Source organism: Cygnus olor, chromosome 29, assembly GCF_009769625.2.
Source record: "Cygnus olor isolate bCygOlo1 chromosome 29, bCygOlo1.pri.v2, whole genome shotgun sequence".
NCBI classification, from domain to species: domain Eukaryota; kingdom Metazoa; phylum Chordata; class Aves; order Anseriformes; family Anatidae; genus Cygnus; species Cygnus olor.
Window position 1 is genome coordinate 1 of NC_049197.1, and position 111,979 is coordinate 111,979.

At 69.3% G+C, this 111,979-nt stretch overlaps 15 protein-coding genes across 30 annotated transcripts; 7 read left to right on the forward strand and 8 right to left on the reverse strand.

The window, feature by feature from the left end:
* Positions 1–12: 12 nt before the first annotated feature.
* Positions 13–1,509, forward strand: LOC121061256 (zinc finger protein 22-like). The gene is made up of 2 exons (XM_040539826.1): positions 13–393; positions 507–1,509. The coding sequence occupies exons 1-2, from the start codon at positions 318–320 to the stop codon at positions 1,313–1,315; spliced, it is 885 nt and encodes a 294-aa protein (XP_040395760.1). The 5' UTR covers positions 13–317; the 3' UTR covers positions 1,316–1,509.
* Positions 1,510–1,654: 145 nt separating this feature from the next.
* PFDN5 (prefoldin subunit 5) lies at positions 1,655–3,757 on the reverse strand. The gene is made up of 6 exons (XM_040539827.1): positions 3,604–3,757; positions 2,903–3,005; positions 2,718–2,749; positions 2,436–2,510; positions 1,992–2,097; positions 1,655–1,908 (listed from the first exon to the last, which is right to left on the reverse strand). The coding sequence occupies exons 1-6, from the start codon at positions 3,673–3,675 to the stop codon at positions 1,829–1,831; spliced, it is 468 nt and encodes a 155-aa protein (XP_040395761.1). The 5' UTR covers positions 3,676–3,757; the 3' UTR covers positions 1,655–1,828.
* Positions 3,758–4,514: 757 nt separating this feature from the next.
* Positions 4,515–17,139, reverse strand: ESPL1 (extra spindle pole bodies like 1, separase). Of its 5 annotated transcripts, none has more exons than XM_040539598.1 (31): positions 16,954–17,139; positions 15,740–15,827; positions 14,605–15,648; positions 14,384–14,488; positions 14,160–14,280; positions 13,819–13,955; positions 13,458–13,651; positions 13,099–13,341; positions 12,760–12,904; positions 12,523–12,664; positions 11,600–11,739; positions 11,380–11,514; positions 11,174–11,293; positions 10,831–11,002; positions 10,558–10,686; positions 10,311–10,467; positions 9,798–9,907; positions 8,348–9,651; positions 7,876–8,254; positions 7,608–7,766; positions 7,193–7,406; positions 6,884–7,065; positions 6,673–6,800; positions 6,477–6,599; positions 6,241–6,396; positions 5,997–6,167; positions 5,796–5,900; positions 5,563–5,675; positions 5,385–5,468; positions 5,149–5,313; positions 4,515–4,842 (listed from the first exon to the last, which is right to left on the reverse strand). In XM_040539598.1, the coding sequence occupies exons 2-31, from the start codon at positions 15,818–15,820 to the stop codon at positions 4,641–4,643; spliced, it is 6,660 nt and encodes a 2,219-aa protein (XP_040395532.1). In that variant the 5' UTR covers positions 15,821–15,827; positions 16,954–17,139; the 3' UTR covers positions 4,515–4,640. The 5 variants fall into 5 exon arrangements, with proteins under 5 accessions (XP_040395532.1, XP_040395533.1, XP_040395534.1 ...); XM_040539599.1 differs by lacking the exon at positions 16,954–17,139 and adding an exon at positions 16,539–16,664 and having other exon boundaries at positions 5,563–5,672; XM_040539600.1 differs by lacking the exon at positions 16,954–17,139 and adding an exon at positions 16,539–16,664 and having other exon boundaries at positions 5,167–5,313.
* Positions 17,140–17,964: 825 nt separating this feature from the next.
* On the reverse strand, positions 17,965–20,887 carry MFSD5 (major facilitator superfamily domain containing 5). 2 transcript variants are annotated; one of them, XM_040539603.1, is made up of 2 exons: positions 20,280–20,887; positions 17,965–19,584 (listed from the first exon to the last, which is right to left on the reverse strand). In XM_040539603.1, exon 2 carries the CDS (start codon positions 19,548–19,550, stop codon positions 18,195–18,197), a length of 1,356 nt encoding a protein of 451 aa, XP_040395537.1. In that variant the 5' UTR covers positions 19,551–19,584; positions 20,280–20,887; the 3' UTR covers positions 17,965–18,194. The 2 variants fall into 2 exon arrangements, with proteins under 2 accessions (XP_040395537.1, XP_040395536.1); XM_040539602.1 differs by having other exon boundaries at positions 20,229–20,887.
* Positions 20,888–24,779: 3,892 nt separating this feature from the next.
* RARG (retinoic acid receptor gamma) lies at positions 24,780–32,918 on the forward strand. Its single transcript, XM_040539828.1, has 8 exons — positions 24,780–25,002; positions 28,516–28,664; positions 28,731–28,872; positions 29,405–29,562; positions 29,782–29,958; positions 30,120–30,324; positions 30,766–30,924; positions 31,437–32,918. The coding sequence occupies exons 1-8, from the start codon at positions 24,915–24,917 to the stop codon at positions 31,598–31,600; spliced, it is 1,242 nt and encodes a 413-aa protein (XP_040395762.1). The 5' UTR covers positions 24,780–24,914; the 3' UTR covers positions 31,601–32,918.
* Positions 32,919–33,692: 774 nt separating this feature from the next.
* Positions 33,693–41,172, forward strand: ITGB7 (integrin subunit beta 7). 3 transcript variants are annotated; one of them, XM_040539620.1, is made up of 14 exons: positions 34,670–34,919; positions 34,976–35,248; positions 35,607–35,777; positions 35,871–36,112; positions 36,674–36,832; positions 36,914–37,009; positions 37,091–37,180; positions 37,365–37,505; positions 37,958–38,145; positions 38,432–38,652; positions 39,419–39,641; positions 40,059–40,303; positions 40,724–40,884; positions 40,984–41,172. In XM_040539620.1, exons 1-14 carry the CDS (start codon positions 34,727–34,729, stop codon positions 41,074–41,076), a joined length of 2,496 nt encoding a protein of 831 aa, XP_040395554.1. In that variant the 5' UTR covers positions 34,670–34,726; the 3' UTR covers positions 41,077–41,172. The 3 variants fall into 3 exon arrangements, with proteins under 3 accessions (XP_040395555.1, XP_040395554.1, XP_040395553.1); XM_040539621.1 differs by lacking the exons at positions 34,670–34,919; positions 40,724–40,884; positions 40,984–41,172 and adding exons at positions 33,693–33,800; positions 33,871–33,944 and having other exon boundaries at positions 35,047–35,248; positions 40,059–40,712; XM_040539619.1 differs by lacking the exons at positions 40,724–40,884; positions 40,984–41,172 and having other exon boundaries at positions 40,059–40,713.
* A 576-nt stretch (positions 41,173–41,748) lies between these two features.
* ZNF740 (zinc finger protein 740) lies at positions 41,749–44,929 on the reverse strand. 4 transcript variants are annotated; one of them, XM_040539624.1, is made up of 7 exons: positions 44,790–44,929; positions 43,957–44,186; positions 43,248–43,388; positions 43,011–43,097; positions 42,810–42,900; positions 42,586–42,704; positions 41,749–42,490 (listed from the first exon to the last, which is right to left on the reverse strand). In XM_040539624.1, the coding sequence occupies exons 2-7, from the start codon at positions 43,972–43,974 to the stop codon at positions 42,401–42,403; spliced, it is 546 nt and encodes a 181-aa protein (XP_040395558.1). In that variant the 5' UTR covers positions 43,975–44,186; positions 44,790–44,929; the 3' UTR covers positions 41,749–42,400. The 4 variants fall into 4 exon arrangements, with proteins under 4 accessions (XP_040395558.1, XP_040395556.1, XP_040395557.1 ...); XM_040539622.1 differs by having other exon boundaries at positions 42,810–42,933; positions 44,790–44,927; XM_040539623.1 differs by having other exon boundaries at positions 42,810–42,933; positions 43,759–44,186; positions 44,790–44,926.
* Positions 44,930–45,875: 946 nt separating this feature from the next.
* CSAD (cysteine sulfinic acid decarboxylase) lies at positions 45,876–49,945 on the forward strand. Its single transcript, XM_040539627.1, has 14 exons — positions 45,876–46,242; positions 46,329–46,455; positions 46,950–47,040; positions 47,128–47,234; positions 47,316–47,431; positions 47,506–47,585; positions 47,662–47,716; positions 48,321–48,437; positions 48,536–48,600; positions 48,717–48,798; positions 48,876–49,075; positions 49,176–49,227; positions 49,473–49,562; positions 49,637–49,945. The coding sequence occupies exons 1-14, from the start codon at positions 46,117–46,119 to the stop codon at positions 49,808–49,810; spliced, it is 1,482 nt and encodes a 493-aa protein (XP_040395561.1). The 5' UTR covers positions 45,876–46,116; the 3' UTR covers positions 49,811–49,945.
* A 57-nt stretch (positions 49,946–50,002) lies between these two features.
* Positions 50,003–51,956, reverse strand: LOC121061180. 2 transcript variants are annotated; one of them, XM_040539629.1, is made up of 3 exons: positions 51,891–51,956; positions 50,816–51,217; positions 50,003–50,370 (listed from the first exon to the last, which is right to left on the reverse strand). In XM_040539629.1, the coding sequence occupies exons 2-3, from the start codon at positions 51,204–51,206 to the stop codon at positions 50,090–50,092; spliced, it is 672 nt and encodes a 223-aa protein (XP_040395563.1). In that variant the 5' UTR covers positions 51,207–51,217; positions 51,891–51,956; the 3' UTR covers positions 50,003–50,089. The 2 variants fall into 2 exon arrangements, with proteins under 2 accessions (XP_040395563.1, XP_040395562.1); XM_040539628.1 differs by having other exon boundaries at positions 50,798–51,217.
* An 844-nt stretch (positions 51,957–52,800) lies between these two features.
* SPRYD3 (SPRY domain containing 3) lies at positions 52,801–57,208 on the forward strand. 2 transcript variants are annotated; one of them, XM_040539631.1, is made up of 11 exons: positions 52,801–52,819; positions 53,251–53,382; positions 53,470–53,545; positions 54,012–54,136; positions 54,223–54,358; positions 54,689–54,880; positions 55,203–55,352; positions 55,431–55,488; positions 55,954–56,073; positions 56,150–56,307; positions 56,509–57,208. In XM_040539631.1, exons 2-11 carry the CDS (start codon positions 53,258–53,260, stop codon positions 56,641–56,643), a joined length of 1,275 nt encoding a protein of 424 aa, XP_040395565.1. In that variant the 5' UTR covers positions 52,801–52,819; positions 53,251–53,257; the 3' UTR covers positions 56,644–57,208. The 2 variants fall into 2 exon arrangements, with proteins under 2 accessions (XP_040395565.1, XP_040395564.1); XM_040539630.1 differs by lacking the exon at positions 52,801–52,819 and adding an exon at positions 52,834–52,888.
* Positions 57,209–57,211: 3 nt separating this feature from the next.
* On the reverse strand, positions 57,212–70,449 carry TNS2 (tensin 2). Its single transcript, XM_040539830.1, has 28 exons — positions 70,322–70,449; positions 69,421–69,532; positions 68,819–68,856; positions 68,063–68,106; positions 67,924–67,957; positions 67,756–67,805; positions 67,207–67,378; positions 66,540–66,590; positions 66,345–66,467; positions 65,993–66,057; positions 65,462–65,545; positions 65,024–65,136; positions 64,701–64,761; positions 64,537–64,606; positions 63,925–64,051; positions 63,555–63,620; positions 63,364–63,480; positions 62,126–62,894; positions 61,387–61,640; positions 60,719–61,054; positions 60,488–60,616; positions 59,926–60,018; positions 59,768–59,845; positions 59,424–59,501; positions 58,501–58,669; positions 58,002–58,070; positions 57,696–57,725; positions 57,212–57,582 (listed from the first exon to the last, which is right to left on the reverse strand). Exons 1-28 carry the CDS (start codon positions 70,385–70,387, stop codon positions 57,444–57,446), a joined length of 3,537 nt encoding a protein of 1,178 aa, XP_040395764.1. The 5' UTR covers positions 70,388–70,449; the 3' UTR covers positions 57,212–57,443.
* Positions 70,450–73,045: 2,596 nt separating this feature from the next.
* EIF4B (eukaryotic translation initiation factor 4B) lies at positions 73,046–79,284 on the reverse strand. 4 transcript variants are annotated; one of them, XM_040539616.1, is made up of 15 exons: positions 79,172–79,284; positions 77,930–78,070; positions 76,930–77,138; positions 76,224–76,340; positions 75,922–75,976; positions 75,593–75,736; positions 75,188–75,298; positions 74,796–74,975; positions 74,472–74,706; positions 74,267–74,382; positions 73,954–74,167; positions 73,736–73,800; positions 73,504–73,591; positions 73,334–73,406; positions 73,046–73,205 (listed from the first exon to the last, which is right to left on the reverse strand). In XM_040539616.1, the coding sequence occupies exons 1-15, from the start codon at positions 79,182–79,184 to the stop codon at positions 73,128–73,130; spliced, it is 1,839 nt and encodes a 612-aa protein (XP_040395550.1). In that variant the 5' UTR covers positions 79,185–79,284; the 3' UTR covers positions 73,046–73,127. The 4 variants fall into 4 exon arrangements, with proteins under 4 accessions (XP_040395550.1, XP_040395548.1, XP_040395549.1 ...); XM_040539614.1 differs by having other exon boundaries at positions 73,046–73,208; XM_040539615.1 differs by having other exon boundaries at positions 73,736–73,803.
* A 1,077-nt stretch (positions 79,285–80,361) lies between these two features.
* On the reverse strand, positions 80,362–84,513 carry KRT18 (keratin 18). Its single transcript, XM_040539618.1, has 7 exons — positions 83,963–84,513; positions 83,154–83,236; positions 82,325–82,481; positions 82,092–82,256; positions 81,602–81,727; positions 81,268–81,491; positions 80,362–80,582 (listed from the first exon to the last, which is right to left on the reverse strand). The coding sequence occupies exons 1-7, from the start codon at positions 84,425–84,427 to the stop codon at positions 80,468–80,470; spliced, it is 1,335 nt and encodes a 444-aa protein (XP_040395552.1). The 5' UTR covers positions 84,428–84,513; the 3' UTR covers positions 80,362–80,467.
* A 5,403-nt stretch (positions 84,514–89,916) lies between these two features.
* On the forward strand, positions 89,917–96,487 carry KRT8 (keratin 8). The gene is made up of 9 exons (XM_040539772.1): positions 89,917–90,647; positions 91,949–92,157; positions 92,722–92,782; positions 92,855–92,950; positions 93,031–93,195; positions 94,526–94,651; positions 95,535–95,755; positions 95,843–95,898; positions 95,993–96,487. Exons 1-9 carry the CDS (start codon positions 90,321–90,323, stop codon positions 96,181–96,183), a joined length of 1,452 nt encoding a protein of 483 aa, XP_040395706.1. The 5' UTR covers positions 89,917–90,320; the 3' UTR covers positions 96,184–96,487.
* A 7,378-nt stretch (positions 96,488–103,865) lies between these two features.
* On the forward strand, positions 103,866–109,062 carry LOC121061194 (keratin, type II cytoskeletal 4-like). The gene is made up of 9 exons (XM_040539713.1): positions 103,866–104,506; positions 104,881–105,095; positions 106,167–106,227; positions 106,612–106,707; positions 106,803–106,967; positions 107,139–107,264; positions 107,505–107,725; positions 107,901–107,935; positions 108,040–109,062. The coding sequence occupies exons 1-9, from the start codon at positions 103,964–103,966 to the stop codon at positions 108,339–108,341; spliced, it is 1,764 nt and encodes a 587-aa protein (XP_040395647.1). The 5' UTR covers positions 103,866–103,963; the 3' UTR covers positions 108,342–109,062.
* The last annotated feature ends 2,917 nt before the right edge of the window (positions 109,063–111,979 follow it).

Below are 111,979 nucleotides of genomic sequence, written 5' to 3' on the forward strand. Positions count from 1 at the left end.
AGGGATTTGGGGTGGCACAAGAGGATTTGGGGTGAAATAAGGGCATTTGGGGTGACTGAAGAGGATCTGGGGTGCCACAAGGGGATTTGGGGTGGCACGAGGTGTCCTGGGGGGGCCACAAAGGGTCCTGGGGGGGCCATGAAGGGCCCCTAGCCCCCCAGCAGCTGCTGTAACCCCCCAAGGGCTGGGCACTCGCACGCAGCCACCGGTGCTTGGAGGCAGCACGGGGTAGGGGGCGTCAGGGAGGGTTTTGGGGTGGGGGTCCTGTGCTCAGCCAAGGGCCTGGCGCCCCCCAGGCCCCCCCCCCAGCCGCCCCCATGGAGCAGGACGAGCCCTGCGTGGTGGAGCTCCATGACTCGGACGAGGCAGGCATGGTGCGGAGGGTCTACATCGGTGAGGAGGGGGGCGCACAGCCCCGGGGGGCAGAAAAGAGCCCCGGGGGAGTGGAAAAGAGTCCTGGGGGGGGAGGTTCCCAGCCCCCTCCCCAGCCTCTCTGTGGCCTACAGCTGATGATGGCATCGTGAGCGACTGCGAGGATGAGGTGCTGCCGCACGAGATCATCCAGACCGTCATCCCCCACAGCCCCCTGGCCTCCAAGGGCAAGAGGCGGGGGGCGGTGGGGGGCCGGGGGGCTGGCGCCGGCTCAGCGGCAGGGGGCTACGGCGAGGAGGAGCAGGAGGGCAGCGGGGGGCGGCTGCGGGGGGGGCGGCAGCGCCCCTTTATCTGCAACGAGTGCGGGAAGAGCTTCAGCCACTGGTCCAAGCTGCTGCGGCACCAGCGGACTCACACCGGGGAGCGGCCGAGCACATGCGGGGAGTGTGGGAAGAGCTTCAGCCAGAACTCGCACCTGGTGCAGCACCGCCGCACGCACACCGGGGAGAAGCCGTACCGCTGCGGGGACTGCGGGAAGAGCTTCAGCTGGAGCTCCAACCTGATCCAGCACCAGCGCATCCACACCGGGGAGAAGCCCTACACCTGCGGGCAGTGCGGGAAGAGCTTCACGCAGAGCAAGAACCTCATCAAGCACCAGCGCACCCACTCAGGCGCCCGGCCCCACCGCTGCGGGCAGTGCGGCCGCGGCTTTGCCCAGAGCACCAACCTGCTGAAGCACCAGCGGGTGCACGCTGCCCGCAGCCAGCCCCCGGCCTGCCCCGAGTGCGGGCAGAGCTGCCGCGACGGCGCTGAGCTGGAGCGGCACCGGGCACAGGCACACGGCCACGAGCCCTACATCTGTGTGGAGTGCGGGGAGAGCTTCGCCAAGAGCGCCACGCTCAACCGCCACAAGCGCGTGCACAAGCCGCTCTTCGTGCGCTGAGCCAGGGTGCGGGCGGGCGGGCAGATGGACGGACTGCGCTGCCCATGCCGCGGGGCTCAGGCCCACGACGCCCTCGGCGAAGGGCTGGAGCCCACAGTTGTACATAGCGCAGGGCCAGGAGGAGGCGAGGGCAGAAGCCGCCACCGGGGTGAGGGGCCGGGGCACGGCTGTAGAATAAAGTACTTCTGTTGGGGGAAGGCGGCTGAGTTTTGTTGGGCTGGGGGGGCTACGCCACGTCCTCACCCCTGTGTAAGAGAGGTGGAGGGGCCGGGGCAGTTTCTCGGTTGCTTTTGGGGGCGCTCCCCCCAGCCCCGTGGTTCGAGAAGCATCAGGCAGCGCTGGGGGTGTTCCCACATCTCAATTTATTCCACACGCTGGCAGCGAGGGGCTGCCTACAAAAAGGGGAAGGGTTGGGGCATTGGCGAGGCAAGGAGCATGGGGAGGGGACACACTGCAGTCCGTGCCCCCGGCCCAGCAATGATGCAGAGGAAGGCAGCCCCCCGAGGCCGAAGGCTACGCCTTGGTGGTGGCACCCTGCGCTGCCCCCAGGGCCGTGAGCTGCTGGATCTTCTGGCTCATCATCTCCACCACGGCTGCGGGAAGAGGAGGCACCGGGGCGGTGAGAGGGCTGCCAGGGGGGCCCCAGGTGCTGAGCCATGGCGGCGCTGGCCCTTACCCTGCTTCATGGCGTGCTTCTCCTGCAGCGCTGGCTGGATCTTCTCCATCTGCTTGGTCAGGAAGTCGATCTTCCGCTTGAAAAAGTCTCGGGCATCATCTGCCGTCTGAGCGGATAAAGGGCAACAGCGGCCTCGGGGCGCTGAGATCCTGCACGCCGCAGCCGGAGGCAGCCCCGTTCATCACCTGCCGCCAAAAGGCGGCTGCTCCGGGGCCAAGCCCGTGCTCCGCGCACACCAGCGCAACCCCCAGGGGCGTGCAAAGGTGCTGAGCACCCCGCTGGGAGCCCCGTTGCCCTTCCGGGGCTCAGAAATCAGCCTGCTTGCGCCATGGGGAAGCAGCAGCCCCAACGGCCCCAACCCAATGGCCGTTGGTGCAAACAGGCACGGGAGTAGTTCCCCAATTGCCAAACCGCTCTGTGGCACTCCCGGCGCTCACCCCTCACCTTCTCCACGTAGTAGCCGGTTCCAACATCGATCAGGACACGCTCGACGTCCGAGAGCTTCCCAGGGACGTACATCTGGCGGGGGCGGTCAGGGAAAGCAGGGGACCAGGATGGTTACGCACCTCCCAGAGCAAAGCCCCGAGCCGGGGCAGAGCCGGGGCGCTGGCAGCACCGCGCCATGCCACCAGCACAGGTTTGTGCTGGACCAACAGCACTGAGGGATGGAACCGACGGCCCTAAAGACCCCCGGGGTGTTAATGGTGTGGGGTCAGCAAAGGATACGGAGCTGGTGAGCGGCACCAGCAGGTCCTTCCCTGTGGGAGAGCAAGCAGAGACATGTGAGCACCAGGGCAAGGGGAGCCCCGAAGGACAGAGGTTGCTGCCTCTGTGCCCCAGGTGATTTTGAGCGAGATACAGAGTCGGTGAAGCCAGGAGGGAGGAAATCGGCCCCTGGGGGTCCCACTCGCCTTCGTTGCTTTTGTTGAGGACATTGAGGCAGTCCTTGGCTTCCACATACTTGGTCTGCACCACCTTGAGCTGGGCGATGGAGGACGAGAGGAACTCCACCTCCTGGGAGAGAGCGCGCGGCCCGGCCGCGGGGGGACGGCTGGAGGGGACCCGAGGGCCGGAGGGGGCCCTCGTGGGGCTGGGTCCGCAGGGTCCCTTCCGGAGCTGGTTTTTGGGAACGGCCCCAAACCAGCCACGGGAGATCAGAGGGCGAGCCCTGGAGCCCAAGAGCGATGGGCACAGGGGGAGCAGGAGGGGAACGGCCTCGTCCCGGGGAGGGCACCAAGGTGGGGGCTGTCCCCAGCCGTGCCCCCCGCGGAAACGGGACTGGGGGACGTCGGGCGTGCAGCACCCTGCTGCGCAGCTCCTGTGGGCGAGCCGGCCCCACGCATCCTCCCTGGGCCCCACAGCCCAGCCTGGCCCCACACACCTCCTCCCAGGCTCACACACTCCCCGTAAGCCCCACAGCCCCCCTTGTGCCCCACAGATTCCTCCAGGCCCCCACAGCCCCCCTGGGGCCGCAAAAGTCCCCCCCCAAACCTCCAGGCCCAGCCTCGCCCCACACACCTACCCCCAGGCCCCCACATTCCTCCCGGGCCCCACAACCCCTCCTGGCCCCCCCCAGCCCCCTTTGTGCCCCTCAAGCCCCCCCCGGCCCCACCTGGTCGAGCTGCCCCTTGAGCACCTCCAGCTGCGGCAGGCTCAGCTCCGCCACGTTCACGGCCTGCGCCATCTTGGGCCCGGCCGCGCCTCCCCGCCCCGCAGCGCCCCCCGGCGGCCGGAGGACCCCCGGGACCCCCCCCCGCGCCCCCCAAGTTTCGGGGACCCGCAAAGGCAGCAGGGGCCGGGGGCGGGTAGCAGAGGGGGGGCTGTGCCAGGTCCCAGAGAGAGGGGGAGTCCAGGGGGCAGCACCCCATTGCCCCCCCAAAGGAAAAAAGTTGCCGCCCCCCCAGGAGGGGGCACCTAAAGGTGCAGCCCCCCAGGAGCGAAGGCTGAATCCTCACTGCAGAGGGGGCTCCTCCGAGCCATGGGGGGCACACCAAGCAGCCCCCCCCCAACTGTTTGAGGGAGGCCTGGGGTCTCCCTCACAAACCAAGGGTGAAAGGGGGGGCTCTGAGACACCCCTGGCGGCAGGGGACCCCTCAGAAAAGTAAGGGTCCAGTTGTGGGACAGGGGACAAAGGGGACTGGAGAAGAGGAGGCTCAGGGGAGGCCTCACTGGTCCCTACACCCTGGAAGGAAGCTGTGGGGAGCTGGGGTCGGCCTTCTTCTTAAGGACCAGAGGGAATGGCCTCAAGCTGTGCTAGGGGAGGCTCAGGTCAGAAATTAGGAGATGTTTCTTTGCAGAAAGAGTGGTCAGGCGTTGGGAGGGGTTGCCCAGGGAGGCGGTGGAGTCACCGTCCCTGGGGGTGTTCAGGAAGCGCATGGAGGAGGTGCTACGGGATAGGATTTAGGATGGAGTAGCTTAATGGGGAGTAGTGGTGCGAGGAGGATGGCTGGACTCGAGAAGCCCATCGGTCCTTTCCCACCTCGTGCTTCTGTGAGTCCGTGATACAAGCGTACACCACCCACGTTCAAGGGGAACAGCTTTATTACCTCAGAACATAAAACCCGGCGGAATTAAAATAAATTAAAAGAGTAGGAAAGCCCCCAGCTGCCTCCCCAGGGCAAGGGGTACGCCAGGGGGTGACAAGGGCTGTCACTGCAGACACACGGGCAGGCCGTACGCGACGGGGGCGGCCCCGATGAGGTGCTTGAGGCGGGGGGCTTGGCGTGCCTGGGCCACGTAGTGCAGGAGGGGGGCACCGGTGCCTGCCTGCAGCCAGCCCTGCAGCAGCGCCTCGGCATAGCGGTCGATGTCACGGTCGGTCACGTCCCACAGGTTCCCCAGGACGAGGGGGCTGGGAGAAAAAAGGGTGTTAAGGCCAGCAGGGCTGGGTGCCATGCCCCGCCCCCCCCCCCGGTCGCCTCTCCAGCACCAGATCAGTCAGATGTAAGTGATCGGGGTTGAGAGGAGGACAAGGAGAAGGCTTACTGCTTACCAGCACAGGAAAAAGCCAGGGGAGGGGGGCAATAAAAAGCAGCGAGGGGGGAGCGGGGCAAAAGAGAGGCAAGAAGGGAATGGGGAAGAAAACAGGCAAGAAGGGAATGGGGCAAAGACTCCATCTGCCCCCCAAAAGCCACCCCCCCCCTTCTCCTCGCCTCACCAGCCGGCCAGGATGTACTTGAGGATGATACCAGAGCCCTCGAGGCGGCCGCGCACAGCCAGCGCGGCACTGCTGCAGCCGAAGAGCAGGGCCACGGCGCTGCAGTCCAGCCGGGCGATGGCCGTCCCGTCCAGCAGGCGGGCGCCCGCCCCGTGCCCCGCATAGCTGCCAGGAACAAGAGCAGGGTGAGCAGGGTGAGCACGAGGGCATGGCCCAGCACTGTCACGGGCGCTCACATGTAGAGGTCGTGCTCCAGCAGCGCTGCCTGCATCTGCTCCTGGCTGGGGATGGCTCCTGTGACTCCGCTCCAGCCCTGCTCGCTGCAGGAGAGGAGGTGAGAAGTCATAGAAAGGGGGGAGCGGGCATGGACTCCCCCCCCTCTTCCCCGCTCTGTGCGTCCCGATTGCTCCTCACCTCTCAAACCAGCTCCGGAAGCGCTCTTCGGTGCTCGGGAGGTTGTTCTGGGGGTTGAGGATGTAGAAGGTCCTGGTGGGGTTGATGCCACGGCACAGCACGGAGCCTGCCTGCTGTGGGGGGGGGAGAAGGAAGGGAAAAAAAAAAAAAAATCACAAGTCAGCCCCAGCCCAGCACCAGCCTCGAGGGGTCCCAAGCCCCACGCAGAGCCAGGGTCCCCCCCTTCCACTCACCCTCTGTGCCAGGCTGTAGCTGAGGAGGAAGTGCAGGGACGGGAGGCGGGTGACGGGCAGGGTGCGCAGGCACGCCATGCTCTCCCAGGGCAGCTTCTGCAGGTGCTGCAGGGGGAAGAGGAGGAGGAGGAAGGAGAGGAAGGCGTGAGTGACGCAGCGAACGTCCGAGCTGAGGGAGAAGCGGCAGGGGCAGGCTCTCACTTTATCCAGCACGAGGACAAGGGAGCCGCCAGGCGCCTGGGGGCAGCTCCTCCGCTTCTCCAGAGCCTCTTGCAGGAGGAGCTGCGCTTTGCAGGGCTGCGCCGGGCACAGCCCCGCGGCCAGGGCTCGCACATCAGCAGGGGCGAGGAGGGGAGCGGCGTTCAGCACGACCTGCGGCAAGGGGCAGGCGTGAGCGGAGGCAGAGCTCCCCCCATGCCCTGCCCCAGCCCGGGGAGCTCATCACCTTGAGCAGCGCCAGGTCCAAGCCCCGCCAGCCGCAGGGATGGAGCTGGGCAAAGAGGTGGGCGGCTTCCTCAGCCAGGGCAGGCTCCTGGCTGGTGGGGAGCAGCGCTCCCTTCCAGCAGCCCAGCACCTCCGTCTCCAGGGTCTCGATGAGGCTCTGCGAGAGATGACAGAATCACAGGGGGGGGTCCAAGTGTCACCCCCAGGTGTGTGGGGCACTGGGTGCCTCTCGCCTACCTTCATCCTGCGGTCCAGCTCGGAGCGGCACAGCCACCAGTCTCGCTTGTTGGTGCAGCTGCTGGTTTCCTTCTGCTCCTTCTGGATGGTGTCGAAGTCGCTCAGCACCGAGCTCAGCGGGGCCTGGGGGAGGAAGGGAGCCGTGATTCCAGCCCCGGGCTCGTCCCGGCTGCTCCACTCCTAGCCCTTCCCTCACCTTGGTGAGCGCAGTCGGGATGCGGACAGTGATGGGAGTGCTGCCCCTCTCCAACCGTGTCAGCAGCAGCGTGTCCTCCACGGAGGAGAGCTGGATGCTCACAAGGGTCAACACGCAGACGGTCACCCCTGAAAAAGTCACTCCCAGACCTTCAGGAGAGGCCAAGACATCAGGCAGCACCCTCCGGGGCTCTGTTTGGATCAGCCCTCACCTGCAGGGATCTGCTGCAGCTTCTCTCTGAAGCCGTTGAGCTCCTGGGGCCCCAGACCCGTGGGGCTGAAGCCAAATAGGTTCTGGAGCTTGGTGAGGTGGTGAACGCGCGAGGGAGCGTCCTCCTGCAGGGAGAGCCCTCGGAGCTGCTCAGCCGTGTCTGCCGCCGACTTCTTCAGTTTGCTACAACGGGAGAGGCGGTTGGGGGGGGGGGCGAACGTTGCTCCAAACCAACCCCTCCAGGGCTCTGGGTTTGGCTGAGCCCCTTCGCCTTCTCAGCAAGGCTCCAGCAGGGAGGCGCGGGACCTACTGAAGCTTCCTGTGGACGATGCTGAGCAGCTGATGGCGCATGGTGACGGAGACCGACTCGGACAGCAGATAGGCGGTGGAGATGGGGTCCTGGTCACCCGTGGCCAGAGCCAGGAGCTGACAGAGCTGGCTGTAGAGCGTGCCAGGCGGGCAGTGACTGATGCAGTTGAAGGCAGCTTTCAGGAACCCGCAGGCAGTGTCCAGCAAGGAAACATCTGGAAGGGGCGAAGCAACACCGCCAGGATCAGGCAGCGAACCCGCGGCCACCTTGGCTCTCCCTCTGCTGCTTTCCCCTCCACTTGTAGGGTTTTTGCCCTTTAAGGACATGCTTTGGCAGAGGTGCCCCCAGCTTTGCTGTTTGCCTCTTCCCACCCTGCAGTTCCCCGCTCCCGAGACGTGTCCCCGCACTCCCTCACCTCCCACAGCCAGCAGGGCAGCGGAGAGGGCATCGAGGCACAGGGGGTTCCCGCTGCCCGGCCACCACCCTGCTGGGACATGCTCAGTGGCCTCACGCCGCAGCACCTCGTGCTCCCCGTCCGCAGCCTCCTGCCTGCACCCGGGCGGCCGGATGCTGCCTGTGGGGAGAGACGGAGCTGTTTGGTCCCCGGGGCTGGGGACAGCGGTGACAACATGACAGCTCGGGGCGCTTCAAGGCTCCCAGTGAGTCCCCGTTCCACAGCTCACCTGCGGCTCCCTCTTCTTCCTTGGAGGCTCGCAAGAGCTCGAAGCTGATGTCAAGCTCCTCATCTGCCTTCTCCTCCTCGATGGCTCTCAGAAGCTCCCGCTCCTCCTTGGCTCTCCTGCCTGGAGCCCTGCGGGTCACCCGCTGCCTCTTCTCCTCTGTGCCCGCAGCCCTGCGCCCTCTCTGGGGCTGGGCGCTGCTGCTGCTGTCCTCTGAGGAGCTCAGCTGGGAGCCCTCCATCCCCGAGAGTTTGGGAAGCAGAGCTCTCCGGCAGACGGATGCTGACTGCAGCGTCCTGCGGCTGGGACCCAGGGTTCTGCCGGTTGCTGGGGTCAGCCCCAATTTAGGATCCTCGGTGTCGCTGTCGTCACTGAACGTCACCTGCAGCAGCGGGACAGGGATGTGGCAGGGCTGCAGCTGCCTCTCGGGGCCACAGCTGCCTCTTGGGGCCGCCTCGCCTCCCTCCCCGCTTACCGGCAGGCGAGACTTCGCCTTCCTGTGGGCTTTGGGCGCTTTCAGGAGCTGGGACTTGCTGAGCGGCGGCGAGGAGTCGCTGAACACAGTGAAGGGAGCCCTGGGGTGCAGGGCAGCCGCAGCCCCCCAGCCCCATGCCTTGGCAGGGGCACAGACCTGGTGCGGGGTGCGGGGCACTGCCGCTGGCCGGATCACGATGGGGGGCACCTCGGCACCAGAGTCGCCCGAAGCAAAGATGTTGTTGGCACCCGCCGCGGCCGGGGGCTTCGCTCTCTGGTTCTTCGCTCTGGCTTTGGGCATGGGGGCTGCTGCGGCCCTCCGGGCACGGGCCCTGGCGGGGGGACAGGCTTTGTGGCACGGGGTGCAAGGCGCCACTGCCAGCTCAGCCTCGGAGTCGCTGAGCACGAAGGCTTGGTTGGCATCCACCACAGCTGGGAGCTTTGCTCTCCGGGTCTTCGTCGCTTTGGACTTGGGCAGCGAGGACGCTGCCGGCGCCGCCTTGCTCCTGCCCCTCTTGGGCTGAGCCTTCTCCGTCTTGAGCACGGCTGCCGGCACGTTGGGCTCGGCAGGACTCGGGGGGAGCGGCTGCCAAGCCCAAGGGGTGGCGAAGATAGCGGCCACGGATCCGCTGTGCTTGGTGGCCAGGCAGCAAACGGCAGCCACGGCTTTGGCAAGCAGGAGGCTGGCCCTGGAGACCTCGAGGCTGGGCAGGTGGGGTCTGCAGGACGCCACGAAGGACAAACCGGCCTCCAGCTGCTCCGGCAGCTCCTCCTCGGGCCGGGGGCTGGCCAGGCTGTGAAGGGCCAGCGCGGCGTAGCCAGTGGCCACCAGGTCATCCAGCAGCTCCAGCGCAGGCACATCCCCGCCTCTGCCCAGCTTGTCCTGCAGCAGGGTGGCGAAGCGAGCGGCCACGGCGCCACAGCGCCGCAGGGTGGCCAGGATCAGGCCCAGCCCCTCGGCCGCACTGCCCGCTGCCAGCTCGCCCTGGGCACAGGCGAGCAGCCAGCGGAGGCAAAGGGTCGAGAGGGCCAGGTCGGAGCAAAGGGAGCAGGGGCAGGCAGCGGGGTGGGCGAGGAAGGCCAGCCTCCTCCTTGGCTTGGGTTTCAGCTGCGGCGAGGAGCTGAGCGCGGCTGCCTTCTCCAGCCCGCTCACCATGGCCACGAACTCCAGCGCGGGGCCCTTCAGGAAGCCCTCGTCCTCCCCGGGGGGCTCAGAGCTGAGGTCCTGCTGCCTCCTGCCCTCCGGTCTGCCCTTCCTAGGCAGGATCCTCACGGGGCCTTGCTGTTTCTCGGCGGTGTCGAACTCTGCAGGCAGAGCAGTTTGGGAAGGAACGCGGGCAGCCAGCACCACAGCTTCTGCTTCCCGGGAGGGTCCCGGCTGCGGCTCCACCAGCACGGCCGGGGGCTCACCCTGCTCCCAGTCCTGCTCCCAGCCTGGAGCCGGGACTCACCAGTGCTGGACTCCAGCAGGAACAGCGCCTGCTGCAGGTCCGCGTGGCTCAGCTCCAGGTCGCTCTGCTGCAGCTCCAGCTGCGCCTTCAGCACCAGAAAGGAAACGCACCTGGGAAGGGGGGAAGACAGCCCTCAGAGACCACCCGCTGCCACAGCTCCAGCACCGTGCACCAGGGAACGAGCTCATGGGTGACCTGGCAAGGACACCGCCACCAGGTGCCCCCTGGGGCCACCGGGCACCCCCTTGCCCTGGGACCTCCAGGCAACCCCACCAGGCACCCCCAGGCACCACCACCCCCCGCCCCGGGGCCACCAGGCACCCCCAGGCAGCACCCTGAGGTCTCCAGACACCTTCCCTGGGGCCACCAGGCACCCCGACAGCCCCCCTGGGGCCACCAGGACACTTCCCACCCCGAGGCCACCAGGACACCACCTCCCCCAGGGCCACCGGGCAGCCCCCCGGGGCCAGGACCAGTGCCATGGCCGCCCCCCCCCCCCCCACGGTCACTCACCACCGGCTTGCCTGCAGCCTCGTGGCCAGCCTGACGGCCTCCAGGCAGAAGGCTTTGGCCCTGCACACCACCTCGGCGCGGCCGAGCAGGGCCACCAGGCACTCCGTGCAGCCCAGCACCTCAGCCAGCACCTGCCACTTCTGCAGCACGTTGTCCCCTGCGCCGCAGGACAGGGCTGGTGACCAGCGCTGCTCCCCCCTGGGGGGGATGCGCCCACATCCTCCCACCCGCGGCACCGGTGCCTCACCGCAATCCATGAACTGCGCCTCCGCCGCCGGCTTCTGGGCGCCCAGCACGTCGCTGCCCACCAGGAGGAGGATGATGCTGCGGAAAAGCTTGTAGGCTTCGGCCAGAGCTGTCTCAGGAGTCTTCCACCCTGCACCAGGACGGCCGTGGGTGTCGGGGCTGACCCCCCGGCACCCACCTCCAGCCCCAAAACGGGGCTGTTTCGGGGGACAGCCGCGTTTCCGCAGGGCTTTGCCCTCACACAAGGAGGGTTTCCAGCACCCCAGCGGCTCACCCTGCGCGGAGACACACTGCCTGAGCTCTGGCGAGAGGCGGGCAGGCGGCAGGCTGAGGTAGACGGCGGTGAGCTGCAGGACGTGGGCTCGGAGCATGTACCACACCTTGGCCACCTTCTGCAGAGCCGGGTTCTGGAGCACCTCCAGCAGGAGGGCAAGGCCCTCCTCAATCTGCAGGAGGCAGCAGAGAGGGGAAAAGAGGCACCAGTCACCGCGTGGAGCATCTCCAGGGCTAAAGTGGGTGCAGGCCGCCAGTGAGAGGTTGCAGACAGAGCTGCTAAGGTCTCCTCTTGCCCCCTAACGCCGCACACGAGGCAGAAAAGGGTTTCTGGGGAAACCCACCTGGTTGCTGGCGCAGCACAGCTGGCTGCGGAGCATCAGGCAGGTTTGCTGCAGCAACAGGTAGGAATCGCTGCCGCTGTCGGCTTTCTGCAAGCAGGACTCCGTCTCCTCCAGGAAGAGCTGGAAGCCAACAAGCCTGTGAGGGCTGGGGCTACGGGGACAAGCTGAGCTGCCCTCCCTCCCTGCTGCTCCCCTATGGGCCTTGCCTCGGCGTAGCTGTGGCACTCGAGCTGGAGGAGCAGTTTGGTGACCTGGCAGAGGGCGCCGGCCATGCCCAGGCTGTCCCCAAGCGCGCCGCACAGGGCTCGGACCAGCAGGTAGCTCTCCATGGCTTGCAGAGGCTGGGGGTGAGAAAACCCACGGGTGTGTCGAGGGATGATGCTGGGGGCAGGCCGCTGCCCCCCTTGGCAGCCCCAGCAGTGCTACCTTGGCCATCAGCCTGTAGAGAGACGCTGCGATGAGCAGGGAGGCCACGGTCTGCTCAGGGCTGCGCACAGCTGGGACACCCTCGGAGACTAGGAGCTGCTTCCACAAGGCCAAGGCTTCGTCCAGGCTCTTGGACTGGGCTGAGGGCATGGCACGGGGCTGAGCCACTTGGCAGCGGCACCAGGACACGGCCAGGCGTGCCAGCAGGCATCTCCCGGCCGGCGCTTCCCTCCCCACACCTCCCCCATTGCCCTCCCCCCTTCCTTGGGAAGGGTGTCCTGGTTTCAGTTAGGACAGAGTTAATTTTCCTCCCAGTAGCTGGCGGGGTGCTATGTTTTGAGTTAGGATGAGAAGAGCGCTGATAACACCCTGGTGTTTTAATTGCTGCAGAGCAGTGCTTACGCCAAGCCAAGGACTTTTCAGCTTCTCGCTCTGTCCTGCCAGCGGGCAGGCTGGGGGTGCAGCAGGAGCTGGGGGGGACGGACCCAGGACAGCTGACCCAAACTGGCCAGGGGGGTATTCCGTACCATCTGGGGTCATGCTGAACGATTATAGGGGCAGCTAGACAGGGTGGGGGGCCGGCTGTTCAGGGATAGGCTGGGCATCGGTCAGCGGGTGGTGAGCAATTACATTGTGCATCACTTGTTTGTACACATTATTTTCAGTATTATCATCACTATTATTATTTTCCTTTCTTTCTGTGCTAATACAATGTCTTTATCTCAACTCACAAGCTTTCATTTCTTTCTAATTCTCTCCTCTCTCTCTGGGATGGTGGAGGGAGGGTGAGCAAACGGCTGTGTGGTGTTTAGCTGCCGACCGGGTTAAACCACAACAGAGGGGAACCCTGCTCCCACCCCAAAACCGGGTGCTCCGGAGGAGCCTTTTCTGCAGCGCTAACAGCCCGAACCCGCCGCGCTCACCCGACTCTGTCGCCAGGTTGAAGGAAATGCCGTCATACAGGACCTTCTCCTGCAGCCCCGCCTCGTAGTTGAGGTCATTGGGCTCGAAGTCATCCAGGTTCTTCTGCCCCTGAGCCTTGGCTCTCTGCTCCCTCGCTATGCCCTGCGGCAGGGTAAAGGCAGCAGTGACATTCGGGGGGCACTGCGGGACCCCCAGGATGCCCCCCAGCAGCTGCGGGGTCACATCTCCCCACGCACCTCCTCCAGCTTGGACTCCAGTGTGCAGATGTAGAGCCAGAGCAGAGCCTGTGCCCGGTCATCGAGGAGCTGATCCTGGTTCTGGGCGCTCCTGGGCACCACCTCCAACAGCCGCAAGGCTTCGCGCACCGAGTCCAGTGCGGAGCTGTCAGAGAAAGGGGTTAAAACACAGCCTTCCGCCCCAAAACGCACCTTAAGAGGAGGAGCGGACATCACCAGCACCCAAACCAGCCAGGGCGATGTGACCCGGAACCCTTAAAGCTTGCTGAGGGCCCTCGAGAGCCCCCCAGGGGCCTGCAGGGACGGACGACAGGCTCGCATGCATGGCAGCGCACTCACCAGTCCGTCTGCCGGGCGTAGTTGTGGTAGCACAAGACCTGCGCCAGCTCCACTAAGCCGACGGCGCGCTCGTGCAGGCGGCCGCTCTCCTCCGAGCAGATCTCCAGCAGGTCGCAGAGGACATTGTAGCGCTCCTGCCCCGTGTCGGCACGGACGGCCTTGTACGCCTTCAGCTCTGCGAAGAGCACGGCCACCAAGGTCCCCGCGTCCGGGTAGCGCCCCTCCAAGCCTTCCTTCAGGGTCCTGGTGGAGCGGGGGGGCCGTGTGGGGGCTCTGCACAGAGCCCGGCTCGGCAATACGGCTTCGTGAGAGCCCCCTGAGGCACCCCCAGTCGCGGGGCAGCGCCAGGCTTCCCTCACCTCAGCCGCAGCTCCTCAGTTCCATGCTTCACGGCGTCGGTTTTCACTCGGACCCAGAGGGAGACGGGCTCGGCCAGCAGCTCCACGAGGCGGCCCCGCAGCGCCGCCAGCCACTGCACAGCGGAGGCCAGGGCGCTCTCCAGCCGGCCCTGCTTTCGGTAGCTTTCCACCTGCAGCCTGAAGCATCTGTGCAGCTGCAGAGAGAGCGCGGAGGAGCGGCTTCGGTGCCCTGCCTGCCTGCCGAGCCCCACGCTGCAGCCTCTTCCCCTCCCGGGGGAAGCCAGCCGCTCCTTCGCTCCCCCAGGCCACAGCTCAAAGCCTTCGGCCCCCTTTGGGCTGAGAAGGTCAGGACACCGCTCACCCTTTCGTGGGGGACCTCCGAGTATTTGTAAGCATCCGTCATCTCCAGCGTCTGGCAGAAGAGCTCAGAGACGGAGCTGGCCTCCTTGTGAAGGTTCTGGTTGTAGAAGATGTAGGCCAGCTTAAATGTGCATGATGCTGTTGCAGGGAAGAGAGAAACATTAAAGATGCGCTGCAAATTCAACATCCCCCATCCTCCTCATCCCAGCCAGGCACTGCAGGTGGCCGAGGAGCCCTCCCCCGATTGGTGCCCCCCAAAACGCTCCCAGGGGCGCAAAGAGGGGCCGGCGGTGAGCTGCGTGAGCATGCTCGCCCCAGGCAGCCAGGTGTGGGGACACTGACCGGTGACATCGAGGTACTTCGCTCGCTCGGCGTCGGGGAGCCCCTCCAGCGCCTCCAGCATCCGCGCCACGGTGCCCCGGCAGCCTGATGTCAGCCGCTCCAGCCCCGGCCACCCGGCCGCCTGCAGGGGACACGGTGGCTGTTGGGGACTGCAGAAGCACCCCTGGGGTGGCTCGAGCAGCCCCTGGAGCCCCCCCAGGGACTGGCCCCGCTGCTTCTGGTACCTGGGAGCACTGGAAGGCGTCGTACGCCACGCTGGTGAAGAGCTGGAGACTGTGGTACAGCAGCTGCTTCAGTGCTAGCCTCTGCCTCGCGCCGTCGGGGGGAACCTGCAGAAGGCAGGAGGTGACTGCGCGGCCACCAGTGAGGTTACAGCCCCCGCCCCGGCCACTCCGATTAGCGGGAGAGCCCTCATTAGGCGCTAGCCCTGCTCCCGAAGCCTCACCCTCTGCAGCAGCTGGCCGAGGACATGGCAGTGCCCCTCCACAAAGGCGTAGAGGCCGAGCACGTCCTCGCGGCCCAGGGGCTGCCGTGGGCTCCTCTTGGTGTGCTCGCCCAGGGCCAACACCACAAGCTGGCAGCCCTCGGCCAGCAGCCGCAGGAGACGCTCCGAGGCCTCGGCTGCGCCGCCCAGCGCCGCTGCCGCCCGCGAGAGATGGGGCCCTGCCGGCCTCGAGCCCTCGGCCAGCGCCCGGCTCAGCCTCACCGCAGCCTCCAGGAGGCCCAGGGGCTCGCCCAGCGGCACCCCGGAGCCGCCCAAGAAGCGGCGGGCATCCTCCGCCGCCTCCTCCGCCTCGCCGTAGCAGCCGCTCCTGCAGAGCTGCCGGCACTGCTCCAACGCCAGCTCGAAGAAGCAGAAGGCCTGCGGCAGGCTGGGGGGCCGTGGCGCGTCCCGGCGCAGGGTGAGGAGGCAGCCCCCGAGCTGCTGGCCCAGCAAGGCCGAGGGTGGCACGCGGGGAGCTTCGGAGAGCGCGGCGGCGGCCGCCTGGCGCGCCGTCTGCGAGGTGAAGAAGGGCGGCTCCAGCGGCAGCAGGGCGCCCTCCTCCTCATCCTCCAGCAGCAGGAGGAAGCGCAGGGCCCGCAGGCGGCCCCCCAGGCCGTCCGCCCTGTTCCACAGCACGACAAAGCCGCTGCGGGCGACAGCAGCGAAGTCAGCGCGGGACGAGCGGCCGGGCTGGGGGGCGCGCAGGCGGGCGAGGAGGAGCTCGGCCGCTCGCTCGCGGGCAGCACCGCAGCCCCCGGCGGCCGCGTTGCGCAGCAGGTGGTAGAGGATCTTCTCCAGGTAGAGGGGGGATGGTGGGGGGGCGGCCGAGGCCACGTAGCCCCCGCAGGCCGCCTCAGCCAGCCCCAGCAGGCTGGTGGCATGCTCGGGGCAGCCCCCTGGCTCCCCCCCCAGCTCACCCAGGCGCTGCACGCAGGCTCGCAGGATTCGGTCGCACACTGTGCTCTGCGCGGCGTCTGGCGGCCCCGGGGGGCGGGAGAGGCTTTGCTGGAGGGAGGGGAGATGGAAAGAGAGTTTTGGCCCCCCAGCAGCGGGTCCCAGTCCTCGTGCAGTGCTGGCCCCCCCCCCCCCAACTCACCGACAGCTCCGCCAGCAGCGCCTCAGTGCCCTCCCTGCTGGCGGTGCGCGCCACAAAATCAGCGCCCCGGAGGTGCTTCATGGCAGCCCTGGGGGGCAGCGGGGGGGGGGGGGGTGAGGTGGGCTGGGAGGGTAACGGGGTGCTGGTGGGCCTGGTGCTCACAGCCCCACCCCCCCGGGTTTACATCCCTGCCACAGCCCCTGCTGCTTGGGGGCAGCTCCCAGAACTGCTCCGCAGCCCCCTCAGTGCTCAGAGCGCGCCCCAAACCCCCTCCCCAGCTCCCCCCTCAGGCCTCAGGGCCCCCAACCCCCCCGGGTCTGCTCACATACCCCCCACCAGGCCTCAACCCCTACACCCCTCTAGAGCCCCGAAGACCCCCCCGGTTCCTAGAGGCCCCCCCCAGCCCCACCTCAGAGCCCCCTCCCAAGCCAGAAGGGCTGTCCCCGGGCCCACCTCTCGGCCTCCCCCAGGACCTGCAGGGCCCCACCAGGCCCTGGCGCCCGCCCCTCAGCCCCCCCCTTAGGCCCTGCAGGACCCCCCCCAGCCCCTCACACCCCCCCGCCGGCCCTGCAGTGGCCCCCCTCCTGCCCCTCAGCCCCCCAAGGGGCCTACAGAGACCCCCCCTGCCTCTCAGCTGCGCCTCAGCCGCCCCCCAGGTCCTGCAGGCCACCCCCCGGCCCCTCAGGACACCCCCGAGGCCCCCCACCCCCACCTTACAGCCCCCGGCCCCGAGGCCCGGCCCCGAGGCCCTGCAGGGCCCCCCCAGGCCCCTCAGCCCGAGCCCCCCGCACCCCCTCACCCGCGCTGCCGCTTCCCGTAGGCACGGGCGCGGTCCCCGCCGCGCGCCCCGTTCAAATAGCCGCGCCGCAGCCAATCAGGACGGGCCGCCCCGCGCGGGGCACGCCGGGACTTGTAGTCCTCGCACGGCTCCGCGCATGCGCACGGCGGGGGGCGGTGCGTGTAATGGGAGGAGGGAATATGGGGACCCCGTGTAAGGGGGGGGGCAAGTTGGGACCCCCTGTAACGTGGGGTGGGGGTTTGTAAGGACTCTGTGTAAGCGGGGCGGGGGGCGTGTAGGGACCCTGTGTAACTGGGGGGACAAGTTGGGACCCCATGCAAAGGGGGGGCGGGTAAGGACGCCCTGCAATGGGGGGGTCCTGAGCACAGGGAGGGAACGCGATGCAAAAAAAATAAATGGGGGTGTGGGAATAAACCTGTTGTTTTTGCAGAGTTACATTGTTTAGAGGGAAGGAAGGTGGCATGGAGATGTGCTTGCAGCGGTACAGGAGCTTAGCAGAGCTTGTAAAATGCAGACAACCAGAATCCTTAGAGCAACTAGGCAAAAAACACGGTGTCAAGTCAAGTCAGGTAAGCGAAAAAACATTACCGCTCCAAAGAGTAAAAAGCCAAATGAAATTTGAAAAGTAACAGGCCCGCAACTGAAGGCCATGCATTGTCTGTGAAGCACCAGATAGGTTGTGAACCTGGAGTATCCCATGTCCTGGTTTCAGGTAGGACAGAGTTAATTTTCCTCCCAGTAGCTGGCGGGGTGCTATGTTTTGAGTTAGGATGAGAAGAGCGCTGATAACACCCTGGTGTTTTAATTGCTGCAGAGCAGTGCTTACGCCAAGCCAAGGACTTTTCAGCTTCTCGCTCTGTCCTGCCAGCGGGCAGGCTGGGGGTGCAGCAGGAGCTGGGGGGGACGGACCCAGGACAGCTGACCCAAACTGGCCAGGGGGGTATTCCGTACCATCTGGGGTCATGCTGAACGATTATAGGGGCAGCTAGACAGGGTGGGGGGCCGGCTGTTCAGGGATAGGCTGGGCATCGGTCAGCGGGTGGTGAGCAATTGCATTGTGCATCACTTGTTTGTACACATTATTATTAATTTTATGTCCTAATAAACTGTCTCTATCTCAACCCACAGGCTTCACTTTCCCGTTTCTCTCCCCCATCCCAGAGAGGGAGGGGGGAAGGTGAGCGAACGGCCGTGTGGTGCTGAGCTGCCGACCGGGTTAACCCACAGCACCCAGTCCATGGGGAAACAGGGGAGGGCTGGCTCATCGCGAAAGAAAGTCGATAAACCTACGCCGTGCTGGGTGACTGGTAGGGGCGCTCCTGCCTGGGGGACGCCCGCCATCGCAGTCGCGACTAACAGCGCTGCCTCACTGAGATCCTGGCCTGAGCCCGTTATTGGCTACAGAGTGTTTCTCACACGGGGGAAGCACTTGTGGAAACGCTTTATTTTCTTTAGAAAAAGGGAAGATGAGGGGTGCGGGGCTGCACAGGGGGCACTCACCCTGCGGCGCTCCGTCCCCGTGTGCTTCCAGCGCCGTCCCCGGCAGGACGCGAGGGTGGGGGGTGCCGTGGGGGTCACCAGCCGGGCGGGCTTCCCCCCTGGGCCACCACACCACGCGCCGGGGCCCCAGCGGCACCCCCGGGGCCCCCTCCTGCGTCACAGCTCGGGGGCGTCAGGCTGGCCCTGCGGGGCCGGCAGCCGGAGCTCAGCATCGTGGCGGACAACAGAGAAGAGGCCGACGACGGCGAGCAGCGCCAGCAGCATGAGGCCGCAGCAGGCGGAGAAGATGCTGCGGGTGCCGGACCCGCGGTCGGCGCCGTGCAGCAGCAGCAGCCCCAGGCAGGCCAGCAGGTTGAGCGGGACTCGGCACCAGTTCGTCACCCCCGGCCGGTCCTTCTCCGGGATCGCCTTGCGCCGCAGGAAGCCCATGGCGGGGAAGTAGAGCCCGCAGGAGAGCTCGAGGAGCAGGAAGGCCACGAAGGACTCGGCCGGGCTCTCCTGGCCGGGGTTGGTGGAGAAGGTGAGCATGAAGAGGGAGAAGAAGCCCACGAGGACGGAGAGCGAGAGCACGTGGACGGGCTGCAGGCGGTACCTCGGGGAGACGGCCAGGCGATACAGCGAGGCGCCCACCATGCTGGCCGCCATGAAGCTGGAGAAGACGATGCCCAGCGGCGGCCCGTGGGGGTCCAGCACGGGCGTCCAGAGGAAGACGAAGATGTAGATGACGCTCTCGAAGAGCGCCTGGACGGTGCCCAGCAGCAGCACGCGCCGGTCCGCCAGCAGGCGCCGCAGGCCGTCCGCGCAGGTCTTGGCGAGCGCCCGCTTCTTGCCATAGTTCTCATCCCAGTCCTTCAAGGCCACGGCGCCCGCCAGCACCAGCAGCGGGATGGACGCCACGAAGGGCGCCACCGGGCCCAGCCCCAGCCACTCGGCGGCGGCGTTGGCCACCACCCCGGCCCCCACGGCCACCACGTGGTTCCAGAAGGCCGCCCGCGAGAAGGTGGCGGGCACCCACTCTGCCGGGAAGTCGTGCTCCACATGCTCGTGGACGTACCAGGCCTCGAAGGCGCAGAAGAGCAGCGCCGTGGACAGCCCGCCCAGCACCCTCCCCGCCGCCAGCACCAGGTAGTCACGGGACAGCTTGGTGAGGCAGCAGGCCGAGTAGGTCAGCGAGAAGAGCACGCACGACGCCCGGCGGCCCAGCGCGTCCACCAGCGAGGCGGCCACGGGCCCGAAGAGGACGCTGGAGGCGAAGCCGCAGACGTAGAGCGCGGCGATCTGCGCCTCCACGAAGCCGTAGTGCTGGTACAGCTTGTACAGGTACGGCCCCTGCAGCCAGTCGGCGGCCAGTGCGGGCAGGTAGCCACGCAGGAAGCCCCGCTGGAAGCGGGCGAAGGCCGGGTTGGCGCCGGGGGGGGCGGCGGCAGGGGGCCGCGAGCGGCGGGCGGCCAGCTCCAGCCCCAGCGCCGCTGCCAGCAGCAGGGCGAGGGCGGCGTAGGCGGCGAGCAGCATGGCGCGCCCGGCCCCGCGGGCATCCCGGGGGCGGCTGCGGGGGGGGGGAAAGGGGGTAAGGTGGGTGATCGGTAACCCCCCTGAGACAATGCCGAGGCAATGGGCTGGGAGCGCCAGCAGGGGGCTGGGGGGCAGCGGGAGGAGGCCCCGGCCTGGGCACACGGCGACCCCCCCGCCCTGCACACCCCTGGGTGGCTGTGGGACTGAGCTGTGCACCCCCCGCTGGACCCCCCCGCCCTATAGACACCCCCCCCATACAGCCCCCCCCGCCCTATGGACACTCCCCCAAGCTCCCCTCCCTATGCGCACCCCTGCTGATCCCCCCGCCCCAAACGCCCTCCCCACACCATTCACCCCCTCCATGCCTCCCCCGACCCCCCCCATACACACCCTCCCACTGACACCCCCCCGGCCCACAGACCCCCCCGGGCCTGTCCCATTGCCCAGAGGCCCCCCAGAGGCCCCCCAGGGCCCCTAGACCCCCCCCGAACCCTCCTAAAGTCCCCCAGGCCCCCCCAAAGCCCCTAAAAATCCCCCAGGGCCCCCCACATTCACCAGGAGCCCCCCAAGCCCCCCCCAGCTCCACCCAGGTCCCCCCAAATCCCCCAGGCCCCTCCTCCACCCACCAGGCCCCCCCCAGGCCGCCCCGAACCCCCCAGCCCCCCCAAGCCCCCCCACCTGCCCCTCAGCGGGGGGGGACCGGCCGCGCACCCCGACGCCTCCACGCACCCACTTCCGCTTCCGCTTGGCGCCGGCCGCCTCCGCGGACGCCGCCATCTTGGCGCGCGTCACATGAGGAGGGCCCTGCGCCCGCCCCGCCCGGATGGGGGGGTGGAGGGCCGCGCGCATGCGCGTGCTCAAGGAGGGGGGCGAGCCTCTCGCTGCGCGCGCCACGTGTTCGCCAGGTCACGTGGGCTGAGGTCACGTGGCAGCGCTCGGGGACTTTCGGAGGCGCTCGGGGGCGCTCGGCCCTGCTCGGCTCCGTTTGGGCCTGTTCGGCTCCGTTCGGCTCCACTCGGGCGCGCTCGGCTCCGTTCGGCCCTGCTCGGCCCCGCTCGGTCCCACTCGGGCCTGCTCGGCCCCGCTCGGCTCCGTTCCGCCCTGGTCGGCCCCGCTCGGTCCCACTCGGGCCTGTTCGGCTCCACTCGGGGGCGCTCGGCCCCGCGCGCCTTTTCTGGGCCTCGTGTAACTGCCCCGTGCTGGTGTAACTGCCCCGGGCCTCGTGCAACTGCCCTATACCTTGTGCAAATGCCCCGTCTGGGGACAAACACCTTGTGCAATTGCCCCAAGCCCTGTGCAATCGCCCCCAGCTCTCCTCACCCCCCCATCCCCGTGCAAACGCCCCCTCCCGCTTTGCACGACTCCCCCCTGGCTTTCACCCCCCCCGCCCTGCCCGTGCCTCAGTTTCCCCCGCACTCACCGGGGTCCCGGGGGGGTCCCCGCGCCCCCCTCACTCGATGCTGAGCCGCGGGCGGCAGGGCGGGGGGGGGCACCCGAGAGGGCACCGAGGGGGGCACCGGGGGCAGGCTGGGGGGGGGGGGCAGCAGGGCACGGCGGGGGGGCGGCACGGGGGGGGGCAGCAGGGAGGGGGGCGGCAGGGGGGGGGGCAACAAGGGGGGCGGCAGCAGGGGGGGTGACACCAGGGGGGGTGACGAGGGAGGCAGCAAGGCGAGGGGCAGCCCGGGGGGGAGCAGCAGGGGGGGTGGCAGCAGGGGGGGACGGGACACGGGGGGGAGCAACAGGGGGGGTGACAAGGGGGGTGGCAGGGGGCTGAGCAGGGGGGGGGGCAGCAGGGGGGGGCGCACGGGGGGTGGCAGCAGGGGGGGGGGCACGGTGGGGGACAGGGGGGGCTGCGGAGCCGCTGGCCGTGCCACGCCAGCCCCATGGCGCTGCCCCCCCCCCCGCGCCTCCCCCCCCGGGCCGGGTATTTATAGCCTAAAGCCGGCTCAGCCGGGGGGATGGGGGGGGCGTTCACGTGGGCGCTCCCACGCGTGCACGGGGTCGGGGGCAGGCAGCTGCACCCCCCCCACCCCGTCACGGGGGGCGCGGGGGACACGGGAGCGGGGGGGGGGGCACGGGGGGGACACGGGGAGGCACGGGGGATGGGGGTGACACGGGGGGACATCGGGGTAGGGGGACACGGGGGGGGCACGGGCGGGACGTGGGGGGGACACGGGGACATGGGGGAGGCGTGGGGGACACACAGCAGGACACGGGGATATGGGGGGGCACGGGGACATGGGACCAGGACACTTGCACACGCCAGGCCCCTCCGGGCACGTGGGTGCCGATGTTGCACACGCGTGTGCAAGGCGTGCGGTCGACGCCCCTCCCTGGCCCCGCCTCCTCCTCCCCCTCCTCGCGGGGGCCCGGGTGGGGGTGGGGGTGGTGGGGACCCCCCCGAAGGGAGGGGGGGGCGATGTGGTCATGGAAAAAATTTGGGTTGGAGACGCCCGAGCTCAATGGGGGCTTTGTTCGGTGCTGTGGCGCCAGGGCCCCCGGGCGGGAGGTGCCGCCGGCCCCCCCCAGCTCTGCGGCGCGCCACGCCTCGGCAGGCCCCCGGGGGGTGTGTGTAAAGGCGTGCAATGCTGTGTAAAGCCGTGCAAAGGCACGCGATGCCGTGCAAAACTGTGCAACGCTGTGGAAAACTGTGCAATGCTGTGCAAAGCTGTGCAATGATGTGGAAAACTGTGGAACGCCGTGCAAAGTCATGTGTGGCCGTGCAAAGCAGTGCAAGGCTATGTAACGTGGTGCGATGCCACATATAGCCCTGCAATGCTTTGAAACGCGGCGTGAAATGCCATGCAAAGCCACGCAGTGCCGTGCAAAGTGGAGCAAAGCTGTGCAAAACCATAGCACAAAATGCTGCGCAGAGCCGTGCAACGCTGTGCAAGGTGGTACAACAACATGCCGGGCCGTGGCACGTGATGCTGTGCAAAGCCGTGTGATGCCATGCAAAGCGGTACGATGGCATGTAAAACTGTGGCATGAAACACCGTGCAAAGCCATGCAATGCCATGAGACGCCATGCAAAGCCGTGCAATGTCATGCGAAGCGGTACAGTGTCATGCAAAACTGTGCCATGAAACGCCGTGCAAAGCCACACGATGCTGTGCAAAGCCGTGCCAAGCTGTGCAAAGCCGCAGCTGGCCGTGCAGCGCCAGGCCCCGCGGGGCTGTGCCGAGCCGTGCAGCACCGGTGGGGGTCTCCATGGGGGGCAGCCCCCACGCAGATCGCGGCCGCGCTGCCCCTGGGTGCCTGGGGGGGGCGGGGAGGTGTGAGGGGGGGCTGCTGGTGCCGGGGTCACACCTGGTGTGTGTGCAACGCACAGAGGGCACACGCACTGCAAGGCACGGCAGGGGTGTGCACACACTCATGCATGATCACATGCGTGTGCATTGCTGCGTGCATGTAGTCTTGCACACCTGCACGCTCACGCATGCTGACACACGTGTGCAGCATCGTGCAATGCATGGTCTTGCATGTGGGCATGCTTGCACACTCACGCGTGCTCACATAGGCTCATGCGGGCTCGCAGATGTGCACTCACTTCTGCATCACCACCAGCGTGCAAGGCATTGCACACGTGCCTGCCCCCACACTTGTGCGCCATCATCACACACGTGATCTTGCAGACATGCTTGCTCAACTGTGCACACTCATGCACCCGTGCATGGTCTTGCATGTGCACATGCTTGCACACTCTCGTGCACGCCCCCCAGCCCCACGAGGCCTCATGCGAGGTCCTGTGCCCCCCAGCGCCTCCCGGCCATGGGTGCAGGGCCCGGTGCACGCGCAGGCTGGCGTGACAGCCCGTGTCCCAGCGTGCCTCGGGGCTGGCGTGACGCCCCGTGTCCCGTCGTGCCCCGGGAGCACCCGGGGCCCTTGGCATGTGGCCCCGTGTCCCAGCGTGCCCCGGGAGCACCGCGGGCGTTGGCGTCACTCCCAGCTTCCCAGTGTGCTCTGGGGCGGGGCGGCGTGACTGGGGAGGCCTCGCACACGCGTGTGCAAGGGGCCTGCTGCAGCTCCCCCCCAGGCCCACCTGCACCCAGTGTGCAAACCCTTGCATGCGCACAGGGCTGTGGCTCAGCGTGCGCTGCTCACCACCGCCTTGCACACGTGTCCCCGTGCAAGCCTGGCACTCACGTGCAAGCCTTGCACTAACCCCCTGGGTAGCCCTTGCACCAACATTCTGCGTGACCCTTGCACCAAAGCATCCCCGTGCAACACTTCCACAGCCTCCCCCCAACCCTTGCACAGAACCCCCCCGTGCAGCTCTTGCACTAACTCACGCCTGTGCAGTCCTTGCACGGAAACCCCCTGTGCAATCCTTGCACCGAGCCCTCATGCAACCTGTGCACGGAAACACCCTCATAACACGCCCCTTGCACTAACTCACGCCCGTGTTGCACTTCTGCAGAAACACGTTCCCTGTGCAAGCCTTGCACTGCCCCCTTGTGTAAGCCTTGCGCTAAACCACCCCCGTGCAAGCCTTGCACAACCCTGGGCCCCTTTGCACGGAGCCCTGCCGCCCGCTGCCTCCAGGGCGGCCCTGTGCAAAGGTGTGCAAAGTGCAGGAGCGTGCAAGGGCCGTGCACCAGGGGGGGCATGTCCTGGTCCCCCTTACCCGTGGGTGGGGTTAATCGGGGCCTCTGATTGGGGCCTTTAATTAATTGGGGCCTTTAATTAATTGGGGCCTTTAATTGGGGCCTCGGCTGGAGCAGAGCAGGAGGGGGCCACTGGGGGACCCTGTGTCCCTCCCCACGTCCCTCCCCACGTCCCCGTGTCCCACGCCTTGTCCCGTGTCCCACGCCGTGTCCCCACGCCCCGTGCCGTGCCCCCACCCCCGTCCCCGTGCCCCCATCCCCGTGCCACACGCCGTGTCCTCCCGTGTCCCCCACTGCCCCCCTCGTCCCGCGTCCCCGTCCCCACCCCCGGGTCCCCCTGTCCCCGGGTCCCCCTGTACCCCACGGCCCCATCCCTGTCCCCCCCGTGTCCCCCGTCCCCCCCCCGCCCCGTCCCAGTGCCCCCGCTCCCCCCGTCCCGTCGCGGTTCCCCCGGTCCCCTGTCCGCCCCGGTCCCTCCGGTCGCGCCGCGTCCCCCCGGTCCCCCCCGGTTCCCCCGCGCCCCCCGCCCCGCGCCGGTGCCCCCGCCCCGCCCCGCCCCCCCCCGGGGCGGTCTCTCCGCGGCTCCGCCGTGGCGGGGCCGGGGCCGAGCGGGGCCGCGCCCGGTGCCGGTGCCCGGGGCCCGGTGGCGGCGGGGCCGGGGCCGCTCCGCGGTGGCGGTGCCGGTGCCCGGTGCCGGTTCCCGGTGCCCGTTCCCGTCCCGTTCCCGGTGTCCCGGCCCGGTGCCGGTCCCGGCCCGATGCTGGGCTGCCTGGGGGCGCTGTCGGCCCCGCGGCGGCTCCACGACGTCACCAACCGGCGGGGAGCGCTGCTGGGGGGGCGCCTCGGTGAGCGGGGGGGGCGCGGGGGGGCGCGGGGGGACGGGAACCGGGACGGGGCGGGGGCTGGGGGCGGCTGGGGGGGGGCGGGGGGACGGGGGGGGAGGGAGTGTGAGTGCGGGGGGGTGAGTGTGAGGGGGGGTGAGTGGGGACGAGTGCGAGTCGGGGACTGTGAGTGGGAGTGGGGAGAGAGGGTGAGGGTGGGGGAGTGTGAGGGTGAGAGGATGGATGAGGGAGGGTGAGTGTGAGGGGGAGAGTGGGGGGAGTGTGAGGGTGGGGGTAGGTGTGAGTGTGAGTTAGTGGGGGGGGTGAGAGGGAGTGAGGGTGTGTGTGACAGTGTGAGTGTGGGGGCAGTGAGGCTGGGTGTGGGTGTGAGCGAGGGTAAGGGTGGGGGTGAGGGCCTGAGTGGGTGTGGGGGGAGTGGGAGTGAGTGTACGGGGCGAGTGTGAGGTCGTGGGGGGAGTGGGAGTGAGTGTGGGAGGGAGGGGGTGTGAGCAAGGGGGTGAGCAAGGGTGTTGGGTGAGCGTGAGTGTGGGGGTGACAGGATAAGTGCATGAGTGTGGGGGTGAGCGTGAGTGAGGGTGCAGGGTGAGGGTGGAGTGAGTGAGGGGTGAGTGGGGGTGAGTGTGCAAGTGACAGTGAGGGTGAGAGGGAGGGTGGGTGTGAGTGACGGGGTGAGGGTGGGTGTGAGGGCTGTGAGAGGGAGGGTGAGTGTGAGAATGAGGGGGAGTGGGTGTGGGTGTGCATGGGTGTGAGGTGTGACAGTGAGTGTGAGTGTGTAAGGGGGTGAGTGAGGGAGTGTGAGAGTGAGTGTGAGTGAGGAGGGTGAGAGTGAGGGTGAGGATGTGCATGTATGGGGGTGAGTGAATGTGAGTGTGAGTGTGAGAGAGTGAGCGAGGGGGTGAGTGTGGGGGGGGGTGGGGGTGAGTGTGTAAGGACGGGTGTGAGTGAGTGTGAGGGTGAACAACTGAGTGGGACTGTGAGGGGCTGTGAGTGTGTGAGGGGGGTGTGAACAAGTGTGTGCAGGTACAAGCTTGTGAGTGAGGGCGAGTGTGAGGTGTGAGGCTGGGTGTGAATGTGAGTGTGAATGTTAGAGCAGGTTGGTGGCTAAGTGTGAGTGGGGCTGTAGGTGTGCGACAGTGTGAGAGTGTGCGATGGTGCATGAGTGTGATGGTGAGTAACTGCGATGGTGCGCGAGTGTGACAGTGTGTGAGTGTGCAATGGTGCACGGGTGTGTGATGGCATGTGAATGTGTGACAGCACATGAGTGTGCAACAGCACGTGAGAGTGCAATGGTGCACGAGTGCGTGTGGCTGAGCGGTGCCGGCTGCAGGCATGTGCGGGTGTGTGAGCTGCGGGCATGCAGGTGAGCGTGTTGTGTGGCTGCTTGTGCACCGTGTGCAAGCGTGTGTGTGCATGCGTGTGCGTGTGTGCGCACATGTGCGTGCATGCGTGTGTACGTGCCGGGCTTGTGGGCGTGAGTAAGTGTGCCAGCGGCGCCTATGAGACACAGCCGGGGTATGTGGGTGTGACAGCGCCGGGGGGGGGGGGGGGCTAGTGTGCAAGCGGGGGGGGCAAGTGTGCAAGCACGGGGGGCGAGCGTGCGAGCGCCGTGGGGCATGGGATGAGCTCAGGGGGGGTGGGGGCGCACATCCATGGGTGTGGGGGGGGGGCACACATGTGCAAGGCGTGTGTGCAAATCTGTGCATGGGTGTGTGCAGCCCCGGGGGAGGCACCCCCCCTCCCGTCTGCCCCCCCCATGTCCCGGGGTGCCCAGGCTGGGGGGGGGGCGAGATTTGTTCCTGGTTTTTGGGGGGGGGTCACGGAGCCCCCAGCTTTGGGGGGGCAACGAGGGGGGGGGCAGGGCCGGGGGGGGCTGGGGGGGCTGGGGGGAATTGGGGGGGGCTTGGGGGGATTTTGGGGGGGGTCCCATTGCTGCCCCCCCAAATCGCAGCCCAGCTTATGCTGGGGAATCCGACGCTGTTTTGTGGTTTTTTTTCGGTGGGGGGGGCTCGGGGCTGGGCCCCCCCCGCTCCATGAGCAGGGCCCCCCCGCCCCCCCCCGCCCAACTGGTTCCAGTCCCGCACTGGAAGCCGCCCAGTGCTGGCTGCCCGCCGGCTCCATGTGGCACTTAACCCCTGCGGGGCCGCCCCAAAACGCGCTGCCCCCCCCGGACACCCCCCCGCGGTGGGGGGGGGGGCTGTGCCCCCCCCCCCCATTATAATATCCGCCCCCTCCCAAATCACCAACGGGCGCTGGGCTCCATGTGCTGGGGGTTCCTGCTTAACCCTGTCCCCCCCCCCCCCCCCAAAAAAAAAAATAGCACAACGGGGCGTTGCCCCCCCCGGGGGGGGGCAGGTTTTGGGGTGTGAGCGCCCGCGTTGCCCCCCCCGAAAAAAAATCACAACAATCACAACAAGGGGAAAAAAAACGCCGCTGCCTTCGGGGGGGGAAACTGAGGCGGGGGGGGGACGGGAGGGGGGCGGGGGGGGCACCCAGATATTTCAGGAGATGCCGGGGGGGCCTTTGGGGTGCCTCCCCCCCCAGTTTCTCCCCCCGGCGGTGCAGCGCCTGCGCGGGGGCGGCGCTGGGTGTGGTGCGTGCCTGTGGTTGTGGCGGGGGGGGGCCGGGGGGGGGCCGGTGGCTGGCTGCTGGGGACCAGAAAACAACCCCCCCCCTAAAAAAACACCCCCAGAACCCCTCCCCAAAGAAGCCCCCCAAAAAACAGCCCCTGAAAAAAAACACCCCCCAAAAAAACACCTCCCAAAGACGCTCCCAAAAAACCACCTCCCCCTCCCCCCCCGAAAAAACACCCCCCCAATGCCCCATCAACGCCCCCCAACCTCCCCCCCCCGTTTCGCCCCCCCGCGCCCAGCTGGGAGCGTTTTGGGGCCCGCCGCCGGCCCCGGGCAGGAATTTCCTCAATTTCAGCAATTTCGCCTTTTTTTTTCTTCTTTTTTCCTTAAAAAAATGCCGCCCCCCTGCCACCCCCCCCCGTGCGCACACAAGGGGCCGCACCCGGACACAGGCGAGAAAAAACCCGACCCCCCCCCCCCGCCAGAAAAACACGCGCCACCCCCCTCCCGGCACAGGGTGATGGGAGGGGGACACAGGGACAGGGGGACAAGGGGGGGAGTGGGGGGGGCACCGGGACCCCCCCGGGTCCTGTCCTCGAGGGGGGGGGGACGCAGCCTAGGGGTCCCCCTGTCCCCCCCCATCTGTCCCCCGCTGTCCCCTCCCTCTTTATCCCTTGTTCTTCTGCCCCCCCCCCTCGCCCCTTGCCCCCCCCCACTGCCCCATCCCCCGCTGTCTGGGGGGGATGCCCCCCCTCGAGGGGCTGGGACCCCCCCAAAGCGCTGGGACCCCCCCCCCATCCTCCCCGTGCCTCAGTTTCCCTTTGAAGCAAGCAGGGCACAGCCGAGGGGGAAATCCCACCTGCACGACGCAGAGCGGGGCCGCGAGGGGGGGCTCAGCCGGCACCGCGCTGACCATCCCCCCCTCGACCCCCCCGTGCCCCCCCAGGCGTGGAGGCGCCGCGCAGCCCCCCCCCGGAGATGGTGCCCGGCTCGCCCTCGCCGCCGCCGCCTCCGCGCGTCTACAAGCCCTGCTTCGTCTGCAGCGACAAGTCCTCGGGCTACCACTACGGCGTCAGCTCCTGCGAGGGCTGCAAGGTGAGGGGGGGCACCTGGCGCGGACCCCCCCCCGTGCCTCCCCCCCCCCGGCTTACCCCCCCGCAGGGCTTCTTCCGCCGCAGCATCCAGAAGAACATGGTGTACACGTGCCACCGCGACGGCCGCTGCCACATCAACAAGGCCACGCGCAACCGCTGCCAGTCCTGCCGCCTGCAGAAGTGCTTCGACGTCGGCATGTCCAAGGAGGGTGCGTGGGCTGGGGGGGGCCGGGGGAGGCACAGGGGGGTGCGGAGGGGGCAGCCAACCCACCCCCTCCTGCTGGGACCCCCCCGTGCCCCTCTGGCTCCCCCCTGCTCTGCCATCCCTGTGGGCAGCCCCTGGGGTGGGGTTGGGGGATTTATTGGGGGGGGGGGGGGGGAAGGGGGGAGTATGTGGCTTTTTCGGGGGGGGGGGGCAAGTGTGTGTGCTGGGGGGGGCCTTGGCAGGCCCCCCCGGCCACACTGTGCTATATGTGGATATCCTGCCGCTGGTGCATCCTGTCCCTGCGCCCCCCAAGGGGGAGAGGAAACACAGCCTGGGGATGGGGCGGGAATGGGGGGCACCCTGTGACCCCCCCAAACCCCGCCCAACCCCCCCCAAACCCCCCCGACCCCCCCACCCCCATCACCCCCAGCAGTCGCACCGCACTGGGATGGGCGCCCACCCCCCGCGCGCTGGGGGTCCCGCCGTGCCCCGTAGCATCCCCGCGCCCCCCCCCCCACGTGTCCCCCCCCCCGCAGCCGTGCGCAACGACCGCAACAAGAAGAAGAAGGAGGCGCGGGGGGGGGAGGCGGCCGGGCGCGAGCTGAGCCCGGCGCTGGAGGAGCTGATCCAGAGGGTGCGCAGGGCGCACACCGAGACCTTCCCCTCGCTCTGCCAGCTGGGCAAGTACACCACGGTGAGCCCCCGCATCCCCGGGGGGGGCGGCGGGGTGGGGGGCCCCCCCAGGTGACCCTGCACCCCCCCGGTGACCCCCTGCCCCTCCCGGCCCCAGAACTTGAGAGCGGAGCACCGTGTGCAGCTGGACCTGGGGCTGGGGATGCAGAAGGGGGCAGTGGCTCCCTTGGTGACCCCCCCCCGGTGACCCCCCCGTCTCCCCCCCCCCGGTGACCCCAAGAACTCGAGCGCGGAGCACCGCGTGCAGCTGGACCTGGGGCTGTGGGACAAGTTCAGCGAGCTGGCCACCAAGTGCATCATCAAGATCGTGGAGTTCGCCAAGCGCCTGCCCGGCTTCACCGCGCTCACCATCGCCGACCAGATCACTCTGCTCAAGGCCGCCTGCCTCGACATCCTGGTGCGGGGGGGCAAGGGAACTGGGGGGGGCATGGGGAGGGGCTGTCGGTGCTGACCCCCCGCTCCCGCAGATGCTGCGGATCTGCACGCGCTGCACTAGGGGGGTGTGCAGTGGGGGGGGTTCGGGGGGGGGCTGTCGGTGCTGACCCCCCGCTCCCGCAGATGCTGCGGATCTGCACGCGCTACACCCCCGAGCAGGACACGATGACGTTCTCGGACGGGCTGACGCTGACGCGCACGCAGATGCACAACGCCGGCTTCGGGCCCCTCACCGACCTCGTCTTCGCCTTCGCCGGGCAGCTGCTGCCCCTCGGCATGGACGACACCGAGACCGGGCTGCTCAGCGCCATCTGCCTCATCTGCGGCGGTGCGGGGGGGCGGGGGGGTGGGGGAACGTGGGGGGGGGCGGGGGGCCGAGGTGGGCCGGGGGGGTCACAGGGGGCTGCGGGGCGTGGGGGGTGTGGGGGACCGCTTGTGGCTGCGGGGGATGTGGGGGTGCCGGGGGGCTGAGGGGGGGCCGCAGGGATTACAGGGGGCTGCAGGGGATGTGGGGGTGCCGGGGGAGGGTCGCAGGGCGACGGGGGGTGTGGGGGGCTGGGGGGGGTGGGGGGCTGCAGGGGGCCGCAGGGGGCTGGGGCGCAGGGGGGGCTCAGGGGTGTGGGGTGAGATGGGGGGGCTGGGGGGTACGGGGGGTGGTCCTGAAGCCCCCCTCCCCGTGCCGCCCTGCGTCCACCCGCGCACACCCTTGGGGCTGCGGGACGCGTTCTTTTTTTTGGGGGGGGGTCCTGACGCCCCCCCGCGCCCCCAGACCGCATGGACCTGGAGGAGCCGCAGAAGGTGGAGCGGCTGCAGGAGCCGCTGCTCGAGGCGCTGCGGGTGTACGCGCGGCGGCGGCGGCCCCGCGAGCCCCACATGTTCCCCCGCATGCTGATGAAAATCACCGACCTGCGAGGCATCAGCACCAAGGGTGCGCGGGGGGGGGACGGGGGGGGGCAGCGGGGGGGTGGGGGGAGGCGGCGGGGGGTAGTTGGGGGGGTGCCGGGGGGGCAAGGGGGTGCGGAAGGGGGGCGGAGGGGCAGTGGAGGGGCACCAGGGGGGCACGGGGGTGTTGGGGGGGGGCTTTGGGGGGGAGTTCTGGAGGGGGGGGGCTTGGGGGGGAATTTGGGGGTCTTAGGCGGCAAAATTTTGGACCAGGGGCTTGGGGGGGAATTTGGGGGGTTTTTGGGGGGGATTTTTGGAGGGGGGGCTTGGGGGGGAATTTGGGGGCCTTGGGGGGGGAGTTTTGAGGAGGGAGTTCGGGAGGGGGGGAGTTTCGGGGGGGGCTCACAAGAAGCCCGTGGGGATGGGGGGGAGCTCACAGCGGGGTCGTTTGCATGGGGGGATGCAGAGAGTTGGGGGGGGCTGGTGGTGAGAGGGGTCCCGGGGGGGGTCTCGTGGTGTGTGGGGGGGTCACGAACAGCATCTGCGGGGGGGGGGCAGGCGCGGAGCGTGCCATCACGCTGAAGATGGAGATCCCGGGCCCGATGCCCCCCCTGATCCGCGAGATGCTGGAGAACCCTGAGATGTTCGAGGAGGAGGCGCCACCCCCCCCGGCCCCCCCCGCAGACCAGGATGCCCCCCCCGGCCCCCCCGCCTCGCCCTAAGGTGGGGGGGGAGGCGCCCACCGCTTCCAGCCCCCCCCATACAACACAGCCGTTGGGGGGTGGGGGTGCACGGTGCCCCCCCATTCCCCCCCCCCAAAAAAAAACTTGCTTTTTGCAAGGTGGGCGCTCCAGAGACTGACGGAGCCAGGCCCAGGGGGGGTCCCTGCGGCGCAGCCGTTGCCTTAAGCTGGGGGGGCCCGGGGGGGCCCCCCCCATCCTCAGCTTCATGCCAAAGGCCCCCCCCGCTGCCCCCCCCCCCAAGCTTCGGGAGGGCGCTTAAAGGAGAGGGCAACAATGGACAGAAATTGCCCCCCTCAATTAACGACCGGCACCCCCAGGAGTGCCACGTTCCCCCCACACACCGTGCCCCCCCCAAAAAAAAAACGGGGGGGGGGCACAGCCAGGACTTTATTTATTCATGTCTAGGAAGACAAAATGAGACAGGGTGGATTTGGGGGGGGGGGGGCCCGCTTCCCCCCCCCCGGGGGGTGCTGTTTGGGGGAGGGGTGTGCAGATAGGACTCGCCCCCCCCAGCTGTACGGAGGGGGGGGCATTTTATTTGCTGGGTTATTTTATATAAAAGCGGTGGTTGGGGGGGGGGGGGCTGCTTGTGGGTTTTGCTTTTCTATGCTGTTGGGGTGGGGGGGGGGCCCAAAATCCCCCCCCCTTGTCTTTGCCCCCCCCCCCTCGGGCACACAACACTACAGAGACCAAAGATGGGGGCGCATGGCGCCCCCCCACCCCCCCACCCCGCTGGAGTGGGGGTGTTCAAAGCCATAAAGACCCCAATGCCATGGGGGGGCCCTGCCCCGTACCCCCCCTCCCAAATCCCTCCCAGGGCAGCTTTACAAGGGGGGGGGGCGCTCCAATTGCCCCCGGGACCAAATTTCCCCCCCGTCCCCGATGTCTGTTACCCCCGGCCTGGCTGGGTGTGTGTGGGGGGTGCCCCTGCCCTCCCCCCCCCAGCGCTGGACCCGCCCCCCCACGCCCCCCCCCTAATTTTGGGGGTGCAGGGCTGGCGGGGGGCCTGTTACACTACACGGGGGGGTGCCCCCCCCCCGGGGCAGCACTTTTCTCCCGTTATTTATTCCTTTGCGTTTACACCGGGGCCTCCCCAAACCCCCGGACCCTGGGGGGGAGGTCCCGGGGGGGGGGGGGCGCCTCCCCCCCCCCCACACCCCGCTGTCGCCGCCCCCGGTGCCCGAGCTGCCCCCCCCCGCGGGAGGGGGCCCCGCAGCCATGTTTACAGCTCGCCCCGCCCCCCCCGGGGGGGCCACGGGGCTTTTCTATTTTTGCAAAATAAAGAAATGGAAACGAGGGGGGGGCGGCGTGCTCCTTGGGGACCCCCCCGTGGGGGCGGGGCCACGGGGACAAGGAGGGAGGCATGGGGACACCATGGGAGGGGGGGTGCACCCACGGGGATAACGGGGGACAGTGGGGTGGGGGCCAGATAATGGGGGACAATGACGGGACCCCCCCGGAGTAATGGGGGACACCCGGGGACAATGGGGACCCCCCACAAGGTAATTGGGGGACAACTGGGGACAGCGGGGGGGGCCCAGGGGTAATGGGGGGCAGTGGAGGGACCCCCCCGAATAATGGGGACCCCCCCGGGGTAATGGGGGGGGGGGCCTGGGAGCAAGGGGTGGGCTCCCCCGGATAATGGGGGACACCCGGGGACAATGGGGACCCCCCCAGGGTGATGGGGGGCGCCTGGGGACAGCGGCCCCCCCCCCCGCTAACTCCTTCCTGGGGACAAGGGGGACGCCCCGTGGGACGGGGGGGGGACACCTGAGGCCCCCCCCTCCCCCGGGACGAGGCGGGGACACGGCGGGTCCCGCCCCCCCCCCCTTTACCACCCCCCCCGCCGGTGGCTGCAGGGCCCCGGGTGGCCGCGGGGGGGCGACACCGGCAAGGGCTGCGATGCCCCCCCGTGCCCCCCGGTCCATGCTCTCCCCGTGCCCCCTCATAACCCCTATAGCGTCCCCCATGCCCCCCTATAGAGCCCCCCCCCATAGCGCCCGCCCCCCCCCCCGCAGCCCTCCCATAGCGGGCAGGATGCGGCCCCCCCCCCGCCCCGCCCCGCCCCGCCCCGGGGGGGCCCCGCAGCCGCCGCCTCCCTCCTGCAGCGCCGGGGCCATGGGGCGGCCGGGGGGGCTCCTGCTGCTGCCGCTGCTGCTGGCGGCCCCTGGGGGGGCAGGTGAGGGGGGGGGGATGAGGGGATAGGGCCCCCCCCCCGGGCCCCCCCTGACCCCCCCGGCCTGCCGCAGGGTCCTGCCAGCCGCAGCCCACCTGTGAGGAGTGCATCCGCTCACACCCCCACTGCGCGTGGTGCGAGGAGCCGGTGAGTGGGACCCCCCGGGACCCCCCCGCGACCCCCCCGGGACCCCTCCGCGACCCCCAGGGCACCCCCAGGGGGGGCTCACCCCCAACTCTCACCTGCCCCGCTAGGGAATCGGGGGCCCCGTGTCCTGGGGGGGGGGGCCAATGTCCTGGGGGGGTCCCTGTGTCCTGGGGAGGGGGTCCCTACTTTTGGGGGTTCACGTTGAGGGGTGGGGGCCCCATGGGGGGGTCCCATGAAGGTCCCAGACTGATTTCGGGGGTGCCTGGGGGTCTCCTAGGGTCACGCTGTGCCGGGGGGGTCCCGGGGGGGCCCCGCTGTCCCCCGGATGCCCCACGCACCCCATGGGGGGGGCACTTGGTCCCTGAGGTCCCGGGGGGGGTCCCGGGGGTCCCTGGGCTCCTCACTGTGCCATGGGGTCCCCACTGTCCCCAGGGTCCCCAAGGCCCCTGGGCTCCCCCCCATCCCCAGTGCCCCCCCCGTCCCAGGGGTCCCCCCTGTCCCCCCATGCCGTGGGGTGCCCGCCGCGCCCCTGTCCTCTTGGTGCCCCCCCCGGGCCCCGCGGTTTGTCACCAGGAAGCAGCGAAACCTCGGTGACAAACAGCGGGGGGGCGGGGGGGGTGCACCCGGCCCCGTCTCGCACGTCCCAGGGGTGCGGGGGGGAGGGGCGGGGGGGGTGGGGTAATGGGTGCGGGGGGGAGGCGCGGGGGGCACGGGTGCAGGGGACGTGGAGCAACGGGCGCAGGAGGGACGTGGGGTGCAGAGGGAAATGGGGGGCAGGGGACATGCGGGGTGCTGGGGGCAGGTGCTGGGGGCAGGACCCACATGGGGTGCAGGGTGAGCGGTGCAAGTGCTGGGTGCAGGTGACGGATGTGGGGTGCTGGGCGCAGGGTGCTGGATGGGGGGTGCACGACCACAGGGGGTGCTGGGTGCAGGTGCAGGGTGCAGGACCCAGGTGCAGGGTGTTGGAGGGTGCAGGTGCTGGGTGCAGGTGCTGGGTGCTGGAAGGGGGTGCGGGACCACAGAGGGCGCAGGGTGCTGGGTGCACGGTGCTCGGTGCCGGACCCAGGACCCAGGCGGGTGCTTCCCCCCCCACCCCGCCCAGGACTTCACGCGGGGGGGGCAGGCGGAGGCGTCGCGCTGCGCCCCCCGGGAGGCCCTGGAGCGCGCCGGGTGCCCCCCCCACGCCGTGCTGGAGCCCCGCGGGCGCACGCGGGTGCTGGAGGACGAGGAGCTGGGGGGGGCCGGGGGGGGCAGGACGCAGAGCCAGCTGCGGCCCCAGAGGATTGCGCTGGAGCTTCGGCCTGGTGCGGGGGGGCCGGGGGGGTGGTACTGGGGGGGGTGGAATGGGGGTGGAACTGGGATGGGGGTGGTGGAATGGGGGTGATGGGGGAAATGGGGGGGGAATGGGGATGGGGGGGGTGGGATGGGGGCAGATGGGGATGGAGGCGGGTAATGGGGGTGGAAGGGGGGGGAATGAGGATGGGGGGGAGTGGGGGGAGGATGGGTTTGGAATGGGGGGGGCAGGTGGGGGTGGAAGGGGGGGTAAATGGGGATGGGGGAGATGGGGGTGCAATGGGGGGGTGGGGAGAGGGAGGGCAGTCGGGGCAGATGGGGGGGATGGGGCACTGAGGTCCCGGGGGGGTCCCCTGACTGCCCCCCCAGGCGAGGAGCGGCCCCTGGAGGTGCGGTTCCGGCGCGCGGGCGGCCTCCCGCTGGACCTCTACTACCTGATGGACCTCTCGTACTCCATGCGCGACGACCTGCGCACGCTGCGCCGCCTGGGCAGCGACCTGCTGGCCGCCCTGCGCAACGCCTCCACCTCCGTGCGCATCGGTGGGACCCCCCCCGGGGAAAAAAAACAGCAAAAACACCCAAACCCCTCCAACCCCCCCCCAAACCCACGCTGAGCGCGCCGTGCCCTCGCAGGGTTCGGCGCCTTCGTGGACAAGCCGGTGCTGCCGTTCGTCAGCACGGTGCCCTCCAAGCTGCACAACCCCTGCCCCGAGCGGGGGCAGCCCTGCGACCCCCCCGCCGCCTTCCGCCACCTGCTCTCGCTCACCGCTGACGCCGGGGAGTTCGCGCGGCGCCTCGAGGGGCAGCGCATCTCCGGCAACCTCGACGCGCCCGAGGGGGGCTTCGACGCCATGATGCAGGTGGCGCTGTGCCAGGTGGGGGCTGGGGGCGAGGGGGGCAGGCAAAAGGGGAGGGGGCGTGCAAGAGAGCAACAGGGGGCACGTGCAAGGGGGGAGCACGTGCAATAGAGAGGGCACGTGCAAGAGGGGGGCATGTGCAAGAGAGGGGGCACAGGCAAGGAGAGGCACACGGAAAGTGGGGGGTTGTGCAAGGGGGGGGCACAGGCAAGAGTGCAAGTGTGCATGAGAGCAAGTGCGTGCAAGAGTGCAGATGTATGCAAGGGTATCTGCGTGCAAGAGCAAAAGCGGGGCTGCATGCAGGAGTAGTGGTGCATGCAGGAGAGTGGGTGCGTGCAAACGGGCACAAGAGTAGGTGTGCATATGCGCGTGCCTGCTGGTGTGCATGGCTGTGTGTGTGTGCAAGCTGGTGGCAGTGGGGTCTGCAAGTATGTGTGCAAGAGAGCAGTTGTGCCTTCCTGCAAGCAGAGCATGTGCAAGGTGCTGTGCCTGCCCTGCATGCCGCACGCGTGCGAGGTGCAGTGCGTGTGCAAAGCCCCGTGCAAGGCATGGTGCGCGTGCAAGGCCTGGTGCCCGCAGGAGCGCATCGGCTGGCGCCCCGTGACGCGGCTGCTGGTGTTTGCCTCGGACGACGCGTTCCACACGGCAGGCGACGGGCGCCTGGCCGGCATCGTCCTGCCCAGCGACAGCCGCTGCCACCTGGACGCCAGCGGCGTCTACAACCGCAGCCACCTCTACGTAGGTGCCGGCACCCCGGGGGGGGGCGGATTTTGATGGGGGGGGGCACGCAGCGCCCACTCGTGCCCCCCCCCTCTGCAGGATTACCCCTCGGTGGGGCACTTGGCGCAGGTGCTGTCGGCCGCCAACATCCAGCCCATCTTCGCCGTCACCCGGCCCACGGTGCCGCTCTACAAGGTCCGGGGGGGTTGGGAAGAGGGGGGTGGGGCGGGGGGGGCACCGCAATGATGCCGGGTCCCTGACCCCCCCCCCCCGCAGGAGCTGAGCCGCCTGATCCCCAAGTCGGTGGTGGGGGAGCTGCGGGACGACTCCAGCAACGTGGTGCAGCTCATCACGGACGCCTACAACGTGAGGGGGGTGGGGGGGTTACGGGGGGGGGAGGCACGGGGGGACACCTGGGGCACGGGGGATGGGGGGGGATGGGGGGGGCACGGGGGACATGGGGACGCTGGGCACATGGGGGGGCAGAAGGAACATGGGGACACGGGGGGGGGGGTGCTGACGTGCGCCCCCCCCCTCCCGCCCCCCCCAGAGCCTGACCTCGACGGTGGAGCTGCAGCACTCGCCACTGCCCCCCGGGCTCAGCCTCAGCTTCCAGGCCCACTGCGGGGGCCCCCCCGAGCCCCCCCAGCCCCACCGCGGCCTCTGCTCGGGCGTGCGCGTCAACCAGCAGGTGGGGGGGGGGGGGCGTCACACGGGGGTCCCCTTGCCGCTCGTGTCCCTGACCCGGGGGTGTCCCCGTCCCATGGTTGTCCCCATCCCTCGGGTGTCCCCATCCTGTGGGTGTCCCCTTCCCATGAATGTCTCCAAGCCGTGGCTGTCCCCATCCCATGGGTGTCCCTGTCCCGTGGATGCCTCCCGTCAGTGTCCCCATCCCACGAATGTCCCCGTCCCATGAGTGTCTCCACACTGTGGCTGTCCCCACGCCGTGGGTGTCCCCACCCCACAAATGTCCCCACCGTGTGGTTGTGGTGTCCCCTTCCCATGGGTGTCCCTGTCCCTTGTGTGTCCCCTCACTGGTAGCGTCCCCAACCCACGGCTGTCCCCCCCCCCGTGGCTGTCCCCCCCCCGTGGCTGTCCCCAACTTTTGGGTGTCCCCCCCCCCCCGTGGCTGTCCCCCCCCAGGTGAACTTCACGGTGCGGGTGCGGGCGGACGCGTGCCTGGAGGCCCCCCAGCACGTGGCCCTGCGGGTGCTGGGGGTGCCGGAGCAGCTGCACCTCGAGGTGCGCACCCTCTGCCACTGCCCCTGCGCCCAGCGCGCCCCCCGTGCCCCCCTCTGCCACGGGGGCGACCTCGACTGCGGCGTCTGCAGGTCTGGGGGGGCCCGGGGGGGGGGCTGTGGGGTCAGATACGGGTCAGTGGGGTCAGATGGGGGCGGTGGGGTGGGGGCTTTGGGCAGGGTGGGGGCAATGGGGTCAGATGGGGGTAATGGGGTCAGATAGGGGGCGGTGGGGTGGGGGCTGTGGGGTGAGATACGGGTCAATGCGGTCAGATGGGGGCGGTGGGGTGGGGGCTATGGGGTCAGGTGGGGGCAATGGGGTCAGATGGGGGTGGTGGGGTGGGGGCTGTGGGGCTGACCCTGCCCCCCCCACCCCAAGGTGCCCCGTGGGCCGTCAGGGCCGGCGCTGCGAGTGCGAGGGGCCGGAGGCAGAGGAGGAGGTGGGGGGGGGCTGCCGGCCCCCCAACAGCACGGCCCCCCCCTGCAGCGGGCGGGGGCACTGCGTCTGCGGCGCCTGCGAGTGCCCCCCCGGGCTGAGCGGCCGCTTCTGCGAGTGCGACAGCAGCGCCTGCGAGCGGCACGAGGGGCTGCCCTGCGGAGGTGGGTGCAGGGGGAATATGGGGGACACGGGGGGGGGCAGTCTGTGGGGTCCCCATCCCTTGGAGGGGTCCTGTCCTGGTGGTGTGCCCCCGTGGGGTCCCCTCCCCATTGCATATCCCCACGGGGTCCCATCCTTGCTGTGTTCCCATGGGTCCTGTCCGTGTCCTGTGGGTTTGGTCCCCGTCCTTTGGGTCCTGTCCCCATCCCCTGGGACCCACCCCCACCCTTAGGGTCCCGTCCCTGCCCTTAGGGATCTGTCTCTGTCCCTGTCCCCTGGGTCCCGTCCCTGTCCCCTTCCCACAGATCCCATCCATGTGCTGTGGGTTTGGTCCCCATCCTTAAGGTCCCGTCCCCTGGGTTCTGTCCCTGTCCCCATCCTTTGGCCCCTGTCCCTGTCCCCGTCCCTATCCTCAGGGCTCCATCTCTGTCCTCATCCTTTGGGTCCTGTCCCTGTTCCCGGAGCCCTGTCCCTTTCCCTATCCTTAGAGTCCCACCCCCATCCCCTGGGTCCTGTCCCCGTCCCCGTCCTTAGGGTCCCGTCCCCGTCCCTATCCTTAGGTTCCCATTCCCTGGTCCTGACCCCGTCCCATTCCCACAGACCCCACCCGTGCCCTGTGGGTCCTGTCCCCATCCTTGGGGTCCAGCCCCTGCCCTCAGGGTCCCGTCCCTGTCCCCATCCCCTGGGTCCCATCCTTAGGGTCCCGTCCCCGTCCCCCCCGTGTCCCGCGGGTGCCGTGCGGGCTCCCACGGCCGCGTCCTGTTGCAGGCCCGCAGCGGGGCGCGTGCGAGTGCGGGCGGTGCCGGTGCCACGCGGGCTTCGCGGGCGGCGGCTGCGGGTGCAGCCTGGCGCGGGGCGGCTGCCGCCGGGGGGGCCGCGAGTGCAGCGGGCGGGGGCGCTGCGAGTGCGGGCGCTGCCGCTGCCAGCCCGGCTTTGTGGGGCCCTTCTGCGCCCGCTGCCCCTCCTGCCCCGGGCCCTGCCAGCGCCTGCGGTGAGCGGGGGGCAACGGGGGGACAGGGGACACTGGGGCGTTGGGGACATTGGGGGTTGGGGAATGGGGCGCGTGGGATGGGGACAGGGGGACAGGGATGGGATGGGGACAGGGGCACGTAGGGACAGGGATGGGAGGGGAATGGGGACAAGGGACGTGGGGACATGGGGTGGCTGGGGAATGGGGACAGGGATGGGATGGGGGCAGGGGACGTGGGGACAGGGACGGGTGGGGACACGGAGGGTACGGACGGGGTGGCCGCGATGTGGGGACGAGGGCTTGGAGGGTATGGGGTGGCCGTGGGCACGGGGACGCGGGGGGGGACCCTGGGGACACGGGGACAGGTACAGGGGGGGACCGGGGGTCTGGGGACAGGGACAGGGACAGGGCCGTGACGGGGCCAGGGGCTGCCCCCAGGGACTGCGTGGATTGCGGCGCCTTCGGGGGGGGGCCCCTGCGCGGGAACTGCAGCCAGGCCTGCAACGGGACGGTGCTGCGGGTGCTGCCCCCCCCGGCCCCCCCCACCCCCGCCCTGTGCCGGGAGAAGGCGGCCGACGGGCGCATCCTCGTCTTCCTCATCGAGCGGGGGGGCGGCGAGGAGGAGGACGAGGAGGAGGAGGAGGACGGCGGGGACGTGGCGGTCACCGTCTGGGCTGAGGAGGGTGAGCACAGGGGGGCGCCGGGACCCCAAGCCCCCCAGGGACCCCACACCTGGGGGTCCCCAAACCCCAAGGGACTGGGTTGGGGGGGGGGGGCTGGTCTCATGGGACCCCCTGGCTGGGGTTGGGGAGGTGCTGGCCCCCACAGGACCCCCTTGACCATGGTGAGGGGGGACCCTTGGCCCCCATGGGACCCCTGGCGGGGTTTGGGGGGTCCTGGCCCCCCTGGGACCCCTTGGATGGGTTTTGGGGGGGGGGGGGGTCCTGGCCCCCGTGGCACCCCTTAGACAGGCCTGGGGATGTCCTGGTGTCCATGGGCCCCCCCAGCTGTGTTCGGGGGGCTCCTGGCCACCACGCACCCCCCCCTGCCGGGTTCGGGGGGGCGGTGGGGGCCCCCCCGGCCCCGCTGACCCCCACCCCCAGCCCCCCCGCAGCACCCGGCGGCGCTGGCGGCCGGGCTGGTGGCCGGGATCGTGGCGGGGGGGCTGCTGCTGGCGGCCGGGGGCCGCGGCTGGGCCGAGCTCCGCGACCGGCGCGAGGTGCGACGCTTCGAGCGGGAGCGGCGCCGCGCGCGCTGGGACGAGGTACGGGACCGGGGGGGGCTGCGGGACCCCCGGGGGGGCTGCGGGGCCGGGGGGGTCCCGGTGCCGGCGGTGACCCCGTGTCTGTGCCCCCCCCCGCAGAACAACCCCTTGTTCAGGAGCGCCACCACCACCGTCGTCAACCCCGGCTACTGCCCGCAGCGAGGGGACGGCGGCGCGGGGGGCCCGCAGTGACCCCCCCCGAGCGTCCCCCCTTTTTGTCCTTGGACCCTGACCCCCGCCCCCCCCCCCCCCAAAAGAAGCCCCCTCCCGGCAGAAGAAGCAGAGCCGAGGGTAGAAAAGGGAAACCATCGAGTTTTATTTAAATACCCTACCGGCACGAAGGAACAGACGCCACGCTACTGGTAAAAAGAGACGAGTTTATGGCCTTATAAAAACTACAGCTCGAAAGGGATGCTGGCCCCCGCCGCGCCCCCCCGCCCCCCCATAGCAAAATAAGTATATTAAAAACAACGAAAACCGAAACAAAACGGAACCCCCCCCCCGAGCCGCGGCGCCGCGCGCGGTTTCGCTCCCGTTCCTCGTCAGCCCCCGCCGCGCCCACGGCCGCTCCTTTGCGCCCCCCCCCCGGCGGTAACGGAGCCCCCGCGGGGTTTGGGGGCGACCCCGTGCCCGCGTCCGGCCCCTCCCGGCGCTGCTCGCCCCGGGGGGGTCCCCGCCGCCCCCACACGGCTCCCCCAGAAGAGGAAGAGGGGGGAGGCCGCGGGGGCCCCCAGGGGGGTGTTGGGGGACTACGGGGGGGGCAGCCGCCGAATCGCCCCCCCCCGTGGGAGCGCTGCCCCGAGGCGTTCCCCCCCCCGCCCTGGGTTTGGTTTTGAGGCCGGCGCTTTCGGAGGCGCCGGGGGGGGGGCGGTTGCTCGGCTCGCAGCGGGCTGAGGGGGGCTGGGGGGGCCCTGAGCGGGCCCGGGCGCTGCCCCCTCCTCCCCAGGGACCCCGACGCAGCGGGGGGGCCCCGCGCTCCCCCCAGGATGGCTCAGAAGTGAGCAGAAGCCCCCCCCCGGCTTCTCGGCTCTCCCCACGCGACGGCTCCTGGGCTTTGACCGGGTCACGGGGACTTCTGGGGTCGGTTTTGGGGTCGGTTTTGGGGCTGGGGGCTCTGGGCAGCCCCCCCGTGAAGGTGGCGGTGGGGCGGGGGCCCACGAGCCCCAAACCCTGGCGAGCACCGAGAGGGGAAGTGGCCGGGGCGGGCCCCGCCTCTCGCTCCGCTTTTCTCGCAAAACCCGAGGGTTTTGGGGCAGGCTCCTGGCCGCCGGGCGCCCCACCCGCGGGATTTGGGGCGCGCCGCTCTCGGGCCGCCGGGAGGCGCCCGGCGGTGGGGGGGCCGGGGGGGGACGAGAGGAAGGCCGCCGCCGGCCGGGGGAAGGTTTCCGGATCGTCTTCGGCCTATGTACAGTGTCGGGACCTCGTCCGGCAGTCCTGGGGGGGCGGCGCCCCCGGCCCCGCGGCGGGGGGGGCCCCGAGCGCCCGGCCGCGCCCCGCTGCGAGCGGTCACCTCGGCCTAGAGCAGCAGCTGCGCCTCGGGGGCTTTGGTTTGGCAGCCTTGGCACATCCGTTTGTGTCGCAGCAGCCGGTCTGTCCTGGAGAAGCTCTGCGGGGGGACACGGGGAGGGCGTGAGGAGCCCCCCCGGCGAGGAGGAGCCCCCCCGGGGGCGAGGAGCCCCCCCAGGCCCTGCTGCCCCGTACCTGCATGCAGCGCTCGCACTGGTAGGGCTTCTCGCCGCTGTGCACGCGCTTGTGGCGCTCCAGGTGGTACTTCTGGATGAAGCGCATGTCGCACACGTCGCACTCGAAGGGCTTCTCGCCTGGGGGCACGGGGGGCGCTCAGGGGGGGGAACGCTGCCCCTGCCTCGAGGTAACGAGCCCGGGGCGGTTAATTAGGCTGGGGGGGTTATTTGGGGCGCCCTTACCGGTGTGGATGAGGATGTGCCTCTTGAGGTGGTAGCTGCTGCGGAAGGCGCCGTAGCAGAGCTCGCAGATGAAGTTCTTGGCGCTGCTCAGCTGGAAGGAGCCGTTCTGCTTGATCACCACCATCTGGGGGGGCGGCCCCGTCAGCCCCCACCGCCAGCGGGGCTGGGCGCTGCCCCCCCCCATCCTCCCCCCCCACCTGCCTTTTTGATGGAGTTTTTGGGCTGCGACGCCTCAGCCGTCTCCTCCTCCTTGCGGCCGCGCGGCTTCTCGCCGTCCTGGCGCAGCGCCTTGTGGGGCGGGGCGGGGGGGGCGGAAAAAAACTCGCGGTGAGACCCCCGGCGGCGCCGCTGCTGCCGCCGCTGCCGCCGCTGCTGCTGCCGCCGCTGCCGCCGCCGCCGCCGCTGCTGCCCCCGCGTCCCCCCGCGCTGCGGCCGTACCAGCACCTCCGGGCTGCCGCCGCCGCCGCGCTCGCGGCCCTCCGCCGCCGCCTTGGCGCCCTGCTTCGGCATCATCTTCTTGCTGGCCGCCGTGGGCACGAGGCACACGCCCGAGAGGCCCTCGCACGCCAGGAGGCTCGCCTGGAGGGGGGGCGCGGGGGGGCGAGAAGAGAAGAGAAGAGAAGGGCGGCGAGCTGCAGGTGCGAGCCACGCAGCGCCCCGGCCCTCCACACGCGGCGCCCGAAGCCCTGCCGGGGACGGGGGGGGGCGCCTCACGCCGCCCCGGGGGGGGGGCGCGAGCCAAAGCGGGGGCCTAACCGCTAACGGGGGGCGGGGGGGGCAGAGGGGAGGGGGGGGACGCGGGGAGAGGAGGGGGGCGGGGGGAGCGCGGCCGGGCCGGGGAGAGATGCCCGGCGGCGGTGGCGGCTGGGGGGGGGCAGCCGGGGGGGCCGCCGGGCGTCCCGGGGCTGAGCGGCTCCCCGGGGGGGCGGGGGGGCGCGGGGCTCATTACCTGAGCCATGCTGGGTCTGTCTGTCTGTCTGTCTGTCCTCAACTGGCAATGCCTTAGCCTTAACGCTCCCAGGGAAGGATTTTAGGAAGCCTCGCTCTGGTTTTTTTTTGCTTTCTTTTGGCTTTTTGGCTTTTTTTGTATTTTTTGTGCGCTTTTCTCTCAGTTAATCATTTTTTTTTGGCCGGTCTTGCCCAGTACCCTCCACTTTGCCGACATCGTGCGGGGATCGGGGCGCCCGGTGCCGTGGCTGCGCTGGGGGGGGCGGCTCCTCCTCGGGCCCCCCCGGCGGGGACGGGGCCGGGCGGGGCGGGGGAGCGGGGGGACGGCGCCGGGGGGGGCCTCGGCGCCCTCACGGGGGGGTCATCCCCGGCCCCCCGCCCTCGGGGGGGCGCCGGCTCCGTGCGGGAGACGCTGCTGCGGGTCTTCGCCTGCGGGAAGGAGGAGACGTGATGGGGGGGGGGCACGGGGGGGGCGCACCCGGGAGGGTGGCACCGGGCGGGGGGGAGATGGGGGCGGGGGGAGCGGGCCTTAAAGGTGGGGGGGCACCTTAACGGGGGGTGGCACGGTGACAGGTCGCGGGGGGGGCTTTTGGGGGGCGGGGGTCACGCTGCAAGCCCCAAAAAGGGGGGGGGAACTGGGGAGGGGGGGCACCGGTCCCGGGGGGAGGTCTCGGTCCCCGGGGGGGGGGGATCGGGAGGGGGGCCGCCGGGCCCGGAGGGGGAGGTCACCGGGCCCCGGGGGGGGCTTCTCAGCTCCGGGGGGGTCTTATTACCGGGGGGGGCTTCTACCGGGGGGGTTCTCGGTCCCGGGGTCTTATTACCGGGGGGGGCCCTCGATCCCCGGGGGGTTCCGGTCCCGGGGCCCCACCCCCTCCCGCTGAGCCCCCCCCACCTGCAGCCCCTCCCCCTCCCCGCCCCCCCCATCCGGGCCCGGTGCCCCGCGGTGTGTGGCTGGGGGGGGCCGGGCCCGGCGCGGCGCCTCCCCCCCTCCCCCGTCCGCTCGCGGTGCCGGGGGGGCGGCGGGGCCCGTACCTGCCGGCCGCTCCGCTCCGCGCCGCCCCGAGTTTACAAACGGCCGCCGCCGCCCCCCCTTCCTCGGCCGCCGCCGCCGACCCGGAACCGGAAGCGCCCGCCCTCCCCTTCCTCTCCCCCCCCTCGCCGCCGCCGCCGCGGCCGGGACTTCCGGTGGGGAGCCGCGCGGGGGGAGCGGCGCCGCGCATGCGCGCTAAGGGCGCGTGAAGCCCAGCGCGGCGCCGCCATCTTGGGGCCGGGAGGGCGTCTCCAGGGCAACCGGGGGGGGGAGCGGGGCGGCCTGGGCCGGGGGGGGCGTTACTGCCCCCGGGGGTCCTCCGGCCCCCGGTACTGCCCCCGGGGGGTCCTTTCCCTCCATATTTCCCCCAAGGGGTCCTCCCACCCCCGGTACTGCCTCCGGGGGTTCCCTTCCCCCGGTGTTGCCCCCCGGGACCTCCTCCTGCCCCTGTTACTGCCCCCCGAGGGGTCCTTTCACGCCGTTATTGCCCCCCCATGGGGCCTTTCCCCCCGGTATTGCCCCCTGAGGGATCCTCCCACCCCCATTATTGCCCCCTGGGGGGTCCTTTCCCTGGATATTGCCCCCCAAGGGGTCCCTCTGCCCCGGTACTGCCCCTCGAGGGGACCTTTCCCTCCAAATCGGCCCCCAAGGGGTCCTCCCACCCCCATTATTGTCCCCCGGGGTGTCCTTCCCCCCCTGTTTCTGCCCCCCAGGGGCTCCTTGCCCCCTTGTATTGCCCCAGGGGTGGCTTTTAAACCTCTCCCCCCATTCTATGCCCCCCCCATCCCGCCGTGCCCCCGGCCCTGCCCTCCCCAGCGCCCCCCCCCCCGGCACTCCCCTCAGCCCCCCCCGCTGTCCCCAGCCTGCCCCCCCCCAGATGAGTGCCCCCGGTGCCCCCGTCCCACCCTGGGGTGGGGGCCAAATGGGGGGGGCACCCCCAGAGCCCCCCGGGCAGGGCCGGGCCCACCGCCGTCCCCTCACATTGCCATCGGGAGCCTTCAGCTGGGACCAGCAGCCCGTACTGGGCGCACTGGGAGGCGCTGGGCCGTCCCCGCAGCCCCTCCCTGGGGACGCCAGCGCCGGGGGGGGGCCGCACTTTGCCCCTGTCCGCTGGGAGGGGACGCGGGTGCCGGCTGCCGCCCTTCGCCCCCGCGCTTGTGGTGAGAAATCGGGCGAGGTGAGGGGAACGGGGGGGCCGGGGCATCGTCCCCTGGAAACAGGGACCCCCGCGGGGGAGTGACGGCCGCCCCGTGTCCGTCTGTCCCTCCGTGTGTCCGTCCGTCCTGTGTCCGTCCGTCCCGCAGGGATGAGCGGCGTGGCGGGGCCGTGATGGCGGAGGGCAGCGCGCTGGAGCGGCCGGGCCTGGACAGGGCGGCGGGGGAGGAATTCCTGCGGGAGGCCTTCGAGGTGCTGCTGGACGAGGCCGTCCGCAAGGGCACGGACACGGCCCTCAAGGTGCCAGCGGGGCCGGCACGGGGCGGGGGGGGCGTCCCCGAGCCCCTCCGGGGGTGCCGGGGGCTGAGCGCCGGGGCCTGGCCCAGGTGTGCGACTGGAGGGAGCCGCGGGAGCTGCGGGCGCTGCTGGACCTGGAGCTGCGCAGCCACGGGGAGCCCCCGCAGCGCCTGCTGCAGCGCTGCCGCGATGTCGCCCGCTACAGCGTCAAGACCGGTGAGCGCACGGACGGACCCGGCGGTCCTGGCCGATCCCAGTCGGTCCCAGTCGTTGGTCCCAGTCGGTCCCAGTCGATCCCAGGGCTGCCGGCAGGGCCCCCTCCCCGCCCGGCTGCTCCTTGCCCCGGGAGCGGGGGTCCCGCACGTCCCGGTCAGGGCCCCGCCACCCACACGGGTCCCAGCAGCCCCAGCCCCGCTCGCGTCCCCCCACCCATTAAGGTCCCCCCCCAAAGATCCCAACAACGCCACTCGTGTCCCTGTTACCCATAAAGGTCCCAGCAACCTCACTTGCGTCCCCCCACCCATTAAGGTGTCACCCCCAAGACCCCACCCGCCCCGCTCGTGTCCCCCCACCCCACGGACCTAGCTGCACCCCCCTTTGCCGCCCCGTGGCCGCGTCCCCGTGGTCCTGTCAGGGCCGTGTCCCCGGGGTCCCGCAGTGCGGGGGCTCCCGGCCCCCCCGTGGCTGATGCCCCCCACGTCCCCCCCCAGGACACCCCCGCTTCTTCAACCAGCTCTTCTCGGGGCTGGACCACCACGCGCTGGCGGGACGCCTGCTGACCGAGGCCCTCAACACCAGCCAGTGGGTGCCTGGGGACGCGGGGGCGGTTCTCGGGGCGTGGGGGGGCTCCGTTTCCAGCCCCCCCCGGTCCTGTCGCGCTGCCCCCAGGTACACGTACGAGATCGCCCCGGTGTTCGTGCTGATGGAGGAGGTGGTGCTGGCCAAGCTGCGGGAGCTGGTGGGATGGGGCAGCGGCGACGGCACCTTCTGCCCCGGTGTGTGTGTGGGGGGAGCTGCGGGGGGGTCCCGGGGTCCGCATCGCCCCCCGGGGCCGGTGCTGAGCGCCCCCCCCGCAGGAGGCTCCGTCTCCAACATGTACGCCATGAACGTCGCCCGCTTCCAGCGCTTCCCCGAGGGCCGGCAGAGGGGCAGCCGGGCCCTGCCGCGCCTGGCGCTCTTCGCCTCACAGGAGGTGGGGACGGGGACAGGGTGGGGGGGCTCGGGGGCAGCCCCCCCCGGCCCCCCAACCCTGCTGCCCCCCCCCAGAGCCACTACTCCGTCGAGAAGGGGGCCGCCTTCCTGGGCATCGGCACCGACAACGTCTTCCTGGTGCGCGCGGATGAGAGGTGAGGGCCCTGGGCACCGTGGGGGGGGTCGGGACGGGACCCCCAGCCCCGCCGCTGAGCCCCCGGCACCCCACAGGGGGAAGATGATCCCCGAGGAGCTGGAGAAGGAGATCGAGAGGGCGAAAGGCGAGGTGAGGCCACAGGGAGCCGGCCGTGGTGGGATCCTCTGTGAATCCCCTGACCCCGTTGTGCTGCCCCCAGCCCCAACGTGCTGCCCCTGGCCCAAATGTGCCACCCCCTGCCCCTACCTGCTGCTCCTCACCCCAATGTGCTGCCCCCGGCCCCAATGTGCTGCCCCTCACCCCAATGCGCTGCCCCCCACCCCAATGTGCTGCCCCCGGCCCCTACCTGCTGCCCCTCACCCCAATGTGCTGCCCCCGGCCCCAATGTGCTGCCCCTCACCCCAATGTGCTGCCCCTCACCCCAATGTGCTGCCCCCGGCCCCAATGCGCTGCCCCTCACCCCAATGTGCTGCCCCTCACCCCAATGTGCTGCCCCCGGCCCCAATGTGCTGCCCCTCACCCCAATGTGCTGCCCCTCACCCCAATGTGCTGCCCCCGGCCCCTACCTGCTGCCCCTCACCCCAATGTGCTGCCCCTCACCCCAATGTGCTGCCCCTCACCCCAATGCGCTGCCCCCGGCCCCATTGTGCTCCCCCCTGCAATGCACCGCCCCCATCCCGCTGTGCTGCCCCGTCCCCACCCCTGCCCCCGTCCCCACCCCGCCGCCCCCCAGGGCGCCGTGCCCTTCTTCGTCAGCGCCACGTGCGGCACCACCGTCCTGGGCGCCTTCGACCCGCTGGGCAGCGTGGCGGACGTGTGCCAGCGCCACGGCCTCTGGCTCCACGTGGACGTGAGTCTCCGGGGGGGGACGGGAGGGGTCTCCCCGCGGCCCCAATCCCCTGGGGTGCCCCGGGGGCGCCCCCTGCTCCCACCCCCTGTGCCCCGCAGGCCGCCTGGGGCGGGAGCGCGCTGCTCTCCAGGACGCACCGGCACCTCCTGGCCGGCATCGAGAGGTATCCGCGCTGCGAGACGGGCTCGGGACTCGCTGCTTAAGGACTCGGGGGGCTGGGGGGGCTGGGGGGGGCGGTGGCATCGTCCCCCTGACCCCCTGACCCCGTTCTCCTCCCAGGGCTGACTCGGTGGCCTGGAACCCGCACAAGATGCTGGCGGTGGGGCTGCAGTGCTCAGCTCTGCTCCTCCGCGACACCTCCGTAGGTCCCGCGCCCCCACCCCGGGACCTCCAGGCCCCCCAGGACCCCGGTGCTGAGCCCCCTGTGGCCTCCCCCAGGGGCTGCTGCAGCGGTGCCACGGGGCGGGCGCCGCGTACCTCTTCCAGCCCGACAAATTCTACGACGTGGCGTACGACACTGGCGACAAGACGGTGCAGTGCGGCCGCCGCGTCGACTGCCTCAAGCTCTGGCTGCTCTGGAAGGCCGTGGGCACCGAGGGGCTGGAGCGCCGCGTTGACAGGGCCTTCGCCTGCACCAGGCGAGCGCCGGGACCCCTCCCCGAGCCCAGGGGGGGCTGTGCGATGCCCCCCCCGCACCTCGTGGCCCCGGGGCCGTGGCTGACGCTGCTCCGTCCCCAGGTACCTGGCGGAGGAGCTGAGGCGGAGGGACGGCTTCCAGCTGGTGCTCGAGGTACGGGGCCGCGCGCCTGCGCCGCCATCGGGGTGATTTCACGCCTCGGTGCTGCGGCTTCGCGGGCGAGCCCCGGGGGGGTGGGAGCAGGGAGCACCCCCCTCCTGTCCTGCGGCCGCTTTGGGGTTCACACCAATCCACCAGGGTGTCCCCAGAAGCAGGGCACAGCCGGTGCCGGTGACCTCGGTGAGGTGCCGGTGACCCCCCGCCCTCAGCCCATTTTCTGCCCCCCCCGCCCCCCGCAGCCCGAATTCATCAACCTCTGCTTCTGGTTCGTGCCGCCCAGCCTGCGGGGCCGCGAGGGCCGCGAGGATTTCTGGCCGCGGCTGGGGAAGGTGAGCGCAGCACCCAGCCCCCCGCCCCCCCACAATCCCCCCGGCAGCCCCCCCATGGCCCTGTCCCCGTGCAGGTGGCCCCCGCCATCAAGGAGAGGATGATGAAGGAGGGCTCCATGATGGTGGGCTACCAGCCCCACGGCACCAGGGTCAACTTCTTCCGGCAGATCGTCACCAGCCCCGCCGTCACCAGGGCCGACCTCGACTTCTTCCTGGACGAGATCGAGAGGCTGGGGCGCGACCTCTAGGGCCCTGCACGCCCCCCTGGGGGGGGACATTTGGGGACCGAGGGCGGGGGGTGCTCCCCCTGCTCGTACCCCAGTGAAGGCTGGACCGGCCTCCACCGTGCTGTGAGGATGGGTGGAATAAACCCCTTTTTACCGTGGAATGAATCCCGTTTTACCACGGAACAGACCCATTTCACCGTAAGATAAACCCGATTTACCGTAGAATAAATACACTTTATTCTGCCGGTCCCAGCATAAAACAGCCCCGAGCACGGCCAGGACCCCCCCGGCTGCACCCCCCTACATGCCCTGCAGGAGCTCGAGCACCTCGGGGTCCACGGGGGCGCCGCGCAGGCAGTCCCGCAGCCGGGGGGCCGTGGCCCCCCCCTGCTGCCGCCGGCGCCACTCCCGCAGCATCTCGAAGGTGCGCAGCACGGCGCGCTGCGGCCGCTCCTCGCCGATCTGCTCGAGGCGGCTCTGCGGCAGTCCCAGGCAGGCGATGCCCACCTCCTGCCACTCGCTGCCCAGCCTCTGCGCCACCAGCAGCAGGTCCTGCTCCGTCAGCAGCCGGGGGGGGCGGCCTAGGGGCGGGGGGGGCGTCAGGGGTGCTGCCACGTCCTCCACGTACCCCCCCAGTGCCTCCCCGAGCATCCTCAGCAGATCCCGGTGATCCTTGGGCAGTGCCGCCAGCACCCCGGGCACCCCAGGCATCTCCAGCACCCCCAGGACCTCCGGGACCCCGAGCGCCTCCAGGACCCCGGGCACCTCCCGCATCCCAGGCGCCTCCAGCATCCGGAGCGCCTCCAGCGCCCCGAGCACCTCCAGCACCTCCAATACCCTGTGCGCCCCCAGCACCCCAAGTGCCTCCAGCACCCTGGGCACCTCCAACACCTCCAGTACCCTGAGCACCCCGGGCACCTCCAGCAGCCCGAGCATCTCCAGGGCCCCAAACACCTCCAGCACCCTGGGCACCTGCAGCACCCCGGGCATCTCTGGTACGATGGATACCTCCAGCGTCCCGGGCGCCTCCAGCATCCTGAACACCTCCGGCATCCGGAGCACCTGCAGCACCCCGAGCATCTCCAGCACCCCGAGCGCCTCCAGCACCCTGGGCACCTGCAGCACCCTGAGCTCCGCCGCCGGCCTCACCGAGGCCGCCCGGGGCCTCGTCCTCCTCGGGGAGCTGGTACTGCCGCAGGAGGTCGTGGCGGCCGAGCTGCCGGAGGACGGCTGCGGCCACGAGCAGCGCACGGCCGGGGAAGTGCTGCAGGAGCAGGGCGCAGAGCTCGGGGCGCGTGGCGGGGCGCAGGCGGCTCAGCGGCAGCTGCCCCCCCAGCAGGAACTTGAAGGCCTCGAACTCGTCCTCCGCCAGCGCCCGCTGCAGCCCCAGCAGCGTCTCACGCTCACCCGACGCCATCGGGGACGGAGCTGCTGGGGGGGGGGGGCACGTCGGGGCACGGGGACAGACGGGGACCCCGGGGACAGCGCCGCGCGCCGCCCCCGACCCGTGTGTGTGCCCCCCCGCCATATGTGCCCCCCCCACTGCTGTGGGGAGGGGTCCCCCCGGTGTCCCCAGAGACACGGAGCCAGCCGTGGGGCACCCCGGTGTCCCCAGTACCCCCCCCCCATTGCCGTAGGACCCCCCAGTGTCCCCAGTACCTCCCTGCTGCCAGGTGACACAGTTCCCCAGTGTCCCCAGTACCCCCCCATCATCCCCAGTACGCCCGCACTGCCACGGGACCCAGTTCCCAGTGTCCCCAGTGGCCCCAGTACCCCCCCGCCATGAGACCAGTTCCACCAGTTGTCCCCAGTTCCCTCCCCCGCCATGAGACCCAGCCCACCAGAACCCCCAGTGCCCCCCCGCTGCCACTGGGCTGGGTCCCCCACTGCTCCCAGTACCCCCCCAGTGCTCCCAGTACCCCCCAGTGCTCCCAGTATCCCCCGCCCCCCAGGGTCCGGTTCCCCCCGCCCCCCAGTTGCTCGATGTCCCTGGTTCCCCCCGGTTCCCCCCGGTTCCCGGGAGCCCCCCGCCCCCCCCCGAGCCCCCCCGCCCCCTGCAGGAGCCCCCCTCCCCCCCCCGTGCCCCCCCCCCGCCCCTCACCTCCTTCCTTTTCCCGCCAGGAGTTGGGGGCGTGGCCGGGGACAAAAGGGGGTGTGGCCGGGGCCGGAGGGGCGGGGCTTGGGAGGTGACTCCGGGCGGGGGCGCCCTGGGGTAGCCCCCGGTAGCCCCCGTTGGTCCCCAGTAGCCCCCAGTAGCCCCAGCCCGGCCCCCCCGTTACACCCAGCGCCCCCCAGTGCCCCCAGTCCCGTGCCGCTCAGGGCCCCCCCTACTCGTCCCCACTGCCGTGGTCCAGTGCTCCCAGTGCCCCCAGTATCTCCCAGTGCCCCCCAATATCCCTCAGTTCGCCCATTACCCCCCAATATCCCCCCTCCCAGTGCCCCCAGTACCCCCCATTATCCCCCAGTGCTCCCATTACCTCCCAGTTCCTCCAGTATTCCCCAGTGCCTCCCATTGCCCCCAGTATCCCCATTACCCCCCAGTACCCCAGTACCTCCCAGTACCCCCCAGTATCCCTCCCCCAGTCCCCCCAGTACCCCCAGTATCCCCAGTGCCCCCAGTATCCCCAGTACCTCCCAGTACCCCCCAGTATTCTCCAATACCCCCAGTACCCCCAGTACCCCCAGTATCCCCGGAACCTCCCAGTACCCCCCAGTACCCCCCAGTAACCCCCCAGTACCCCCAGTACCCCCAGTATCCCCAGTACCTCCCAGTACCCCCCAGCGCCCCCAGGAGCCCCGGTGCGCCCCGTACCTCCAGTACCCCTCCCCGCCGCCAGGGGGCGCTCTCTCCCTAACGCGGCCCCCCTGTCACGTGACCCCGCGGGTTCACGCCCCCTCCCGCCAGGCCCCTCCTCCCTCTCTCCGATTGGCTCTTCCCGCCGTCAGTCGCCCCGCGCCGGCCCTCGATTGGCGGCGCGGCGGCGGCGGGGCGGGGCCGGGCGGGGAGGAGGCGGAAGCGCAGCCCCGGCTGTGAGTGGGGAGCGGGGCCGGGAGCGGCCGGAGCGCGGCGCCATGGCGGGGGCGGGCGGGGCCGGGACGGTGAGGGGGGGGCACGGGGGGGGGCTGAGGGGGGCTCGGGGGGTCCCGGGGCTGGGGCTGGGGGGGCTGGGGGAGGAGGGGGGGCGGGTTTGGGGCGGGCTCGGGGCTGGGGGGGGCCTGGTTGGGGGGGGCTGCGGCGGGGGGGGCGGGTTGGGGGGAGGCTGCTCTGGGGCTGGGGGGGCGGCAGAGCCTGTCAGGACCCAGGTGGGGGGGTCGGGGGGGCAGTTACGGGGGGGGAGGCTTCGGGGCTGCCTGGGTGGGAAGGGGCTGCCTATGGGGCTGGGGGGGCTGGGGGGTTGGGGCGGTCTGAGCGGTGGGGGGGCTGGGGGGGCTTGGGGGGGCTGACGTGCGGTGCCCCCCAGGCTGGCCATGGATGAGCTGCGCCTGCACTACAGGTTCCTCAGCTGGCGGCGCCGCATCCGCGAGATCCGCGAGGTGCGGGCCGGGCGCCAGGAGCGCTCCCGGCACATCCTGGTGGACGGCGACACCCTCAGGTAGGGGGGCGGGGGGGGGCGAGGGGTGACCCCCCCCAGTGCCTGACCCACCCCCCCCCGCGGTGCCTGACCCCCCCCGTCCCGCAGCTACCATGGGGACTCGGGCGAGGTGGGCTGCTACGTGGCGCCGCGGCCGCTGACCAGGGACAACAACTACTTCGAGGTGGGTCCTGGGGGTCCGGGGGGGGCTGGGAGGGTCCGGGGGGGGGGCTGGGGGGGCTCAGGCGATCCCCCCCCTTGCTTTTGGGGTCCCCGTCTTCCTGCAGGGGGGTCCTGTCCTCCTCTGGGGGGGGTCCCGTCCTTCCCGGATCCCAAGTTTTTGGGGTTCCCCAAGGAACAGCCAAGGGGGGGGCAGTGGGGGGCTTTTGGGTGCCCCCCACCCTGTTTTTGGGGCCCCCACCCGCCTCTGCAGGGGTCCTATCCACATCCCCAAATCCATGCGGGGGGGCACTCCTGTACCGGGGGGGGCACCGAGCCCCAACTGCAGCCCCCCAAAGCCCTGAGCAGACCCCACGGGTAACCCCACAGCCCCTCGGGGACACTGCGGGGGTCCCCGTCCCCCCCCCAGCCCCTCAGGGGGGCCGTGAGCGACCCCCCCCGGCAGGGCCGATGCCCGTGCACCCCCGCAGGTGTCGATCGTGGACAGCGGCGTGCGCGGCACCATCGCGGTGGGGTTGGTGCCGCAGTCGTACAGCCTGGACCACCAGCCGGGCTGGCTGCCCGACTCCGTGGCGTACCACGCCGATGACGGCAAGTGCGTGGGGACGGGGGGGACCCGGGGACTGGGGGGGGTCCCACGGGCCCGGTGTCACCCCCCCGGGCGTGTGTGTGTGTCCCCAGGCTGTACAGCGGCCGGGCCAAGGGCCGGCAGTTCGGCACCAAGTGCAGCTCCGGCGACCGCATCGGCTGCGGCATCGAGCCGGCGTCCTTCGAGGTGCGCACGGCGCAGGTCTTCTTCACCAAGAACGGGGAGCGGGTGAGCAGGGGGGGCACGGCGCGGGGGGGGGCACGGCGCGGGGGGGCACGGCGCGGGGGGGGGGCACAGGGGGGCCCGACGGCCTCCCTGTCACCCCTCAAGGGGGCTCCGCCGTTGTGCTGCTGTCCCCCGAGGGGCTGTTCCCGGTCCTGAACCGCTGCCGGGGGGGGCACACGGGGGTCCCATCAGTGTCCCCGTGTCCCCCCCCCCCAGGTGCTCCCCCCCGCAGGCGGGCTCCACCGCGATACCCCTGTCCCCCAGGGGGCTGTTCCTGGCCCCAGGTTGCCGCCGGGGGGGGCACGGGGGGGTCTCACCGCCCTGTCCCCCCAGGTGGGCTCCACGGTGATGCCGCGCGGCCCCGAGGGGCTGTTCCCGGCCGTGGGCATGCACTCGCTGGGCGAGGAGGTGCGGCTGCACCTGCGGGCAGAGCTGGGCACCGAGCAGGACGAGGGCGCCATGATGGTGGTGGACAGCCACGAGGACGAGTGGGGGAGGCTGCACGACGTCAGGGCCTGCGGCACGGTGCGGGGCTGGGGGCACGGTGCGGGGCTGGGGGCACCGGGCGGGACTGGGGGCACCGGGCGGGACTGGGGGCCACTGGGAGCACTGGGGGGCACTGGGAGCACAGGGGGGTACTGGGGCACTGCGGGGATTGGGGCACTGGGGCACAGCGAGCACTGGGGGCAGTGGTGTTTTTTACCCCTCCCAGATATTTTTTACCCCCCAGGCTGGTTTTTACCCCCCTTAGGCTGGTTTTTATCCCCCCCAGGCTGACATTACCCCCCCCCCCCGGCTCCCTCCTACCCCCCCCGGCTCCCTCCTAACCCCCCTTGGTGTTCCCCAGCTCCTGGAGTACGCGGGCAAGGGCAAGAGCATCGTGGACGTGGGGCTGGCGCAGGCGCGGCGCCCGCTGAGCCCCCGCAGCCACTACTTCGAGGTGGAGATCGTGGACCCGGGCGAGAAGTGCTACATCGCGCTGGGGCTGGCACGCAAGGTGCGCGGGGGGGCCTCCGCCGCGACCCCCTCCCGGCCCCGCCGAGCCTTCAGCCTCCTTCTCCTCCTCCTCCCCCAGGACTACCCCAAGAACCGGCACCCCGGCTGGAGCAGGGGCTCGGTGGCGTACCACGCAGGTGGGCCCCCCCACCAAAGATGGGGTGTGGGGGGGACGCGACGCCCCCCTCCCCCCTTGTGCCCCCCCTCCCCCGTTATTTGTCCCTATTCTGGTGTTCCTTGCCCAAAAGCTGCGATGTGGGGGGGGGGGCCTTCAGCCGCCTCCTCCTCCTCTTCCTGGAAACGGCCCCACCCTGGGCTGGGGGGGCTCTGTGACCCCCCCCCACTTCGTGGCGGGGGGGGGCAGCAAGGACATGGTGATGGAGGGGGAGCAGGGAGGGGGCACCCAGCTGTGATGGGGGCTGGGCAGGGGGGAGACCCTGGTGATGCTACTGGGGGGTTTGGTGCCGTGGGGGGGTTTATTGATACCAGGAAGAGGGTTATTGATGGAGGGGGAGGGCTACTGGTGCTGGGGGCGCGGGGTTATTGGTGCTGGGGGGTTTATTGGTGCCGGGGGGGGTCAGTGACACCACCTCCCCCCCCAGATGATGGGAAAATTTTCCACGGCAGCGGCGTGGGGGACCCCTTCGGCCCCCGCTGCTACAAGGGCGACATCATGGGCTGCGGCATCATGTTCCCCCGCGACTACAGCCTGGACAGCGAAGGTACGGGGGGGGCGCACGGGGCTGGGACCCCCCCCCGTGGGGAACCCCCCCTATGTGTGTTTGTGCACCCCCCCAGGGGACAGCGACGACCCCAGCGACACGGCTGAGGTGAGGCCGAAGGCTCGGGGGGTGCGCAACGTCACCTACCTGCACCAGGAGGAGGAGGAGGAGGAGGAGGAGGAGGAAGATGACGGCGAGGACACGGAGCAGGAGCACGGCGGCAGGAAAGTGGTGGTGAGTGGGGGGGGCACCGGGGGGGCACCGCGTTTTGGTGCCTTTCCTCGGGTTTATTTCGGGGGGGGGCACGGCACCCACCCCACCACCACAGGGCACAGCGCTGGGCGCACCAGCGGGCGCTGTTCCCTTTGCTCCCCCCAATATTTTAGGGGGGCCCCCAGCCCCCCCCCTCACCGCGCCCCCCCCTGTGCCCCCCAGGTGTTCTTCACCCGCAACGGGAAGATCATCGGCAAGAAGGAGGCGGCGGTGCCGCGGGGGGGCTACTTCCCCACCGTGGGCATGCTGAGCAGCGGCGAGAAGGTCAAGGTGGACCTGCACCCCCTCAGCGGGTAGCCCCCCCGCGACCCCCCCGGGACGCCCCCACAGCACCAGGGGCGTGGCCCCCCCCCCCCGTGCTGCCCCAGGGGTCCCTATCCAGCCCCATGTCGCCCCCCTGTTGGGGTTGGGGGGGGTCTCTGTGTCCCTCCCCCTTCCTGGGGGGGCTTCTGGGTTGTCCCCCCTCTTCCTGGGGGGGGTCTCTGTGTCCCCCGCCCTTCCTGGAGGGCTTCTGTGTTGTCCCCCGGGGGGGGCACATTTAAGGGTAGGTGGGTGTTGTTCCCCCCCCCCCCCCCCATCCATGCTGTCATTGTCCCCTTTTCATGAATGTACCCCCCCCGGGGGGGCTCCAGCCCTGTTCCCCCCCACTAGCTCTGCTTTGGCTGGGGGGGGGGGTCACAAAGGGCTGGCACCCCCCCGACCCCCCCCCCCTCATGGCGCATTAAGGAGACGCTCGGTGCTTCTGGGGCTGTTTGCACATGGTTAATAAATGGGGGGCGGGGCTGGAGGCGGGGGCGGGCAGGGCTCTGTGCCCCCCCCCAGCTCGGTGCCCCCCCCATACGCAGTACGTACATGTATTAGAGACGTCTGCTGGAAGCTTTTCTTACACAAAAATAGAGACTCTGTGCTTCGGGCCCCCCACGGCAGCGGGGCCGGGCCCCCCCCTTGGGGCTGGGGCTCCCCCATTAGGCTGTGCCCCCCCATGGTTATGGGAAGGGGGGGGGGGAGCCCCTCTCCCCCAGCTGGCTGTTGATGGGGAGCGCTATTTTTTGGCGGGGGGGGCACTATTTTCGGGGGGGGGCATTATTTTGGGGGGCTCACTTGCGCTGGGTGCCCAGCATCACCTTGGTGACGAAGGCGACGATGGCGGACGCCGGCTGCTCGGGGTCGAGCTCGGCGAAGAGGTGGCAGGCGTTGCACGGCCCCCCCGGCTGCTTGGCCACGAAGCCGAAGATCCTGGGGGGGGCACAGCAGGGACATTTTATGGGGGGGGTGGGGGGCACCTGGGGGGGGCACCTGGTGGTGTCCCCATCCCGCTGGGGGGGTCGCGGAGGTCCCGCGGTGCTCACCGGGATGTGGTGCCGTCTGCGTTCGCCCACCTGCGGCGGGGGGGGGGGGGGTAGTTAGCGGGGTCGTGGCCCCCCCCCGACCTAAATCGTGCCCCCCCGACTTTAATCGTTCCCCCCCCCAGTCGTCTGCCCCCTCCCAAGTCGTGTGCCCCCCCCCAAATTGTACGCATCACCCCAAAAAGCCATGTGCCCCCCCAAAATCGTCTGCTCCCCCCTAAAGTCGTTTGCCCCCCCCAATCGTTTTCTCCCCCCAAAAATCGCGTGCCCCCCCCCCCCCCCCCTTCGCGTCCCCCCCCATGCCCCCACCTGCGGCCCTGGGGGTCGATGCTGCAGAAGGTGACGCTGGCCACGGGGTAGTGCCGGCGGAAGAAGAGCCTGGGGGGGGGGGTCAGGGGGTGAGGGGGGACGGGGGGGGACCCCAGGGTGGTGGGGGGGGGTCTTGGGGGTCCCTTGGGTCCGGCGGGGCCCAGAGGGGTCCCAGGGTCTGGGAGAGTCCCGGGGGTTCCCGTGGGGGTCCTGTTGGGTTCCCTTGGCTCTGGGGGGGGGTCTCACGGGGGGCCCGGGGGGGGGTCCCGGGAGGGGGGGTCCTATTGGGGTCCTGGGGGAGTCCCATTGGGGTCTGGGTGGGTCCTGTTGGGTGGGGGGGTCCCGGGGGGGGGTCCTGTTGGGTGGGGGGGTCCCGGGGGGGTCCCATTGGGGTTGGGGGTCCCGTTGGGTTCGGGGGGATCCCGGGGGGGTTCCAGGGTTCCCGTTGGGGTGGGGGTCCCGGGGGGTCCCGTTGGGGTCCCGGGGGGGGGGGTCTCACTTGCGCTGCCGGTCGGTGAGGGTGATGCCGTGCGCCCCCGCCCTGAAGTGCACGGTGCCGGCGGGGGGCGGGGGGCTGGCGGCCAGCAGGGTGCTGGTGGCCCTGGCCACCGCCTGCGGCCCCGTCAGCGACTCGGTGCCCACCGAGCCCAGGAAGCGCACGCAGCACCCTGGGGGGGGCGGGGGGGAGGGGGCTGCACCCCCCGGCCTCGGGGCACCGGGCACGGGGCACGGCCACAGGGCTCCCAGTGCCCCCAGTGCCGCCAGTCCCAGTGCCCACCCAGTGCTCCCAGTGCCCCCAGTGCCGCCAGTCCCAGTGCCCACCCAGTGCTCCCAGTGCCCCCAGTGCCGCCAGTCCCAGTGCCCACCCAGTGCCCCCAGTGCCGCCAGTCCCAGTGCCCACCCAGTGCCCCCAGTGCCCCCAGTGCCCACCCAGTGCTCCCAGTGCCCCCAGTGCCGCCAGTCCCAGTGCCCACCCAGTGCCCCCAGTGCCCCCAGTGCCCACCCAGTGCTCCCAGTGCCGCCAGTGCCGCCAGTCCCAGCACTGCCAGTGCCGCCAGTGCTCCCAAGGCTCCCAGTGCTCCCAGTGCCCTCAGTGCCACCAGTCCCAGTGCCCTCCCAGTGCTCCCAGTGCTGCCAGTGCCCCCAGTCCCCGGGCTCCCAGTGCCACCAGTGCTCCCAGTCCCAGTTCCCAGTCCCAGTGCCACCAGTCCCAGTGCTCCCAGTCCCAGTTCCCCAACCCCACTGTCCCCATCCCAATGACCCCAATCCCAGTGCCCCCCCCCCATTCCCAGTACAATCCCAGTGACCCCATTCCGGTGCCCCCGCCCGGTTCCATTCCCCCTCCACTCACAGTACCCCCCCCCCCCCCCTTCCCCGTTCCCATCCCCCCCAGTGCCCCCCCTTCCCAGCGCCCCCCCCCACCTGCTCCCTGCCGCAGCAGCTCCGCGGCCGTGCTGACGTTGGGGGGCGCCGACAACCCCAACCCCTCCTGCAGCAGGTCTGGGGGGGGGGGGGGGGGCACTGGCTGGGGGGGGGGGGCGCCGGGACCCCCAGGAGCCCCCCCGAGTTCCCCCCCCCCCGTGTTCCCCCCCGCCCCCGGCAAGGGGCGAGGGGCATTTTGGGGTCGGGGTTGGTGGTTTGGGGCTGGGAATGAGGAGTGAAGGGGGGGGGGGAGGAGAAGGGGCACGGGGGGGGGGGGCACCTGGGGGGGGGGTCCAAGCGGGGGTGGGGGGGGTGGGGGGGGTGGCGGGGGGGCGGGCACCCACCTTTGCTGGGGATGCGGAGGGCACAGGGCAAGGAGATGGGGGTGATAGAGTGCTGCAGCACCAGGGCAGGCAGGCTCCCTGCAAATCGGGGTGGGGGGGGGTTAGAGGCACCCCGACCCCCCCCGGGCCCCCCTCGGGCCCCCCCGGCCCCCCCTCACCGAAGTGCGGCTCCTCCTGGCCCCCCCGGATCTTGACGCCCCGTGGCCCCGTCTCGATGAGGAAGTGGCGCACCAGCTGCTCCTGGGGGTCCCCTGAGGGCGGGGGGGGGGGGGGGTCGGCCTCGGGGGGAGGGTGACACAGGACACCCCCCCCCCCCCCCCCCGTAAGGGTGGGGAGGTATGGGGGGGGCGTGGGGCGAAATGGAGGGGGCTATGGGGTGAAATGCGGGGGGGGCATGGGGTGCTGGGGGCTATGGGGTGAAATTGGGGGGGGGGGGCATCCGGTGAAATGGGGGGGTAGGGGGTGCTGGGGGGGGGGCTATGGGGTTTTGGGGGGGCTGTTGGGGGTTGGGAGGAGCTTTATGGGGTACCCAGGGGACACGGGGGGGTTAAGGGTGCTGGGGGGGGGATTACAGGGTGCTGGGGGGCTCGATGGGCTGCTGGGGGGGGGGTCTGTGGGGCTTGGGGGGGCTTTTGGATGCTGGGGGGGGGGTCTATGGGGTGCGGGGGGGGGTCTGTGGGGTGCTGGGGGGGTCTATGGGGTGTGGAGGGGGTCCCTTACCCTTGGCGGGGGGGGCGCAGCCGGGGGGGGGCACGGCCACCCTGAGCGCCAGCCCGTAGGCGCCGCGGAAGGAGCTGCTGTCGCGGATGAGGAAGGCGCCCGGTTCCCGGCCCTTCAGCAGGGCCACGGCTGGGGGGGGCGGGGGGGGGGGGGGTCCCCATGTCAATGTCACCCCCCCCGCTGGGTGACACCGGGACCCCTCCCCCCCCCCCCCCCACCCCAACCCCTTACCTTGCTCCCGCGACAGCCCCGGCTTGTACCAGAACTTGGAGGTGTCCTGCGCGAAGGTGGCGCCCGCGGGGGGGTCCGGCTCCGGGGGGAGGCACCCATGGGTGCCCCCCGCGCCCCGCTGGGGGGGGCGCTTCTCGGGCAGGGGGGGCTGCTGGGCCGGGGGGGGCTCGTAGTAGGCGGTGCTCAGGGGGAAGGCGGGGGTCGGGGACCCCCCCGGGCTGCTGGGGGTGGGCTCCGGCTGCCCCTGGGGGGTTGCGGGCGGCGGGGGGGCCCCGGGGGGGGCGACGTCGCGGGGGGGGCTGTGCCAGGGCCCTCCCTCGGCTGGGCTTCGGCGCTCTGTGGGCAGGGGGGGGTCAGGGCACGGCACAGCCCCCAGTAAGCCCCAATAGCCCCCAGTAAGCCCAGTAACCCTCCCCAGCAGCGCCCAGTAACTCCCCAGTACCCCCTCGTTAATCCCCCAGTAGCTCCCGGTAGCCCCCCCCCCCCGACCCCCTCTTGGTCCCCCAGTAACCCCCATTGGCGCCCAGTAGCCCCTCCAGTACCCCCAGTAGCCCCCAGTAAGCCCCATTAGTTCCCATAGCCCCCCAGTAGCCCCCCAGTACCCCCCAGTAGCTCCCCAGTACCCCCCAAGTAGCTCCCCAGTACCCCCCCCCAGCCCCCCCACTCACCTCCGGGCGGGGGCGGCTCCTCCCCCGGGACCCCGAAGCCCTCCGGAGCCTCCAGCCCGGGGGGGCCGGGCCGGGGGGGCAGCGCGGCCGGGGGGGGCGGGGGGTGGCCGCAGCGGGGGCAGCCGGGGCAGGGGGGCGGGGGGGGCGGGGGGGCCCCCCCCTCGGACAGGGAGCGCTGCGCCCGCCGCTTCTCCGCCCCCCCCTCGCCCCCCCGCGGCACCTCGTACCCCCCCGGCCCCCCCCGCCGCTCTAGGCTGCCCAGGCGGCACGGGCAGGGGGGGGCCAGGCTGGCGCGGCGGCACAGGGGGGGGGCCGCAGGGGGCCGGGGGGCCATAGGGGGCTGGGGGGCTATAGGGTATTGGGGCGCTATAGGGCGTCAGGGGGCTATAGGGCGCCGGGGGGCTGTAGGGTGCGGGGCTGGGGGCTGGGGGGCTGTAGGGTGTGGGGGTGCCGTGGGGAGGTTGGGGGCCATAGGGGGGTTGGGGGCCGCAGGGGGCCGGGGGGCTGTGGGGCGGCGGGGTGCCGTAGGGCGTCGAGGTGCTGTAGGGGGTCAGGGCGCTATAGGGGGGTGAGGGGCTGTAGGAGGCGGCGGGGCTGTAGGAGGCAGGGGTGCTGTAGGATGCGGGGGGGCTATAGGTTGTCAGGGGGCTATGTGATGCGGGGGGGCTATAGGTTGTCGGGGGGCTATGGGATGCGGGGGTGCTATAGGATGCAGGGGGGCTATAGGCTGCTGGGGGGCTATAGGATGCGGGGGGGGCTATAGGATGCGGGGGGGCTATAGGTTGTGGGGGTGCCATAGGGGGGCGGGGTGCCATAGGCTGCCGGGGAGCCGTGGGGTGTCGGGGTGCCGTAGGGTGACAGCGCGCTGCAGGGTGCCTGGGGGCCGCAGGGTGCTGGGGCGCTGCAGGGGACCGGGGTGCTGTGGGGGGCTGCTGCGCCATAGGGTGCTGGGGCGCTACGGGGTGCTGGGGTGCCATGGGGTGTCAGAGAGCTATGGGGTGTCGGGGCGCTATAGGGCCCTGGGTCGCTGTGGGGTGCCAGGGCGCTATGGGGTGTCGGGGTGCCATGGGTTATCAGAGCGCTATGGGATGGTGAGGTGCTATAGGGCCCTGGGTCGCTATAGGGCCCTGGGGTGCTATGGGGTGTCAGAGCACTATGGGGTGTTGGGGTGCTGTAGGGCCCTGGGTCCCTATGGGGTGTCGGGTCCCTATGGGGTGTCGGGGCGCTCTGTGGTGTCGGGGTGCTGTGGGGCGCCCTCCCGGGGGGCTGCTCCTGGGGGCTCTCGCGCCCCCCGACCCCGAAGCCCCCCAGCAGCCGCTCCAGCTCCTGGCGCTCGGCGGCCGTGGGGGGCGGGGGGCGGCCGGGGGGGGGCTCAGCTTCGTAGGGCTCGCCTGGGGGGGGGCTCTCGCTGCCGTCCCCCCCGGGGGGTGCCCAGGGGCTGGGGGCCCCCTTCCTCTGCACGCGGGCGTAGGGGCTGCCGTCCAGCGGCCCCCGCGTGTGCGAGAGCTCTGCGGGAAATGGGGAGGGGGGGGGCATGAGGTGGGGAGGCACCAAGACCCCCTGCACTTCCCCCCCCCCCCCGGGGACCCCAAGCCCGAGGAGGGGACCCAGGGAATGGGGGGGGCACACGGGGGAATGAGGGGGGGGCTGTGCAGGGACCCCAAAATGGGGGGGGGGGGGCAGAAGAAGGGGGGGGGGGGGACCCAAAAAGGGGGGGGGGGGGCATTCGGATGTGCATGGAGGGATCCCGGGGGGGGGGGGGGGGCACACTGGGGAAATGGGGGGGATGCAAGGACACCAAAATGGGGGGTGGGGTGGGGCTAAAAATGGGGGGGGTGTTGTAAAAATGGGGGGGGGGGTCCAAAAAACTGGGGGGGTGTCCCACATCACAGGGTAAGCACCCATGGCCCGGGGGGACCCCATTCGTGGGGGGGCTCGGGGGGGGGGGTCCCGGGGGGGTCCGGGGGGGCCCCGTACCCTCGGCGCTGTCCTCGTGCCGCAGGTTGAAGCCCTCGTAGGAGTCCCAGCGCACGGCGGGGGCGGCGGTGCCGTAATCCACGGTGGTGGGCGCTGAGCTGGGGGGGGGCTCCCAGCCTGGGGGGGCAGAGGGTGAGGGGGGGGGGGCGTGGGGGGTGACGGGGGGTCGGGGCAGGGCCCCCCCTCCTCACCTTCCACCCTCTCGGGGCCGGAGGAGAAGACGAACTCGACGCTGGCCTCCGGGGGGAAGCGATCGTCTGGGGGGGGGGGGCGGGGGGGGGTCAGGGCCTGAGCCCCCCAAACCCCCCCTGACTCCCCCCGACCCCCACCCCCCCACAAATCCCCTCCCAACCCCTCCCCAACCCCCTGACAGCCCCCGGCCCCCTCTCACACCCCCAACCCCCCGACCCCCCCTCCCCACAAATCCTCCCCGACCCCTCCCTGGACCCCCCCAAGCCCCCCGGACACCCCCTCACCGACCTCCCCTGGCCCCTCTGACCCCGCCCCCAACCCCCGGCCCCCCCCGCCCACTCTGACCCCCCCATGCCCCCCCCCGCCCACCCCTGCAGGCCTCGTCCAGCTCCTCCTTTTGCAGGCGCAGGCGGGGGCCCTGCAGGGTGCAGGTGTGGAACTGGGCCCGGAACACGGCCTCGCGCCCGGCCCCCCCCCGCCGCTGGTAGCACTTCACCTGGGGGGGGACACACACGGCCCTTGCACGCGCGGCCCTTGCACGGGGCTTGGCCGCACGTGCCCCTCGCGTGTGTCCCCCCCCCCCAAATGCACCCCTTTTGCGTGCACCCCTTACACGCCCCCCCCACATACATGCCTTGCGCGCATGTGCCTTGCACACCCCCTTGCACACGCACCCCTTTCACCCCCCCACACCTTCTCTTGCACGCCCCCCCTGCACACCCCCCCCTTCCTCCCCCCTGCACCCACTCAGTTCCCCCTTGCACCCCCCCCTTCACCCCCATTGCACACCCCCTCGCATGCCCCCCCTTGCACACATACCCTTTGCACACGCACGCCTCCTTCTTCCCCCCGCACCCACTCGCAGCCCCCCCTTTCGCCCCCCCTTGCATTTCCCTTGCACACCCCTCTTGCACCCCCAACCCCCTCGCACACCCCTTGCACCCTCCCCCCCCCCTGCACCCCCTTGCACGCCCCCCTCACCATCACGTCCCCCTTCAGCAGCAGGGCCGGCTCCAGGCTGATGCAGAGGCTCTGGGGGCCAGGGGTGCTGCTGCAAGGGGGGGGGGGGGTGAGTGCCAGGGGGGCCCCCCCCCAGGGAGCAGGGCTCGGGGGGGGGCCGGGGGGGGCCCGGGGGGGGCACTCACTACACGCCCGAGGTATAGACGAGCTGCAGGGACTGGTAGATCTTCAGGAAGGGCTGGCAGCCTGCACGGGGGTGGGGGGGTCAGCGGGGGGGAAGCTGGGGGGGTCCCGGGGGGGGACCTGGGGGGTCCCCGAGGGGTCTCGGGGGGTCCCCAGGGGTCCCCAGGGGGTTCCCGGGGGGGGACCTGGGGGATCCCCGAGGGGTCTCGGGGGGGTCCCCAGGGGTCCCCAGGGGGTTCCCGGGGGGGTCCGGGGGAGTCCCGGGGGGTAGAGGGGATCCCCGGGGGGGGTGTCCCGGGGGTGTCCCGGGGGGGGTCCCGCTCACCGGCGCCGGGCTGGGCAGGGGGCAGGGGGGGCAGCAGGACGTGGTGCAGGAACTGGGGGCTGCTGTTGAGCCGGATGCGCCCCGAGAGCAGCCCGCTGAAGTAAGTGATGTACCTGGGGGGGGCGGGGGGGCACCCGAAATGAGGAACCCCCAAAAAAGGAACCCCAAATAACGGCACCCCCAAATAAAGGCACCTCCAAAATGAGGCACCCCAAGACAACCACCCCCAAAGCCCAGCACCCAAAGCGTGCCCCCCCCCCAAATGCCCCCCCAAGCACCCATGCCCCAACCGCCCCAGCCCCCCAAAGCCCCCCCAAAGCCCCCCAACACCCCCCCCGAGCTCCCCCCGGCCCCCCCACCCCCCTACCTCCTCCCATGTCCCCCCGGCCCCCCCCAGCCCCCCCAAGCCCCCCCCAAGCCTCCCCAGCCCCCCCCCACCTGCGCTGGGAGGGCTGCAGCGCCGCCCCCACCTTCTCCTCGCAGAACTTGCGCATGGACAGCGTGGCCAGGGCCTGGTCGGCGCTGGGGGGGGGTCAGGGAGCACCCACCCTGGCACCCCCACGGCCCCCCACGGCCCCCCCACAGCCCCCCATCGCCTCCCATAAACCCCTCATAACCCCCATAACTCCCCATAACCCCCCCACCCTCCCATAACCCCCCCTAAACCCCAATAGCCCCCCCACAACTCCCCAAGACCCCGCATAACCCCTAAGACCCCCCCATAACACCCCCCAAAAAAACCCATATCCCCATAATCCCCCTATAACTCCCCCACCCCCCAGACCCCCCCATATCCCCCCCATCCCCAAGACCCCCCCAAAACACCCCCAAAATCCCCCATAACCCCATACCCCCCCCCCCACCCCCAAGAGCCCCCCCATACTCCCCGTGACCCCCCCCAAGACCCCCCCATACCCCCCCATCCTCAAGACCCCCCCCATGCCCCCCGTCCCCCCTGCCCCCCCGTACCTGGCCGACACCTTGCTGTAGTGCATGTAGGCAGCCACCACGACGCCCATCTTGCCCTTACTGCCCTGGGGGGGGGACGGGGGGGGGTCAGTGTCCCTGCCCCCTGCTCCCAGCGCCCCCAGGCCCCCACCTGACCCACAGCAGCCCCCCCATGCCCATCCTCCCCACGCCCCCATACCCCCCCCGTGACCCCCCAGCCTCGCACAGACCCCCAGAGCCCCCCCAGCCCCATAGCCCCCCATACCCCCCCGATAGCCCCCTATAACCCCCCATAGCCTCCCCAGAGACCCCAACCCCCTATAACCCCCCATTGCCCCCCCAGCCCCCCATAACCCCCCCAATAACCCCCCACCTTGCAGTGCAGCACGGCCACGTGCTGGGGGTGGGCGCGCAGCCACCCCTCCAGCGCCTTGCAGATGGAGCACAGCTTGTCCAGGGGGGGCGCGTGCAGGTCCGGCCACCCGAAGTCCTGCACCTGGGGGGGGGCGTCAGCACCAGGACCCCCCCGAGCCCCCAGCTCCCCCCCTCCCGTCCCCTACCCCCCCACCTTGGGGTGCAGGCGGGCGAGGTCACGGCGCTTCTCAGACAGGTTGAAGACCTGGGCGGGGGGGGGGAACTGAGGCACAGCCCCCCGGCCTGACCCCAAGGACCCCCGGCCCTGTCCCCACCCTGCCCCAAGGACCCTGTGTCCTGTCCCCATCCGGTCCCCAGGGATCCCCTGCCCTGTCCCCATCCCATCCCACGTTCCCCCAGTGTCCCCAAGGACCCTGTGTCCCGTCCCCCGCTGTCCTGTCCCCAGTCACCCTGTCCCCAGCCACCCCATCCCCAACCACTCCGTGCCCCATCCCCACCCCGTGCCGTCCCCAAGCACCCCAAGCACCCTGTGCCCTGTCCCCGATCGCCCTGTCCCCAAGCACCCTGTGCCTGTCCCCAGTCACCTCAGTCACCCGTCACCCCGTCCCCAATCACCCCCCACCCTGTCCCCAATCACTACATGCCCCATCCCCATCCCATGCCCTGTCCCCAAGCACCTTGTCCCCAAGCACCCCGTCCCCAACGACCCCGACCACCCCCACCACCCTGTCCCCAAGCTCCCTGACCGCCCCGCTGCGCGTCCCCAAGCACCCCACGGCTGTCCCCAGTGACCCCATGCCCGTCCCCGAGCACGCCGAGCACCCCGTCCCCACCGCCCCGTGCCCGTGCCCGCGCCGTACGGCGTAGCGCTCGCGGTGCCTGGAGCGCAGCATCTGGGCCACGTCGCGCAGGTGCCCGCGGAGGCGCCGCTCGTCCAGCGCCGGGGGGAAGCTGAGCGCCAGCACCCGCTCGGTCACGTAGCTCAGGTCCAGCTCCGCCGCGCGCTCCAGCACCGCCGCCATGCTCAGGCTCCTGGGGACACAGCGTGGGGACGGTGCCGGGGGGGCACCCGCGGGGACACGGCGTGGGGACAGCGCCCATGGGGACGCCACCCGTGGGGACGCAGAGTGTGGGGATGGCACCCATGGGGACAGCACATGGGGACAGGGTGGGGATGGCACCCATGGGGACACAGCGTGGGGACGGTGCCCGTGGGGACAGCGCGTGGGGATGGCACCCACGGGGACAGAGAACGTGGGGACAGCACACGGGGACAGCACCCATGGGTGACAGAGAGCATGGGAACAGAGCATGGGGACAGCACCCACAGGGACAGCGCCCACCCATGGGTGACAGCGCCCCCCTTAGGATCATGCCCCCCCCGCCCCCCCCAGCCCCCCCGTCCCTACCTGGGCAGGGTGCTGTGCTGCCGGGCGCTGCTCAGGGACTTGGTGGAGCCCTGGGGTGCACGGGGGGGGCTCATGGGGGTGGGGGGGACACGTCCCTGTCCCCGTCCCCGTCCCCGTCCCCATCCCGTCCCTCAGGGCTGGGGGGCCCGGGGTGAGGCAGGGGCTCACCAGATGCTCGCTGCGGCGCACTGGGGCCGTGTTCCTCCTCTGGGGGGGCACAGAGAGCTGGGGGCAGGCGTGGCTGGGGCCGGACCCCGTTGTGGGGTGCAGGGGGGGGTCCCCAGGCCCAGCCAGGTCCCCCCAGCACTTACCAGCTCGGGGGGGGGGCGCGGCTTGGCATGGTGATGTCACCTGCAAGGGGCAAGGGGCAAGGGGGGGTCACCCCGGCCCCACACCCCCAGCGGGACCCCAGCCCCCCAGCGGCCCCCAGCCCCATATCAGGCCCGCCCAGCAGCCCCCAGCCCCCCAGCAGCCTCCCCCAGTAGCCCCCGGCCCCATATCAGCCCCCCCAGCAGCCCCCCAGCAGCCCTCCAGCAGCGCCCCCCGGCCGCCCCCCCCCGCAGCCCCGGGGGTGTTGCTCTTGGCGCGGGCCCCGCTCGGGCACAGAGGCCTCGATTGATGCCGCGGGGCCGGAGGGGGGGCCGGGGGGGGGGCCTGGAGCAGCGCGGGGGGCCCCCGGCAGGCGCTGCCTCAGTTTCCCCCAGCCCCCACCCCCGCAAATCCCCCCCCCCCATCCGACAAGGGGGAAACTGCGGCACGCTTGGGGCTGGGGGGGGCACACGCTGCTCCTGCCCCCCCCTCGGCCCCCCCCGTCCGTCCGCGCCCCCCCCCCGCGGTTTGTCCAGCTGCAGCCCCTGGCCGCCCGCCAAGGCCAACGTTGCACAACGCCAGCACGGGGGGGGGACACAGGGACCGCCCTCCCCGTCCCCCCCCGCTGCTCTCCCACGGCCCTGGGGACCGGGAGGGGACAGCGGGGGTGGGGGGTCGCCAACAGCCCCCCCCCTCGGCCACCAACAGCCCCCCCTGGGGCCGCCAATGCCTCCAGTGCCCCCCCCGGCCCTACCTTGGCCTCGCAGCGCTTGTGGCTGGCCACCTTGCACACTGCGGGGACACGGGGGGGGGTCAGGACCCCAGGGTCTGTCCCTGCGTCCCCCCCCAACCCTGATCCCCCCCCTCCCGGCAGCGTTGTGCTGGGAAGGGGGGGCGGGAGGGGGGGGTATGAGGGGGTGGGGCTGGGGGTAATGGGCTGTGGGGACATGGGGCTGGGGGACGTTGGGACGTGGGGACACTGGGGACATCGGGCCGGGGGCCAGGGGGGATTTGGGGCCAGGGGGCAGATGGGGACACGGGGACAGGGGGACACATGGGACTGGGGGACTTCGGGATATTGGGTATGTGGGGACAGGGAGATGGAGGAGATGGGGACACACGGGGCTGGGGGACGTTGGGACGTGGGACTTGGGGACAGGGACATTGGGATACGGGGCCAGGGGGGTTTGGGGACACGGGGACAGGGGGAGATGGGGACACGGGGGATGGGGGTCGCTGGGACGTGGGGACATGGGGAGCGGGGAGATGGGGACACAGGGAGATGGGGACGCACGGGGCTGGGGGACGTCGGGACATGGGGACGCGGGGCCATGGGGCCGCGCGTTTCGGGGCGACCTGTGCAGAGCAGCCCCTGCGCCCCGACGTCCTCGTGGCAGGCGGCGCAGCGCCGCGGCTTCTTGCGGAAGGATTTCTCCTGGAAGCTGTGGGGCTGCGGGGCCGGCCCGGGCTGGGGGGGCCGGGAAAAATGGGGGGGGGGGGGACGGGGAAAAGGGGGGGCACGGGGCAGAGGCCGCTCAGCACCCCTCGTACGCGGGGCACCCGGGCGCCCCCCCGGTTCTCCTCCCCCCCCCCGTCCACCCCCGTGCCCCCCCCGGTCCCCAGGGCCCCCCCGAGGCGCGGCCGCCGCGTCCCGGCCGCAGGAAGCGGGGCCGGGGCCAGCCCAGGAAGCGGGACCCGGGGCCGGAGCCGCCCCCCCGCCCCCCCCCGCAACGATTCCCACGGCCCGGCCCGGGGGGGGGGGCGTGGGAACGGGACCGCGAGGGGGCGAGAAACGGGGGGGGGGGGGGCGAGGTCCCGTGGCAGAGCCCCCCCCGTGTCTCGTCCCCCCCCCGTTGTCTCGCCCCCCCCCCCGGGCTGACCCCGCGATGCTGCCACAGGGGGGCCGTGCACCCCGGGACCCCCCCCCCCAGCCCCTCCTAATTGGGCACAGCCGCCCCCCCCCCCCCCCCCCCCCCGGCGGACCCTCCCCGTGCACCCCGCCCCGCGGGATCCCCCAGACCCCGCAGCGGGGCCGAGCCGCGGCCCCCCCGGATGGTGACGGGGGGGGCACCCCCCTAAAACCGACCCCCCCCGAACCGACCCCCCCCGGCGGGTGACAGCCGCCCCCCACGGACCCCCACGCCGCGCCCCGCACCCGCCCCGATCTCCGCGGTCGCCCGTGGGGCGCGCCCACGCCCCCCCCCCCGGCCCCCCCAGGCTCCCCCCGTCTCCCCGCGCCCCCCCCGCGCCCCGGTACCGAGGGGGGGCCGTGGCGGCGGCTCAGAGCCCGCAGCAGCGACCCCACGGCGCCCCGCGGCTGCATGGCGGCTGTCCCGAGTGGGGCGGGCCCGCGGCTTCCCGGCGGGGGGGACGCGGGGGGGGGGACACGCGACACCGGGGGGGTGGGAGGAGGGACGGGGGGGGGGCGCGCGGGGACACGCGTGGGCCCGCCGCGTGGCGCTGCCGCTGTTTCCCACGCCCCCCCCCCCCCGGTACCTTCATTTCGTGCCCCCCCCGCCCGTCCCCTCTGCTCCCGGTCCGGGCCCGGTGGCGGCGGCGTTGGGGCGGCCCCGGGGGGCGGGGCGGGGCCCCCCCGCCTCCTCCCCTCCTTCCCCCCCCGCCTCCTCCCCTCCTTCCCCCCCCGGCCCCCCCCCGGGTTTGACCGGCCCCGTTAACCCCTGCGGGGCTCCGGGCACGGAGGGGTTAACGCGGCCGGGACCCCCCCGCGCTGCGGCCGGGGATGGGGACGGGGACGGGGAGGGAAGGGTTAATGGGGGGGCTGCGGGGACCTATAGGATCCATAGGGACACCGGGTATGGGATGTGGGGACCTATAGGGATCTATAGGGACACCTGGTGCAGGGCTGTAGGGACCTATAGGGCCCATAGGGACACGGGGTATGGGGCTATAGGGACCTATGGAGCTCCATAGGGACACCCGGTACGGGCTGTAGGGACCTATAGGGCCCATAGGGATACCTGGTCCGGGCTATAGGGACCCATGGAGCCCCATAGTGCCCCATAGGGACACCCACTCTAGGGGCTGTAGGGTCGAGGCCCCAGCCCCCCCCCCGTGGAGGTTTTGGGATGCAGGACGGGGGTTTGGGGTGGTTTTGGGGTGGTTTTGGGGTGCAGGACAGGGACCTCCTCCGCCCCTCCCTGGTTCTGGCACCCACGGGCTCGGCCCCCCCGGCCGCCCCCAGCCCCCCCAACCCCCCGGAACCCACCTGGGGCCCCCCCGGGCCGGGGGGGGGCGAGCAGCAGGGCCCTGCCCAGCACCGGGCGCCCATGGGGGGGGGGGGGGCGCTGCGGGATTTCTGCCGGCCCCTCCCTGCCCGGCTTGTTTATGGGATTTAATGGTTTTTTATGTTTTTGGGTTGTTTTTTCTATTAAAAATATTTATTTATTTATTTCCTCCACTTTTTATTAGCTTTTTCTTGTGACCCCCCCCTGAAGGGCACAGCTCTGGGGGGGCTTTGGGGCAGGGGACGGATTTAAGGGGGGGGGGGAAATGTGTGCCCAGCAGGGGGGGCTCAGTGTCCCCCCCCCATGTGTACCCCCCAGTCTCAGTGTCCCCCCACTGCTCCCTCGCCCCCCCGTGCGCCCCCCCCCCATCCCCAGCAGCCCCCCCATCCGCAGGAGGTCCCTGGCTGCCGCCCCCCTCCCGTCCCCCCCCCCACCTGGCTCCGGCCCCGCGGCCAACAGAGGCCGATTGTGCGTGGCTGGGATTTGGGGCTTTTTGGGGGGTTTGGGGCTTTTAAAAGGTCCAGCCCCCAGGGGAGGGGGGGTGGGGGCTGCAGGACCACCCCCCCCGGCCTGCAGGACCCCCTGGCAATTAGCGATTAGCAGCAATTAGCTCCCCCCCCGCTAATTAAACTTCACCTCGCTGCGGGCTCCGTGCCAAGAGCGCGGCGGGGACACGTCGCAGGGAGGGGGAGGAAGAGGAGGAGGAGGAAGAGGAAGAGGAAGAGGAGGCTGGCCAAGGGACGAGCAGGAGGCTGCCAGGAGCTGCTGGGGGGGAGGAAGAGGAGGAAGAGGAGGATGACCAGGATGACCAGGGGACAACCAGGAGGCCTCCAGGAGCTGTTGAGGAGGGGAGGCTGGGGGGGAGGAGGAAGAGGAGGACGAGGAAGAGGAGGACAAAGGAGGATGAAGAGGAGGAAGAGGCTGGCCAAAGGACTGCCAGGAGGCCTCCAGGAGCTGCTGAGGAGGGGAGGCCGGGGGGGAAGAGGAAGAGAAGAAAGAAGAGGAAGGAGGAAGAGGGAAGATGAGGAAGAAGACGAGGTGGAGGCTGGCCAAGAGGCCAAGCAGGAGTGCTGAGTGGAGGCTGCGGGGCTGGGGAGGAGGATGAGGATGACGATGAGGAGGGGGATGAAGGCAGCCCCGGAGCAGCGAGGACTCGCACGGAGCTGGCCGCTGGAGGGGATGTTCAAGATCAGCTTTATTGGAGGAAACAACAAAAAAACCAACCCCAAACCCCCCAACCCCCCTCAACGCCCCGGCCCGAGGGGGGGCCAAGTAAAAGGCAGCTGCGGGGCCTCCCCCGGAGCCTGCGGCGGGCGCGCTGCCCCCGGGCGCCCCCTCCCCAAACCGGGCTCAAACCCGAGGATTTGGGGGCTGCTTTGGGGCAGGCGGAGGGGGGCCGGGGGAGGCCCGGCGCCAGCCTCCGGAGGCCGGGACGTGGTCCTGGGGCTGCGGGCTCAGGCTCCGAAGCCCCTCCGTGGGTGGGGGCCGGGGTCCGCGAGCCCCCCGCCTGCAGCCCACGGGGCGCAGCCCTACCTGAGGCTCCGGGTGCTGAGCTTGGCCCTGCGAGGCCCGCGGAGGCTCCTCGGGCCGGCGGAGGCTGCAGCGGTGCGCACGGAGCGCGGCGTCCTTTTTTTTTTTTGTGTTTTCCTCTCGTTTGTACTTTGCGGGCACGTTTTTTTGTGTGTGTTTTGTGTTTTTTCCTGCGGTAAGAAGTTTAAGAAGGGTCTCCGGAGGCGCTGAGTTTCAGGATTTATTTGGGCCTGCTGGGGACAGGTTTGCTTTGGCTCCCCGGGGGGCGCAGGGGGCGGCGCGAGGCTCTCATTCGGCGCTCTCCTCGTCCTCGCCGTCGTCCTCGCCGTCCACCGACAGCGCCGCGTACTTGCTGGCGTGGCTGAACTGCTGGCAGGGAGGCAGTGGGGCGGGCGCCGCGTCACCGGGGGGCTCAGCACCCCCGGGACCCCCCCGAGGAGCAGGGAACCCCCTCCCCAAGGAGACCGGCCTCCCCCCGCGGGCAGGGTGCTTACGGAGGCCGGGCTCTCGTCGAGTTTCTTTGGCTCAGGCGCAGGTCTCACGTCGTGATCCTTCCTGCTCTCCTTCCTGCAACACCCAGGGGATGCCGGGCTCGGGGGGGGACGCCGGGCTCGGGGGGGTCCCCGTCCCCGTCCCCCCGCGCTCAGCACTACTGGGCACGCACCGCTCGGTGTCTCCTGGGCCGCGGCCGGAGCTGCCGCTCCGCGCCTTGGGGCCGCTCTCCCGGGCGCCGTCCGCCTTGCTCTCATCTCCTGGGGCAGGGGGGGCCGCGGGGTCTCGCCACCGGCCCTCTGCAGGGCTGCCCCCCCCCCGCAGGGCCCCGGGCCCCGTCCCGGCGAGGGGACAGATCCCAGGGCTCTGCTGGGGGGGCGCGGTGCTGCTCCCCCCGGCCTCACCTTTCCTAGGGGCGCTCCTCGGGGCCACGCCGTCCTCCAGGGGCAGGCCGGGCGCCGTCTGGCTGCTGATGGGGGGGCAGAATGCAACCGTCAGCACCTCGGGGGGGGCACCACCACCAGCCGGGGGGGCACACGATCCCCTGGGGCTGCGTCAGGACCCCCGCCACTCCCAGGAGGCCCCCCCCAGACACTTGGGGGGTGTTCCGCAGCTCACCCACCTAGGGGGGGAGTGCTGCTCCGAATCCGAGCCGGGGGGGCGTGCGGGGGGGTTGGCGCTGCGCTTCACCCAGGCGTTCTCCTTGGGGGGGGGTGCAGGCATGGCCTTGAGGGGCTGCTTCTCCTCCTGGGGCCGGGTGGGGGGCGAGGGCACCTCGTCCTCCCTGGTGAGCGGCTCGTTCTCCAAGGACTTCTCGCTCTCCCTCCGCCGCGTGGCTGCGGGGGGACGGGGATGGGGGGGTCACGCTGCCGTCCCGGGGGGGACACGGCCCTGTCCCGGGGGGGTCATGGGACCCGCACCGTCCCGCTACCTACTCCTGCCCGTGGGGCCGGTGCCTGCGGTGGGGCCGGGGGGGCCGCTCTGCGAGGACTCGCTCCCCGTCCGCGACCGCTCCTGGTTCTGGTTCTCCTCGCTGCGCCAGCTGGGGTGCCTGGGGCAGGGGGGGTGAGCGGGGGCAGCCCGGTAGCCCGCCCCCCCCCCCCCCCCCCGGGCTTCGTGCCCCCACCGATGACACCGCACCTCTCCCGGGGCCGCCTGTCTATCCGCTTGTCGTCGTCCAGCTGCCGCTGCAGCTTCTCCTGCTCCTTCTGCAGCCGCTCCTCCACCTCGCGCTCGCGGGCGGCCGTGTCCACCGGCTTGGCCCCCCCGAAGATGGAGGCCGCCCGGCTGGACTGCGGCGCGGGGGCCACCGACGCCTCCTCCTCCTTGGGCGCGCTGCGCGGCTTCAGGTTCAGCTTCGGCCGCTGGGTGGGACCTGGCGGGACCCCGCGGGCGCTGAGCGGGTTCTGGGGGGGGGAACCCGGACCCCGCGCCCCCCGCCGGCGCTCCCCCCGCGGCCGCTACCTCGGTCGTCGCGGCGGAAGTCGTCGCGGCCGTAATCGTCCCGCGAGTTCCACCTGTCCATGCGGTCGTCGCGGCGGTCGTATCGGTCGTCGTAGCGGTCGCTGCCGCCCCGGTAGTCGTCGTCCCGGCGGTAGCCGCTGCCGAAGGCCCTCCTGCCGCTGCCTATCCGCGAGTCGTAGCCTGGGGGCGGGTGGGGAAACACCCTGTGGGTCCTCCCTGCAGGGGAGCACCCCCGAGAGAGGGACCGGGCCCCAAATAGGGACGGGGAGCCGCCCGCCAGGGCCCAATGCTGCTCGCGGGGCAGCGGCTGCAGCAGGGGCACGGTGCCGAAGCCCCCCGGGCCCACCCCCTGCTCCCCCCAGCACGCCTCGCCCTGCCCTGCCCTGCCCTACCTCGGTCGTAATCCCTGCTGCGGTCATCGTAGCGGTCACGGCCCCCGAAGCCGCGGTCCATGTCCCTGCGCGGGCCGTCGCGATACCGATCATCGTAGCGATCCCGATACCCTGCGGCGGGGGGAGCGGGGCGGGGCGTGAGCAGGGGATTTGAGGGGAAAACCGAGGAAAATTGGCACCCTGAGGAATCGGATGGGGGACCGGACCCGAGCAACTGCTCCACGGGCGCCTGAGCACACCGCAAGGGTGCCGAGGCACTGGGGGAGGGGCGCGGCAGGCCATGGCTCCGGAGGGCCGACCCCATGGGCAAGACGCAGCCCGCGGTGCTGTGCAGAGCCCCGGCGCTGCTCCCACCGCCCTGGCAGGGGGCCTGCCCCCCCTTGAGCCCCCCCTCGCCCCACTCACTGTCGCCGAAGCCGTCGTCGCCCCGGCGCGGCGGGTAGTCGTCGAAGCTGTCGGTGGCGGCGGGCCGGGCCCTCCAGTCGCTCTCGAACCTCTCCGAGTCGCGGAAGCGGTCGCGGTCCCTGCCGAAGCAGCGGTCGTCGCGATCTGGGGGGGGGGTGAAGGGAAGGGGGCCCTGAGCCAGCGCAGCCTGGGGCAGCGTGATAGGGACGGCTGGGGGGGCCCCGCGATAAGGGAACGCCCCGAGGGTTCTGAGGGTGCTGAGGGCCGCCCCGGCCCCACTGCGGCCCCCGGAGCAGGGACGGAGCGGAGGGGCGGGGTCCGGGTCCCACCTTTATCCTGAGCCTGATCAGCGACGTCCACGCGTATCCTTCTGTTCCCTAGGGACTGCAGACGGGCGGGCCGTCAGCCCCGCGCCCCCACGGCGCAGAGACAGGGCCGGGCCGGTGCCCGAGCTCCGGAGGATTTCACGCCGCAGGGGATCTCCAAAAGCCCCCAAACCCAGCTTTTTTTTCCCCGCTTGAGCCTTTTTAACACGCACTCTACAACACGAGGCTCCGTAAAGCGTCTTCAGCCCCCAGGGCTGTGCAGGGAGGCGCCCGACGCGGGGGGGGCCCCTGGGGGCTGCACTCACCTCTTCATTGAGGCTCAGCGCCTGGAACAAGGAGTCGATGTCCTCGAACTCGGCGTAGCCAAACCCTTTCAACCTCTCGGGGTTGGTCGGCTCCCGTGGCAGGCGCACGGCGCTGATCTGCGGGGGAGAGGGGACAGAGCTGGCGGTGAGGCGGCGACCCGCGCCGCCGGGGGGGGACAAACCCCGGGGACCACCAGGGGCAGGGAGCTTCAATGCCGTGCCGAGGCTTTTGGGGACTTCTGGACGATTTTGGGGACTTCTGGAGGTTTTTGGAGGCTTGCTGGGGCGCAGGCACAAGCTCAGCGTGTCGCCCACCCCGCATCCACCCCGGTGCTCGTGGGGCCGGGAGCTGCGGCCACCAGGACAGCCCCGGGCGGCGGCACCGACCCGAGCCCCGAGCGGGCTGGGAGGCGTTTCCCCATCTTCCTCGTGACCCAAATCAAATTTTTTGGTAACGAACCATGTTTTCCCCTGTCCAGGCTGTCTGCCTGCCATCTCCCTGCCTTTACTGGGAACCGGGAGCATCCCCGCCCCATCCCGTCCCCATCCCCATCCCCTATCCCCAATCCCAATCCCAGCCCTTGGCCTCACCACCCTTCTCCAGCCACCGCCCCTCCCTAAGGCCCCTTCTGCATCACAAACCCCCCCCAAAACCCGACGAGAACCCGCGCGGGGCCCTGCCTCGCTCCGCGCCCCCCCAACTCACGTTGAGGCCTCGGAAGAAGTCCTTGATGGACTCCTCGGTCACGTCGTAGGGCAGGTTGCCCAGGAAGGCCGTGTACGGGGGGCACTTGGGCAGGCGGCTCCTGTCGATGTTGGGCTCCCGCGCAGCGCGGGGGGCGGTGGGCAGGATGGAGCGGTCGATGGGGGGTGCCCGGTACACGTCGTCCTCGTTGCTGTGCCACGCCGTGGACACTGCGCGCACGCACGGCGCTCAGGGCGGCCCCGCGACGCTGGGGGGGCGCCCGGGGCACCCGGGGCTGAGCCCACAGCATCTGGGGTTTGGCCACCTGGACCGGTGGCCAACTGGCCCAGTGGCTGTCCGGTCGCTTAGCCCAGGGGGCATTTAACCCAGCAGCCGGTTGGCTCAATAACCATTTGGCCCAGTGGCCGCTTGGCCACTTAGCCCAGTGGCCATTTAACCCAGCACTCACTTGGCCGCTGAGCCCGGTGGCCATTTATCTCTTTAGCCCAGTGGCCAATTGGCCCAGTGCCTGTTCAACCATTTAGCCCAGTGCCATGTATTCCATCAGCCAGTTGGCCATGTAGCCCAGTGGCCATTTAACCATTTAACCCAGTAGCCATCTGGCCGCGCAGCCCAGTGGCCATTTGGCCCACCAGCCTTTTAACCATTTAGCCCAGTAGCCATTGAACCCAGCAGCCAGTTGGCCATTGAGCCCAGTGGCTATTCAGCCATTTAACCCAGTGGCCATTTGGCCCTTTAGCCCAGCACCGTTTGGCCCAGTGATCTTTTAGCTCTTTAGCCCCATGGCCATTTAACCATTCAGCCCAGCGGCCATTTGGCCCAGCAGCCATTTGGCCCAGCGGCCTTTTAACCGTCTAGCCCAGTGGCTACTTGGCCATTTAACCCAGCGACCATTCGGCCCAGTGGCCGTTTAACCACTTAGCCCAGTGGCCACTTAACCCAGCGGCCCCTTGCCCACTTGCCCCCACGCCCATTTGCCCCCGGTGCCCCCCCGCCGTACCGTCCCCCTCCAGGTCGTCGGTCTCGTCGGCCCAGCTGACGGGTTTGGGGATGTAGGTGGGCCCCCCCCCGCCGCCGCCGTCCTCGGCCAGGAAGTCGGTGAGGGTCAGGGTCTTGCCCTTCTTGTTCTTCTTCTTGGCTGCTGGGGGGGCCGCGGGGGGGCACGTCAGGGGGCGCTGTGGGGGGGCCCTGCCACGCCAGGAGGGGTGGGGGGGCCTGGGGCGAAGGGGGGGCAGGGGGGTTGTCCTGGAGGGGCTCTGGGGGGGTCCAGGGGCATGTCCCATGGCTCTGAGCGGCGATCGGGTGGGGGTCGTTGGTGCAAGGGTGGCGGTGCATTGCACGGCGGGGTGGTGCGCTGCATGGGGGGGGTGGTGCATTGCACGCAGGGAGCTGATGGTGCACTGCACAAGGGCCAGCCCCGCACGGAGAGGCAACCGTGCCTTGCACAAGGAGGGGTGACGGTGCCCGGCACGCACATCAGCTGTGCACGGGGAGCCGATGGTGCCTTGCACGAGGAGGGGGTGGGGGTGCACTGCACGGGGGGGGGGAGGTTGATGCCCTACACGCAGACCGGCTGTACGTGGGGGGGGGCTGGTGGTGCATTGCACGGGGGTGTTAGGGCGACGGCGCATTGCACGGGGCGGGGTGGGCGATGCAGTGCACGCAGACCAGCCGCGCACAGCGGTGATGGTGCCCCGCACACACACGGGGTCGGTGCCCTGCACGCGTGGGGGGGGGGGGGTGCATTGCACACCAGGGTTGGTGCATTGCACAAGCGGGAGAATTGGTGCCCTGCAGCGGGGGGGGGCTGGTGCCTTACACACCCGGGGGGCTGGTGCCTTGCACACGAGGGGGGAGGGGCTGCTGCCTCGCACACCCGCCGGGGCCGCCCCCCCCCCCCCCCCACCAAGCCGCGTGCGCGCCGCGCCCCACGTGGCCCCCCCCGCCCCGCCCCGCCCCTGCCGGCCGCGCCTGCGCACTGCGCCGCCCGCAGGCCCCCTCCCCCCCCCGCTCCCCTCAGCGCCCCCCCTCCCCCCCCCGCTCCCCGTCGGGGGGGGCGCTGAGGGGAACGGCGGGGGAGGGGCGGGGGGCCCGGCTCGCGCCGTTCCCCCCCCGAGCCCCCCCGCCCCCAGCCCCCGGCCCCGGTCCCCCCCGCCGCCCCCCGCCGGTGCCGCCGCGGCCCGGGGGCGGCCGCGGCCCCGCCCCCCCCCCGCCGAGCCCGCGGCGGCCGCGCCGCGCTCACCTGAGGCCGCCATCTTGGGACGGGGAAGGCAAAGGGCCCGGATGGCGCCGTCACGTGGACAGCGCCGCCACGCCCCCGCGGCGGCGGCGGGGGGCGGGGCCGGGCGGGAGGGGCGGGGCTCGGAGCGGAGGGGCGGGGCCCGGCGGGGGGCGGGGCCGTTGAATTCTGCGGTTGGCGTCGCCGCCCGCGCGGGGGGCGGAGAGGGGCGGGAACGGCCGGGGGGGGAGGGGGAGGGGGGAAAGGGGAGGGGGAGGGCGCCGGTACCGGGGTGCGCAGCGGCAGCGCGGTGCGCAAGGCGCCGTGACCGCGCGTGCAACGCGCCAGCACCTCCTGTGCAATGCTCCGGCACCGTGGCGTGCGGTGCATCGTCATCCCCTCCCCACGCACGGCTGGCCCACGTGCAATGCACCACCGCCTTCCTGTGCAATCCACCTGCACCCCGCGTGCAATGCGCCAGCACCTCCCATGCGCAATGCGTCACCCCCCCGCGCGCAACGCACCCTCACCCCCCTCTGTGCAGCGCACCATTGCCCTGCGTGCAACGCACCGTCGCCCCCTCCCCCTGGACGTTGCACCCTCCCCCCCCGCACTGCTGGCCCATGTGCAGTGCACCGTCACCTCCCCGTGCACATCTGGCTCTTGTGCAACGCACGACTGCCCCCCGTGCACCATCGCACGCTGTGCACTGCCAGTCCTCGTGCAGGGCGTGGTCACGCCTCCCCCAGGCACTGAGGGCGCTGGCGCAATGCACGCCCGCACCTCCGCGTGCTGCTGAGCCTCGTGCAATGCACACCTGCACCCCTGTGTGCTCCCGCCCGCCCGTCCGTCCACCCCCCACCCTCTGGCCCTGCCCCCAGCCCACGCGTCCGTCCGTCCGTCCGTCCGTGCACCCACCAGCTGCCCGCCCACCCTTCTGTCTGTCCGTCCACTCATCGGTCCGTCCGTCCGTCTGTCCGGCCACCTTCCCACCCCCGCACCCATCTGTCTGTCCGTCTGTCCACCCCCCCACCCCTCCGCCAGTCTGTCCCCCAATCCGTCCGTCTGTCTGTCCATCCTGCCAATTCTCCCCCCACCCATCCGTTTGTCCGTCCATCCACCCCCCATCCGTCCGTCTGTCCCCCCCATCCGCCCCCCCCGCCTCAGTTTCCCTCCCGAAGCCCCCCCCCCCCAGTCAGGAGCAGACACGGAGCTGACCCCCCCGGGGGGATTTGCTGCTTTATTGCAGGGGGGTTGTCGAGGCTGGGGGGTGGGGGGGGTGCAGGGACCCCCCTCCACTGCCGGGGGGGCAGGGCCCTCTCAGAGGACCCTGACCTTGACCTCCTTGGTCTCGGTCACCACCTTGCCGTCCAGCATGCGCTGCGAGCTCCGCACCGTGCTGCTGCTGCTCTCCTTGTCCAGCGCGTCCTGCAGGCTGTGGGGGGGGGGTCAGGGACAGGGAGGGTCCCCGTCCCCCCCCTCAGCGCCCCATGGGTGGGGGCACCCTGGGGTGCGGCCCCCCAGGTGCTGCTGCTGCCCGCGGGGAGGGAGCTGGGACTGCACGGCCCTGAGCCCAAACCACGTCCTGCTCCTAATCCTGACCCCGAGGCAGCTCTGCCCAACCCTAATCCAAACCCTAAACCTAACCCTAATCCTAACCCTAATCCTAAACCCAGCCTGACCCAGATCCTAACCCCAACCCAACCCCAATCCAATCCTAACCCTAACCCCAACGCCAACCCTAACTCCAACCCCAAACCCAAACCCAACCCTAACCCTAACCCTAAATCCAACCCCAACCCAATCCTACCCCAACCCAATCAAACCCAATCCAACCCAACCTAACCGTAAACCTAACCTTAACCCCAACCCAATCCTACCCCAACCCAACCCCAACTCAATCCCAATCTGACCCAACCCAACCCTAACCCCAAGCCCCCAACCCCAACCCCCACCTCAACCCCAATCCTAACCCTAAACCTAAACTTAACCCCAACTCGACCCAACCCAACCCAACCCCAACGCAACCCCATCGCCAACCTAACCCTCACCTTAACCCCAACCCAACCCAACCCAACCCCCTCCACCTCCCCAGCACCCCGCACCCCCCCGCCCCGTACCTGAGCTGCTCGCCGCCGTCCAGCAGCTGCCGGTAGGTCGCGATCTCGGCCTCCAGCTTGCTCTTGACGTTGAGCAGCGCCTGGTACTCGTCGGCCTGGCGCTGCAGCTCCCCGCGCGCCTGCGCCAGCTCCGCCTCGGCGCGCAGGATGAGGCCGTTGAGCTGCTCCATCTGCAGCGCGTAGCGGCCCTCCACCTCCCGCAGGCTGCCCTCCAGGGCTCCGTTCTGCGCCCCCAGCACCACAGCTCAGCACCCACGTCCTCCCGAGACCCCCACCCATGCGGGGGGCTGCGGGATGTGGGGAGGGGAGAAAGGGGGAGCTCTGGGGTTGGCACCTGGTTGCGGAGCGACTCCAGGTCGATCTCCAGCGTCTGCGCGGAGCGGCGGAGGTCCACCACGGTGCTGCGGGCCGTGTCCACCTCCTTGCTGCTCTGCGTGATCTCGATGGTGCTCTCGGAGATCTGGGGGGGCAAGGGGGTGGGGGGGGATGGGAGTGGTTTTGGGGGTCACCGGGTGGGGCACAGCCACGAATGGAGCCCAGGAGTGGGGGTCCCACACGGCTCTCCCAGGGGTGTCCCCAGCCTCGCAGCAGGACCCCCCCTTAGAGAGGGTCCCCTTGGTGGGGCTGGGGTCCTGCGTGGGGCAGGGACCCCCAGGATCAGTGAGGTTTCCCCCCCCCAGCATTGCATGAGCCCCCCCCATGGGTGAGGACGTCCCTGGGGGGAAGGTCCCTAGCACCGGACCAGCACCGGTGCCGCCGGGGGACCCCTGGGGGCTCTCCATTGTGCACCCCCCACCCCCCCCATGTCCCGGGGGGGCCCTCACCTGCTGCCCCCACTGCTTCTCCAGCTCCTCCAGGTTCTTCTGGGCCAGGGCGTCATACTGCGCCCGGATCTCGGCCAGGACCTTGCCCAGGTCCTGAGCCTTGGGGGCATCCACCTCCACCGTCAGCCCTGAGCCGGAGACCTGCGCCTGCAGGCTCCTCATCTCCTGGGGGGGAAAGGGGGGGTCAGAGCGGGGTCCCCCCGCGTCCCCCGCCCCCCCGGGCCCCCTCCCACCTCCTCGTGGTTCTTCCTCATGAAGATGAGCTCCTCCTTGAGCGCCTCGATCTCGCCCTCCAGCTGCAGCCGGGCCATGTTGGTGTCGTCGATGACCTTGCGCAGCCCCGCGATGTCGCTCTCCACCGACATGCGGATGGCCAGCTCCGCCTCGTACCTGCAGCCACAGCGTGTCCCCAGGTGTGGCCCCAGCCCAGCCCCATTGGTGCCCCCCGGCCCCACACCGCCCCTTGCCCTGGACCAGCCCCGCTGCAGCCCCAGCCTCGGCCCGGCCCCGGCCCCACTGCTCGGACCCGTCCTTGTCCGTCCCCATCCCCATCCTTGTCCTTGTCCCATCCCATCCCATCCCATCCCATTCCCATCCATGTCCCTGTCTCATCCCTGTCTCCATCCTGTCCTTGTCCCCATTCCTGCTCTTCCCCATCCCTGTCCCTGTCCTTGTCCCCATTCCATCCCCATCCCATCCCATCCCCATCCCTGTCCCTGTCCATGTCCCCAACCCTGTCCCCATCTCCATTCCATCCCATCCCCATCCCAACCCTGTCCCCGTTCCCATTCTCACCCTGTCCCCATCCCCATCCCCATCCCCATCCCCATCTCCATCCTTGTCCCCATCTTGTCCTATCCCTTCCCATCCTGTCCCCATCCTCATCCTGTCCCTGTCCTTGTCCCTGATCCTATCCCCTCCTCCATCCCTGTCCATGTCCCCATCCCCATCCCCATCCCATCCCAACCTCACCCCTGTCCCCATTGTCCCCCTTGTCCCCTTTGTCCCCGTTGTCCCCAGTGTCCCCCTTGTCCCCCCTCCGCCGTCCTGCCCTGCTCTCACTTGACCCTGAAGTCGTCGGCTGCCAGCCGGGCGTTGTCGATCTGCAGCACGGTGCGGGCGTTCTCCACCGTGCTGTCGAAGATCTGTGGGGACGGGGACGTCACGTTGTGTGGGGACCCCCCCGCGGCCCTCCTGGGGCCTCCGCCTGCCCTGGGCAGGTGCCGCGCCCCGGAAATGCTGGGGCGGGGGGATGGGGGGGAACAAGAGCCAGGTCCCCTGGGTGGGGCCAGCTGGCACCGGGCACCCTGGGGACTGGTCCCCTTCCCCGTCCCCGCGTGACCTTGGGCCGAAGCCATGCCAAAACCGCAGCACCGCTGTGCTGGGGGGGGGGCGGACATGAGGGGTGGGTGGGGCAGCACTGGCCGCGGGGTTTGTTTGCTTAATGAGGGGTGTGTTAATTAACCCCCCCAGTCAGCCCCCCGACACCCATGGCCTTGGTCATTTCCCCTCACCTGGTCCCACAGCCGGGGGTGCGGTGTCCCCCAGTGTCCCCATGTGTGCCCCCCATTGTCCCCATGTGGTGACCCCCAATGTCCCCATATGGTGCCTCCCATTGTCCCCAAATGGTGTCCCCACGCACTGTCCCCCGACACCCCTCCACGGTGTCCCCGTGCGCTGCCCCATGCGGTGTCCCCCGCTGTCCCCCGCGGCGGGGGCCGCCCCCACCCGCCGCCAGCCTCGGGTGCAAAGTCCGCCCGGCCCCGCGGCTGCTGGGGTTAATGCTTAACCCGGGGCTGGCAGCGCCCGCGGGAGGCCGGCAGCGCCCTGGGGCCGCGGTGCCAGCTCTGCCGGTCCCGTGCCGGACCCACCTTGCCACGCAGGTCCTCGATCACCTCCCAGTAGTGGCTCCAGTCGTGGGTGCTGGGCCCCTTCTTGGCCAGGTGCTCGCGGATCTGCACCTCCAGCCGCCGGTTCTCCTGCTCCAGGCTCCGCACCTTGTCCAGGTAGGTGGCCAGGCGCTCGTTGAGGTCCTGCATCGTCTCCTTCTCGTTCTGCACCACGCCGGAGCCCGACAGCAGCAGGCTGCCTCCGTAACTGCCCCCGTAACCACCCCCGTAGCTGCCCCCATAGCTGCTCCCATAGCTAGCCCCATAGCCAGCCCCGTAGCCGGCCCCAAAGCCGCTGCCCAGGCTGCTGCTGCGGGTGACGGAGATGCGGGACCCCGAGCCCCCGGCCCCTGCGTAGACGCTGGCGGCGCTGCTCAGGGGCGCAAGGCGCCGGCTGCCACCCGAGCGGGACGAGCTGGAGTAGACGGTGCTGCGGGAGTAGCTCATGGTGCTGGGCGGACAGATGGACGGACGGGTGGAAGGACGGACGGACAGACCGACGGACGGACGGACCGACGGACAGACGCGCGGGCGAGCGGCCGGGCGTGATTTATAGGCGGGCGAGGGAAGGGGTGGCCCCGCCGCCGGCATCGCCCCGCTGGGGCCCGGGAAGGTGGGGCCGGATCCTGCGGCCGCTTCGGGTCCTGCCAAGGGGCTGGGGCTGGGGGGGGAGGGGGAGGTCCTGGGGGTTTTTGGGGGTCGTGGCACAGGGACAGGGCTCGGCCCCAGGCACCCGTGGGGAGCCAGGGCAGAGGAATGGGGTCAGCCTCGTGAGTTTTGGGGGACCCAGGGGGCAGGGACAGGGCTCGGTCCCCTGCACTTAGGGGGACACGTGGCACAGGGAGGGGGCTCAGCCCGTGAATTTCGGGGGACCCAGGACATAGGGACAGGGCTCAGCCCCCTGAATTTTGGGGGACTCAGGGCACAGGGAGGGGGCCCAGCCCTGTGTATTTCAGGGGGACCCAGGGCAGAGGAATGGGGTCAGCCCCCTGCATTTTGGGGGTCTCAGGGCATGGGGACAGATCAGCCCCCTGCATTTTGGGGGACCCAGGGCTTGGGGATGAAGCTCGCCCCAAGCATTTTGGGGACACCCCCACCCCCCCCCCCCCCCCCAGTTTCCCACCCGCGGCGGAGCCGGGGCCGGACGTGCCACCGAGTCCCCCGGCCCTGGGCGGGGGCCGTGCGGGTCCCCAGCTGGGGACGGTCCCAGGTGCTCCGGGCTGGGGGGGGGCGGTGGTGGCCCGGCCCAACCGGCTCCAGGAATCCTGCCCGGCCTCTCCCCAGCCCTGCTGCAACCCCCCAGGGGACACCCCGAGGGCACCTTGGGGACACCCCCGGGAGACCCCATGGACAAAACCGGGGACACCCTGCACAAACCCCAGGGAAACCCTGGGGACACCCTGGGGACACCCCAGGAACACCCCGCAGACACCCCCAGGGACACCCCAGGTACATCTTGGGGACACCAGGAGCACCCTGGGGACACCCCAGGAAGACCTCAGGGACACCCCAGGAACACCCTGGGGACACCCTGGGGAGAACCAAAGACACCCCAGGGACACCCTGGGGACACCCCCCACCCAGCCCCTCTCCCCCCAGGTGCAGGGGAGCCCTCCCAGCCCTGAGGGACCCCCACCCCCCCCCCGCCCCCTCCCCCAGCGCCTGGCCGGGCCCTTATCTCCCTCTGGGCTGATTTGGGGCTGCACCCAGGCGGGCGCCGCATTCCAGCCCTTATCTGCCAGGGCATCGGCTCCCTGTGCTCTGGCCACAAAGGGGGTCCCACCCTCCCACCCCCACCCCGGCTGTGGGGAGAGGAGCTGGGCACGTCCCCGGGGGGCTTCAGGGCGTGCCGGGGGGGCTGCGGTGGGATTCTGCCACCCCCTGCTCCAGGAGGTGAGCATGCTCCTTTGCACGAGCACGCACCCCCGCGTGAGCACCCGCTGCTGCAGAAACACTCCCTGTTGCAAAAACGTGCACTTTTGCACAGGCGCACGTTTGTAGGAACAGGCACCTTGCACGAGTACACGCTGTGCATGAGCACACACTTCTTCACAATCACACGGCTGTGCCGGAGCACGCCCCGCTGCACAAACACTCCCTGCTGTGAAAAGCTGCACTCGTGCGTAGGCACATGTCTGCAGGAACACGCGCCTTGCACAAGCAGGCATCTTTGCGTGAGTGTGCACTTTGCATGAGCACGCACCTTCGTACAAGCGCACAGCTTTGCAAAAGTGTACAACTTTGCACAAGCATGCAGCTTTGCGCAAGCACACAACTTTGTACTAGCACACACCCTTGCACAAGCACACCCCCTTTGCACAAGCGCACCCCTTAGCAGAACGCCTCCCCGCAGCACACCTTTGCATGGCTGCGCCTTGCAGGCCCGTGCACCTTTGCATAAGCAAATGCCCGTGCACCAGCACCTTTGGGGGGGGGGGGCGCTTTGCACAAACAAGGCTGTTTGCATGCGGGGGGGGCCAGGGGTGCAGTTTCCCTGCAAGCCCCCCCCAGCTTCCACAGCCGAGGCGCCTGCAGCGCTGCCGTCCCGCGGGGAGCGCGGAGTTTGCTCAGGCCGGGTGAGGCAGGGCCCGTGGGGTGGGGGCCCGGCCCCCCCCCGGCCCCCCCCCCCCGGCCCCCTGGCTGCCTTTGTTCTGCTGCCAGCGCTGCAGCGGCCGTTTGGTCGAGCCTGGAGCAGCAGCAGCAGGAGGAAGAGGAGGAGGAGGAGAGCGGAGGATGGCAGGGAGGTGCTGGGGGCCTCCCCCGTGGTGTCCAGCCCTGGGGTCCCCACGGAGTCTGACCCTGAGGTCCCCATGGTGCCCCATCCCAAAATCCCCATGGACCCCACCCAGTATCCCCATGGTGTCCCACCCCAGGGTCCCCATGGATCCCTGTCCCATGGGAATCGAGGCGGGGGGACAGGGGGTGTGGAGACATGGGGCGGGGGGACATAGGACATGGGGATATGGGACATGGGGCCATGGGGCGGGGGGCCATGGTGGGGGGCAGCCCTGCCGGGACCCCCAGCCCGGCTCCCCGAGGGTTAAACCGCGTGGTCCGGCTGCATTCCTGAGCGGTGAAGGCACCGCAGGGCCCAGCCGCCTCCTCCTCCTCCTCCTCCTCCTCCTCAGCCCTGGTTTTGGGTTGCAAACAGGCCTGGAACTGGGGGGGCTCCCTGCACCTCCCCCCAGCATCGGTCATAGCGATGCAGGGGGTGGTGGCACCTGTGTCCCCCCCCCCGGTCTGTGCTCCCCTGGGGACATCCCAGGTCCCCCTGTCCGTCACCTGGGGGGGGTCGTTCGGGGGGCACCCAGGGGTACTCTGCCCGCCCCCCCCCCGGAGGGGACACGCTTGGGGGGTGGCCGGGATGGGTGGCAGCGGGCGGTGACGCGGTGACACCGAGCCCAGGGCAAACAACGGAGCCTTGGCCCCCAACCAAAACGGGGCCGGGCCCCCCCGCGAGCTCTGTGGGGAGCCACCGAGGGGGGGTCCCGAGCCTGGAGGGGTGCGGGGGGGTGACACCGAGCCGGGGGCCGGGGGGTGGCCGTGGGGCAGTGCCGAGGGGTCCGGCGGGGTCTGGGAGCATCTGGGGGGCACAGATTTGTTATGGGTTCTGACACGGAGCCCCCCCATGGGGCTGCGGTTTCCCTATGGGGCAGAGACGCTGCTTTGCCCCCCCCATGGGTGTGTTCCCCCCCCCCGTGCCTCAGTTTCCCCACCCGCAGGGGGGGGTTGGCCCTGGGAAGTCCCCGCTCGGGCTGCAGGGACCTGGAGCGGGGCCGGGGGGGGCAGGGGGGGGTCTCTTGTGCCCCCCCGGGCCCTGGCCCCCACCCAGGGCCCCACTCCCACCGCTGGCGCTGTCGCGGCAGGCACGAGGCATTTGCCTGGGCTGCAAATTCCATCCTGATAAGAGAGGCTGCGGGGAGGGGGGGGGCTCCTCCTGGGGAGGGGGAGCTTCCCAGCCCCCCCCCGGCCACGGATGCTTCCAGCCCCAGGGGGGGAAGGGGGGTTCAACACCCCCACCCCCCAGGTTGTGTGGTTCTGGGCGGGGCGTTGAGACCCCCATGTGTGCAAAGTGTGGGGGGAAGAGCCCCGGGGGTGCTTCAGGTGTGGGGGTTCGGGAGGGATGGGGGGGGGGGCAGGGGCTGGGGGGGGACAGGGATGGGTGGTGGCTGTGTGGGTGCCAGGCTGGGGGGGACATGGGGGTGGGGTCACCCAGGTCCCACTCCTGGTCCCACTCCTGCTCCCGTTCCTGCTCCCGTTCCCGCTCCCGTTCCCACTCCCGGTCCCACTCCTGTTCCCACTCCCATTCCCATTCCTGATCCCGCTCCTGCTCCCATTCCCAATCCCATTCCCACTCCCGCTCCCAGTCCCGTTCCCGCTCACCCCAACCAGCAGGTCCCCTGTTGGAGCCGGCCCCGCTCCGGGGGGGCCCTGCTGCAGCCCCCTGCAACCAAAACCTCGCTGTTTTAGCCCAATACAGAGGAGTCTGGAAGAGAGGGTGCCTGGCTCTGTCCTGGGATGGGGGGGTGGGGGGGTGGACGGGGTGGGGGGGGATGGACGGACAGATGGACGGGCAGAAGGATGGGGGGAGGGAGGGATGGAGGGGTGGATGGGTGGGGGGGGTGGATGGATGGACAGAAGGACGGATGGACGGATGGATGCACAGAAGGGATGGGGTGGGGTGGGGTGGGGTGGGGTGGGGTGGGGTGGGGTGGGGATAGGGATGGGATGGGATGGGATGGGATGGGATGGGATGGGATGGGATGGGATGGGATGGGATGGGATGGACAGATGGAGGGATGGACAGATGGATGTGTGGGTGGGTGTAGGACGGGGGGGGGACCAACCTGCGGCCACCCGGAGCCGGAGGAGCAGCGGCGATCCCTTACCCCCTCTGCTTGCGCTCCATCCCTGCCGGTGCTGGCGCTGCCCCACGGCCACCCTCCCGGCCGCGCCAGTGCAGCGGCTCCCAGATCCCCGCCGGCGGGTGCAGGGCCTCGCGCCGCCGTCTCGGCCCCATGCCCGGGGCGAGCCCGGTCCTGCCCCCCGCCGCTCCTGTCTGCCCTGCCAGCACCGCGCTGCGCCGGGAGCCGGGGCAGGAGCTGGCCGCATCCTGACCCCCACGGGACCGGGCTGCAGCGGTGTCCCTCGCGCTGCAGAAACACCCGTGGGGGGCTTCTGGGGGGGGGTGCCCAGCAGGAGGGGATGGGGAGCTGGGGGCAATGGGGCTGGGGGGGCGGGGGGGGCTGGGAGTTTGGGGCTGGGGTCAGAGGTTGGGGATGTGGTGTTGGAGACACGGGGCTGGGGACAGAGTCTGGGGCTGGGGGCTGGGACCATGGGGTTGGGGACATGGGGTTGGGGACACCGTTTGGGGCCACCAGATGGGGACACGGCTTGGAGAGGGGTGTTGGGGCCATGGGGCTGGGGTCAGGGCTGGGGGCAGGGGTTGGGGACATGAGATGGGGACGTGGGGCTGGAGACGTGGGGCTGGGGGGCAGAGCCTGGGACCGGGGGCTGGGACCATGGGGCTGGGATCGTGGGGTTGGGGTCATGGGTTGGGGACATGGTCTGGGGACACCGGATGGGGACACGGGGCTGGGGACACCATTTGGGGCCACCTGTTGGGGCCGGGGGCAGGGGTCCTGGGTCCTGGGCTCAGGGTCTGGATGCCGCAGCCGGGTGGGTTCCAGGAGTGGCGCTGAGCTCCGGGTGGGGGCAGCATGCGACCCCTGCCCCTGCCCCCAACCCACCCCCCAGGATTTTCGGCCAAGCACCCACCCCAGCGCCCCACCGGGGCAGGATCCCGGTGGATCCCATGGGCTTCCCGCTGTGAAGGGGTTAAGCGGCGCAGGTGCTGCGTTGGGCCCTGGCCTCCTTCCTGCTCTCCTCCCCCAGCTCCGGGATATAAACCCAGCCTCACCCGCCCAGCCCGGCCCCTCGCAGCCTCCTGCGGCCTCCTCGCGCCCTGCAGCCTCGCAACCTGCTCGCAACCTTCCTCCAGCCTCCCGAGACCTCTGTGCGCGCTTCTTGCAACCTCCCTAAAACCTCCTCGCAACCCCCTTGCAACCCCCTCGCAACCCCCTCGCAACCCCCTCGCAACCCCCTCGCAACCCCCTTGCAACCTCCTTGCAACCCCCTTGCAACCTCCTTGCAACTCCCTTGCAACCTCCTTGCAAGCTTCTTGCAACCTCCTTGCAACTCCACTGCAACCTCATTGCAACCTCACGACCTCCTTGCGACCCCCTTGCAGCCTCGCCACCTCCTCGTGACCCCCCCTAGAGCCTCTCGCCCCCTTCTGGCCCCGCTTGCCGGCCCCCCGCCCGCGCCCCCTGCCGCCACCATGTCCGTGCCGGTGCCCAGGACGACCACCCGGAGCAGCTCCGTCCGCTCCTTCAGCTCCCGCTCCTACACCGCCGGCCCCGCCGCCAGGATGAGCGCGGCCTCGGCCTTCGGGGGCTTTGGGGGGGGCCGGTACAGCGCCGGGGGGCTCTACCGGGGCCCGTCCGCCTCCTGTGGGTCCGGGGGGGGCATCACGGCCGTGAGCGTCAACCAGAGCCTGCTGACGCCCCTCAACCTGGAGATCGACCCCAGCATCCAGCGGGTGCGCAAGGAGGAGAAGGAGCAGATCAAGACCCTCAACAACAAGTTCGCCTCCTTCATCGACAAGGTGAGGCTGGGCACCCCCTGCCCCCGGGTGCCCCCTGCCCCGCTGTGCTGGACCCGGGGGGCTTTGGGGGGGGCATGGCCCCGTCCCGCTTTTGTTTGCCCCAAACCTCCCCTGGTGGCAGGGCCGGAGGTGGCTGGGACCCCCTGGGGACCTCCTGAGCCCCTCAGGGACCTCCTGGGTGCATCCTGAGAGCTTTGGGGGTGTTGAGACCCCCTGGGGAACTCCCGCCCCCCCTGGGGACACTGGGAACCCCTCCGGGACCTCCTGGACCCTTCAGGCACATCCTGACCCCTTTGGGGACATGAAGACCCCCTCGGGGACCTCCTTGGCCCCTTTGGGACCTCCTGAGCCCCTTGGGGACCTTCTGGACCCGGTGGGCACATCCTGACCCCTTTGGGGACATGGAGACCCCCTTGGGGACCTCCTTGGCCCCTTTAGGACCTCCTGGCCCCTTTGGGGACACTGAGACCCCCTTGGGGACCTTCTGCCCCCTTTGGAGACATTGAGACCCCCCTGGGGACATCCAGACCCCCTCGGGACCTCCTGACCCCTTTGGGCACATCTTGGCCCCCTCGGGGACCTGCTGCCCCCCCCGGGGACGCACCGTGGGAACACTCCTGTCCCCTCCTGTCCCCCCGCCGGGGACGTGGCAGGGGGTGGCATGGGGTGGGAGCTGGGAGGGGGGGCATTGTCCCTTTGTTGTCCCCCCTCAGCCTCCCTTCCTCCCCCCACAGACCCACACCGGGTGCTGCCCCCCCCCCCCCCCCCAGTACAGGTGCTCTGTGGGGCCTTGCCCCATGGTGGGGAGGGGGGGGGGCAGCAGGGGGTCCACAGGGCCAGCCCCACTCAGCACCCAGCACCCCAAGCTTGCACCCCCCCACCCCAAATGTGCACCCCAGGACTAGAGATTTGCACTCCAAATGTGCACCTGAGACCCCAACCCCCGCATCCCAGGACCCCAAAGCAGCACCCCAAACCCGCGCCCAGCACCCCGTGGTTGCACCCAGCACCCCAAACCCGCGCCCAGCACCCCACGCCTGCATTCCACGTCCTCACCCTGCACCCCAAGGTTGCACCCAGCACCCCAGACTTGCACCCAGCACCCAGACTCACTCCCCAGACCCCAAAGTTGCACGCCAGCCCCCACACTTGCACTTGCCCCCCCCCTTGCTCCCCACCCCCCCAAGCCTTGCAGCACCGTGCCGAGCCCCCCGTCCCCACGCCCCCCGATCCGGTGCCCCTGTGCCGAGGCAGCAGTGCCGGTGGTGCCGGCGGTGCCACCGCCCCGTGCCCCTCCCCAGGTGCGGTTCCTGGAGCAGCAGAACAAGATGCTGGAGACCAAGTGGGGGCTGCTGCAGAACCAGAAGCCCCCCCGCAGCAACTTGAACGCGCTCTTCGAGGCGTACGTGGGCACCCTGCGGCGCCAGCTCGACAGCCTGGGCCAGGAGCGGCTGCGGCTGGAGGCCGAGCTGGGCAGCATGCAGGGGCTGGTCGAGGAGTTCAAGAACAAGTGAGGGCCCCGGGGGGCTCCACGTCCCCCCCCCGGGTGGTGGCCCCACGGTGGTTCCGGGGTTTGGGGGGTGGCTGTCGCGGAGGCGGCTTTGCCTTGCTGCTCGTGGATGGGGCATGCTGCTGGGTGGGTCCCTGTGCCCCCATGTCCCTGTGTCCCCATGTCCCTGTGTCCCCCCGTACCCAGGTTTCTGCATCACCATGCGCCCAGGTCCCTGCGTCCCCGTATCCCCATGTCCCCAGGTCCCTCCGTCCCCATGGCCCCGCATCTCTGGGTCCCCACGTCCCCCCTGTCCCCACACTTGTTTCTGTCCCTGTGTCCCCTCATCCCAGAGCCCCCAATTCTTCTGATATCCCAAGTCCCTGCACCTCTGGGTCCCCAAGTCCCTGTGTCCCCTTGTACATGTCCCCATCCCTTCCACCTCCCTGTGTCCGTACGTCCCCTACATCCCCACGTCCCTGCACCTCTGAGTCCCCCTGCCCCCATGTCCCCTACATCCCCATGTCCCCGCACCCCATGTACTCTTGTCCCCGTGCCCCCGCCGAGCCTCCCCTGTGCCCGCAGGTACGAAGAGGAGATCAACCACCGCACCGAGAAGGAAAACGAGTTCGTGCTGCTGAAAAAGGCGAGGCGGCGGGGGCCGGGGGGTGGCAGGCGGTGCTGGGGGGGGGCTGACGGGCTCCTGCTGCGCCCCCAGGACGTGGATGAAGCCTACATGAACAAGGTGGAGCTGGAGTCGCGCCTGGAGAGCCTGACGGACGAGATCAACTTCCTCCGGCAGCTCTACGATGAGGTGGGGGCGCGGGGGGGCCGCTGTGTGTGGGGGGGGCGCAGTGAGGGGACCCCCACTCAGCCCCACCCCGTGCCCCGCAGGAGCTGCGGGAGCTGCAGTCACAGGTGTCGGACACGTCCGTGGTGCTCTCCATGGACAACAGCCGCAGCCTGGACCTGGACGGCATCATCGCCGAGGTGAAGGCGCAGTACGAGGAGATCGCCAACCGCAGCCGCGCCGAGGCCGAGAGCATGTACCAGATCAAGGTGGGGGGGCGCCCCGAGCCATGGGATGCTCTGTCCCCTGGGGTGCTCCGTCCCCCGGGACGCCCCCACACCGGGGTGCTCCGTCCTGCAGAATTCTCCATCCCCAGGGATGCTCCGTCCCCTGGGACGCTTCGTCCCCCAGGACCCTCCATGCCCCAGGACGCTCTGTCCCCTGGGATGCTCTGTCCCCCGGGACTCTCCATGCCCTAGGACATCCCATCCATTGGGATGCTCTGACCCCCAGGATGCTCCGTCCCCCAGGACATCCCACACACTGGGTGCTCCGTCCCTTTTCATGCTCCGTCCCCCAGGACATCCCATACATTGGGATGCTCCATCCCCCAGGACACCCCACACACTGGGGTGCTCTGTACCCCAGGACACTCTGTCCCCCCAGCACACCCCATACACCAGGGTGCTCCATACACCGGGGTGCTCCACACCCCACACACCGCGACGCCCCGTCTCGCCGTCTGGGTCCTGCTCCTCCTGCCCTCGCCCAACCCTCCCCGCCCGGGGGCCAGGCGGCTGCTCCCAGTGCTCCCGGTGTCTGCGGCGTGGGCGCGCCGGGCCCCGTGACGGCCGCCCCAACCGGCCTGGCTGCAGCAGCCCCAGCCCCGAGCATCGCCCCCGGCGCACCCGGGCTCGCCCCGGCTCCTTGCTCCCCGATTTCCCGAGCCGGAGGAGCTCATGGGGCCACGGTGCTGAGGGGTGCAGGATGCCCTCACCGGAGCCCCCAGCCCCATCCGTGCTCTCCCAGAGCCCCCCCAGGACTGTTCCCTTTGGCGGCCTTGTCCCGGCCGTCGCCCCCCCCCCCCGGCACCGCTGCAGGGCGGTCGGGGGAGCACAGGGGGACCCCAAGCGGGGCTGGGAGCGGGGGGACCCCGATGTCCGTCCGCCCTTGCCCCCTCGGGTGCTGTGTGCCTGTGGTGTTGTGGCCCCACGGCTCTGGGAGTGTGGCTCCAGGGTTTTGTGGTGCTGAGATTTTGTGGGAATGTGAGTTTGGGGTCCCGCAGTTGTGGGGTCCCGCAGTTGTGGGGTCCCGTGGTGATGGGGTCTTGCAGTGACAGGGTTCTGAAATTTGGTGGCCCCATGAGTCTGTGGCTGTGCGCTTTGGTGATCCTGCGATTCCACAACCCCACAATTTCACAATCCCCTAATTCCATGATCCCCTAACTTTGTGATCCCCTAATTCCATGATCCCCTAACTTTGTGATCCCCTAATTCCATGATCCCCTAATTTCACAACCCCACAATTCCATGATCCCCTAATTCCACGATCCCCCAATTCCACGCTCCCCCAATTCCGTGACCCCCCGCCCCCCCGCAGTACGAGGAGCTGAAGACGACGGCGGGCAAGCACGGGGCCGACCTGCGCAGCACCCGCGGGGAGATCAGCGAGCTGAGCCGGCTCGTCCAGCGCACCCAGGCCGAGATTGAGGCGCTCAAGAACCAGGTGGGGCCCGGGTGGGGCCGCCCCCGCCCTCCCCCTCCGCCCTCCTCCTCCTCCTCCTTCCTCCTCCGCCCTCGGCACCCCAGGGCCCCCCCACGGCCCCATGGGGAGGCCCAGCCCATGGAGGTGCTGGGGGGCAAGGGGGATTGGGGACTAGAGGGGTGCAAGGGGCAATGCTGGGGGGCAAGGGAGGGGACTGGGGGACAAGGGGGGTGATGCTGGGGGGGGTAGAGGGGGTACCAGGGTGCAAGGGGGGGGGACTGGGGTGTTAGAAGGGATATTGGGGTGCAAGGGGTGATGCTGGGGGGCTAGGGAGGGGTATGGGAGTGCAAGGGGGAATACTGGGGTGCAGGGGGGGGACTGGGGGGCGAGGGGGGGATGCTGCGGGGTGAGGGGGGGTACCAGGATGCAAGGGGAGGGGACTGGGGTGTTAGAAGGGATATTGGGGTGCAAGGGGTGATGCTGGGGGGCAAGGGAGGGGTATGGGGGTGCAAGGGGGGGATGCTGGGGTGCAAGGGGGGGATGCTGTCGGGACAAGGGGGGCACGGCGTTGAAAGGTGGGGTATTGGGGTGCAAGGAGGGAGATTGTGCGGTGCAAGGGGGGAGGCAGCTGCAGTGCAAAGGTGGGACATGGGGGCGAAAGGTGGGGTATGGGGGTGCGAGGCAGGTTATGGGCGTGCAAGAGGTGATGCTGGCGTGTAAGGGGAGGAGGCTGCTGGGGTGCAAGGGAGGATGTGGCACGGTGCAAGGGGGCGGACACTGGGGTATAGGGGGGGTGCTGGGGTGCAAAGGGGGAGGCTGCGTGGCGCAAGGGGGGACGCCGGGGTGTGAGGGTCCCCCAAACCCTGGTGCGAGGGGACACCCCCCCCCCCACCGTGTGCCGCAGCGGGCCAGCCTGGAGGCGGCCATCGCAGAGGCGGAGGAGCGCGGGGAGCTGGCGCTGAAGGACGCGCGGGGCAAGCTGGCGGAGCTGGAGGCGGCGCTGCAGAAGGCGAAGCAGGATCTGGCCCGGACGCTGCGCGAGTACCAGGAGCTGATGAACGTCAAGCTGGCCCTGGACATCGAGATCGCGACCTACAGGAAGCTGCTGGAGGGCGAGGAGAGCAGGTGGGGGCCCCTCGGCGACACCCTCTGGGGGGGGGGACCCATCCTCCCCCCCCCAGCGGTGCTGAGCTGCCCCCTCCCTCCCCGCAGGCTGGAGGCGGGCGTGCAGAACCTGAGCATCCACACCAGGACGGCGAGCTACGCGGGTAAGGGGGGGGTCCCGGGGCTGTGCCCCCCCTCCCCGCCACCCCAAATCACTCAGCACCCTCCCCTTCCCTCCCCCCCGCCTTCTCGTTGCAGCCGGCTACGGCGGGGGCTTCGGGGGGGGCCTCGGGGGGGGCTTCGGGAGCTCCTTCTCCAGCGGCTACGCCGTGCCCCCCCCGGCCCTGGAGGGCTCCCCCGTGGCCAAGTCGCGTGCCATCGTCATCAAGAAGATCGAGACCCGCGACGGCAAGCTGGTGTCCGAGTCCTCCGACGTGCTGGCCAACTGAGCCCCCCCGGGCACACCCGGAGCCGTTTGCGGCTGGATCTGGACCCCCAGGAGGGATGGGACCCCCCCCCGATAGGACCCCCCCCCCCCACCGGCACCCTCCTCTTGTCCTGTCCTGAGCCAGGGCCCCGCCGTCCGTCCGTCCGTCCTGTGTCCCGCCGTCCGTCCCGTGCCCCCCCTCTGTGTCTGAGCCGCGGGGGGAGGGTGGTGGGGTCCCCCCCCCACTGTAACCCCCCGTCCTCTCACCCCCCAGTACCGGGCTGGGGGGGTCGGGGCTCCTGCAATAATAAACCCTTTGGAACCCACAGCGTGCCTGCGTGTTGGGGTGGGGGGGGGGAGCGTCAAAAGGGGGGGGGGGGGCATCAAAAGGGGGGGCGTCAAAAGGGGGGGACAAAGGGGTTCTGGGGTGGTATCAAAGGGGGGGGAAGGGGACCTTGAGGGGTGTCGCCCCCAGGGCACGGCTGCTGGCATCCGTCTGGGGTGCCAGGAGTCACCCGAGGGTGCTGGAGTTTGGGGTGCCAGGATCCGTCCCGGGGGGGTCCCAGGCTCCGCCCGGGGGTCCTGCGCTCCCCCCCTGCCACGCAGAGCCGGGCCCCATTGGGTGGCCCCATTAATTACTGCGCTCGTTAGGGCTGCGCTTAACTGGGCAGGGGTCCGGCTGCAGCCTTCCAACCCAAACTGGCCCAATTCCGGCCGATTTCCCCCCAAAACCGAGGCCTCCTCCAGGAACCAGCACCCCTCGCCCCACTGTGCTGGGGACCCCATGAGATTCTCTGGTGTCTTGTATGAGGGTTGTGCCCGTGGGGGGGGGGGGGGGGGGGAGCGAAAAACCCCAAACCTTTTCCTTCGTCCCCCCCGCCCAGAAAGTTGCGTCCCCGCTCCCACCGAGGGCTTTGCTCCCGTGCTGGGGACCGGGCGGGGCGGGCAGGATGGGACCTTTGTCCCCGGGTTAACGGTTACGGCGCTGGGATCGATCCTGATGGTGCCTGGGGGTCGGGGGGGGGTTAGGGGGTTTGGGGGGGGGGTCGGTGCCCCCCGGGAACCCGCGGGACGCCCCCAAAGCGTCCCTGGGAGGAGTGTTATTGCGGGGGGGGGGCGGTGGGAATTGGGGTGCTCGGGGGGGAAGCCGGCCCCCAATTCCCGGCCCGGGGGTGACACCTGGCGTCAGCACCGCGAACCTCGCTCCGCACCCCGCTCGCTGCTAATTGCCGCTAATTGCCGCTAATTAACGCCCCCCCCGGCCCCTCCTCCCCGGCCCCTCCTCCCCGCTCTGCACCCAACCCCTGCTTGTTCGTTAATTAACCAATTAATTAATTAATTAATGGGGGGAAAAGGGGCCGCGTTTGGGGGGGGTGGAGCCCGGGTGGCCACCAGAGGCTCCCCAAGAGCCTCCCCGATGCCTCCCAGCTCCGGGGGGGGCACAGCGGGCTGCCTTGGGGGGGGCCTCTGGGGGAGACCCTGACCCTATGGGAGGGGGGTGGGGGTGTATGGAACAACGGGACCCCCCCCCCCGCATGGTTCCCCCTTCCCAGCCCTCCCCCCCAGCAGCTCCCCCTTTCCCCTTCCTGCCCCCCCCCGGGTGAATTTTGGGGCTGCAGGCGCTGGGGGGCAGCAGAGGAGCGGGGACGGCGCGGGCCCAGCCGCGGGGTGGAGCCGGGCCCCCCCCGGGGAGTAGCGCCCCTGGGGCCCCCCCCACCTTCCCCCAGCACCCGGGGAACCTCCCCCGACCTGACCCTTTGTTTTTTTTTTCTCCAGACTCCTCCCACCAAAGCATTTGGGGTCTGGAGGTGGCCGGGGGGTGCTGAGCCCCCAGGGTCCCCTCCCAGTGCTGGCTGGGGGGGGTTGAGGCGGGGGGGGTCACGGTGCTCGGTGCCGCCGAGCTGGGGCTGGCGGTGCCCGGGGCTCCGAGGAAGGTGCCACAGGGGAAACTCAGGCACGGGGGGTGGGCTGGGGGCAGGGGGCATGGGGGGGGTCGGCTTTTTTGGAGCTGGGGTGGGACTTTGGGGGCAGGGCTGCGTCTTGGCATTTCGGTGGGCATTTGGGGATTTGGTCATTTTTGGGATCGGGGTGGGATTTTGGGGTGCTCACCCCCACCCCGTGCCATTGCCAACCCAATCCCAGCGCTCGCCATGTCGGAGGGGATGAGGCAGCACCCAGAGGTGCTGGGGGGGGGGGGTTACACCCAGCCCATCACCCCCCCGCAAGAACGTGCAGACCCCAGGGGTGAGCCCAGCTGGAGGGGGGCACTGCCAGTGCCCCAAACTGGGGACACCGGGGCTTGGGGACACCAAAGATTGGGGGCATCGAGGCTCTGGGACAGCAAAGTTTGGGGACAGCTGAGGATTGGGGACAGCAAGGCTTGGGGGGCACCAAAGACTGGGGACACTGAGGTTTGAGGGCACTGAAGTTTGGGAACATCAAGGCTTGGGGACACTGGGGCTGGGGACACCAGGGCTTGGGGACACTGAGACTTGGGGTTACCAAAGACTGGGGACACTGAGGGTGGGGGGCATCAAGGTTTGGGGACACCGAGGCTTGGGGCTACTAGGGCCTGGGGACTTGCTCCGACCCCCCTGGTGAGTTCGATCCTGTGCCCCCCCAGCAGGGCCATGTCCCGGGGGGCCGTGGCGGTGCCGGTGCTGCCGCCTTGGCTCTCCCCGTGGGAGGTGCCCGTGACTCAGCGGGGCGGACGTGCCGGGGCCCCGTGCGCGCCCACATGCTTCGTGGGGGAGGAGGGGGGGGCAGAGCCTTTTGGGGTGTCCCGGCATCGGGAGCGAGGAGCTGGAGGGCTCTGGGGGTGCTGGGTGTGGGGTCCCCTCCTGCCTGGTGGGGGGAGCAGGGGGACAGCATTTGGATGCTCCCCAAAATTTCCCTCTCTGGCAGCACCGGGCGCCCACAGCTGTCGGCCGGTGACCCCCATCTGGGCCAGGCTGGGCTCCTTCACCCCAAAACCTCGGGGCGGCTTCGGGGTCCCTTCACTGGAAGCGAGCAGAACGCAGGGAGGAGAGAGACCCGCCCCCAAAACCCGGGGGTGTGCCAAGGCGGGGGTCTTGGGGATCCCCCCCTGCAGCACTGTGTCCTGCCCTGGCAGGGGGACCCCAAAACCCTTCTCCCCCTGCCCTGACCCCGCTGAGCCCTGGCTGGGAGCGGCGAGGTGGGCATGGGGCGACGCCGGTGGCGGGGGGCTCGGCCAGGCGTGGCGGGGGGCACGGGGCCAGCAGCAAGCTGGGGCTTGCTGACGAGCTTTCGGCTGTAATTAGCGGTGGGGCAGGATCCGCCCAAAGCTCCTCGCTTGGTGTTTTCACACGCACACCCCTTGCACCCTTCCCGGCCCTTGGGGTGTTTCTCCTCCCCAAATCCCTACGGACGGGTCCAGCCCCAGGGCCTGGGGGGGCCTCAGAGGGTGCCCTGCGTTCGTGGCCCCCCCCTGGCCAGCACGGGACGGGTGGACAGACAGTCGCGGGGACGTCCCATGGGCTCCTGCCTCCGTCCCCGAGGGGCTGGGGACGGCCACGTCCCCTGGTCCCTGCCCTCCGTCCCCTCCCGGCTGGCTCTCGTTTTGCTTCCTGGTCCATTTTACCTGGTTTCTCCCCAAAATGTGCCATTTCTGCTGATTGGAGGGGAAAGCCCCCTGCACCCTCCACAGCTGGCACTAGGAGCAGCTTTGCCATTTCCCTGGAGCTTGGAGGCTTCAACCCCATTTTCCCTCATTCCTTTTCACTGAAATCCAGCATCCTGGCCCCAAACAGTGCTCTGGGGTGGGGAAATGCTCTGTGCCCCCAGCCCTCGAAGCAAGGCCATGTAAATGTGCACCCCCTCTGTCCCCACCACCCCCATATTCAGCACAGACCCTCACAGCTCCGAATTGGCTGAAATTCGGGTGTCCCTGCTCACGTAGCTGCAGGCAGCCCCGAGTGCTCCCAGTCCTTTTGGGGTGCTTGGAGAGGGGCCGACGGTGCTGGGGGGGGGTCCTGAGTGCTCTGGGGTTGTGTGGCTCTGAGCGTGGCACCAACACCCAATTCTCACTGCCTGGCAGCCGGGGCTCAGGTTTTGCACCATTTCTGAGGGACAGCCGGGGGGGTTGTTCCCCGTCTCCCCGAGGCCGAATTCCCCAAATTGTCCCCACGAGGCCACCGAGGCGGGAGGGGGCCGGGTGGCTGGGGGAGCTCCGTGCCCCTGCCGGCTGTGGTGGCACCTGCGGCGCTGCAGCAGGCACGAGTGGTCAGCGGCATCGCCCGCCTCGCACGAGTTATCGCCCTCATTAACATCTCCTGCGGAGGGCCGCGGGTTCCCAGGGGAAGGTGTTGCCTGTGAGCTACGTCGGAGCAGGGTTGTTGCAGCCAGAGCCTCCCGAGCGAGCGCTCAGGGCCCTCGGCCGTGCGCAACGGCAGCGGTGACAGCCCTAGGTGTGCCGCCGTCTTCTGCAACAGCTGCCTTTGATCTCGCTCGGGACCCACCTTGTTATTTCTGCTTTGTGCTTCCCAGCCCAGGCCCCAGCCCTGCAATTTGCCTGCTTACTAATTGCAAGCTGAGCGGCTGAGTCCTCGCTGCCTGACGAAGCGGGCTTTGCTCTCCCTACTGCCTCTTTGGGGCGAAAGCGGGCCGGTTTGTGCTCCCCAGCCTTTCCCCCGCGGAGGGTGCCGAGGGATGCTGCGGACTGGGGGCAGCCCACGCTCGAGGCACCCTGAGTGGGCAGAGCCTGCACTGCTCCCCCCTCTCCCCAGTGCCGGTGGCGGAGCTGCGGCTGCGCCATCGAAGCGTGGAGCAGCCCCGGGTGCTCCCCTGCCCGCTGCACTTCATTCCTTCCTCTGCCTCCTGCTTTGCATCCCAGACCGGGCGGGGTGGGCCGAGCAGCCCCGGGGCACTGGGGAAAGCGAGCAGCTGAACTGGGGAGCCCGGTGCCACCTCTGTCCCCTACCCACCCGTGGCTTTTGTGGGGCTGCGAGGAGCTCGCGTGGGGCTGGACGGCTCCTTGCGCAGCCCTGTGGGTGCTCCTGGAGGTGCTGAGCGCCATCAGCTCCCGTTGGGGTAAATCACAGGACCACGGGAGGCTGCCGGAGTTCAGGAAGTGTTTGGACAACGCTCTCAGACACGTGGTCTGGTGTTTTGGGTGGTCCTTCGGGGACCCAGCAGTTGGACTTGATGGTCCTGGTGGGTCCCTTCCAACTCGGATATTCTGTGATTCTGTGGGATCATCTGGGTTGGAAAAGACCTTCAGGATCACCGAGTCCAACCACTGACCCGACCTCTCGAGCCCCACCACTAAGCCATGCCCCTAAATCCTGGTTTATGGGATCCCACCACAGTCACCTCCTGCTCCCCCACGGAGCCCCACAGACCAGAGAGGCGGCACCTCCCTGTGTCCCCATGCCACAACCGTGGTGGGTCCCAGCCCCATGGTGCCACCCCAGGGTGCCGGGGATCTGCCATAAGTGGTGCTGAAGCTCCGCAGCCGCGCGTCCCAGGAGCTCATTAACACTGCAGTGAAACCTCTGGGGATCAGGTTTCACTGCTGGGATGGAAAGGAGCCGGCTATTTATATCGTCCCATGGGAAGAGCCCATTTCCCCTCCGCAGCCTCTAAGCCTGGCCTAGCAAAGCTCGTATGCATGTGTGGGCGCCTGGGGGCTGTCCCGTGCCCAGCAGGAGGAGAAGTCCCTCGGCAGGTGGATGTGTGAGGGCATGGTTGGGGAGCGGTGGGGTTCCTGCAGCAGGTCCTTGGGGGTCTGGGTCTGTAGCGATGGAGCCGCCCGGTTTTAAACCATGCCTGGGGATTTTGGCTGGGTTTCTGGTGTAGGAAAGCGGCCTGAGCTGCTGGGTTTGGGGATGTCTGACGTCTGCTGCGTGCTTTGCTGCCTGCAGCGGTCCCATTTGTGGGGTGGCACTGCAGGAGCCAGATCTCTGCCCTGCACCCACGGTCCCAGGGGGGCCAGCTTCTCCCCCAGGGCTCCCCAGGCACCCACGCTCCTGCAGCCCTGGTGCAGGATGGATGGAGACGCTCGCCCCGGGGTCTCAGATGGGTTTTCCCACCCCAGCAGAGGGCTAGGACTTGATGCTCAATGGATGCTTCTTGGGCAAGTGTCCGGCCAGGCAGGGAGCCAGCGCTGTCCGCGGTGCCCGTCGAAGCCGCCCTGGGAGCTGCCGGCACTGCGCCCGCCGGGCTCCGGCAGGTTCGCACGGCTCCTCTGCCAGTTACGCAAGGTGGAGGCGATGCAGCTGCCACCGCCCTGCATAAAGCAATCTCGGGGTGCCCCCGCAGCGGACCTTTTGGGAAACGGGGGATCCCAGAGCCCTGGGGACGGAGGGGGCTTCCAGAAAGGACCGGGGGGGCGGGTCTCATGCCGAGGCTGTGTGCATGGGGGTGGCTGAGGGAGCAGGAGCTCGTCGGCTTGTCCCCGCCGCACAAATCCCCTTGGGCTGAGGGTGCCTCAGCTCAGCGAATGCTGGATGAGGTTCAGGAGGAAAAGCCCCCCCCGGACCAACTGCCCATCCACGGCGATGCCTCAGCTCCACTCATGGGCCCCAATTTGCACGTTTGCAGGGAAAAAGAAAGGAGGGAACAGGCTCGGAGCTGGAGCTGGCTCCCCAGACCTCTCCCATGAACATTTCCAATAAAAGAGCTAATTACAGAGTGCGCTGCTAAGCTGCCTTTTATTGTCAGGGCTGCACTTGCAGCTTGTGGTTTGGGGGGAAGTCTCTCTCTTTTTTTTTTTTTTTTTTAATAGCAGGATAAGTGGCGAGCCTCAGTTTGATGGCACCTCCAGACACCTCTGCTAATTAAAATATAAATTAAAAGTGGTTAAGCAATTAAGCAGTCTTTTTCAAAACAATGAGAGCTTGCCCCCTGGCTTCCTGCCCTCCAGGGATGTGGAAGGGGAAAGAGGGGAACCTGGAGCCCGGGGTGTGGAACCCAGGGGTACTCTGGTGGTACCCAGCCCACCTCCAGCCTCGGCACCAGCCTGGTGGTGGGATTGGGACCTGCTGCCGCAGGCACAGCTCATTAGCACCACGACCCTAATGAGGTGCGGTGAAGGGGGTGCAGCGTGGGAACCCGGAGCTGCTCTGCGGACCCCTCGTGTCCCTCCGGGCTCAATTCACCGCACTTGGGGTGATCCGACATGCCTTTAAAGCCTCCTAAAAAGTCTTCTGTACTGACACCAGGCTCGTTTGGTAACCCTGCCAAGGACTAACGCTCCCCGGGCTCCCTCCCTCATTGTGAAACAGTTTTGGACAAACCAAGACAAAGCTCCCCGAGCAGAAAGTTGAACCGGAGTGCATCTGGGGCTGTGATTGGGAAACCAGGTTTTTGTTGGAATTCAGTGAACCTAGCACCTGCCATGAGGCTCAGAATGAATGATTTAGCTAAAGCAAGGGTCCCCCTTGAGGGTGTAACATGTCAAATAATTTGTAGTGCTTTGTCACTGCCATGAGAGCTATAGAAAGGCCTGTGATGAGTTGACAGCTCCAGCTAAGGGAATTTGAATGGGGGATGCGTTTCCAACACCAACAATAGCTTTGTTTTATTTTCTTAGCTATCTAGGGAGTGTTTTGAGGCAGGTCACGGTGATGGCAGAGAGGAGAGGGGAAGGCATGGTTCCAAGCACACCTAAAACAATTAATAGAGTAAAACCCAACTTCTCCACTCCCCTGACACCCAGCCAACTCCCTCAGCGCATAAAAAGGGGAATCGAGGCACGGTGCGGCAGGACAGACCTTCTTGTGCTTCGCAGCCCTCCGGACGCAGTTCTCCTCTCTCGGCACCTTCGCTCTCAACCCGCCGCTATGTCTCGCCAGTCGTGTGGCCTCAACAAGGGCTTCAGCTCCAGCTCTGCTTGCCTGGGAGGAGGGAGGAACAAAGTCTCCTTCAGCTCGGTGGCCCGAGGAGGATGCCGGGGCTCTGCCGGCAACGCCGGCGGCTTCAGCAGCAGGAGCCTCTATAGCCTGGGAGGGAGCAAAAGCACCTCTCTGGGAGGATTTGGTGGAGCTGGGGCCTGCAGAGGCTTTGGGGCTGGAGGCCAAGGAGGCTTTGGTTATGGTCTTGGTGCTGGGGCAGGATTCGGTGGCGGCTTTGGCGGTGGGGCTGGCGTCGGCTTCGGCGGAGGCCTCGGTGGTGGTTTTGGTGGCTTCAGCGGAGGGTTTGACGGTGGGATGGGGGGGCAAGGCTTCCCTGCCTGCCCGCCAGGCGGCATCAGGGAGGTGACCATCAACCAGAGCCTGCTGGCCCCCCTTAACCTGGAAATCGACCCTGAGATCCAGAAGGTGCGAACGCAGGAGCGGGAGGAGCTGAAGACCCTCAACAACAAGTTCGCCTCCTTCATCGACAAGGTGAGCGCTGGGCTGGGCCCAGGTGTGGTTGGGGCACCTCCCCATGCCCCTTGTGATGTCCACGGGGTGGCTACATGGCCACCAGAGAGCCCAGCAGGCTGGAGAAGTGACTTCTGCAAGGGGCAGGGGACATGGGGTTTCTCTGTGAGATGGGAGAGGGGAGGCCACCCGCCAGTGCCCACTCAGCCCAGAGCTGCTGGGATGGGTTTTCCCATTGCCTATGGGACCCTGGGCAGGCTGGGAGCACTTTGAGGAGGAGAGAACATGTGGAAGGGCTGAACTCATTAAATGCAGGCGATGGGGACAAAAAATGAATAGAAAGATGCTTTTGGGAATGGTCTGACCTTCTTCCCCCAACCCCTGCGCTCGGTTAGGTGCGGTTCCTGGAGCAGCAGAACAAGGTCCTGGAGACCAAGTGGAAGCTCCTGCAGGAGCAGAGCCCGAGCACGGGCGGCCGGAGCCTCGACCCCTACTTCGAAGCCTACATCAGCGGGCTCCGCCAGCAGCTGGATGGGCTCTCGAGCGAGAAGCACCAGCTGGAGCTGGAGCTGAAGAGCTTCCAGGACATGGTGGAGGAGTTCAAGACCAAGTACGTTGCTGGCAGTGTGGGCGCGGTGGCACCTTCTGGGTTTTCTTTTTGGCAAAGCTTGGGCTGAACGGGTTCACGTCCTGGATTCGCTTGTGGCTGTGTCCAAGCTGGGGCTGCTTTCTTACAGGTCTGATTATTTTCCACCAGCTGCACAAGGCTGCGTGCAGAGCTGGTCAAAACTCCAGACTTTTGCCATTCCTCTTTTTTTTTTTTTTTTGGCGTAGTGGCAAAAAAAAATCAAAATGAAAACTACCTTTGAACAGACAGAAAATTCAAGCAACCGCAGGAATGAACTATGTTCCACTTGTTTCGGTGATTAAATAATGTAAAATGGTATGAGGAAGTTGCCACCAGCTGTGAGTTTTGACAGCAGGGGCCAATTTTTCAAGGTGTGTCTTGGTGCGTATTGTCTGAGCTGCGGCTGTCACCGAGGCAGGATCTTCTGCTGTTTGTCTTCCCCACTTAAGACTCTGTGACATTATGATTTAATGAACCAATTAGACCAGTTGCTAAATTGCAGCGTGATTTCCTCATGGATTTCCTCATGGACTCCTTAGTTAGATCTTCCTTTGGAAATACGATGTGGAGGGAAGGATTATTTTCCCAGTATTATTTACGGGATTAATTTCTCTGGTTGGAAAAGCAAGAACGAAGCCTGGAGAAATGTCTGTGCTGAAAGACTTGCAAAAACCTGGGGGAAAGGAAGCCGGGGGCTCTCCAGGAGCACCCAGATCCCTCCTCTGCTGAAGCCGAGGGCCAGAAACTGGCTGCGTTTTGGAGATGCTCTCCGTGCTCTGCAGCAATTGCCCGCTGAGCAAGGGGCCAGATTCAGCCCTGGCTGGAGGCTGGGGGGTCTGGGAGGTCCTGCAGGGTCCTGGAGGTGCTGCAGGGACCAGCAGGGCGTGGGGCAGGAGGCAATGGGGTGGCTCGCGGGGAGGCCGCACCGCTGCTGCCTTCCCCCGCAGGATGAATTTTGCTGCGCGTTGCTCTGAGGCCAGCGGCCTCTGGCTGCCAGCGGCGGAGGCAGAGCCAAAGCAAGCAGAGAGATTCGATCTCCCTCGTAATCAACAGGTACGAGGAGGAAATCAACAAAAGGACAACTGCGGAGAATGACTTCGTGCTCCTGAAGAAGGTAAAGCGCTGGGCTGCTTACAGCAGGAGGACAAAGCACTTGCAAAGGCGAGGGCAGATTTTAATTGAGCTTGTGCCTCATTAAGAAAAGGGGAGCTGAAGCCTGGAGAACCTTAGGGGCAAAGGATGAGGAAGCTGGGAGCTGCTGCTGCTGGCCAAACCTGCAGCACAATAACCAAATTATTGCCTTTGTCGGCATTTTCTGAGCACTTTGTTATGTTCAAATTTAATGCAATGCCCCGTGTGCTTGGAGGCTGTCCCAGCCCACCCATGCGGGTTGGTATCTGCATTAGCACAGAGTGGGGCCCTGAGATGTGCGTACAACCAGGGGCTAGGGCTCGGCTGCCTGGGGCAGAAAGCTTCCACCCCCCCCTTTCTGCTGCAGGACGTGGATGCCGTCTACATGACCAAGGTGGAGCTTCAGGCGAAGCTGGACTCCTTGGCGGACGAGGTCAACTTCATGAGGAGCCTCTACGAAGCGGTAAGGGGTCCCAGGGGCACGGCGGGGCGGAGAGGGGCCGCAGCACCCGAAGGCAGTCATGGCGGGGCTGAACCCGGTGCTGGTGTGGGTTGCAGGAGCTGTCCCAGATGCAGAAGACGGTGTCCGACACCTCCGTGGTCCTGTCCATGGACAACAACCGCAGCCTGGACCTGGACAGCATCATCGCGGAGGTCAAGGCACAGTACGAGGAGATCGCCAACAGAAGCCGGGTGGAGGCCGAGACCTGGTACCAGAGCAAGGTGCGGGCTCCACACGGGGCTGGGGCTGGTGGGACTGGGGAAGCTGGTGGGACTGGGGAGGCTGGGGCCATGCTGGGAGCTGTGGAATCAGCCTGAGCAGGGTCTGCCATGGGGTGGTGCGGAGAGCCCGGTCGTGCTGCGCCTCACGTGCTCCTCTGGCTTCTGTACCAGTACGAGGAGCTGCAGGTCACAGCAGGAAAGCACGGAGACAGCCTGAAAGACACAAAGGCTGAGATATCTGAGCTCAACCGCATGATCCAGAGGATACGGGCTGAGATTGAGAGCGTGAAGAAGCAGGTAAGGCTTGCATTTTGGGGAAATGGGTAACTGGTAGCTGGTAACTGGTAACTGGGTAATTGGTAATGGATTCTGGTAAGTTCCTTCAGAGCTCCCCTACACTCCACGCTCTGGTCAGAGGCTGCTGTGTTTGGAGCAGCTGAGCCCAGGAGGTGCGGGCACGGAGCGCAGTGTGCCCAGGGACCACGGGTGCTGCGTGCCTCCTGCCCCACTCCTCGCATCCTTGGCTCTGCCCCGCAGTGCGAAACCGTGCAGAGCTCCATCGCGGATGCCGAGCAGCGTGGGGAGCTGGCCATCAAGGATGCCAAAGCCAAGCTGACCGAGCTGGAGGCAGCCCTGAAGAAAGCCAAGGCAGACCTGGCCCAGCAGCTGCGCGAGTACCAGGAGCTGATGAACGTCAAGCTGGCCCTGGACATCGAGATCGCGACCTACAGGAAGCTGCTGGAGGGCGAGGAGTGCAGGTGGGTGCAGGTCCAACTGAGCTCGATTGCATCCTGCTGGGTCCATGGGAAGGATGCAGCACTCTGCCTCCCCTCTGCTAAAATATGAGCAGTGTTGCAGTGCACTACGCTCCTACGGACCCTGACGGACTGAGCCTGGCTGCGTGGCACTGATATCCATCTCTTTTCCTTGCAGGATGTCTGGAGAGTGCCAGAGCTCCGTGAGCATCTGTAAGTACCACTCTGCTCCGATGGAGCATGGGGGGCCGTGGGGGGTGCTCCAGTGCTTTCGGCCCCATCAGAGTTAACCCCACACCTCCTGCTTGTCTCTGCAGCCGTGGTGGGCGGCAGCAGCTCTGTAGGAGGTGGATACGGCGGCAGCGGAGTCTACCTCGGAGGAGGAGGAGGAGGAGGAGGAATGGGATTCGGTGCTGGAAGTGGGAGAGGCAGCTGTAACACAGGCGGTGCTGGCTTCTGCTACAGCTTAGGAGGGGGTGGATTTGGTGCCGGGGGAGGATTTGGCTCCGGAGGGGCAGGGTTCTGCTCTGGAGGGGCAGGGTCCAACTCCGTCGTGGTGGGGTCTGGCAGCATCCTGAAGAAAAACAGCAGCTCCATGTCTGGGTGCCGGCGGGTCTAGGAGAGCGAGCTAACCCCCCTCCCCAGCACCCAAAGGAGAAAGGCAGCAAACCCCACCACGACCACCGCCACCCCTCCGCCGCAGAGGCAGGGGCCATCCCCCCGTTTGGACCAGACCCCGTCCTCCTTCAGAAACTGCGTGGGAAAGTGATGCTCAGCTACATGCACCATCTGGGACTGCTGACAAGCTCAGCAGTGGGCTCAAGGCGGTCTCACTTCCCCGGTCCTCGCCTTGGGATGCTGCCGGGCTGCTGACTGTGGGGCCAGGAGCTGCCATTTGAAAGCACCCCTCCCCCCCCCCCCCCGAAAAGCTACAGCAGTGGTGATGCTGAGGCTGCATGGTCCCAGGAAAGGCTCCAAGATCTAGCACCTGCAAAGCCCGCAGGGGGGCTTGGTGTCTCTCAGGGTCCTGCCCTGCACCCCGACGTGGCGCAGCTGCAGCCCACACTGATCACCAGCCCAGACTCTAGCCCTAGACCAAGAATTTCCCAGCTGGTCCCAGCCGAAGAGACGTCCTCGCCTGCTGCAGTTTTGTTTTCCTAACCAAGGTGCCGGCAGTTTCACCAGTGTCCTTCAGAAGCAATTGTAAAATGTTCGGTTTCATTTGGGCTTTCCCTTTTTGTTGCAATCGTGGGAATGTTGGCGCTTGTTTGCTTAAGCCTTTCTCCTTTGGCATGTGCCATACCCTAATAAACACTAGAGGCAGTAAACTTGTGTGGTTTTCTGTTCTGACCGGGGAGTTTCGTGTCCTAACAGGACTCCTCTTTGCGGAGATCTGGAAGCATTGCCTGGCTTTCCCTTGCCCTTTGCAGGTGGCACTGGAAGGCCCTGCAGAAGCAGCCGGGTTGGAGCCAGCTCTGGGGCCAGCCCGCAGCTCGGCACTGTCACACTCCCCTCCTCGGGGCACCAGAGGCAATCAGCCCCGTTCGAGCAGAGCAGATCAGGCCCTGGGACTGGCATCCAGCCGGTGTTTGGAGCCCCTGTCCTTCCCCGTGCCGTCGGTGGGCGCCTCGCGGTGCTCCCTGTCCACTCCCCTCATGCGCCAGCAGGGCTGGAGCTGGGCTTTGGCACAAGGCTGTGCCCAGCCTCCGGTGCCCACCGTGCTCTGGCCTTTCAGCCCACCCTAGGCATCTGTGGCTGCTTTCGAGGTGTCTGCCACAGGGGCCTTGGGAACACGGCAGGCGCGAGTGCTCAGCCCCCTCTCGGGCACTACCCCTGTGCAGAAGTAAAGTATTTCTGGGGAGCTGTAAACTTAGAGCCGAAAACTCCCAGTGTGGCTTCACCTCTTGCTCAGGAGACCTTGAGTCACGTCCCTGGTCAACCGCAGCCTTGCTCGGGGCTGCGGGTGAGTCACTTTCAGCTCAGTCCGTGCTCCGCTCCCTGCTTGCTGGTGCTGGAGCACTGGCGCAGCAGCGGCTGCGGCGTGTCACAACTCTGCCAGCCGAGGCATGTAACTGCTTGGCCGGGGACATGCTTTGGGCAAAGGTAAATGCGTTGGTAAGTTGTAAAGGGACCCGAGATGGCAATGAATGAAGACAGCGACTTCCCTTGGAGTCAACCAAAGCTAGCTGTGCTGTGTGAGCGCCTCCAGCCCATGCCTCCTGATGGGAGGTCTGCCCCATGCAGAAACAAAGGGCTGCTGTATGTGCACATAGGCTTTACTTAAAACAAACACCAAAAAGCACTTTTCTTTTGTTCCTCTGATTGCAGCAGCAATTAAGGGAGGATTCTCCAGGGCTGGACTGAGACGTGACAGAGTTTCTGCCTTTTGTTGGAGCACTGAGAACTTCACCTGACCCGAAAGAAGTTTTGTTTAATTTCATTGTGATTGCCCTCCATGTTGAAAGTCCCTTCTAGAGCATGCTTGCACAGTGAAGATGCCTAGATGTCAAGTGCTTTATCGGAAGCATGGGAAATTAACGCTCTGCTTAGCTTCTCCTCCAGAACTTCTCCTGGTCTGAGCTGACGGCATCGCCCAAGCTCAGTGCGCTCTGGCAGCTCCCCGCTGAGCCTTTTGCCCCAGGCGTCTCCCTCATTCCTGCCCCTTCGTTGTCCTCCAGCAGGGAGGACGTGGTTGGAGGCCACGGGGGTCCAGGCTGCCCGTTGCGTTTGGACGTACGATGCTGCTGAGCCCCAAATCCCTGCCTGATTTCCCAAACTTGGCCGCAGACACGGCAGTGACTCAATGAGCGCGTTATCTAAACACGTGCACTTGGGACGGGAGCATTGTGCTGACTTAGCGCATCTCCTGCCAAGCGCGGCTGGGAATGTGAAACCTCCTGAGCCCGTCGCCCTGCCTACAGGAAAGAAAGAAAGCCACGCAACTGTGGATTTGGTAATCCGGAGGGGGGCGAGGGAAGAAAAAAGTCACTTGCTAGATGTGTGTGCATGTGCACAGGGTTGCCTGCACTGCGACGCCCCAAGCCCACAGCACCCGCCTGAACCCTGCAGTGTGGCAGGTGGTGGCGGGACGGCAGATAAATCAAAAGTGAGGTGCACTCACTGCCTGAGTCAGTACTGCCAGGTCTCACCTGCTATTTGTCCAATTTTTTTGTCCCAAAATTTGGAGAGAGACCAGTGAGCCACGCGGGACGTCCCCAGGACACACACTAGGGTCTGCGTGCACCATGGAGCACAGCCATCAAAGCCCTATCGCCCCCACGGTCTTGCGGGGTTCTGGCTCTGTATTTTTTGGCCGGCTCCTTTCCCTGACCCCTGCCCGTGGATGCGGTGCCGGTGCTGGGGTGGGACGAGCAGCCCCTGGGGCACGGTCGTGCGTTTCGGTGGTGCTGCCAGTTTAACTGCACATTAAGTGCTGCCTGGGTGCCTGAGGCGCTTTTGGAAATAGGAGCCTGGGTGATATTTTCGGAGGTATTTAAACTTCTGAAGATACCAGGAGTTGCTCGTGTGGATTTTCAGGAAGCACTTAATTGCCTGTGTCCTATGGGAACTTCTGAGAGTCTCGTCAGACAGCACAGTTAGATGCCTAAATATCCATAAAGAGGTTTTGGCTTCAATAGTGCCTAGGCAGCCTTAAAAATGTGGCGCTCTTGTTCTCCTGCTGTCAGGGATTGCTGAAAACTAATAAAGAAGATGAGCTTCTCAGTAAGTATTTTTAAATACAGGCAGTAGGTGTTATTTGGAAGCCAGGTTTCTGCAGGACAACAGGATGAATGCACGATGGTTCACAGTCTTATTATGGCAAGTTTAGCTTGTAAGCTGATTCCTTCTCAGTAACGATACCAGAACCAGAGCATTTTGATAAACTTCTACCTTTCTAAAACCCAGTGACTGCTTTCAAATAAGTGAAAAACGGATACCTACTCGAGGTCTTGAAGGAGGGCTCAACACAGCTTACAAGTGTGTCTGTCTGCCAAAAATATATTTGCATATAAATGCAGAAGTGAGCCAGGTAGCTGAAAAGCATGCATTTCCTCAAGTGAAAGTCCTTGTGCTCTCTGTTCTCCATTTTTATACGCCTCTACAAACAAGTTGAGCTCTTCAGCATCCTCTGCCTAGCTAATTGCATTTAAGTGTTTATGGTGTGTGTTACGTGGGCAGCAGGACTTTGCATGCCTCCTTCTCTCTGCCTGTTCTCAGGGCTGGTCGCCCGCCTGTCCGTGCTACAGTGGCTGAGCT

Bases quoted from the DNA above. Each gene is read 5' to 3' on its own strand.
- LOC121061256 (XM_040539826.1), top strand. From the start codon at position 318: ATGGAGCAGGACGAGCCCTGCGTGGTGGAGCTCCATGACTCGGACGAG. The intron at 394-506 runs GTGAGGAGGGGG...TGTGGCCTACAG, and splicing joins GGTGCGGAGGGTCTACATCG to CTGATGATGGCATCGTGAGC.
- PFDN5 (XM_040539827.1), bottom strand. From the start codon at position 3,675: ATGGCGCAGGCCGTGAACGTGGCGGAGCTGAGCCTGCCGCAGCTGGAG. The intron at 2,750-2,902 runs GCGAGTGGGACC...GCTCTCCCACAG, and splicing joins CCTCAACAAAAGCAACGAAG to GGAAGGACCTGCTGGTGCCG. The intron at 1,909-1,991 runs GTAAGGGCCAGC...CTCTTCCCGCAG, and splicing joins GAAGCACGCCATGAAGCAGG to CCGTGGTGGAGATGATGAGC.
- ESPL1 (XM_040539598.1), bottom strand. From the start codon at position 15,820: ATGAAGCACCTCCGGGGCGCTGATTTTGTGGCGCGCACCGCCAGCAGG. The intron at 5,676-5,795 runs GTGAGTGGAAGG...CCCCCCCCACAG, and splicing joins GCTACAGCCTGGCACAGAGG to CAGGCAGGCTCCGTGCTGTG. The intron at 4,843-5,148 runs GTGAGGCGAGGA...TTTTTCTCCCAG, and splicing joins AAGTACATCCTGGCCGGCTG to CCCCCTCGTCCTGGGGAACC.
- MFSD5 (XM_040539603.1), bottom strand. From the start codon at position 19,550: ATGCTGCTCGCCGCCTACGCCGCCCTCGCCCTGCTGCTGGCAGCGGCG.
- RARG (XM_040539828.1), top strand. From the start codon at position 24,915: ATGCTGGGCTGCCTGGGGGCGCTGTCGGCCCCGCGGCGGCTCCACGAC. The intron at 25,003-28,515 runs GTGAGCGGGGGG...GTGCCCCCCCAG, and splicing joins GCTGCTGGGGGGGCGCCTCG to GCGTGGAGGCGCCGCGCAGC. The intron at 29,563-29,781 runs GTGAGCCCCCGC...GGTGACCCCAAG, and splicing joins AGCTGGGCAAGTACACCACG to AACTCGAGCGCGGAGCACCG.
- ITGB7 (XM_040539619.1), top strand. From the start codon at position 34,727: ATGCGGGGTGCTGGGGGCAGGTGCTGGGGGCAGGACCCACATGGGGTG. The intron at 34,920-34,975 runs GTGCTGGGTGCA...CAGAGGGCGCAG, and splicing joins CAGGGTGTTGGAGGGTGCAG to GGTGCTGGGTGCACGGTGCT. The intron at 38,146-38,431 runs GTCTGGGGGGGC...CCCCACCCCAAG, and splicing joins CTCGACTGCGGCGTCTGCAG to GTGCCCCGTGGGCCGTCAGG.
- ZNF740 (XM_040539622.1), bottom strand. The intron at 43,098-43,247 runs GTACGGCCGCAG...CCGCCCCACAAG, and splicing joins GCGGCAGCCCGGAGGTGCTG to GCGCTGCGCCAGGACGGCGA. The intron at 42,934-43,010 runs GCAGGTGGGGGG...CCGCCCCCCCAG, and splicing joins CCAAAAACTCCATCAAAAAG to ATGGTGGTGATCAAGCAGAA.
- CSAD (XM_040539627.1), top strand. From the start codon at position 46,117: ATGGCGGAGGGCAGCGCGCTGGAGCGGCCGGGCCTGGACAGGGCGGCG. The intron at 47,041-47,127 runs GTGGGTGCCTGG...CGCTGCCCCCAG, and splicing joins GAGGCCCTCAACACCAGCCA to GTACACGTACGAGATCGCCC. The intron at 47,432-47,505 runs GTGGGGACGGGG...GCCCCCCCCCAG, and splicing joins CGCTCTTCGCCTCACAGGAG to AGCCACTACTCCGTCGAGAA.
- LOC121061180 (XM_040539628.1), bottom strand. From the start codon at position 51,206: ATGGCGTCGGGTGAGCGTGAGACGCTGCTGGGGCTGCAGCGGGCGCTG. The intron at 50,371-50,797 runs GTATCCATCGTA...CCCCGCCCCTAG, and splicing joins AGGCGCCCGGGACGCTGGAG to GCCGCCCCCCCCGGCTGCTG.
- SPRYD3 (XM_040539631.1), top strand. From the start codon at position 53,258: ATGGATGAGCTGCGCCTGCACTACAGGTTCCTCAGCTGGCGGCGCCGC. The intron at 56,074-56,149 runs GTACGGGGGGGG...GCACCCCCCCAG, and splicing joins CTACAGCCTGGACAGCGAAG to GGGACAGCGACGACCCCAGC. The intron at 56,308-56,508 runs GTGAGTGGGGGG...TGTGCCCCCCAG, and splicing joins ACGGCGGCAGGAAAGTGGTG to GTGTTCTTCACCCGCAACGG.
- TNS2 (XM_040539830.1), bottom strand. From the start codon at position 70,387: ATGCAGCCGCGGGGCGCCGTGGGGTCGCTGCTGCGGGCTCTGAGCCGC. The intron at 67,806-67,923 runs GTGAGCCCCTGC...CGTGCACCCCAG, and splicing joins TGCGCCGCAGCGAGCATCTG to GGCTCCACCAAGTCCCTGAG. The intron at 64,052-64,536 runs GTGAGGGGGGCG...GTCCCCCCCCAG, and splicing joins TGCTGAAGGGGGACGTGATG to GTGAAGTGCTACCAGCGGCG.
- EIF4B (XM_040539613.1), bottom strand. The intron at 74,707-74,795 runs GTAGCGGCCGCG...GGGTCCCGCCAG, and splicing joins CTTCCGCCGCGACGACCGAG to GTCCCACCCAGCGGCCGAAG. The intron at 74,383-74,471 runs GTGCGGTGTCAT...CCCCTGCCCCAG, and splicing joins GACAGGCGGCCCCGGGAGAG to GCACCCCAGCTGGCGCAGCG.
- KRT18 (XM_040539618.1), bottom strand. From the start codon at position 84,427: ATGAGCTACTCCCGCAGCACCGTCTACTCCAGCTCGTCCCGCTCGGGT. The intron at 82,482-83,153 runs GTGAGAGCAGGG...CTGTGGCTGCAG, and splicing joins GCCGACGACTTCAGGGTCAA to GTACGAGGCGGAGCTGGCCA. The intron at 80,583-81,267 runs GTACGGGGCGGG...CCCCCCCCACAG, and splicing joins GACGGCGGCGAGCAGCTCAG to CCTGCAGGACGCGCTGGACA.
- KRT8 (XM_040539772.1), top strand. From the start codon at position 90,321: ATGTCCGTGCCGGTGCCCAGGACGACCACCCGGAGCAGCTCCGTCCGC. The intron at 92,783-92,854 runs GCGAGGCGGCGG...CTGCGCCCCCAG, and splicing joins AGTTCGTGCTGCTGAAAAAG to GACGTGGATGAAGCCTACAT. The intron at 94,652-95,534 runs GTGGGGCCCGGG...CGTGTGCCGCAG, and splicing joins TTGAGGCGCTCAAGAACCAG to CGGGCCAGCCTGGAGGCGGC.
- LOC121061194 (XM_040539713.1), top strand. From the start codon at position 103,964: ATGTCTCGCCAGTCGTGTGGCCTCAACAAGGGCTTCAGCTCCAGCTCT. The intron at 104,507-104,880 runs GTGAGCGCTGGG...GCGCTCGGTTAG, and splicing joins TCGCCTCCTTCATCGACAAG to GTGCGGTTCCTGGAGCAGCA. The intron at 107,726-107,900 runs GTGGGTGCAGGT...TTTTCCTTGCAG, and splicing joins CTGGAGGGCGAGGAGTGCAG to GATGTCTGGAGAGTGCCAGA.